Source organism: Myodes glareolus, chromosome 2, assembly GCF_982192425.1.
Source record: "Myodes glareolus chromosome 2, mMyoGla1.1, whole genome shotgun sequence".
In the NCBI taxonomy this organism is placed as follows: domain Eukaryota; kingdom Metazoa; phylum Chordata; class Mammalia; order Rodentia; family Cricetidae; genus Myodes; species Myodes glareolus.
Genome location: NC_142027.1, coordinates 8,657,738 through 8,779,618, shown reverse-complemented (window position 1 = coordinate 8,779,618; position 121,881 = coordinate 8,657,738). Strand labels below are relative to the sequence as shown.

Sequence of the window (121,881 nt, the reverse complement as noted above, 5' to 3'; positions counted from 1 at the left end):
CTCTCTAACTGTGTATCTATATTCTATAGACTCTCTAACTGTGTATCTATATTCTATAGTCTCTCTAACTGTGTATCTATATTCTATAGTCTCTCTAACTGTGTATCTATATTCTATAGTCTCTCTATCTGTGTATCTATATTCTATAGTCTATATAAGATGGGAATTGGCTCACACAAGTACGGAGGCCAGGAAGTTCCATAGTCTGTAAGCTGAGGACCTGGAAAACTGGTGATATAATTTTCTTCAACTCTAAAAGGCATGAGTTCAATTGGTGTAAATTCCAGAGTCTAAAGGTTTGAGAACCAGGAGCTCCAACGTTCAAGAGCAGACTCTGAAAGACTTAGTGCAAGAGGAGAGTAGAACTTGCCCTTCCCTCCGCCATCGCGTTCTCTCCAGGCCCTCAGCATATGGACCACTCCTCCACCCTGAGGATGATCTCCAGTCCTGGCCTGCAGAATCTAATGCTCACATCCTCTCAAACACACCCAGGAATAATGTTTTGTCAGCCACCTGGTGTCCTTTAGTGCTGCCCAGCTGATCGCTTGAACTTAGTCACCATGAATGGTTCCCTACGGTTCCTCAGAGGTTCTGTGTGTGTGGGAAAATGTTAGATGTTTGGTGGAAAAAAACCCACAGAAACACATAAAAAGATCAGTGTAGTGATATTTCATTTGTATTTTAATAATAGAGCTTGCCTGAAGATCAGAGAGTAAAACAGCCCCACTGGTCAGCCTTACAGACCAGGCAGTGGTGACACACACCTTTAATCCCAGTAGACACACTAGTTGCCATAGAAACAGGGCAATAGTGGTGCACACCTTTAATCTCAGCACTAGAGAGGATTGTAAAACAGGAGGAGACAGCTCTCACACACAGTCTCATTCTGAGATTCCTGGAGGCAGGATCACCATTTTGGACTGAGGTAGAGGTAAGAGTTAGTGGCTGGCTGTTTTGCTTTTCTGACTTTCAGCTTGAACCCCAATTTCTGTATCTGGGTTCTTATTAATCATGCTACAGACAAGTCCATGGGATTTGTGCAGTTTGGATTACATGTTTAAGTTCCCACCACTGAGATAAATACCTGAGAGATTCAGTTGAAAGGGGGAAGTTTATTTCGGCCATGGTTTCTGTCCCTGACTGCCCGACCTTGCTTCTTTGGGTCTATGGCATGATAGCACATCACGTTGGGCAGTGCCTGGTAGATGAAGCTACATACTTCGTGGCAACTGGGACGTGTGATGGAGAGGAGGAGGAGAAATCAGACTCCTAAAACCCCTTCAAAGGCATATACATCTCCAGTGGCCTAACTTCTTCCCGCTGGCCCACCTCACAAAGGGTCTACCACTTAATAGAAACTACAGGCTGGAAACACAAGCTTAACCACATGGGCCTTGGGGGAAATCTTCAGGATCCAAACTACAGCAGGTTAACTGTGATTCCCTTCCTAGAGTATCCAGTGGGATGGACCATCGTCATCATGCCGATGGATTTTAATTTCCCGTGTGTTGCTGTTGACTTCTGAGCTGCCCGAGATGGGTCAACTCAGAGAGGAGTTTTACAGGTTGGCCCATCCTGAAGTGGACACAGCAATCACTACCCAAATCCTACAAGCAGGGCTGCCAGCGGCAATATAAAATACAGACAAACAAGGAAGTCTTTCTCCACGTTTCTGCTGCAGTTAGGTCGTAGCATCCAGGAGTGACACAAACCAGCCTTTTCATTGAGGAAAATAAGATGCCTAGTCACTTCCACGCGCTGGGAAAGTCTAAGCCAGAGTCTTGTTTTTAAAAGGTTTTGTTTGATTTGTCTCCCCCATGGCCACCCCCCTTGGTGCCTAGCATCAGGCTGGACTGGAAGAAAGCGGCAAGTGGCCAGGGAGATGCAGCCACGTGATAGGCCCTTGTGAAGCAGCTTCCACGTTTTGATAAATAACTTCAGGAAAAAGGTGAGATGCTGATGCCAGGAGGCATCTGTATTTCTGGGGGATCCGTTTCTGTTTTCATGAATATGAATAACGCCTGGGCCGTCTCACTTTTCAGAGCTGTGTTTTCTCATTAAACAACCACCGCATTGCATGCGGAAGGAACTAGATATTCCGGACACAGGATTTGGCAGACCTCAATCACAAGGCTTCCAATATTGGCTTTCAGAAACCCATTCCACACTTGGCCCTGACTTTCAAACCTTGTCCAGGCACCAAGCAGGAAGATGTCTCTGGCTGTGGCCTGAGGTAGGGTGCCACTTTGTAAAACCCTTTACAGATCTCTTCAGAGTCCTGGCTGGGGAGGATAAGGCATTTGCTCTTCCAATGACTTCCTCTCCTTGGACGAGGGTGCAAAGTTAAAGTCCCAGAGGGGTTTCAGGTCACCCTACAGTGTCACCTGAGCAGAAGCACCCAGGAGCCTCTGTGTACAGACCGGGGCAGCAGTGCTTTGATCTTGACTCTCAAACAGGTACTCTACTGTATAACTGGTAACACCCTTCACATTAAAAGTGACGTTTGCTTTAAGGTAAAATATATAATTTTGATCAAGGGTTGGACTGTGTCTTCTGAGTGGTGGCTCATTTTACAAGGCATTGTTCAGAGACTTTCCATTTCTCAACCAGAAGCAGAAGAAATGTGTTTCCACTGCAGATTATTAACAAATACATGGGAACCAGATCAACGGTGTGGATCATATCGTATCTAGCAAACGCAGATGCACCCCACTGTTCTCTCTCTCTCTCTCTCTCTCTCCCTCTCTCTCTTTCCTACTTGTGTTTGTTAAGACAGGCTTCTTTGCTGGTGTGCATGGAGATATATTTAGCTGTGTGCTCATTTTAGGAAAACATTGAACCACAAAAGATGAGGACCATGCTGGGCCTTTGCTTTTGATACGAATATCTCGTCCCTTTGGAGATGAGAGATTTGCTTGACAACAGCAGTCCTAAGAAGTTGTTTCCGTGGATCTTTGGTGGGAAGAATTTGTTCTTTCATGAGAGTTATTCCAACATGTTGATAAAAAGAACAAAGCCATTTAGTCATCCTTTCTTATTTCTCTGAAGTCAGTTGTGTGTGTGTGCATGCTCATGTGTGTGTGTACATGTGCACACGTATAGGCCAGAAGTCAACGTCTACTTCTAGAATTGTTACCTCCACTTCTAGAATTGTTCCTTAGGATCCTGTCCACCTTATTTCTTTTTTGAGATAGGATCTCTACTAGCCTGGAACTCGGCTGGCTGGTCGGTGAGCCCCAGGGACCCATCTGTCTGCTTCTCCAGTGCTGGGTTTATGTCCAGCCTTTTCACATGGGCTCTGGGGATTACATTCAAGTCTTCATGGCTGCCAACGAACACCTTGCTGACAGAACCATCTCCCTGAGTCCTTCACAGTTCTCAACTGAAGAGACCAGGTTAGGGAAGGTCACTACTTGAGTTTCACGCTATAACATGCACACGTGTACATTCCCACTTCTCTGAGCTTGTTATTGCCTAAGGGGATCTCAGTACTTGGACCCCAAAGGACATATTTTTCAGAATTTGCCTATATTTGCATCTAGAATGATGTTGGTTGCAGAAAGGAAACTGATGCTAGAGTTCCATTGGGAATAGAATGTTGATGGTTCTCTGGTAAACTTGACTGGGACAAGCTGCTTATATTAGGTTGAAATGAAATTTTTTTCAAGGTAGGGTTTCTCTGTATAGCCCTGACTGTCCTGGAACTTACTCTGTAGACCAAGCTGGCCTTGAACTCACAGAGATCTGCCTGCCTCTGCCTCCCGAGTGCTGGGATTAAAGGAGAGTGCCACCACCGCTCAGTATTTCTTCTTTGAGAACTTCATACATGAGTACTGTATCTAAGTCGTTTCTACTCCTCCCTCTCCAGATCCAACTCCTCCTGTGCTCCTCGTCCCTCCTAACTTCAGGGTCTCTTCTTTATTAATCTTAACACACACACACACACACACACACACACACACACACACACACACGGGCACGCACACACACGGACTCCCGCTGCTGAGTCTATTTAGTGATGCTCACATGCACATGTGTTTAGGGCTGACTCCTTGGCACTCGGTAATGACTCCTGTCATTGGAGCCATCCCTGGAGACGGCTGGGTCTTCATCTCTCAGAAGTCAGCCATTCCTTGCCTATAGCCCTTTGTCTAGGGTGGGGCCAGCTAAGATTTTCCTTGTTCACTTTGGCTTGTCCACAGCTGTTGTCAATGTGTGTGTCTTCAGGACATCATCATCTTTGAAGAGGTTAGAACATTTTCAGGTTCTGTCAGCTTTGAGGTACTAAGGCTGAGGCACAATAGGATCTGTTAGTTCAGGAGTACCTTCTCACCTCTTTTCATAATAACCAAACCGAGAACACACAGGTGGGCGCCCACAATGCACCCCACGCAGCCTTGCCCTTCTCTCTCCAGCTCTCGGTCTATGACATCATACCCCTCACTCAGCAGCAGGCACATTCTGCCACGGGTCAAGACCCCTTGCTTCACAGAAAAGCATTACTGTTTCCAACACGGATTGGGACCATAATTCATTCTGGTCTTCACCCAGAGCCTCCGAGGCTCTTCTGTGGCCATGGTTTCTCACTGACAGTGTGAAGTTTGTGGTCATCATCCACATCAGTGAGTTTCAGACAGCCGGTGACTGGGAAGGAGACCTTCAGTGTTACCTTGACACAACCGACTGCCTAAAAGGTGGCATAGAAAGATCTCAATTTTTAATTTTTAATTAAAATGTCATTGTATCATTTCTGCCTTTCTCTTCCTTCTGTTCCCAACCCTTTCCATGTCCCCCAGTCTGTGCCTTCTCAAATTCATGTCCCTTTTTTCTTAATTTTTTGTGGGGAATGTGGTACTCAGAGAAGTCTAAATCCATGTCCCTGGCCTACGGTCACTCACAGGTGGCTCCAGAACAAACTCTCTCTTTTGTTCTTTGAGGGGAGTACTATTTCCATGATCAACAAGTTCAATATGGACTCTGTGGTGATATTTTATTTGTGTTTTAATGAATAAAGCTTGCCTGTGGATAACAGTGCAGAGCTAAGCCACTCGAGGCCAGGGAGTGGTGGCACACACCTTTACTCCCAGGACTCAAGGCCACCCTTGGCTACACAAAGTTGATTGAATCTTTCTAAAAGAGAAATAGAACTCATACAAAGGTGCTCCCAGCCTTTAATCCCACATTAGGGAGGTGCAGACAGGAGTGATATGGCAGAAAAGTATACAAGGCAGGGGGAGTCAAGAGCCAATGGCAGTCTGAGGTTTGGTGGAGAGCATTGCAGTCTGCAGTCAGTCTGAGGACAGGATCATCCCTTTGCTTGTCTGAGCCTTGGTAGAGGTAAGGTCTCGAGTGGCTTGGCTGTTTTGCTTTTCTGATCTTCATCTTGAACCCCAATATCTCCCACGGGTTTTATGATTCGTGCTACAGGACTCTCTGGTCTATTACACTATATGTCTGAGGTAAATGTTTGTTGACTAAAAGAACTTTAAAATATTCTAAAGTGGCTAAGATCCCCCCAAAACTGACAACATGAAAAGCCCACAGCAGCAAAGCAACTGGAACATGGAACCACTTTTTATAGTGCGTACCACAGAACCCAACAACATGCACCTTTTTATAGAGCATACCGCAGAACCCAACAACATGCACCTTTGTGTTTGCCCAAATGAACCAAAAATGTGCATTCATACTTCAATGGCCCTGTAAATGTTTAGAATAGCGCTGTTCCTAACTTCTTGAGCGCTCTCTAGCAGGTGAGCGGGTAAATGAACTGTAGTACGTGCATCAATATTCAATGACAAACAACAAAAACGACCAAGTCACAGAAGGTCATGGAGGAACCATGAGTGTACGTTGCTAAGCAGAAGAAGCCAGTAAGAAAGAGCTATACACTGTGTGACATGGTTGTGTCATGTCCTGGAGAAAACAATCTATTGGCACTTGAAAAAGATCAGTGGGGGCTGGAGAGTCGACTCCATGGTTAAGAGCACTTGTTGCTCTTGCAGAGGACCTGGGTTTGATTCCCAGCACACATGGTGGCTCTGAACTACAGGTAACTCCAGATCCGGGGGTTCCAACATCCTCTTCTGACCTCTCCAGGCACATGTACAGTTTATTTATCTACTCAGCTGTTGGAGACAGGAAACACTTATACACATAAGACAGTCAAATGAATGAATCTAAAAGCAATTTTAAAAATTCAGTGGTTGCCAGAGCTTCAGGATAAGAGAGGGTGCGAAGGAGAGGCAGGTGCAGAGACTGTGACACTCGGATGCCACGAGAGTGGACACGTCATTGTACTTTTCTCCAAGACCCCAGGAGACATAACACAAGTGTGAGCCCTGATGTAAACTGCAGACTTCAGTTCATGATAAAATATCAATGCTTGCTCCTTAATGCTAGCACAGGCTCTACACCCTTGCAGAGGGTTAATGGTGGAGCAGAATAATGAGGGCACTCATGGCGGGAGCAGAGGGGAGGTTCCTGCAAACCTAAAATTGCTCTAAATTAGTAGCTCACTAAAATATGGGAGTAGTTAAGGTCATTGACCCCTGATAAATGGTGGCTGTCTGGGCATGGGTGACTTGCCAAAGGAAAGGCAGTCTAGAAGAACCCCATTCCCGGGAAAAGATCAGACCCGGACACTCTTGAAGTTCTATACTCCTTCTTCCCACGGAGTCTTCACCGGAGCACACTAGGTGGCTTCCTGGACTTGTGTGGGCAGCGACTAAGAGCATCTTGTTCCAATAGAAGCTGCAGTACTTACTTTTCTCACTGCCGCGACAGCAGGCCCGGTAGGAAGCCTGACGGAAGAAGACTGTACTTCATCTTATGGCTAGGAGTCCAGTGCAGAGCCGTGGGGACGGCATCTGGGCAGGTGAAGGAGCAGAGAGAGACACGGAAACAGGCACTCACTCATCTGGCTTTGTCCGGTTCCTCTTTTGTGCTGCCTTGGCCTCCAGACCACTGGGATGACCTGAGTCTCCCATCCTCAGTAAATCCCGACTGGAAATGGCCTCAGAGATGCACCCAGCATTGTGCCCCACTCATACCTGAGTTTTTTTTTTAAATTCAAAATGAACAACCATGGCCCTGTAAATCCTACCCTTGCTCTCCACAGTGAAGACATGTCCTGACAGATGGGTGAATCCCAGGCTCTTGGCGAGTGCTTCACTTCACTGCAGGATGAGGGCCTGCTTAGACCATTGCTCTCCTGGGGGTGGCTGGGTCATTCTAAAGAGGCCAGGTGTTTCCTTCAGAAGTCAAAGGAGCTCCACTCACCATACTTCCCGCCTCCATGAATATTCTGATGATGTCTCTGAGCCTTCCTGTTCCCATTCCCTTCTCTCCTCCTTCTCCTCCTCCTCATTATTAGTTTATTTTGTAATCCTAAAGCCGAAACTTAGGGCCTAGTGCATGTCAGGTGAGGACTGCCACTAAGCTCTGCCCATAGCCAATGGCTCTTCTAATCTTAAAGCATTCTGTAGGGTAGTTACGAAGCTGTTTCTGGTCTTCCTTACAGTCAGAGGTGACTCTGTGGTTCTGGCCAATGAGACTCAAGCAGGTGGTGCTAAATGTGGTTTCCAGGAAAGCTCCTTAAAACAGGAGAGGGGAGTGTGTGTTGGGGGTGTGTGTAGGGGGTGTGTGTTAGGAGCAGGGAGGAGTGTTTGTTGGGGGTGTGTGTTGGGAGTGTGTGTTGGAGTGTGTGTTGGGGTGTTTGTGTTAGGGGCGGAGAGGAGTGTGTGTTGAGAGTGAGTGTTGGGGGTGTGTGTTGGGAGTGTGTTGGAGGTGTGTATTGGGTGTTTGTGTTAGGGGCGGGGAGGAGTGTTTGTTGGGGTGTGTGTTGGGGTGTTTGTGTTAGGGGCGGGGAGGAGTGTGTGTTGGGAGTGTTTGTTAGGAGTGTGTGTTGGGAGTGTTTGTTAGGGTGTGTTGGGAGTGCATGTTGGGGGTGTGTGTTGGGGTGTTTATGTTAGGGGCGGGGAGGAGTGTGTGTTGGGTGTGTGTGTTGGGAGTGTGTGTTGGGAGTGTGTGTTGGGGGTGTGTGTTGGGGGTGTGTGTTGGGGTGTGTGTTGGGGTGTTTGTGTTAGGGGTGAAGAAGAGTGTGTATTGGAAGTGTGTGTTGGGGTGTATGTTGGGGTATGTGTTGGGAGTGCATGTTGGGGGTGTGTGTTGGGGTGTTTGTGTTAGGGGTGGGGAGGAATGTGTGTTGGGAGTGTGTGTTGGGTGTGTGTGTTGGGAGTATGTGTTGGGAATGTGTGTTGGGAGTGTGTTGGAGGTGTGTGTTGGGTATGTGTGTTTGGGTGTGTGTTGGGGCGTTTGTGTTAGGGGTGGGGAGGTGTGTGTTGGGGGGGTGTTGGGAGTGTGTTGGAGGTGTGTGTTGGTGTGTGTGTGTTGGGAGTGTGTGTTGGGTATGTATGTTGGGTGTGTGTGTTGGGGATGTGTGTTGGGGATGTGTGTTGGGGTGTGTTGGAAGTGTGTGTTGGGGATGTGTGTTGGGGGTGTGTGTTGGGGGTGTGTGTTGGGGTGTTTGAGTTAGGGGCAGAGAGGAGTGTGTGTTAAGGGGAGAGGGAGTGAGAAGTTAGCATGCATCCCTTGTTCTCTGTCCCTCCTTTCTCCTAACTGAAATGCTGACTCTGCTGGAGGTAGACCCGCTGTTTCATAGTCGTGAGCTGCCTGTGAGCGAGGCAAGGCTGCAAGTTAGGAGGAGGGAAGCCGAGACTGAAGGAAACAAGGCCTGGATGGTGTGCAGCCACTGTAGGAGCCCCCGACGGCGGAGGCTCGCCACTCCACTTCTTTAGATGAGGAACACGAAGGCCTTCGTTTGCCGAAGTCTGTACTTTGAGAGCTTCTATAGCATGAGCCAGAGTACTCGCGCACGCGCATGTGTGTGTGTGTGTGTGTGTGTGTGTGTGCATACGCACGTATGTGTGCTAATAACAATCAAGAGTGTGGACTGCAAGGTCTGAAGACCAGTGGTAGATCTTGCTGTGTGACCTTGAGCCTACTGTTTTGCTTGTCTTAGCTGAAATGCTGCAGCTGGGATATGGCGGGAGTAAGAATACTAACCACTGTGTGTTAAGGAGACCTTGAAAGAACATGCCCTCAGCACAGCGCCTGACACATGCTAAAGACTGGATGGATGAGAGTGCACGTCTGGATAGCCTTCCATATGGATGTTCAGCACACAGACATGTTCAGCACACAGGCCTGTTCAGTATGCAGGCATATTCAGTACACAGGCATGTTCAGCACACGGGCATGTTCAGCACACAGGCATGTTCAGCAGACAGACATGTTCAGTATGCAGGCATATTCAGTACACTGGCATGTTCAGCACAGGGGCATGTTCAGCACACAGGCACGTTCAGCAGACAGGCATGTTCAGTACACAGGTATATTCAGTACACTGGCATGTTCAGCACAGGGGCATGTTCAGTACACAGGCATGTTCAGTATGCAAGCATGTTCAATACACAGGTATGTTCAGTACGCAGGTATGTTCAGGAGCTGAAACTGCTATCTTAGACACTGACTATTGTAGAACTCAAACTTCTGTGTCACTGAAAAGTTTAAGGCCACCCAAAGTCAAGTGGACCTGCGCAGGGCCAGCTTCAGATGGCCAGACTCTTATCAGAGGTGGATGCCTGTACTCATTGTAGGAAAACCACGCATTGGGCATGCAGATGGTGATGGGGGAAGGGGGAATTGGACAGGTGTGCAAGTGAGCAGGGATCTTTTGATTCATGTCTCTGAGGTGCCTGATGCTCCTGAGGCAGAATCTCATCTGAGAACCCCTCTCTAGACTGGCCAGGCTAAGAAACTTTCCTGGTCCCCAAGATGGCCATTTCAAAAGTCCCTGCTTTTCCTTGGACCGTCTTCCCCTCCTCATTCCCATTTGATGACATCATTTCTGGGTCTAGGGAGGAAGTGGGAGCATTCACTAGAGAATGGTTTCATTTTCCCCCAGCCGCACCCCTTTGATCTGTCTTCCTTCCTTTTCTTGCTCCTTGTTGAGGGGGGTTGGCTCTGCTGGGCCCTGGGACCCGTGTCCTCTCATCCTGCTAGGATGTCACCTCTTCCCGTTCTCCATGCACCTGCCCGGCCACCCTCTGCCTCTCCACGCTATGGCCCGGCCTCGGACCCCTCCGTCTCGCCCCTCGCGCACTGACTTTCTCCAGGCCAGTGCCTGGTCCCTATTGTACCACAGAGACAGTCTCATGAAGGTTGCCAACAACCTGCTGCAACATACAACAGATAACTCTGTCCGTAGCCTACTCCAACCCTAGATATACATCACCCAAAAGATCACTTTAAAATTATCTTCAATTAGCTTCAGCAGTGTGGGCCCTAATAGCGTGGGAGCTTGGATGATGAGGGCTTTATTGTGTTTATAGCTGTATCCCTAGGAAGCTAGACTACTGCCTGCTACACACAAAAAGCCCAGTTTATGCTTATCAGCATAATTGGGGGTGCTGGTTGGTTGTGAGCTTCATAGGTTTTAGAATCACCAAGGAGACACACCCCTGCCATGTCTGTGACATATTTCCGAAGACGATCAGCCTCAGGGGAAGAAGTCACCTCCGAATGGGCAGAACTGTCTAGCGACTTTCCCAGGCACAAAAAGGTCCGAGGAAAAAGCAATGTGCTCTGCCCGCCTTCACTTCCAAGTGAGTCTGCCGCTGCCGCCGCCACCCTCTGCCGCCACCAGTCTTCAGCTTTGCCACCTTCCAGCATGGACTCAATCCCAGAGACCTTCCAGGGAGGGCCAGACCCTTCAGTGCTAGACGGGAACTGCTGAAGCATCCAGCCTTCTGCACGGAGCAGCTGCCGGGGGCTCAGACTCGGCAACAGGTACATGGCCATTCTGGAACTATCAAAATGCTATCATTTAAGGCTATATAATAAATTTACTTTTATTGCAAATACACCCACAGATAGGTGGATGAATGGATGGAAGGACAGACACAGACAGATGTCTGTTTCTCTGGAAAACCCTTCCTAATACTTAAAGAACCAGCAGAGTATAGCCTACAGACCAAATCTGACCCCCTGCTTGTATTGGAAATAGAGCTTTATCGGAAACAGCTATGGTTACTGGTTCATGTGCTGTCTAAGGCTGACTTTGCAGCGGAGTTAAGTAGCAAAGCAGAAACTGTCTGAATCACAAAGCTCAAAACAGCTCCTGTGTGGCCTTCTACAGAAAGAGTTGCCACACCCCTGATTTAGAAAGTTGCTTTGACTTCTGATCTGTGCTGTGCTCTGTCCCTGGCCTCAGGTGAGCAAGTCAGTTTCTAGCATCTTCTCTTGAGCCTGAGAACTGCGCCATGTGATCCAATACCAAGAGAGTCAATATTGTGACTCTCTGGGTTTGAGTACGCAGTGAATGTCCATCCTTGGTGGCAGGGCTTGAAACCAGTAGGGAAACACTGTGTTTGCTGTCAACTGGTTTTCTAGATGTCCCACATGGTCATCATGGTGGTCTCCTTTCAGACTGGCTGAAAAAGGTACCCACTAGCCATTTTACCCTCCATAGCCTTGCGATGGGTGCAATATTACTGTAACTGTATTGCACACTTCTAGCATGTACACAGGTTGAGTTTCAGCACCCCAATGTCCCCACAGCACAGATGTCAAAGTCCAGGAATGAATGTGCTTGAAACCTGACACCCTTTCCCTGTGGATCTTAAATTGTCTTTACATTACTTTCAATATCTAAAATGATGTAAATGCTGTGTGGGTGGTTACCATATCACATCGATTAAAGGAGAAGAACTAGAAAAATTTGCACATAGTCAATACAGATGCACTTTTTGGGGTGTACACACTAACTGGGTCTGTGTGTGTGAACGTGGGTGCGCACATGCCACAACCCCTGTGGGGACAGCAGAGGACACTGTGGGTGCTGGTCCTTTACTGCTACCTTGTCTGAGAAATGGCTTGTCACTGTTTACTGCTACATAAACCAGGATTATTCCAGAGCTTCTCCTGCCTCCACCTCCCATCCTCCTGCATGAGTGCAGTGACTGCAGACATGTGTCCCGCATCAGACTTCCTTGGGTTCCGGGGACATGACATCAGATTATCAGCATAGAAGCTCTTCAGCCACTGAACCATCTCTCCACCCCATGCTGATTTCTAAAGATTTGTGTGTGTGTGTGTGTGTGTGTGTGTGTGTGTGTGTGTGTGTGCAAATGCAGGTGCCAGAAGAGGGTGTCATATCCCTTGGAGCTGGAGTAAGATGAAGTTGTGAGTCACCGGACATGGACACTGGGAACCAAATTCTGGCCCTCTGCAAAAGCATTACATGCTATTACAGACTGAGCCATCCTCCAGCCCTATCATAATGCTACTTCAAAAAAAAAATCTTTCAAGCAATGGTTGGTTGGATCCTGTGAATATGGAGGGCTGGCTATAGTCTCATTCTACAGATGAAGAAACTCAAGAGAGAGAAACTGATGACATCACAGGAGAGGGTCCTGTTCCTATCTGAGTCAAATACTAACTCAGAGGCATTCTGTGACCACACCCCCTGCTCCCCACCTGTGAGGAAGATGGCTCAGCACAGCACTCTGGGTTAGCTCCACAAAGCAAGTTAGTTCCTGGAATTCTTCTTTTTTTCTTTTGCTTGTAACAACTGAGGCCAAGCAAACCGATACCTTTCTGGAAAAAGCACATATAACCTAAAATATTTTGCTTTTATTCAATGCCATGATCGTGCATGCCTTTAATCCCAGCACTTGGGAGGCAGAGGCAGGTGAATCTCTGTGAGTCTGAGAACAGGTAGGTCTATAGTGAGTTCCAGGGCGGTCAGAACTGTGTAGAGAGACCCTGTCTCAAATGTCCCCTAGAGACATTTCTAAAAAGGAACAGTAGCGATTACCACGAAGGCGCCATTTCCCCTCTGTAGTTGGCTTTCAAGTGTGCCTTGTCTCTCCCATCTTGGTTGCGTGTATCTTAGACAACTGCACAGCTTTTATTTCTAAGTGAGATATTTCCACATTTCTCAGACGCGGAAAGGAACGACTATTACAGAAAATGTCTCTCTTTTCTCTCTGTTCTGTATTGCAAGTCATTGTACTGGTTAAAAACCCCACCCTCCAAAGGTGACCGACCGTTTGAATCTTTTGAATTGGAAAAATGGAGAAGAATGGAGAGAAATGGAAGCTTCTAGAGGCCCTGTCAGATGGGAGTAGAATTCAGGCTGCACTTAGGAGCAGCACTGAGATGCAGGAGTTCCTATTCTCTGGGAAAGCATTTGCCACCCCCACCCCCCCAAGAAACAAGCAGATTTGTTCTTTGTGGCTCCGATTCTGTTGCTGGGAGGCTGAAGGGTGCAAAGTGTCCAGACCGACTTTTGCTCATTTCACAAACTGCTCTTCTCCCAGATCGTTGATTCTACTCCCTACCCTGTCGGACACCCTACTCTCTGCCTCTCAGCCTGAGAACCTGAGGATGAGGTTGGAAGGAAGCCATCAGCATGAGAGCCGTGGAACGGCAGTTTGGCTTGTTCTGAGGTGCTCATGGAGAAAACAAAGGGGCCGAGTATGTGAACTTGTAACCCCCCTCACATGCCATTTGGTTGGTGGGCGGCATGAGCAAGCGTTTAGTTCCTTGCAGTGGGTGTTTTCATGGAGTCCGGTGACAAAGAGCCAAAGAGGGTAAGAACCCTGAGCCTCAAGTGGAAAACTACCACGTTCTGGCCCGATCCTTCTGCTGCTAGCCTCGCCTCACTGCCGGAGCAGAGCGCTGCTGGGCTCAAGCTTCCGAAGCCTGTAGCACCAGGCAGCCCTGGTGGGGTCCTCAGCACACCCCAGCGGCCAGCCCTGCACCGCAAAAGGCAGCATTTATTTTAGTTTTCTTGCACTCTCAGTCCCATACTTGGTTTCTTTAGTTCCAGTGGGCTGACAAGTTGGCAGGCATGGGGCAGGCGTGTATAGAGATTTTAACTATTGCTAACAAGTTCCTGCATGCAACTTTTAGGAACCCAACATTGTAAAATTAACACATGGAAGAAGCAACATCAGCTCAGGGTTCCAGAGAAGGAAGTAATTTAGTTGGTCTCAGCTCGGTGGTTGTCTGAATGGATCCGCTCACTGTGTGCTTGGGGGAGGGCATTAAGTGTTCTGAACGCCAGTGTCAAAATGTGGGCAAGTTGTGTTGTGGCTACGTCAATATTCTAGAAAGTCTCCCCTTTGGGATTTTGAGTTAGCGCTGACAGTTGGTAAAAGCTTTCTGGGTGATGAATCCGTGAGACAGCAATGAAAGTTGAATCCACATCAGCGGGGTTGGCGATGACTTAGGGGATGGCTTGTGCCTTCATAAACAATGGGGAAGGAAGGCAGTGGCGGACTTTGGAGTTGACCGCCTGTGGAAATGTGAGAGCTGGGGTGGGAAGCCCTAACAGTGACAAGCCCATTTGAGGGGAGGATCAACGATACTTGTTTTCTCACACTAGACAGTAGGGGAGAACGTATCTTGTTAACACATTTCTGTAGGTACTGTACAGTTTTATATGGCAATTCATGTGTTTGTTCAACAAGCATATAGTAAGCACCTCTAAGGAGCAGGACATATTTAACAACAGACTGAGTCCCTGTACTCGACGGTTACAGTTTCTATCTACAAACAGGGAACTTACTCCCTTGCATGCTAAGTGCTAGTCAGAGTGGAGAGGAGCTCCCACGAAAGCTCATGAAGACTGCACTGACCTGGGCTTGGGACAGCCCCAGAAGGCCTCTGGGGGGAGGTGTGATATTCCAACCACGTCTTCTTAGGTTTCACAGCCCCTTTTCTCTGTCCTGCTAACTTAGATCACTGTATAGTTTGCATCCCATCCTTTCTCTACAGCCTACCTTCCCTTGTAATTTAGTTTACCGTAGAGTCTGTATCTCTACAGATCGGCTTGTGTTGTGGAATATTCCTTGAGTCACTGTAATTGGTTTAATAAAGAGCTGAATGGCCAAAAGCTAGGCAGGAAGAGGTTATGCGGGACTTCTGGGGACAGAGAGGACAGAGAGGGAGGAAGCGGACAGAGAGGGAGGAAGCGAGGTCCTTGAAAGACGCCAGGAGACATGGAAGAAGCAGGATGGGCAGTATGTGATGGGATGAAGATGAATAGAAATGGGTTAATTTAAGTTATGAGAACTAGTTAGGCCTGGTGGGGGGGGCACGCTTCTAATCCCAGCACTTGGGAGGCAGAGACAGGCGGATCTCTGCGAGTTCCAGGCCAGCCTGGTTTACAAGAACTGGTTCCTGGACAGGCTCCAAAGCTACAGAGAAACCCTGCCTCGATAAACCAAAGTGGGGGAGGACTAGTTAGGAGAAAGCCTAAATTAAGGCCAAGCTTTCATAATTAATAATAAGTCTCCAAGTCGTTCTTTGGTAGCTGGCTGGTGGGACAGAGAGACTTGTTACAGGCTTATTTGAATATTGTATTTACCTCCTCCAACCAAAATATTAGCATTGAAGGTTAGAGATGTCATTTCTGTTTTGTTTCCTTCTGTATTTTCAGTGGCTGCAGTATTTCCTGGCACAGAGAAACAGGTTTTCAACATATCTGTTGAGGGAATGGCTGTAAATCACAAGTTTGGATCACGGACAGGAGGGCAGGAAAGAAGGCTCTAAAAGGAGAGACCCACACCCAAAGACCAGGAGTCAAAGTGTAAGTGGGTGCTTTGATGTGGAGAGATGGAGGCAGGTAGGGCTGCATCACGAAGGGACACAAAGGCCATGTTGGTGAACTTGCTTCTTATTAGGGTCTTAAGGACATCCAAGGAGTCCACTGTGAAAGGGATAGAGACTCCTGGCTTCTGCACAGATGGGAAGTTCTGTTAATGGTCTGGGAAAGTGGGCAGGCCTTGATAGTGATTGGCAGGGAAGGGTGGAGAGACGACTGTGAGGAGAAGTAGAGGTAGATCCTAGGAGCATGGGATGATGGCACCGTTCATGGAGGTAGGCAAGGAAGAACAGGTTTGGAATGAAAGTTGAGTGTTTAGGTGCACCATCTCTCCTGTGGTAATTTAAACATCTGGAGGAAGGAAGAATTGCTTCAGTTCATAACTGGAGGAAAGTCCATCATGGCAGAGAAGACATGGCAGCAGGTGTGAACAGCAGGGAAGACATGGCAGCAGGTGTGAATGGTAGGGAAGACATGGCAGCAGGTGTGAATGGTAGGGAAGACATGGCAGCAGGTGTGAATGGTAGGGAAGACATGGCATCAGGTGTGAATGGCAGGGAAGACATGGTAGGAGGTGTGAATGGCAGGGAAGACATGGTAGGAGGTGTGAATGGCAGGGAAGACATGGTAGGAGGTGTGAAAGGCAGGGAAGACATGGCAGCAGATGTGAATGGCAGGGGAGACATGGCAGCAGGTGTGAACATCAGGGAAGACTTGGCAGCAGGTGCGAATGGTAGGGAAGACATGGCAGCAGGTGTGAACATCAGGGAAGACATGGCAGCAGGTGCGAATGGTAGGGAAGACATGGCAGCAGGTGTGAGGCTGCTCATAAGAATTCACTCATAGTCAGAAGACAAAAGACATGAGCACTTCTGATGGTTCAAGCTAGGACCCCAGTCCACTGAACGGCGCTGCCCTAATTAAGTTCTCCCACCTCCGTTGGTCTAGTCTAGATAACCTCTCACAGATGTGCCCAGAGAATTGTTTATACAGTGATTAAATCCTATCAACTTGCCAATCAAAATAAACCGTCACACAACTAAATGTTTGGTGAGCAAATATACTCTACAGGTGAGCCAGCCTATAAGAGGAAATCAAAGCCACAGAGGCATGCAGCTTCCCAGAAAACTTCACCGCCTTCCTGCACCCATGTTTTGTATCCCTACAACAAAATGCCAGTGGTGGCCGACAGCAGAAAGAGGAGAGGTGCATTTGGCTCACTTTCCTGGCAGTCAGAAGGCATGGTGCCTGTGTGGACTCAGCTCTAGTGAGGACCTCATGGCACATGGCAGCTGGTTGGAGCCTAAGCAGAGCTGATCACAGGGGGCACCAGGAAGCAGGGTGAGCCACAGGGGGCGGAAGCTCACTCACTTCTTTTAGAGCAATGTTCTTGCAGAAGAAAAGGAGACACAGGAGGACTTCCTGCTGAGAGTGCTCCACAGTAACCCAGGGACATGCACTAGCTCCTCTCCCGTCCTAAATGTCTGCCACCACTCACTAGGGACCAAGCTGCCAATCACCATGGATGTCCTCTTGGGAGACACCCTAACAATAGGGTGGTCTGGAAGTTTTCAGATAATTGAGAAGAGGGCATGCCCAGGAAAAGCCCCTAAGAAGCTTCTGACAGAAGGGTAGGTAGAGGGAGAGGAGACCAGGGAGGAAGATGGGCGAGTGTTAGAGCTAATGAGGAAGGGCAGGGTGGCCAAGCAGAGAGGGGCTTGCCAGGTCAAGTCCAACGTGAAATAACTGTGGGTTCAAGCTGTCTCCCCAAAGGATAGTTCTAGGTACTAGCCCTGGTTATCTGTGGCCTTAACTGGAAAAGGGTCATTACCACATATATTACTATTATACATATTATAGTATATAACAAACAAAGTTATCTATATATCTATATATATATGATATCACAAGATGTAATCAAGTGGACATGAAGCCATGACGAGCCCCATCTAATGACCCATGTTCTTTTAGGAAGTTGGACACAGGCTCACACACGGGTTGGGAATGTGCCTCAGATGGAAAGGTGGTTACCTGACGTGCGTGAAGCTCTGACTTTAATCCCAGGTACTGCAAAACCCAACTTTGGTGGCATCTACCTATAACCCCAGCATTTAGGAGGTAGAGATTTGAGAGGATCACTAGTTCAAAGTCATCCTCAGGTACACGGGTTCCTGCTCACATTTTATATATATTTAATACTAATACATTTATATATGATATATATTAAAAGAGGATATTAAAATAAGTAGAAGGCCTTGTGAAGAGAGAGGCAGAGATTGGAATTCTGGCTGTAAGCAAGGACTGCCATAGAGGTTGTCAACAACCAGAAGGTCCTAATCTAGAACCATGGGGGGAGCTGCATCCTTCAGACCTGTGCACCCTCCACACTGTGCAAGAATAAATTTTGACTGTTTTCAGCAACCTGCTTGGGGCTATTTATCATAATTGCCCCAGGAAACTAATCTAGGAAGGGAAAGTGTCCACAGATTTTGCAATAAGGAAATCACAAGAGGTCTGTTGAATGGAGCCTCAGTTCACAGCAAGGGAGCCCCAGGCAGGAGAGGGGCAGCAAGGCTAATGACAGAAAAGGAGACAGAGTTCAGGCAGCTCTCTCAAGCAAGAGAGGGTTCAGAGCTTGCCAAGTAGGTGAGATTTATTTTAAAAAGCTAATTAACACGTTCCTCACCTCATGTGATTATGTTTTTGTGTGTGTGTGGCTGATGAGAACACTGAGATCAACTCTGTTAGCAGATTTCGCGTTGGTAAAACACAGCTTCATTAGCCGGCCGCCATGCTGTGAGTGCTCCAGAACCCGTTTATGGAGTCTAGCTGAAAAGCCACACCTACTGACCAATGTTTTCCCATCACCATCTTCCCCCTGCCCTAGATTCTAAGAACCGCTATTCCACTTTCTGCTTCTGAGTTCAGCCAGACTGAGCACCTCAGTGAGATCATCCGTTTGCTTCTAAGTGCTGGCTTATGTCACTTAGGACCAGTGCACCTCCAGGTTCATCCATGTTGTTTGAAATGTCGGGATTCCTTCTTCGTTCTACAGACACATAGCCATGTATGCATGCCCCCACACAGGCATACGATGCTGTCTTTATTTGTGTATCTGTTGGTAGATGTTATATTAGTTTTTCCCCCCCTGTTGCTATGGCAAAATACTCTTACAAAAGCAGCTTAAAGAAGGGAAGGTTTGTTTTGCTCACGGCTGAGGGTACAGTTAGCTCATCATGCCAGGGAAGTCACGGCTGCAGGGGCTGGAAGCAGCCAGTTCCGCTGCATGGGCAGTCAGGAGCAGCGAGCAAGGGATGTTCTGCCAGCTGACTTTCTCCTTCTGGCTGGTTCTGTCCCTGACCCCAGCCTGTGGAACGGTGCCACCCACATTTAAGGTATGGCTGGTTAGCCTTCTTCCTGCCTGGTTAACCTCATCTTCATAAAGCCTCGCAGACAGTCCCAGGTTTGTCTCCCAAGTATACCTCGAGCCTGTCGTGTTGGTGACCACAGACACTCAGGTTAACCCCACAGCTTGGCTGTAGCAGACAATGTCACAGAGAACAGGGGAGCATGGCTATCCTTTGCATAGGATATCATTTCTCTTGAATACACGCCCAGGAATTTGGGATCACACAGTAGCTCCATCTTGATTCTTGGATGACTCCCTACTCATTCAGAAGTCACACGTTTAACATATTCTTTCAACAACTCACTACTCTTCGACTTTTATTTTAGGGAGAAAGATAGGAAAATTTCTAGTTTCTTGCCAGAGCCTCAGAAAATTCACCTTGTTTGACCTTTGTCTGTCCTGGGGAATTGTAATTGTGCCGGTTAGTGACACCGTCAACTTGACACAAGTCGAGGATGTCTGGAAGAGAGTCTTAAGGAGGAGTTAAGGATCAAGTTAGCCTGTGGGCATGTTTTGACTGTTCATTGATGTAGGGGAACGTGTCCCACAGCGGGCAGCACTGTTCCCTAAACAGCGTCCCTGAACAGTATTAGAGAGGAGGAAGCTAGCTGAGGGGCAGCAAGCTCTCGACAGTGGATTGGTATGACAGACACGATTTCCCTGAAATGATAGAAATATAGTTTGGAATTAGGCCGAATAAATCCTTACTTCCTTATCATGTTGTTGGTTTTTTTTTCCTTCAGGGTATTTGTCATAGCAACAAAAATGAAGCTAGGATAGGAATCAAGATACATTTCATCCCAGAGCTTAGGTGAGGCAAAACATTTGCATGAAATTTACCTTCTGTAAGCAACAGCTCACAATAACTCTGTGCTGATTGACACACCAGTCTGCCGTGACTGACCACAGTCCTAACTGGCTTAAATGCTCAGGAAGCTTCATTCCTGAATTGATCAATACTTACACAAAGCTGTGCAGCCTGAACTGATCGATGCTTACGTAAAGCATTCACCTATGAGCTGTTGTCCGCCATAGAAGCTGCTATGTTCTACTGAGGGCCGTTGGGAGATGGCTGTCCTATTTGTCTTTATCCTCATATTATCTACCAAGCTGGATTTGACACACAGATGGGACACCGAGGAATGCCTTCCCAGCACTGGGAAGGTGAAAGCAAGACAGTTAGAAGTTCAAAGCTATCCTTGACAACACAGCAAGTTTTGAGGTGGACCTACACAGGACCTTGTTTTAAAACAAAACAAAAATAAAAGGCAATAACAAAACCCCTAAACAAACGGTTAGGTTATTCCTGCCTATACACGTCCATGGTAAGTTGTGGGACTCCTGCCCCTTCCTTTCTACATATACGATGTATAGACCAAGCCACACCCTACACTCTAATTGATGAACATTTAAATACTCAAGTCTTAAGGTAAGGACACTTAGGAAGGTGAATCCATTGCCAGGACATTGTGTAATGCACCCTGTAAATTATTTTCAGATTAGTCTGTTTGGCATTGTCTGTGAGAGGGACTCCTTCTGTTAATGTAGAGAGATCAGAAGCAATACTTGCTCATGGTAACTTTCATACCCTCGAAGCATTCAGACCCACAGATGCCAAGAAAGGAATATTCTTCCATTTTGCAGATGAAGGGATTCTCTTTCCAATTATACTAGAGGAAGCTTGGAACTTAGCCTTATGCTAATACTCCAGTTTTGTCATGGCCAGCTGTTCTTTCTGGTCTAGATAATTTGTGTGTGTGTGTGTGTGTGTGTGTGTGTGTGTGTGTGTGTGTTTTCTGAGACAAAGTTTCTCTATACAACAGCCCTGTAACTCATTTTGTATACCAGGCTGGGCTTGAACTTACAAAGATCCACCTGCCTCTGCCTCCTGAGTACTGGGATTAAAGGTGTGCGCCACCACTACCTACCTGGCTAGGTTATCTCTCTTACAGTTAACCTGGGAGATTCAACTTCCTGTCAAGGTGACACAGGACAAGAGTCTGACTCTCAGGTTTGGGACTTGATGCCACGTCAAACATGCCCTGGCCTCAGATTCCTCTTTTATACAAATAGGGCTGTAGACAAGAGGTTCTGAGGATGTCTCGAGCTCTGAATTACAAGCTATGGAATTCTTGGTGATTTCTTATTGCAATCCCCCACTTTTTTCTTTTAAAGACAGGGTTTCTCTGTGTAGCCCTGACTGTCCTGGAACTTGCTCTGTAGACCAGACTGACCTAAAATTAAGAGATTCACCTGCCTTTGCCTCCTGACTGCTGGGATTAAAGGTGGGCACCACTGCCCAGCTGCAAGGTTTGCTTCTTAAATCATTCAAGAAAGAGCAAAGGCATGTGGAGACGGTTAGTATTTTATTATCTTTCCATGGTGTCACAGCAAGCTTTAACTGTCAGCTTGACATAGACTAGCATCATCTGAGAAGGGAGTCTGAATTAGAGAATGCCCAGATCAGGTTGGCCTGTGGGCATGTCTGTTGTTGTGGTTGCCTTGGTTATTAATTGATGTAGAGGCTCAGCTCACTGTGGGTGGCACTATTCCCTAGGCAGGTGGTTCTGAGCATAAGAAAGTTGGGTAAACCTGAGCCTGGGGGAGAGCCAGCTAGCTAGCAAGCCTGCTGTCAAGTTCCTCTTTGAGTTTCTCCTTAACTTCCCTCAATGATGAACTGGGATCTGAAAGTGCAAACCGAATAAATCCTTTCTTTCCCAAGTTGCTTTTGGTAAGAATGTTTTATCACAGTGTAGCAACAGAACCCAAACTAGAACTCATGGTGGAGGCATATTGAGGGGGAAAACAGACTAAATGTTCAAAGAGAAGGAGACAGCTAAGGAAATTATGGTAAATCAGTCATCTCAGTAAAATACTATTCAGAAATTAAGGGGGATGTTTATGAATGGAACCTGTTTTCTCAATGAAAATGGCAGAAGATAAAGGATCTTTTTTACTATGATCAAATCTATCCAGAAAATATCCAGGAGCATGTAAAAATTTAGAAGGGACGACTAAAATGGAAATAGTTGATATAAAAACACACGGGTATTTTCTTACTTCTGGAGACAAGTATTCTGTATATCCTGAGTTTCTCGTTAGGTGCTTCATTTTGTAAATTATCTAAGGTAGGCTGATGACTTTGAGGACTGTGAATGCTGGGAGAGAGTGGGCAGAACTGATCTCTAGCAGGTTGGGTCCTAAGTCCCTCTGCTCTGTTTGCACTCCACCTGTGGTCAGGGTGGGAAATGACTGAGCTGTCCAGCTACACTGGACTGGCTTTCCCCCCTTCCCTTGACCACCTCCCCTTGTTTCTCCTCCTCTTTATCTTTCTCTGCCTCCTCTCTTCCTCTTCCTTTCTTCTCCTTTCCTCTTGTCTCTATCTCTTTCTCTGTCTTTATTATTCACGCTTGCCTCAATTTATGCTCAATGGAATGCACAGCTGTAATATATACTTTCTAATTTTGACAAATGTGTGCAACCCTGTAAGCAACCCTCTGACCAAGGGAATCAAGACAGAATATGTCTACACCTCCCAAGAACTTTTCTTGTCTCTTTCTGGCCAATCACCCAGTCCCAGACAACACCTACTGTGAATTCTACCAACATAGATTGGTCTTACCCATTCCAGATCTTCATATAAATGGAACCACACAGATATGCATTGGGGTTTTCTCTCTGTGTGTTCTGTTTTTTAAAACATGATCTATGAATTTAGCCTAGGTTTGTTTCAAACTTTCACACACACACACACACACACACACACACACACACACACACAGAGAGAGAGAGAGAGAGAGAGAGAGAGAGAGGCTTCTTTAGGTCAACATACTGTTTTAGGGTCACCTGTGTTGTTGTAGCAGCCTAATGCTGTTTATTCCTAGACCTCAGTGCATACACCTGAGGTCAGCTGGTGACTCCAAAGATGTCCAGGTTTTGACCGCACAACCTGGAAATGTGCTTTGCTGAGGATCTTTGCAGGCATGGTCACATTAAGGGATTTGGGAGGGATTTGAAAGGTTTTAAGAACTTAGACTTTTCTTGACAATGAGATATGTCTGCTTCTTGCAGCACCAATTAGTTCAGAGAGGTTGATGGGAATTGAAGAAACTTGTCATGGAATTTGCCTTCAGTATGAAAAGGCTAGCCATTTGGGCAAGAAACTGCTCTTGCCTAGACTGCTTGATGGTATGCTGGATGAACTGGACATGCAGGAACCATAAAAAGTGACTGCCAAACTTGCCTAAAGAAGGTGAAACAGTCCTTCAGGGTTGCTGCTTCATGAAAGAGTATGCCAGGTATTCTGCAGGACACAGAAGAAAGTAACTGATGAACTTTGCCAGTAAAAGGCAAAACAGATCTTCAAATTTCCTGCTTCACTGAAAAGTCCTCCAGATACTATGGGCTTGTAGACTGAAGATGGGTGCCTGCAACATTACAGAAGAACTTTAGGTGACTTTCCAGACAGCAAGATGGCTCTATCAATTCTAGAGTTTTGGAAGTTGCTTTAAATGCACTTCCTGTTTATTTAGGAAGTATTATATTCTTCTGAGGTCTTCGATGGAGTTGAAGACAGATAGTTATAGTTTTCCTTAGTTATGATTAAGATAAACTAGATATAAAACTTTTCAGACACAAATAGACTAAATATTGTAACTGTAATTCCTGCTTGATACCTGTTTTGTTAAATGTAATTTTACTATGTAAAAGTTAAAACCTTCCTTTTTATTTAGACAGTAAAGAGGAGATATGATGTGGGATTCACCTTTGCATTCTATGAATATGTTTTATTACCATTGGTTAATAAATAAGTTGCTTCTGGCTATGACAGGACAGAATAAAACCAGGTGGGAAATCTGAACAGAGATATAGAGAAAGAATAGGCAGAGTCAAGGAGATGCCATGAAGCTGTAGAAGGAGACAGATTCTAGAACCTTTCTGGTAAGTCATGGCCTTGTGGTGATACATAGATTAATAGAAATGGGTTAATTTAAGATATAAGAGTTCCTTAATAAGAAGCCTTAGCTAATAGGCCAAACAGTGTTGAAATTAATATAGTTTCTGTGAGATTATTCGGGTCTCAGCGCCGGCAAAGGAAGCGCAGTCTCTGCCTACAGGAGGGAAGATTGGCTCGGCTTAATCACAGGGATATTAAACACAATCCCAAGTAAGTGGGTAGAGGAGATTTGACTGGGGAAGGACAGTAGGCAGGTGGAAGAGACCGGCTTCAGGAGGCTGTGAGCGGCTGAAAGGCAAGGGAAGAGCTTCTCCTCCAGAGCCTCCAGCTTTGATGATGCCTTGGCTGTGGCCGAGTGAATTTGGTCCAGACTTCTAACCTCTCTCTAGACCCACAAGAGAACGCATGCCTGCCGACTTAAACCGTAAATCACAGTGACAGCATGAGGGGACTATGATTCCATGTGCGGAGATGCTTCCAATTGTCTCTCTGTTCTCTTCTTGATGAACTTGGGTGCTGTTTGGGACTCTTACAGATAAGGTTGGTAGGAGAATTCTTTGTGGATTTGTTTGTTTGGATCTTAACTCTCTGTGTAGCTGAGGGTGACCTTGAACTCTTGTTCCTCCTGCCTCCCTCACAGTAATGCTGACTTTTCAGGTCTGCTCCATCATACCTGGTTTCTGTGCTGCTAGGATGGAACCTGGGGCTTCATGCATGCTGGGCAGGCACTTTACCAACTGAGCCACATCCCCAGTCCTGCTGGGGAGACTTAACGTCAGTCCTCTTGTGGAAATGTCTTCATTCCTCTTAGATGAATGAACTTAGGAACAGAACTATGGCAGTACGACCCAGGTGTCCCAATTCATTGTACCATTTCATACCCCCAAACTGAGACCTGACCCTCTTTAGAAAAATTAAGAGGGAGACTGGGGTCATTCACCCCAAACAGGAAGGATTGTGGGAATCAATTCCTAGTCCCTTCTACCAGAGGCTGAGTGAACTTCCAGAGTCCCCGGCATGAACCCCAGTACATGTTCATGCTTGGATGCTTTTCTCTTCTTCTTGAACAAAGCCCCCTCCCGTTCTTTCTCTTCTCTCTGGCCCTGTGCTGTCTATGAGTACACACTGTGCTCTGTGGGTGGGTGCCTCAGTCTTGGTGACCCGGGCAACCCAGGAGTCAGGAGACAAGGAGTCTAGACCTCAGGGTCCTAACAGGGACATGGGGGAACAAGGACGCTGCATGCTGACTGACTTTCCCTGGGGGGCAGTCAACCGTGTTATTCTGCAGTAAATGGAATTTTCTTATCCCTCTAAGTAGAAAAGCACCTGGAGTTCAGATGCCTCCCACTACAGTAGTTGAGAAAACACTCAGAAGAAAGGATGTAAGAGAGAAAGCAGTCCCAAGGGTCTGGGTTTCTTGGGGGATCAAGAAACCATTTTGTTAATCTTTCTTTTGTGTGCAGCATGCATCTGGAGGCCTTAGTTTTTGAGACAGGATCTTTCTGAACCTGGAAGTTGCTGATTCGGCTCGACTGGCTGACCAGAATGCCCCAGTTCTACTGTCTCTGCCTCCTGAAAACCGAAATTACGGGAGTGGGCCATGTAGTTTGATGTTAGATACTTCTATTTGTTTATGTGTGTGCTTGAGTGTATGTATGCACACCATATGTGTGCAGGAGCCAGCAAAAGTCAGAAGAGGGCCTCAGGGCCCCCAGAACTGGAGTTATAGGCAGTTGAGAGCTGCCATGTGGGTGCTGAGACCCAAACCCTGGTCCTCTGCAAGATCAGTGAGTGCTCTTACCCACGAAGTCACGGCTCTGAGAATGGCATTAAACAAAAATGAGGTCTAGGAATGAAACTCAGGTCCTTTTGAGCAGCAAACCCTGTCCAAAATGAGCCATCTCCTGTCTCAATTGGTGTTTTGCTTTTTGACCGAAAGAAAGTTCGTCGCTTCTCATTCTCAGCCCGAAGTCCAGAGTTTTCAGGGTTAAGCTAAAGGACAAAGAGGTGGTTGTTTTCTGGATATCATCTCAAGATGATGAGTTTTGACTCCTGAAATGGGATTTGGGATTTGAGAATCAGGTGATTCATCCAAGAATCTTAGATTTATTCAAGTCATGGATCCTTAATCCAGAAGGGGCTGTCCTCTTCTGACTTCCATGGACACTAGGCATGCATGTGGTACACAGACATACATGCAGACAAAACACCACACATGAAACTAAGAAAATGTCTCCCATCTCTTGCCATTCATGGAACCTATATAATAATACTTTGCACAGTAAATAAGCTACCTCCTGGCATAGTGTCTGCTGCCGACTGGCGCCCCACGTAGGATGCTCGTGTGGCCTATGGGATACGCTCAGAACACTGAGAATGGAAGACCACAACTGTCTCTTGAACTTAGCACCAAGGAGAACTGTCCTTTGACATACTAGCAGAGCTTTCCCATCCCTTACAGGCTCCCCTAATGGGCCTGCATGGATGTTGTCTTGAAAGCCCTCTGCATGCAATGTACATGTCCTTCTGCTTGCCCTGTACACGGATTGTTTTTGAATGAGAGCTTATGTGTGGATGGGTACATGCTGGTACTCCGAATGCTTAGAACAAGCTCTCCAATATGTGGGGTCCCCATGGGAGGGCCAGTGCATTGCCAGGCAAAGGAAGTAACTTGAACAAGCCCCCAGCCTATGAGAGAAACAGAAAATGTGTGGGAACCTGGCATGAAAGTGCCACCCCAGGGTACAGATGATCTTTTTCTTTGCGTATTCTTCTGTGTTGGACTCATACCAACCCTAGCCATTTGTGGTGCCAAGCACAGTGACATAGGCTTGCCTTCGTCATGCCTTTGTCTTCTCAGGACACCTGGAAGGGGAGGAAGGGGACAGAGTGGGGCAGCTTCTTCCAGGTGCCACCTTTGCCCTTTTTGTTTTTAGTCAAGCTGGACATGGAAATGTGAGTGCAGTGTGGGTTGTGGGCACGTTCTTTGGCTGAGTCAGCACAGAAGTCAACAAACACCCTGTGGGAACCATGGTGTGCCAGAGCCACAGTGTGCCAAAGCCACGGCGTGCCAAAGCCACGGTGTGCCAGTCATGGTGTGCCAGAGCCATGGTGTGCCAGAGCCATGGTGTACCAGAGCCACAGTGTGCCAGAGCCATGGTGTACCAGAGCCACGGTGTGAAAAGAAGGAGGAGAAGGGGAAGGAAAAGAAAAGAAGAAGAGGAAGGAGAAGTAGGAGAAGGAGAAGAGGCAGTATTTATTTGGAAGGGGAATAAGGGTAAAAACAGAGCATCTTCCCTTGCTGAAATCTGTCTCTATCATCTGGAAGGTGGAAGATGCTACTTGCTGTTTCCCAGGGCACTGATGAAGGTAAAGGGGACCTGGTAGAGGAGGTGTCTTGTTCTCTGTCAAGGACTCTGTGAGTACAGGTGATTGACAGAAAATGGCACCCTGTAGGGACATTAGCCACTAGCAAGGTGGGGCTCCCCAGGAGAGAGGTGCACAATGGGGCCATGCGTTTACTGAAGAAGTGCAAGGTTCTACCTGGTGGGAAAGTTGTACCTAGTTGGGAAGTTCCCTCCCAGCTTGCTTTCTCTTGCTATGATAAACATGGTGACCAAGAACAGCTTGGGAAGGAGAGAGTTTGCTTTACCACATCCTCATCACAGTCTGTCACTGAGGGAAGTCAGGGCAGGGACTCAAGCTGAGCAGAGGGAGGTACCATGGAGGGGTACTGCTTATTGACTTGCTCTCCATGGCTTGTTCAGCTTGTTTTCTCATACGACTCAGGACCCCCTGCCCAGGGGTGGCACTACCCACAGTGGGCTGTGCCTTCCCGTATCAGTCATTAATTGGGAACATACCCCACAGGCTAGCCCATAGGCTAGTTTGTTGGAGGCATTTTCTCAATTGAGGTTCCCTTTTCCCAGATGACTCCAGGTTGACAAAAATCTAACACTCATTTGGGGAACACCTAGTGGGGAAGCTACCCAGTAGAAGGGTGTACTTAGTCAGAAAGTTATGCCCAGGGAAACATTAGTACCCTGGAAAGAGATGGTATCCATTAAGGGGAGGTTGATACCCAGGGAAAGAGATGGTACCCACAGGGGAAGTTAGTACCCACGTAAAAGGTGGTACCTAGTGGGCATATGGGCCTTGAGGAGGCTCCCCACCTGACTTGGGTTGTGAAGGCCTGACAGCAGAAGTCAAATCAGAAACAAAGAGACAAATTGCACAGTGCTTCACATTTAAATAAAAAAGCAGCAGGAAGCCCCGAGCCTTCAGTGCCCTGCCCACAGTTAGGGCTCTTAGAGTATCCGTTTGTCCACATGGGTTTTCAATTTCTGCCAAGGAACACTGGTTAAAATTCAAGACAACATTTCTGGATCAAACTGTTCTTATATTTCTCTGTTGGAAATACCTTTAATTCCTGAAGACAACGTTTCAATTTCCCACATGTCTAGTCACATGCTGGAGAGTAATAAAAACCCTGCCATCCTCTTCCTGCCTCCCACTCCCCGTGTTTGGAAGACTGCAGGGCACACATGGCCTTTCGATCAAGGAAGATAGCCCTGCCTCTGTTTCCTGTACCACCCTCTGTACTGATGCCGGGGGTTTTGGTCAACCACAGCTCCTAGTTACTTGGGAGACATCGCGAGAAAGAAGTGGGCGAGTTATGGTAGAATAAGAGCTTTTGTGCTTTCTTCAGCAGTTGCTGTGTCCTGTGCTTGTACAGAGGGCCCGGGAGCCAGTTTGAATCTGGATCTGTTCACTCTCCTGTTGATCTTCACTGATCCATCTCTGACCCGCCATGCGCTCACATTTGTGTCTGGTTGGGGCCGCTCTCTGGAAGGTACATTTCAGCCTGTTGAAATACTGTACGACTGTCTCATGGGTTGGCATATAGCCTTTATACAGAGACTTCTCAGCCTCCTTGAGGGCCTATGTCCTACCTGATTGGTCAGTAGCTAGGTCATATTTACTGGTAAAGAGTTGTGATTTCCATTTGTGGGGTAATATACTTCCTTGCCATACACACATGGTGGTGAGTGCTGTGCCTTCCTCTATTCGGAAATGCCTTCCCTCCCCCCCCCCACCCCGGCCCAGGCCCTGGCCCTGGGTTCTTTCAGGACAAAGTCATCCTTAACTGCCATGTTTGAGTGACTAAAAAAAACAGGCTTAGAGAAGAAATCTATTGGAATGGCACCAAGATCCAAGAAACATCTGTAGTCTTCTTGATCCCAAGAACAATTCAACCCAATAAAATCAACAGATATATGGCTTTAGAAAAAGATGAAGCTATATAGTAAGACAGAGGTCATCTGGCCCTGTAGCAGGTCAATAAGGGTAGCTTCTTTCTCTTTGATATTAGACATGCCTGGGGGTGTTGTCTAGTTGTAGAGTCTGAGGACACAGTGGCGGTCAAGCTGAGAAAGGTTGTTCATTTTCTTTGTTATAGCAAACCCAACCGAGGCTGGGCTATGTACAGAGAAAAGCTTTATTTGGCTTAGAGCTTCGGAGACTGAAAATCCAAAATTGTGTGTCTGTGGGTGAATAGCTCAGTGAGAAGGCCTTTGGCAGCAAAAACCTCTTGACAGACAGCATCATGGCAAAAGTGGGAGAGAGATCACATAGCAAGACAGGGGATAGGGCAGGCAGAGATTTAGCACAGGTCTTAGATTTACTGCACACTGACTTCAGTTAGCCGTGCCCAATGTTAGTTTCTTAAAGGAATTTAAATGAGATGCTGGGGCATGACTCAGTCAATAAAGAGCTTACCTTGTGTGCATGAGGCTCTGAGTTCAATTCCTAGTACCCACATGACGTGAACAGCCAGCCTCGGTGATGCTCACTTGGAATTCCAGTGTAGGGAAGCAGGGGAGGAGAAAGAGCTCTACCCTGGAGCTCTGGGTAGCCAGTCTGACATGCCTGATGAACCTCGGACTAGAGAGAGATGACTTGTCTCAAAGGAAGTAAATGGCATTCTTGGGGGCAGCACTTGAGGCTGTACTTCAATGTCTTATTGCACAGGTGTGTATGTGCACAAACCACACACATAAACATGCACTAAAGAGAAGCATTAAAAGGAAACTAAGGCTAAAAAAATAAAGGGGGAAGAGAAACCTTGTTTGTAGAAAATTCTCAGGCACCCACAAAAAATATAGAAGATTGATACATAAAAATCTGTTGCTATCTACATGCTGGTGATGAACGATGCCAACACGAAACCAAGAAAAACAGTTCCATTTGCAATGGCTTCCCAGACCATCTGAGAGAGGAACGCAACAAAATAAGTGAGAGGCTGTCATGCTGAGAACAATCTGGAATTAAAGGGTCTGACCAAAAACAACAACAATAAAAACCAAAATCAAACAAAGAAAAGAATTGGGGAGACACTGATGTCCGTTGCCTGGAAGATGACGACACTCCTCTAGCTGGTGTTCAGAAATTGATGAGGTGCTCGTTCTCACAGCGCATACGGACCCACACATGAGCTAAGGCACAGGGGACCCACACTAGTTAAAACAACCCTGCAAAAGAAGACAGAAGTTAGAGAGCGCACGTGGAGTTACAGACAGTTGGGAACTACCTGATGTGGGTGCTGGGAACTGAACTCCACTGGGAGAGTGGCAATTGCTCTCAACTGCTGAGCAATTTTGATTTTTTAAACTAGCTCCCAGGGTGAGTTTCCCACATAGTTCATTTTGGTTAGTTCTCCCTGCTTCCGCAGCATCTCCCTGTCCCACACTTACTGTTTCCTTTTGTTCCCAGCATTCTCTGCTTCTACTTTGTCCTCTTGTCTTCTCCACTCCCATCAGCTTTTTTATCTGCATAGTGGAGCTGAGAGTATCTCACCAGGGTGGTATCAGAAAGTTTGAATCAGATGCTGTTTGAAATATTGTGTATATCAGAGTCAGCCCTCGATAAATGTTGACCGTTATTATTACTGTTATGTAGATATTTGATGCTTTAATTCTGATTCTTTTTTCACTTGGTTAGAGTATATCCTTGGGTGATATTCTCAGAAAGAGAAGATGGACGACTCATTCTTCTTGCCAGCACCCCCTATTTTTTCCTTTGATATTCACGTTTGATCCCTAGTGAACATCCAGGGCATGTAAATTATTATATTTAGTACTTGCAAAAATTTCCCTTTCTTCTTATTTTAGTTCATCTTCACGGGATTTACTCTTGAAATAACTTCTTTGGAAAGGATGTAGGATGTATGCAATCTGACTCTTGGTCCAACCAAACTTGTTTCTCTTTTCTGATCACACCCAACTCACAGCTTGGCTAGGACCAGGGTTCTAGGATCTTTCAGAACAAGGTTTCAGTCTTCCAGTTTGATGAGTATTTCCACATCCGTCCTCAACTTAGAGTCCTTTTTTTCTGGTCTGTAAGTGGGAAGGATTCTCCTCAGCCTTAGGGTCAGCAGGTTGGCATGTCCTAGGGCCCATCTTTGGTGCTGCCTCCTCTTGGATGGGTTCACTGATGCTAATCAAGTGCTTCTTTAGTGTGAGAAATTTTTACTTGCTGGAGTATGCCTTTCCCTCTGGTGGATTATGGTCTGTTGCACTGGTTCTCAACCAGTGGGGGCAATATTTTGGGGGCACATATCAGCCATCCTGCATATCAGATTTACATTATGATTCATGACAGTAGAAAAATTACAATTATGAAGGTCCAATGAAATAATTTTCTGGTTGGGGGGGTCACTACAACATGAAGAACTGTGTTAAAGGGTTGCGGCATCAGGAAGGTTGAGAACCGCTGGTCTATTGTAACTCAGTCAAGTGGCTGACTCATGGGTCTCTCCTCCTGTCTCATAGTTGAGTTTTGAAATGCCCATTTCTTTGGTTTTCATTTTCGGAGATTTTGGCTTTTTTAGTTACTTATATACTGAGTTTCCAAGTTCCTCATTTGATTTTTCAGGGCTCCTGTTGAGAAGCTATTTTGATATTCTTTAAAAAAAAAGTCCAAGATACTATCTTCATGTTGACAGCTTGCGTTTTAGTGTAAAATCTTCCCCTAGAATGAGGAGGACGAAAACTAGAATATTATAAGTCCCTGAATGGTTTTTAGCAGCTTGAAGTCTTTATATGTTACCCCCCCACACACATACTCGCTTCTTGGTTAACCTCCCGAGTCACACCAGTGTGTGCATTGTGGAATAGATAGAACTCCTGGGATTGTCTTTTAACTTAGTATACACTGTGTTGTGCCTGGGCAGGATTTATCATTTGTGATAAAATGCTGTGAGCCTTCATAGTCCCAGTGAGAAGTGGTCTTTATGCAGATTTTCATTTCACTGTGCTTATTTTTAGCCGATTATGGCCTCACAGTTTCACTTCCACCGTGTAAACACAGTAAATTCCCACCCTCATTTTTACAACAGGGGAGTGCAGTGGGGTTCGCTAGGGGAAAGGTGCTTCTCTCTATGTGCAGGGTTTTACACATGCGTGTTTTGTGCAGGGTTTTACATAGGTGCATTTTCAGGCGAACCCTTGATGCTGCTCTCAGCACGCCCTTCCATCATTTTATTAAACAGCCTTGTTCACGTCAACTGGTGCTGCCATTGTTCGGCTCTTATTTAGGCAGCCATATTGCTGAGGTTTCCTGGGTGTAGCTTCCCTGTTACATCTAGAAGACACCATCTCAGTGTACTTTCTAGTCCACTGGATTTTAAGTTTTTCTTCTCCCTCTCTCATGATGTCCTCTGAGCCTGAGGTGTCAGTTTGGGCTGAGCATCCTAGGGTTGATGCTCCCTGAGTCTGAGGCGTAGGGTTATGCTGTAGACGCAACAGCTGGGGCTGGGCACCCTAGGGTTAATGTTCCCTGAGTCTGAGGTGTAGGGTTATGGTGTAGATGCGTTAGCTGGAGCTGAGCACCCTAGGGTTGATGTTCCCTATCTGAGATGTAGGGTTATGCTGTAGATGTGTCAGCTTGGGCTGAGCATCCTAGGGTTGGTGCTCCCTGAGTCTGAGGTGTAGGGTTATGCTGTAGACGCAACAGCTGGGGCTGGGCACCCTAGGGTTAATGTTCCCTGAGTCTGAGGTGTAGGGTTATGGTGTAGATGCGTTAGCTGGAGCTGAGCACCCTAGGGTTGATGCTCCCTATCTGAGATGTAGGGTTATGCTGTAGAAGTGTTAGCTGGGGCTGGGCACCCTAGGGTTGATGTTCCCTGAGTCTGAGGTGTAGGGTTATGGTGTAGATGCATCAGCTGGGGCTGAGCATTCTATGGTCCATTGTTCTCTGCATTCTGACCAGTTGTAGCTCTCTTTCTACAGTGCTCTCTTTTTTGTCGCAAAAAGTAACTTCTTTGATAAGGAGTACATGTCAATGTCGATGGGAGAAATCTCACAGGCCCCACTTCTGCATGAACTAAGACAGTTAACCAGCCCCTTAAATGGTTATCCGCTAGTGGTCAGCACTAATAACATATACATACAAACAACACTAAATGGATGTAACAAGTTGTATTTATGCATCTATTCACATATATAAACAATAATTAGAGAAAAAGAGGTCATGAACTTGAGAAAATGGGGGCATATGAGGAGCTGGATGGAACAGAGGGAAGGGAGAATGTAATTATATTTTAATTAAAATAAAAATAAATTAATAAAAAAGTCTTTTTCTTACATTCTCTTTTATGACATTGCAGTAACATTGAATTTATACTTACTATAGCATTACTCAATATCTGAGTCTTGAATTTTTTACCTGAGTATTTATATATACGGCAAATTTAGAAATGTCTATTTTGTCTTTAGTCCTAGAGAATACATAGTTTGGGGAGGGAGCAACCAAGCAGCAACAGAGTGGACGTGAGGAAAGCAGATTACCTGGACTGGTAGAGAACTCAGAGATATTATTTAAAACATGCTCTTCAAGAAAATTATAGCCCAAAAGTTTCAGCAGAGCCCTTTCTGTAAGTATGTATAGACGAATTGACGGAAGACATGGTGTCAATCTATCTTTGTCAGACTGTCAAAGAAGAACCTTCTATGTAAAGCATGGGAGGTAGGGGGTCAGAAGGGAATGCAGCCGTGCAAAGAATGTCACCACACTGTGCAGTAAATACAATTCCACAGGTAAACACAGGTGCCTGTGTCACAGAGGAGGAGCGGGGGACTCAAAGGTGCTGAGGGAAGGTGTTAGCAGTTGGTGAAGCTGGGAAGAACAAACAGCACCCACAGGAAGGACACAGGAGTATACACAAGGTGGAGGAAGGGACTGGCCAAAGGCAATAAAGCTCACGTGAGTGTGAACCAGTGGGCTACAAGGAGAGGCTGAGTGCTTAGCCATGAAAGACCTCAAACATCACTGGAGAGTTCTCCATACCTGCTCTGTCCCCACTGTAAACACGGGCTGCATACGTGAACGCCTGTGTGGATCTGGAATAGGACGTTCCAGCACCTCTTGTTCTAGGATTTTAAACGGGAAGACAGTCTGAGCACACTGCATGTCTGAAGGAGCCACAGAGCAGGAGAGGGAAGCCCCAGGTTAACAGTCACGTGGAGACTGTAGGAACACCTGTGTGGGCTCTGGAGCGAGGCGGCTGGGAGGAGGAGATGGGTCCGAGAACGCTTTTGGGTACTTCACTGGACGGTGCTCAAGTCTAGCAGTTTTGCACACAGCTAGTGTGAGGACCAGGTGCTCGGTGGTGTCACTCACAGACTGGAAGCAGTGTGACCAGTATACAGGGAGACACTGGGCTCCTGGTACTGCTCAGACTGTGCTGTATTAGGAACATCCTGGTAGGGGTGTCTAATGGTCAGTCACAGTGTGCTGGGACCCAGGCAGGGAGCGTGGCTTGGGAGAAGAATGGCTCTGGGTCCAGGTAGTGATGCAAACCAGAGAGAACAGAGTTCAGGGAAGGAGACTCTAACACATGTCCTGAGGTGGTCCTGGGGACAAGTGGAAGTGACCAGCAGTGGTGGCCAATGCTGCCTGGCTAGGAATCAGCGGTCGCAGGACTACCATTATGGCTTGAGGGAGCTGTTCTCAGATACAAAAGGATCTTTATTTCACCTTGTGGGGTGAAAGACCGACCGAGGAGGAGGTAGCCTGTCGAAAAGATAACACTCAGATTAGAACACGGCAGAAGGACACGTTAGATCCAGCAGGGAGTGGTGCCCAGTGTGGGGCAGGGTGAAATAGCCTCCAGGGCCAGGATGGGGCAACTCCAGGTCCACCTTTGAGTAACTTTCCATGCCTGCCTCCTCTCAGCTTCTCTGCATATTGTACCTCCAGGGTCCCAGCCTTCACCTGCCCTTGCCTGCAGTCCTCTTCCCCTCCCGAGCTGGAACCTTCTGCCAGGCACTGCAGCAGCCAGCGGTGTGGTGTGGAACCGCTCAGCAGCCCCTTCTTTGCCCAAGGACAAGTGCCCGTGTAGACTCATGACTCACTCTTTTGGCGCAGGGCCCCACACACAAGGCAGGTAGTACCAGTCATCTCTGCTTCCTCTTCCGGTATCTTTTGACCTTTTACCTAGCCCCACAGAACTTTTATTGCTGTGTTCTAGGCACTGAGAAAGTTAGGATCCTCGCTGTTCAGGCTTCAGCCTCACCCAGTTCTTAGACCTACTCTCCAGGGATGGTACCCTTTGTGGGGAGGGGCCAGGAGTGTCACCACAAGTAGGAGGATATTCACTAGGTTTAAACGGGAGGATGGAAAAGGTCTGACCTTAAATTTCCAAAATTAAGGGGAAAATTCCGTAGTTTTTTTTTTTTTTTCACAGTGGTTAAAAACATAGCTATGGAGGTTAAGGACAAAAATATCAGGCCGGAGAGCAAGTTTGGGAGGTGGAGCAAGGGAGCATGCTCAGAACGTGAGAGTGCTGGGTACTCCCCCAGTGGGTTGCAGGCCAGTCCCCAGCACCCATTCAGGGCAGCTTGCAACCACCCACAATTCTTCTGGCCTCTGAGTTCACCCATAGATCTTATGATGAGCAAAATAAAAATAAGCCTCTAAACAGAAAAGAACATAGACATCCTTATAATTAGCTAACAAAGGAAACCATGGAATTAGAAAAAGATGTGCAGTATGATTACAGTGATATAAATAAATGTATCCATGGTTAAGTCTTGAAGAAAGGTCTAGAATGCCAACACTGGTTATGCTCAGACTGTGGCATGTGTTAGTTCTTCATTTTGTTAACTTTCTGTGATGTGACTATGCATCTTACAGCAGAAGAATGTACATAATAAATAATAATTTATAATGTAGAAGTCTAGTTGAACTGGCCGGGTCTTTTCTGGGATTTTTGAGCTCAAGGCTGGCCCTGGCCTGCCCTCAGTCCTTGTCCTCTTCCCTTTCACTCCTGGGCCTATCAGTTCACCTGGAGAGGTTTAGGGCAGGGCCACTCTGAGAACCAGGCCCTGCTCCCTGGGGTGGGGCATGCAGGCCTCAGCTTGGGATATTGGCTCTTAAAATGCAAGGAAACATTTAAATCAAGACTTTATGGCTTTTCACTCAGTGAGAGAATGGAAAGCTCCCCGGAAGGGCTGGAGGCCTGTTTCCCACAATGCGCTCCTGAGGATGGTTCAGAAAGCTCCAGAATATCAATTTTTGGGGGGTGTGGCCATTCTGGGACTTGCAGGCCACAAGGAAACAATGCCACGGGGGCCAAGGTAAATTAAATTCTGATAGGCCAGATGGTCCAATTTAGGAGATTAACTAAAATAAAGAAATAGTTCTGGTTCTTGAGGTGGGAACAGGCTCCTACAAGTTGTTCTGTTTTCTTGTCTGCACAGGTAGAACACAGGACTTTTCACAGGCAGGGACCCCTGCCCCACATCCTTGCACAGAGGCTGGCGGGCAGTTTACTCTCTCTGGAATGATCCTTTGCATGCATGGGTGAAGCAATACCTTTGCCTCAGGTACAATGTAGGAGTGGTCTTCAGGAACTTGGAACCACAGAATCAGACACGTGGGTGTGAGGTTTCCTCCATTTCTGGCCAGCTGGGTGGTTTGGGAACAAAACACTGACATGTTTCCAAATCCCAGCTCTCATTTTTTTTTTTCCCATGAGAAAAATAAGAACTCCCGCCAAACCCTTCCTGGAGGACGGAGAAGACAGCATTGAAGGGGCCTGACTCCACACAGTTTCCTAGCGCACCTCTTAGGGAAGGACCAGAGTTGTTTATCAGAGGTGACCCTGAAAGGCAAGCCCTGGCCAGCAGAAGGATAACTGGATACTCAAACCAAGCTGCTGAAATAGAGTCCTTAAATCTCGTCTGCTACTTTCATTTCTGTCCTCCCGATCCCTGGAGTACGGCAGTGGAAAGAGGCCACGATTGGGAGAAGACAACTCAGACAGTGGGGCCGGAGAGAGCTCAGTCAGGAACATTCTTGCCTTGTGAGCATGAGGACCTGAGTCCCCCATACCCATGTGAGAACTGCTGGGTGTGGCGGCACACGCTTGTAACCCCGGCGACGTGGTGGCACACGCTTGTAACCCTGGTGACGTGGTGGCACACGCTTGTAACCCTGGTGACGTGGTGGCACACTCCTGTAATCCCAGCACTGGGGGGAGTGGAGACAGGTAGATCACTAGGCTCGCTGGACAGTAGGCCTATTCACCAACCTCAGGCCAGCAAGAGACTCTGGGTCCAAAACAAGTGGGTGGCACCTGGAGATGACACGCAAAGTTGTCCTATGATCTCCACATTCACAAATCCACATGTATAGGTGTGTCAGCACACACACGTGTACCCAGGTAACCCCACCCCTCCACACACATGCCTCAGACAGGGTCGTGGTGTTGTCAGGACAACAAAAAGCAAACTTTGCTAGTGTGAGACCCCAAACACACACACACACACACACACACACACACACACACACACCTCCCACACAAGTCCAGCTCTCTCTCGTGAGCTTGCACTTTTCCCAGCCTTTAATGCTCTACCTTTGCCCTTCGGCCATGAGAGGACACAGCAGGTTGTCCCTGATCTTGGAGCCCCAACCTCCAGGGCTGTGAGAAACAGATTTAGGTTTAGAATTTCCTGAGTGTGTAGTATTCTGCAGCACAGCACAGACCTCAATGGCACCTGTGTGAGGGCAGGAGTGTGTCACGGTCACGAGGGGAGCTTGAGAAACTATTGATGATCTGATAGAGTAAGGAAACTGCCATATTAGTTTTACAATTTTAATTTGAAACTTTTTGTGGTGCAGGGAATTGAAATTTTGAACCATTTAAGAGACTATAATTAACAAAGTTTATAAGTTGACTTTGAAGGTGTATTACAGAACTATAGCCTAACCTATTGGTCAATATAGATGGATGTTTATTTCTCCCTTATTTGGTAAGTCAGACAGAAAGTGGTCTGCTGTACCGCCTATCATATTTGTTCACCTCTCATTGGCTCACTGTGCTGCCTATCATATTTTCTCACTTCTCATTGGCTCATACTCAGTCACATCATCACATATAGCTGCAAGGGAGTCTGTAAAATGCAATCTGTGCTTGGGAATCAAAACTTATCTGTTCAAGTCAAATAAAAACTCATAAAACATCAGTTTTATGGAAAAGTCAAAAGGGTAGAATTCACCATTAGAAGCAGTTGGTAGCTACTCACTGTCTTTCATTAGATTTCTTAATTCCGGTCATTTCAGGGGCATAGATTTGCCCTGTCATGTTTTCGAAGATCAACTCTAGTGTACCCAAAATGTTTTAGGAAATTAATCACTTTATAAAATTATATATTTAGGGGAAATTACATTGCCAAACTTTAGTCATTTCAATGTTAAAGAGAAAATGAAGCTGATGAACCTTATTTTTATACAGAAATCACTAGATACCAATAAGCTATGGTTGTGTGGTGGGGCATGAGTGTGATCCGGTCACTTAGGAAGCTGAGACAGAATGTCTTTTTTCTATTATGCAGTTGGAAGGCACAGAAAATGCTTTCTTAACTAAGCTGATGGGGAAGAGAAGCAAGTAGAAGACGGAGAGCATCTCTCTCTCTCTAGTCCTTTCCAAAGACCGGGTCAGGTGCATGTTGCCTTGAGACTTGAGAGAAGAGTGTCACAGTTAAAGTCCGTCCTTCCCTCATAGACGAGCTACAGCTGTGTTGTTGTTGTAGCCTAATAAATCTGACATTTATGAAAACACATTAGACTCATTGTTTGATGAGAACTTGTGTGTTATGTTTTCAGTAAGTAGAAAATCCCAGTGGAGAATTGATCTCTGAGTTATGGACCCTGGTAAATCGGTAAAATCAAATGTAATTAAAGCCTAACTCTTTTAGTAATTTTACTCTGGTAATCCCTTACAGATGCCCAAGACCAACCAAGTATGAGAAAGGTATAGCTGACCATACTATAGCTGTGTGGCCACACGGGGGTAACTGCATGGCCACACGGGGGTGACTGTGTGGCCACACAGGGGTGACCATAGAAAGTCATCCAGGCCCCACCGTGTGGTCTCTGGCAGAGACCGTTAGCTCCCCAGCCTTTTCCAACTGAAGTTATGTTCACCATTTCCTCTCGAGGTCATGGAATCGCAGAGACAGTACTAAGTAGTGTATTGGACTCCCTGGAATCAGAGATAGAGACACTGTGAGCCACCCAACATGGGTACTGGGAACTAAACTTGGGTCCCCTGGAAGAGCAGTAAGTGCTCTTAACTGCTGAGACATCTTGCCAGCTCCCCACTTTGGATTTTTTTTTGCCCCTACCTTTTATAGGCAGTCAATTGTTCTCTGTTCTTTTTTTTTTTAAATGTTTTGTGTTTCTTTAGAATTGATACTTAAATCTTGCAAGGCTGTTTAACTTAAAACACATTTAGGACTTCTCTTGCTAGATTATAACTTCTTGAGGACACGGGTTGCTTATTGCATGTATTTGTTTTGTCTATAGAGATTAATATTTATGATGAATTTTTACCTTGATTAACTTGAATTCTAGACCTTTACCTTTTTCTAGGAAGCTGGAAAAGGGAACCAGGGACTGTGAAAGCGTAAGTCACAAACAATCCCACACCAGTTTGGAATTATGATTAATAGAATGGTTATTTATTCAAAGGGGAAAAACTTACAGATTACCGTCCCAGACAACAGCCCCTCTGTGCGAACAGGAAAGGAGTCTAGGAGTCAGAAGCAGAGCTGGAAGCCAGAGAGAGAGTGGAAGACAGCCGCTGCTTTTTTAAAGAGAGAGAGACCATGCCCCAATGGGCTGGTATCTCAGCGGCAATTGGCTGAAGGAGCGGAAGGAGCTCCCGCAGCATCTCCCCCTTTTGTTTAAGTAAGAGAGTTCTAAGCCTACTACGAAATTATATACAATAAGTATAAACCTACAAAATTATATACAATAAATACAAATATCCTGTTCTAACTAGCTTAAGTCTTGTATAACAAATAACTTGGCCAAGTCATGAAAGGAAAGTAACTACGTTTATATAATCTTCAATACCATCGAAGATCTGAGAAGAGAAATAATGTTACCTGAGTAATTGGGAAGTGCAATCAAACAACTTCCAGGACATGTAACAAATCACAGAGACAACTGACTACCTGGGCAAACACCCAAAGTCACGTTTGCAGCGTTGAAGCAACCAACTTTGGCTAAGGCCTAACGTAACTGACATACCATTTTCAAAGGCAAGAAACTTTTCAAAACTATCTTACCCTGTCTTGGCAGGATATGACAGTCCTGTTTTATCCATTTACGGATACTCTGTAACTCTGTCAGTAGTTGAGGTATGGGCATTTCTTTACCCAAAGGCCAGTTCTGCCAGGAAAGGCTCCAGGTGGAGTGTCTTTGGTGCTCAACATTCTCTCGGGAATAGATCAGTGTTGCCAGGAGTGATTGTGTCTCACTACCACAGAACTCTGAGTTAGATTAAAGGCCATTTTCTATAGCTCTTTGAAGAGGTCAGAGATTATCTATCTATACTGAATATAATCTCTATGTATCTAAAGAACCTGATTAGTCTAATTATGAATGACAAACTTAGATGACTATTGATCTGTATAATTCACAATACCTATCTAACTTAAAGACTGAGACAATAAACAACTGTGCAATAAATGAGGACAATATGACCTCCAAATATAAACAATGTGCAAGTATACATTGCAATATGGTAAATATATATCAATACATAAACAATATATAAGTATCTTAATAAGAGGTAAAAGTGTACAATGCAATATGGTAAATATACATATATCAATACATAAAAATGTCTTAAACAGAGGTAGAAGCATGTATGCATACAATAGTCAACATAATTTAACTTTGTATCAATATATAAGAATCAATACCAATATATTTGTCTAAAAACAATAACTCACAAGTACAAATCTATTATCCCATAATCCAATTATCCCTCTTTTTTTTTTAAGATTCCTGCGCTTATAAAATTTCTCCCCCAACCCTCAACCGTATACTAATTATAACCAACCCTAAATGATGGCCCTAAACCCAAGGACAAACTTTACTGGGAGAGGGGACATCGTTCTCTAGAATTACTTCCAGCTGTCATGGGGGCGACGTTCTTTCTGGGGGATCCTGTGAAAGTAAAATGATGGTTAAATTTCAAGATCAAGGTCTTTTAAAATTGCAAATAATCTCTGAGTATTTTGTGGAGGTCTGGCCAGAATGTTGTACAAGATGTGCATCATTTCAGCTAACCAAGTTGGAACCATCTTGTGCAGCTGGTACCCAAAACAGGTCTTGTAGTAGCGCTATAAGTATCATGACGTCATATCAATCGGGTGGAGTTGTTGTTATGGGAGTCCCATCTTCTTCCTGGAAACTTCAAATGTCACTGCAGGAAAAACTCATTGTTCATTGTGGAAAACTTAAACATTAATCATATAGACATATACAGACATACATATATTCAATGAAAGACATGATAGATATATTTAATGAAAGGTATGATAGATATGAAGAAAAGTAAAGATGTTTTCTAAACTCATATTTCTTTCTGTCCCATATCATGGCTCTTGACATGAGACAGAAACTCCAGAAACTCTGGGTTTTTCTTTTAACAACAGGCTTGGAATTAGAGAGGGACTGAGTCAGAGTCCAACTCCAAAACCAGCTCTATAAATTTAGAAATATGATTTAATATATTTTACTTACAGAACCTATTCAGTTTTCTTGATAGTCCCTATTGGGCCATTATTTTCCATCTGTCAGTATTCAAATATCCAGGGTACCTTGAATTTTTCAAAGATGAGTGTTTTCCTGTGGAGTTAAGAACAGAACCCTGCCCCCATTCTATATGTTTTTCTTACCACCTGTATGAATATCATCATTGTAGATGAGCTGTCATTTCTCCTTTCCAAGAGGGTTTTCCTCTTTAAATCGAACCTTTATTAATTTTGATGGTATCCACAATTTTTCTTCTCCTGTGGAAACAAGAGCAAAACCCCTTCCCCAACGTAGCACATCTCCTGGCTTCCACTGAGAGGTCAGCACGTCTTTGAAGTAAACAGGTTGGTTTAGTTCAGAAGTTTTTTCCATTATCCAATGCCTCTCTGCTTCTGTTGTTCCTTTCTCATTAGCATTAAGAAAATTCAGGGTTAATAAAGCATTATGCAATCTATTTCTGGGAGTATCTTTCGTCCCTTTCTGTTTGTTCAACATATCCTTTATAGTACAATTTGATCTTTCTATAACTGCCTGACCTGTAGGATTATTTGGTATACCTGTAATGTGTTTTATATTATAGTAAGCAAAAAAGCATTTCATTTTCTTAGATACATATGCTGGACCATTGTCTGTCTTTATTTGTGCAGGTATACCCATGATGGCCATAACTTCCAATAAATGTGTGATTACCGAATCAGCCTTTTCTGAGCTCAGGGCAGTTGCCCATTGAAAACCTGGATACGTGTCTATGGTGTGGTGTACATATTTTAATGTACCAAATTCCATAAAGTGGAACACATCCATCTGCCAGATTTCATTCCTTTGAGTACCCTTTGGGTTACTCCCTGCAGGCAACGGTGTTTGATTATAGAAAGAACAAGTAGGACATCTCTTTATAATGTCCTTAGCTTGTTGCCATATAATGTAAAACTCTTTCTTTATGCCTTTACTATTGACGTGATGTTTTTTATGAAATTCTGAGGCCTGCAACACGCTTCCAATCAATAATTGGTCAATTTCAGCATTACCTTGTGCTAGAGGGCCAGGCAGAACGATATGGGACCGGATGTGTGTTATGTACATTGGACAAAGCCTATTCCTAATTATGTCCTGTACCTGGATAAACAATGAAGTCCACTCTGTGTCATCTGGTGTGAATTCAGTGGTTTCAATATGCAAGATAACTCTTTCTGCATATTGTGAATCTGTAACTATATTAAGAGGTTCTTTAAAATCCCTTAGCACCATAAGAATGGCACATAATTCTGCCTTCTGGACAGAATTATAAGGACTTTGTTCCACCTTACTCAATTCTTCCGATTTATAACCTGCTTTCCCTGATTTATTTGCATCGGTATAAAATGTCCGGGCTCCAGTTATTGGAGCATCATGTACAATTCTAGGAAGAGTCCAAGAAGTTCTCTTTATGAGGTTAAGTCTATCACTTTTGGGATAGTTGCTGTTTATTTCTCCCAAAAAATTAGCACAAGCTCTTTGCCATGGTTCATTATCTTCCCATAACTTTCTTATTTCCTCAGTAGTAAAAGGCACTATAATTTCTGCTGGGTCTATAACTGCTAGTTGACGAAGTCTCAGTTTACCTTTTATAATTAATTCAGAGACCTTTTCTACATAAGTTTTTAATTTTTTACTTGGTTTATGAGGTATAAATATCCACTCTAAAATATCTTCCCTCTGCATTAAAATCCCTGTAGGAGAAATTCTGGAAGGCAGTATGACTAGGATGGAACTAAGATTTGGGTTCATCCTATCCACATGTGCCTCCTGTAATTTTTCCTCAATCATTGTCAGTTCCTTTTCTGCTTCAACTGTCAGTTTTCTGGGACTATTCAAATCCTTATCACCATCTAAGGTTTTGTTTAAATGAACTATTAGATCAGGTGTTATCCCAACAGCTGGTCATAGACTGGAAATATCTCCTAACAATATTTGGAAGTCATTAAGAGTCCATAACAGGTCTCTCCTAATTTGTGCCTTTTGCGTTCGAATTTTCTCTAACCCTATTCTGTAACCTAGGTAATTAATAGAATCTCCTCTTTGAATCTTTTCAGGGACAATTCATAATCCCCACCTAGGCAAGACTTTCTTTATTTCTTCAAACATATTTTCCAAAGTATCTTTATTTGAATCAGATAATAAAATGTCATCCATGTAATGATAAATTATGGACTTGGGAAATTGCTTACGAATTATTTCCAATGACTTATTAACAAAATATTGGTACAATGTGGAACTATTGAGCATCCCCTGTGGAAGGACAGTCCATTGATATCTTCTAGTAGACACTATGAAGGCAAATTTTTCTCTATCCTTTTCTCTCAAAGATATAGTGAAAAAACAATCTTTCAAATCAATAACTCTAAGAGGCCATCCTCTTGGTAATAGAGAAGGCAAAGAAATTCCAGATTGTACCGGACCCATAGGTTGAATTACCTTGTTGACAGCTCTTAGATCTGTCACCATTCTCCATTTACCAGATTTCTTTTTTATAACAAACACAGGAGAATTCCAAGGACTGGTTGATTCTTCAATATGGTTAGCATCTAGTTGCTCTTGTACCATCTGTTCCAAAGCCTGTAATTTATCTTCAGCTAGAGGCCACTGCTTGATCCATATTGGCTTCTCAGTTAGCCATTTTAAAGGTAGGGCTGTTGGTACCTCTAAAGGTTTGCTATTGGCTGTATGTTCTTGTACAGCCTGAATGGCTGGTGACCTTTTCCCATAATGCCTCATTATATCCTTTCCAGAATTGTGAGTTCCTGGAACTATAGGAATGTTAATCTGGGTATTCCATTGCTGTAGCAGGTCACGACTCCATAAATTTATTGCATTATTGGCTATATATGGCCTTAGTCTTCCTATTTGCTCTTCAGGCCCTATGCATTCCACCCATCTTGTGCTTTGTTTTACACGAGATAGGGTTCCAATTCCCAGGAACTGAACATCTACCTCTTGAAGAGACCAATTTGGATGCCAAGATTCTGGAGTAATGATACTTACATCCGCACCTGTGTCTAATAAGCCTTCAATAAAAATGCCATTTATACAGACTCTTAGCTTTGGTCTTTGATCATTAATAGAAGTCTGCCAAAATATACGTTTACTCTGTCCTACTAAATTTTTTTGACTCATTCTCCACATGTAATTCATCATTTAGACCAGTATTACCTTTTACAGCAGACATTGGAGTTTTTAATTTTCTTGGTGAGACACATTTTCCACTGTAACTGGGTATGACTGGGCCACTTTTGGCTTGGGGGCCTGCGAGAGGCCCCTCAAGTAGTTTCCCAATGGTATTGGGTTGCCTTGTCTGTCTGTTGTTGACCTGCATTCGTTGGACCAATGTCGGCCTTTACCACATCTCCTGCTTATACCTGAAGGCTGAGGTCTCCTACTTTTATCATTCCCAGAGGAGATATTATTCCTAGAATTTCTTTGCCTGCAATCCCTTTTCAGATGTCCTAATTTACCACGATTAAAACACCTGGTAGTTTGATGTCTCCTCATAGCTTTGGAAATCGCTTCTCCTACCCAGGATTCATCATTATAGATAAACATCTCAACATTCATTGTATGCTGTATCCATTCTTCCATAGGTGCTGATCTAGATCTTAAAGGCCCAATTATCTTTTTACATTCGGTATTTGCATTTTCAAAAGCTAGAGATTCAAGAAGTATTCGTCTAGCTTCTGGGTCTGTTACCCCTATGTCCAGAGCCTTAATTAATCTTTGCACAAAGTCAGTAAAGGGTTCCCTCTGTCCCTGCCTAACCCTGGTATATGATTCGACCCTTTTTGCTGGATCTTGTATTCTATTCAAAGCATTCAAGGCTGCTTTGTGACATAAGGACAGCACTTCTTTGTCATAAAGAGCTTGGACCTGTGGATCAGCATATGCTCCTACACCAAGAATTTGATCTTGGGAAACCTCCACACCTTTTGCTCTTCCTTGCTGTTCCATATGTTTGGATTCTTCTCTTAAATAAATTCCAAACATCAAGGAAGGTCCATCATCTAAAACTGCAGACACTAGCTGAGAGAAATCATGGGGGGTAGCTCTGACATTAGAAGCCCAACTCCTTATTATTTCCTTAACAATGCAGAGTGCAAGCCATAATTAACGACAGCTTGCTTAATTTCTTTTAAATCATTCATTGATATTGGTGTCCATCTAGCTTCTTTAACTCCCTTTGAGCCTTTATAAGTTGACCCTTTGTCAGAATAAATTGCAGGGTATGTCGTTAGAACCCTGGGTAAGCCAGTTCTAACAGCTGGTGATGGTACTGTATCCTGTCCTTGTGCCTTCTTTCTCTGTTCACCAGCTCCAATAGTTTCTTCAATCATTTCTATTCTTTTTATCATTGTCTCCCTTAAATCATGAATCTCCTGACCTACCCGTGTTTCTAGGAATTTCACTAAGGTATCAGTTTTTTGGTTCCCATTCTGGAGGTACATTCTATCTGTTACCTTATCAAAACTTTGTGGTAATGTCTGAACGTCAAATTCAACAGCCTGAACCCTTTCAGGTAACTTCAGTACCCGTGGATATGGAGTCAATATTGTCTATCATAGTATCCACTTGTTCAGATAACCCCTGATTTTCAATAATTTTAATCCTTTCAACTAGTTGTTCATTATTAGTCCGTAAATATCGTATCTTCCTTAATGTTAAAATATTGAAAAGAAAACTGAAACCGAGTAACAAATAAATTAATGTATCCCCATAGTCATATAAACCTTGCATGACATAATCCATTGTATTAATAAAGAAAACAGTAAAATTGGCATTGGAAACAAAAACTGCCATATTTCCTCTTGTCTAGTAGGTGGCGCTGTTGCCGAGTCGCAACTAGAACCACTGCAAAGGTGACGGAAACAGGGTCCTGTTTCAGCGTCTCCCTTAGTATTTGTTAAAAACTAGGAAATATAAGTTGCCTGAGAAAGAAAATGTAATTAAATCAATTCTATACATGGAACCAGAAACCCAGAATCCAGGGGTAGAAAAGAGCAACCCGGAAGCCGCGTATGCCTCCACGTGACTGAGTCGTTCTGATTCATGCCACTAAAGCACTGCACTTAACAAGGAAAATTTAAAAACAACTCAGAAAAGAGCAAACCAGGCAGGCAGAGACTGTCCCAAGCCTGTGGAGCTTGGGAGGCATGGGGTTTAATTGAACTGCTGGCTCCACACACAGGGCACAGGCCGCAGCTGAGGGAGGGCTCGTGACTAACCGAGCTGGTGGCAAGCAGTTGAGTGGAGGGGGGAAGGGGGATTCTACAACCAAACGTGGGGCGTTGGGTGCCAGATGAAAGCGTCAGTCACAAACAATTCCACACCAGTTTGGAATTATGATTAATAGAATGGTTATTTATTCAAAGGGGAAAAACTTACAGATTACCGTCCCAGACAACAGCCCCTCTGCGCGATCAGGAAAGGAGTCTAGGAGCTGGAAGCAGAGCTGGAAGCCAGAGAGAGAGTGGAGGACAGCAGCTGCTTTTTTAAAGAGAGAGAGAGACCACGCCCCAATGGGCTGGTATCTCAGCGGCGATTGGCTGAAGGAGCGGAAGCAGCTCCCACAGCAGGACTGTGCAGATAGAGTCATCAAACAATGATCTAAAATTACATTCATTCCTCAGGGAATAATAATGTTATGAACGTTTTCACAGTTTTTGAAGTATAATTGTCTTCTAACAATCAGTACATAATTAACCAGCCATGGTGGTGCATGCCTGTAATCTCGCCTACTTAGAAGACTGAGGCAGGGGGATTGTAAGTTTGAGGTGTACCTGATCTAAACAGAGAATTCAAGACCACACCAAGTAACTTAACAAGACCCTGTTTCAAGAATAAAAATAATAAAGGGATGGGAACAAAGCTCAGAGGTGGAGCACTTGCTAGCACGTATAGGCTCTGGGTTAAAGCCCAGCACTTCAAGACAAACAAGCAGAGACGGCTGCTTGTAATATTTGATATGGGCACACTTTCACTAGTCCATTGTTTTAACAAAGAGAAGTGATCTCTCCTAGGGCCTCCAAGGTTTCCTTGTGCCCCCGTAATCTCTACTCTAACTCAAAGTGACAATTATGTCACTGTCAGTTTTCATTTTAAAAAATTTTATACAAATGAACACATTTAATATGTACTTTTTAAGATCTGTTCTTTCCAAACCAGCTTCACTGAGAGGCATCTATGCTGCTAACCATACCAATAATTCGTTCCTTTTTACTGCTGAGCAGTATTTCATCCTGTGGAGACATAGCAGCTCGCTTAGCCATGTGCCTCTTGATGGCCATTTGAATTGTTTCCGGTTTTAATCTTGCAAACAGTTAATTTGCATAGTTCCGCAAATAACTGTTCATCGTGTGGAAATAAGAATAGAGTGTTTGAGTCCCATGATATCTGGATAAAACATTTTAAGAAAGTGCCAGAATGAATTCTCCGTCTCCATCCCCACTGAGTGTTTCAGTGGCTCTGTCTCCTCCACGTGGTCTTTCCGGTCCTTTGAATTTCCTCTCCTCTAAAAGGGATGCAGTGATAGCACACCTTGGTTTTAACTTGCATCGCTTGGAAATGATAATGTTGAACACCTGTTGTGGGATAGTTGTATGAAGATGTAATGCTGTGATTGGTGTAAGGAAAAGCTGAGCAGCCAATAGCTATGCAGAAGAGTGTAGGTGGGGCTTCTAGGCAGGGAGTGGACTTTGGGAAAAAGAAAGGTGAAGGAAGCAGGATGGGCAGTATGCAGATGAGGTAATGAGCCATGTGGGGAAACGCTGGTTTAAGTCCTAAGAACTCGTTAGGAACAAGTCTAAGCTAAGGTTGAACTTTAATAATTCATATGAGGCTCCTTGTCATTATTTGTGGGTTGGTGGTCCTGACAAGAAAGCACTACTACAAACACCTTTTCAAATTATTACTTGCCACTGATGACTGGCTCCGTTGTCCTCTTGGACACTGCATCAGATATAAGAGACTAGGCTGTTTTCCTCTGGTTGAGCTTTGACTTTCTCTGTGTACTCTAGGTGTAGTAACGTCTATCAGATGTGAGGACCTCCATCAGGACAGTCCTGATATGTCAGGCACCAGTCCGACTTCACACTGCCATAATGTTCAGCCCTGGTATGAGTGACTTTTTGGTTGCTGTGATGAACACTGTGACCAACAGGGACTTGTGGAAGAAAGACTTTCTTTTGGCTTAGGGTTCCAGAGGGAGAGTCTGTAAACGGTGGGGGAGGGAGGCATGACTGACGATTGCCAGAGCAGGAACTGAGAGACCACATCCCCAGCTATAAATAGGAAGCTGAAATAGGCAACTGGAAGTGGGGTGAGGCTGGAAACTTTCCAATCCCGTGCCCAGTGATGCACTTCCTTCAGTAGGCCCTAAAGGTTTCATATCCTCCCCCAAACAGCTCCACCAATGGGGGCAGGGTGTTTACCTGACCTATGTGGGACGGTTCTTCCTCAAACATCAGTCAGTGACCATAAGTAGCAACCTGAGAAATATGGGACTTTAGCCTAAATGGAGCAGTGGAATGGAGGGACAGCAGCTGGGGACCTGGCCAGCAGTTTTCCACATCCAATAAGGTATGCTAGCGTGGTGGTAGAGGAAGCAAGGTGGAGACCACACAGACAGGGGCCCCTGACTGTCTTAGTGAGGGTCGCTATTGTGGGAAACACCCTAGTCAAAAGCAAGCTGGGGAGGAAAGGGTTTATTTCACTCACAGTTCCATATATCAGTTCTTTATCAAAAGCAGTGAGGGCAGGGACTCACACAGGGCAGGAACCTGGAGGCGGGAGTTGATGGAGAGGCCAGGGAAGGGAAGCTGCTTACTGCCTTGCTCCCCATGGCTTGTTCAGCCTGCTTTCTTATAGAACCCAGGACCAACCAGTCCAGGGCTGGCACCACCCACGATGAGCTGGGCTCTCTGCCGTCAGTCATTAAGAAAATGCTCTACAGGCTTGCCTACAGCCCGGTCAAAATACAGCACGGAAACTATCAAAACCATACACACTGCAGATGAAAGTTCTGGGGAAGCCACTGTTTCCAGAAACCTTTGCAATTAGCTGGAAAAGCTGTTTTGCATACCAGGAAGGTACATTCCATTCCAAGGTCCCGGTCTTAGCAAACGTTCACACGTGCACGTCTAGATATGAGTCTACAAGGGCAAGAATGTTTCTTCCGGCACTGTCGGTAGCAACCGTCCTGCTGACAACCAGCCCATCCTCACCAATGGTAGAATGCAGGCATGGAGGTTTGGTTGTACAGTGCTGTATCACAGAGGAAATGAGCTGTGTCCAGTGACTGGATGAATCTCATCAATCTAACGTTGGGGAGGGAGGAGAACAGGACACACAACATTCAAAACAAGCAGGGACACGCCATTGCTTAGCAACGTGTATACAAAAGATAAAGACCTTGAAGAAAAGCAAGGAAAGGGTCAGGGGAGCGGTCGTATTTCTACGGAGGTGTGGAAAGGGTCGTTAGCTGACGCTCTTTTAGATTACATGTGCTTTGTGCAATTTCTGCTTATAAGATATAGTTCGTAATAAAAGGAGGGGAAAGGTAGGAATCAGCCAAATTAAGGGAAAGATGCGCATGCCAGACAGAGGGCAAAAATCAGCAGGGACTAGGCCTGCGGAGCTATAGGCGTGCCAATGGGAATGATGGGATGGTGAAATGGCGTGGCGAGGAGTGGCCAAAGGAATGGAAGCAGGCAGGGAGGGCTGTGTGAGTCCTGCGAAGGAATCTGGACTTTATTCTGGGGGCGGTGGGGAGCCTTTGACCACACCTCAGAGGATGTGCCTCATGGTACTCAGGTGAGTGGGAGTGGAGTGGGGAGCAGAGGGTTCGAGTCCTAAGTGTGTTGCTATTGCAGGTGGCGTATCCCAGAGCCTGTGTGCCCACAGCTGGAGTCCAGTTCAGGAGCGCTGCTCCCAGAGCCCCTGGACCAATGGTCCTGCTGGTTCCTGATGATGTGGTGGCTGAATCTGGGATCTTGTCACTTCCTAATCACAGAATCCTTAAGGACGGGGGCAGGGGCAGATTCTCCTGTCTTGTTGCTCTTTAACGTTAGCCAGGCTAATATGTGATTGAAGAGGAAGTGTCATCCCTGATCCTGGACACCATCTCATTTAGATTTTGGATATTTTAGAGCAAAGGAGAAAAGACAATAAAGGATTCTGGTCTGAAAACCGTGGTGGTGGACTGATGAACGTTACTCCTGTGTAGGAGCCATCTGATAAACTGATAATGTAATAATATCAAATGCCACATACCATGTTCAGCTTGTCCCTAAAGCGGATTGCTCCATCTGCAATAACAACAGAGCCTCTGGCCAGGGAAAGGTCTTCTCAGACTTGGGGGTTCCTTTGTTCAAGTTGGGAACCAAGTTCCCTAGATAGAGTCTACACACACTCTTAGGTTCTCAGTTCAGGAAGAAGGATACTGAAAAGAACCATCTGAAAGTTCCCAACTGTCTTGTAATTTTAATGATATCTGAGGGATTTAGCCCCAGGTAGCATAGATAGCCACTGATATTGTTGCCACTAGATTTATTTTTTAAAATAAAGCAGCCTAAAAATACATACATACACACACACAATTATATATTGAAATAGTATAGATCAACTTAATAATTTTAAATTCAAAAGCAAGAACATTTCCCTTGTTGTAGGAGGCCGCTTGTTTGTTTCTCGGCTGCCCAGACTCCTGAAATAACCACACAGATGCTTTATTAATTAGATCACTGCTTGACCTATTAGCTCTAGCTTCTTATTGGCTACCTCTTACATCTTAATTTAACCCATCTCCATTAATCTGTGTATCACCACGAGGCTATGGCTTAAGAAGTAAAGTTTTGACATCTGTATCCAACGGGGTTATGTGACTTCTACCTGATTCCACCTTCTTTTTCCCAGCATTCACTCCAATTTTCCCCACCTAGCTCTGCTCTGCTATAAGCTCAAAGCACTTTCATTATTCATTAACCAATAAAAGCAACACATAGACAGAAGGACCTACCATACCATATCTGCTTATGAGGCATTTAGCTTGCTATGAGATATCTTCTCCACTTCAAAAGATTATTTATTTCTCATGTTCTCTGTTGTAATTCCCTTTGCCTCCTACACACATCAAAAACAAGATTTATTTTCATTATTTTGAAGTGTGTGTGTGTGTGTGTGTGTGTGTGTGTGTGTGTGTGTGTGCTCCTGCAGAGGCCGGAAGAGGGCATCGGATCCTCTGGAGCTGGAGTTACAAGGGGTGGGAAATGTCCCATGTGAGTGCTGGGAAGTGAACGCAGATCCCTTGGAAGAGCAGGAAGTGTTCTCAACACTGAGCCATCTTCCCAATCCCCATTTCTTTCTTTTCCTTTTCAATGAATCTGTTTGTCTTGTTCCATAATAAAAAGGAAGCTCAAAACAGTTCAGATTCAGCCCGGAACTATTTATTCAGACAATCTTCATCCTGAACCAGCGTGTGCTGAATAACTATTGAGCATAATTTGGTGCCTGTAAGATTGATTCCTGTGACTAATCCTCTGCTCAGTCCGGTCTGAACACAGTGTTCCCCTGTTCACACTGGAGCCACCTCCAGACCGTGCCTGCAAGCCGAGGGTGGGATGGTCTTCGCCGACGGGAGATTCTTGGACATTGACCTTACCAGGAAGTGTTGGCTGGTGGTCACGATGCCGCCTATCAACATGCTCCGGGTGGCCTGCTGTGTGACTGCCCTCCTTGACTGTTGAGACCAGAGTGATAAAAGATGCCACTGTAGCAGATCAGAAAGTCGTATTTCATGAGGGAGAATAAATGAATTGAACTGAGAAAGAAGCCTTATGAATTAAGAGCTGAGGACATCCCCAAGATAGGTGTGACCTGAACCAAACAAAACTGGCTCAGGAGGAGACATCCTACTAGTCTGAGAGCTACAGCTCAGGTGTCCTAACATGTCTTCGACCTTCAGGAACTGAGGAGTACCCCCTTCACCTGCTACAGTAGCCTTGGTGCTGCGCTCTGCCCTTGTCCCCTTTGGTTCTCTCCTGCTCCAGCTTCTGTCACCGTCACCTGCAATCTCAGAGCTCCTTGTGCAGAGCTGCCCAGCCTGCCGCACCACTGCACGCCCAGCCTCACTTGGAGGAGCCCCCCCCGCGGAAACCCTGATGCTGGAACCCCTGGGCAGATGGTGTTTGTCTCCTCTTGGGATCCCTCCCAGCTGCTGGCCTTTCTTCTTTTTGCTAAATCCGAAACATGCTTCTAGAGAATTCTTATGGATTTGCTCTGGTGGCGAGAAAGCTGCTTTGTCCCTCCAACATTATTGACACTGAACATCAAGGACCCTTGTGGGCCTATGACAAGCTAGTAGGGGGCACTTCACGACACTGTTAGCAAAGAAAAACCAGCTTGGCAAGTGGAAGGGAGTATTTTGCCTTTTAAAATCATCGTTTCAAAAATCTATTAAGTATCTCTTTACTAGAAAATGTGGTAAGAGCATCTCTCATAGAATATCCTATAACTTTTCTAAGGAAAAAATTATTTTTATCACTTTAGTGGTGTGTGTTTTATGTGCGTGTGTGTGTATGTGTGTGTGTGCGCGCACACACACATACACACACACACAGAGAAAGAGAGAGAGAGAGAGAGCGAGGAAGAGCGAGAGAGAGAGGTTAGAGGTGTTGGATTCCCCTCCGGTGAGCCACACCTTGACACACACACGTACTGGGAACCTCTCTAGGTTCCCTGCTAGAGCTGTATATATTTGAACAGTTGAGCCATCTCTCCAGCCCCAGCTTTTTTTTTTTAAAAGGAGAGGGTGAGGTAAGAGAAATTATGCCATGAAGACCTCAGCTGTTCCTTTTTGTTGTTGTTGTTGTAGCAGAGTCCCAGTTTGAAACCCTTCTCCCTCAAAATTTACTTCATCAAAAAATTTAAAAATAATTTGGAAATTGGCAAATTAAAAGTGAGAAAATGTTTAAAAAATTCTTCAAATTTCTGCCTTAAAAATGTTCCACACAGCAATCTGTTCTGCTCTCAGGGTCATTGACAGATAGCGCATACAAACTGATCTAGACAGGCAATGGTTAGTCCACGTTTTCTGAGAAGAAAGGGAATCTGAGGTAAGTGGGTATGACCAAAGGATAGGGAAGGGTCCATGAAGGTTGCATGTAGAGGTTTAGGAAAGACCAGAGGGGAGAGGAGAGTCACAGGTGAAACACTTAAAATAAGTTTGAAATGTTGTGGGCTAAATTGATCCACTGGCTGACAAACACAGGCAGGCACAGCAGGGGCATGCCAGGCCTTAAAGGTGTAGGTCATGGGACCAGAGGGCTGTGGAGCAATCCCAGTCCCAGCTTAGATGACGTTCAGGAAATACATGCACTGTGCCTTTAACACAAGCTCCTTTTCATGAGGGGCAGGTAGGTGAAGAGCTACGGTAAACAGATTAGAATATGGTTTCATTCTACACATGATCATTTGTTAACTGAAAACTTAGATATTTCTCCACTTTCTTTTCATTTTTAATTATGTGTATCTACCCCATGTGTGTGCGTGCGTGTGTTTGTGCACACAGGGGCTCTCAGTGTCCAGAAGAGGGCACCAGATTCCCTGAAACTGAAGTTACAGGTTGTTGTTGATGTGGGTGCTGGAAATCAAATTTGGGTCTTGTGAGACAGCAGTAAATATTTGTAACTGATCAGTGAGCTCCCAGTCCACATTTCTTCACTTTCTGGAGAGTATATTTAAGTACAGCACGGGTCATAAGCAGAATGATTTGTATGTGACTTACTCTCCCCGTAACAGTCACAACCCATTGTTTGGATACAGAAGGATCCTGCACCCTTTAGATTAATCCATTGACAACAATAGAATCGAAGGCTTGAGTCCACAGATGGTAAGAAGAAGCTGGTAAGCTCCTTTGAGCTATACCAACCCAGGGCTGTGTGACTCAGGATAAATAATTTACCTTGCTTCCTTATCAGATTTCCTATCTACAGACCAAGAACTCATCGCTTTTATAGACCTGCACCACCACAGTAGACTGGGATCCAGGCAGGGATCAACTCAAATTCCTTCCCAGGCAAATTCCTATGCACTTGAAATTAAGGGACCTTGGGTAATGGCCCCCTTGTGCCTTTAATCCTAGCTACTAGGGTACTGCCTCTGTTGGAGAACAGCTAACATTCAAAGACAGGGAAGGAAAGGGACTCAAAAGAGATTATCAGAATGGCAGCGAGGATCCTGGTACAGATGCCTGGGGAACAGCTCCTGGAGAGGAGACTCGGAGACTCTGGAGTAATAGCCAGGGCAGACACAGACCTACAAAGTCTGGAAAGGGGCAGAGTAGCTTTGGATACTGCTCGGGAAATGTGGTTGAAAAGAAAGAGAAGTTGAGAGGGCAACAGGGCTAAGAAAAATGAAAACAGACCCGCAGTGGCTCGAGGGGAGGAGGACAAAGCCCTAGGGGAGAGTTTAGCAAAACGGGAGATGGCGGTAATGTGGAGTACTGCTGGTTGACCAATAGCTGCAAAGTGGCTAGGGGGCCTGAGAGGCTGTGCAGTATGGGGTTAAGTGTGTAAGTCCAGAATTCTGTCTGACTTGGGGCAAGTGATGGAAGATCTATTAAGTCTCATTTTCCTCCAGTGTATATGGCAGGGGTGTTAATACCTATCTTTATGGTCAGAAATGAATATCAAATGCAAAGCACTTGCAATGTTTCCTGGTTCATAGCGAATGCTCGAAATATTAGGCCTGGTAATAATAATAAAACATCTCAGCTGTCTTTGAGCGTTATGATGGAAAGCTCAAGGTCAAATCTCTCACACAGTAATAGAAAATGAGGAGGCGGCTGTGATTAAACTGACCCAGGGCATATTTGATTTCAACTTTTGTTTTAAATTCTCGCTTTCTATTACTCCTCAAAAGAATTTACTTGAAAATTAATCAAAATTTTTGCTTAAAAAACTCTATGTTATCAACCAAATAAAATAATTTTCAGGATCCTAAAAGGTATTTTCTAAATCAATACACTAAATAATGTAAGAATAGCTTATGATTCTACATATAATATATATACAATTTAAAATTATTCTGATAAAATTTCAATTTCACCTTTTAGTTGGAAGAGGCTGAATTTGCATCAGCATCTCTCATAATGTTAAGAAAAAAGTTAACGAATCACAACCACTTATTAAAAAAGTTGAAATGGGAGGGGGAAATTATGATAGCTAATTTCTTTTTCCATTTAAGAAACGGGATGAGTCTGTGGGGGGGCTAAGAACTTGAGAGGGTTATGGGGTGCTGCCTCCCTGCTGAGGCACTGTGTTGTTGGGCTGATTTCCTCACCTCTCTGGCCAGGCTAGACAACCAGGATGTCACTCATCCCTGGGCATCGGGGAGAACCTGTGGTGCTTTTAAGAGGAGATGCTCCGGGCTGGTCAGCTCAGCAGTGTTGTTTAGTGTTTTGCTTGGCTTGGGAATGTGGGCCTCCTATCTTCTCATTCCTAAACTGGGTCATGGAATTGGTAACAGGAAGAGTGGTTGAAGTGGGATGTTAGACAGATCTGGAATTCACTTCTGAAAGGCCAGAAATTCTTTCTTCCTTCTGTTCTTTGTAATATACTGTCTTAAACAAACAAGCAACCAACAAACCAAAGAAAATAAAATAACCCTCCTAAAACATCAGGAGTGTGGTGGAAGCTAAGTAGGTGACTTAGAGATTGTGTAGTTTCTGTTTAGAAGGGTGTGATGGACAAACCTGAGAAATGAAAATGTTAAGAACTCAGGCTCACGGGTTGTATTGACAACCTTCATGTTTGGTGGCAGGAAATTCTAAATGGTCTGTGGAGGAGGTGGCAAAGATAGTCTCTGTGCTTTACAAATCTATCTAATGCCACTGACTAGGACCAACATCCTGGCCTTGGGAAAGGTCCAGAAGGGTAGGCAATGAACCTACTTTTCAGACAGTTGGGCCCCAAATTGTGTCTCTGCATGCATATGACCTTGGACTAATTAAATTATCCTTGCATGTTTATATTTGCTAATACCTAAAATAGATTGAATACGATTTGCTTCACAGAGCTTGTGTGAGAATGACTCTTGCAATAGCCTTAGTATTGTGCCTGATACAGACCTTAAGCGCGCAATAAATTACTACCAGTTGTTAGAGCACTATAAACTATAACATTTCAGTTAGAGACCCTTTCAGCGGGGTAAGCTGGGACCAGAGGACAGGAGCTGCAGCCCGGAGCTGCGCCCTTGGAGCAGAGCTGAGAAAACAGTACCTCACTCTAGTGGCAGAAGGGAGGGGAGTCCTGAGCTCTCTGGTGTGTGTGTGCAGTGTGTGTGTGTTTGGAGTGCTGGACCTGGAACCCTCTACGACGCCCCACCTCACTCTGGTACCCTATAGGGAACTCTCAGGATCCTTTACCTGAACGCAGGGGTAACCTTTAAAGAATAACTGACTAGAGTCGAATCATTAGCCTGCTTTTGAGTCAGGCCAGGCGCACACAGCAAAAGCCCGTATTAGCCCTTCGGTTCCAGGCTTGTTTCTTTGCAGTTTGGTGCATCAGGCACTCGTTAGCACCCCGCCTTGCTCCCTGGGGACGCGGGCGAGGGGCACACACCACCCAGCCAGACCGCACCGCGGCGCACGCGCACACGCTCGCCTAGCGCCCAGCGGAGGAAGGCCTGGAAAGTTCCACCGGATTCCAGAGACCAAGGTTGGTAGGCGCGGAGGCGGCGGGGAACGGGTGCGTGTCGAGCGGGATGCGGCCTCCCACGGGCTGCTCCGGACCGTGTCCGCGGTCCTCAGGGTCGGGGACAGAAAGATGGTCCAGGAGGGCGATCAGGAACCCGTGGAGGCTCAGCCGCGGGCGCCCGGAGGGGCGGGGCGGGACCTGGCCTGGTGGGCGGGGCACCCGGTGGGCGGGGCGAGCCGTCTGCGCAGCTGCCAGAGCCTTTAAGCCCGGCTCGCGCGGTCGCACGGTGCTTTCGCCGCCCGGGAGCTGACCGGCCGGTCTTCCCTCGTTCCTCCGCCCCACGCCGCTCTGCGCCCCGCGTCCCCGCCCTCGGCGTCCCGTCACCCCGGCTCGCCTCGACTCGGCGCCGCGATCCCGGGCCATGCCCCGCTACGAGTTGGCTTTGATTCTGAAAGCCATGCGGCGGGTAAGTGACCTTCCCTCAGACCGGTTCCCGCGCGGGCCCTCCCCGCCGCCTCTAGGCCTCCCAGCCCCGCGTCCCCGGCTATCTGGACACCGGGCGGGCCCCCTCGCGCGTTCGGTCCACTGGAGGCCGGGTGCGCAGAGGGGGCGCGCTTGGGTCGGGCGCTCGGTGCGGCCGGGTGCGCGCGGGAGGCGGGGGAGGGGGGTGTGTGCCCGCGCGTGTGCGCGGTCGCGGGAGGGGGGTGTGCCATGCACGCAGGGGCCGAGGCTGGCCTCGGACCCCGGCCCTCCGGAGTCTGGTGAAAGGACCGCGGGAGGACACGCGAGAGAGCCCAGGCCGGCCCCGTTCTACTCCCACGCGTCGAGAAGCTGCTCGTGGTCCCCGCCGGCCGCTCGTCCCGACCGCCTGTCCTCAGCGTCAGTGATCAATACAACCTTCCTCCAAAGCCTGTCGGTGCCGGCTGTGTACCCCACACGCTTGTTCCCGCTGTCACATTAAAAAAAAAAATTCCTTTTGACCTCTCTTTTTCTGACTTCAGCGAAAATCCTGCTCCTGGTACCCTTAGCCCAGTTTCATTCATCCAATGGTGGCCTTGCTTGCGCCTTCCGAAGACATGTTCTCCCCCCCACCCCACCCCCACTCCCAGCTTTTGATTGATCTTGAGGTAGGGACTTTCAGGTCTGGAGGGATGATAAGCCACCAGCAGCCGGGTCACGGACTGGGGTCGGCGGAGGCAGCTGTCTTCGTCCTCTGGTCCTCTTGTTCTGAGTCAGGCTCTCCTCAGTCGTCGCTGACACCCCCATTCTGCTGAGAGAATTCGGTAACGTAGTGTGCTTTTATGCTCTCTCCTTCCCCAGCAGGTATAATTTAAAACAAAACAAAAGCAACGTTGTGCCTTGCCTGTACTTTGGAAGCAGCCTTCTTCAGCACCGGGCATGTGGGCTTTGGGTCAATTTCAAGTAGTCACTTCAATTTGCATAAGCTTAAGCCAGGGATCATGGGCTACAGCTCTGAACAACTTTATGCCATATAGCTTGAAGAGATGTTAGGTATGCCTTACACAAGGTTGCCTGGGAAGGGCCACTCCAGCCACCTGATGGTCCTGAGGGCTGGTCAGCATGCCATTGTGTCCCCAAGTTTCCTTGCTCCCCATCTCTGGGAGAATTTTGTGTTGTTTCACCTCTTGTACACTTTCTCTACCCTCCTTCCCCTTTGGATTATACAGCTTTAAGAGGATGGGAATAGCGGGGGTGGGTGGTAGTGGGTACAGAGTGTTAGAAGGGACCGTTTCTGATTAAGTGGAGATAGTTCTGGCCTCCTTTCACACTTTTTAGATGATGTCAGAGACTGAAGAATTTTGACCATCAAAATTCCTTTTCGTCTTGTCTTAGGCAGGGGTAAGGTCGCAAGCAGGGGATCTCTAAGGAGGTAGGGTAGAGACTTAATTTTGTAATCCTTTGAGTGAAAGCATACACCCTTGCTTAGCATGGTTGCCAGCTATTTTACCATATAGATTGTGTTTTCGCTCTAGGTCAGAAGTTGTGTGTAATTTGATTAAAATAACCTGTTCAAAAATCTTTGCTTAGAAAGTAGATGTTCAAACACTCCCTGGGTAAGAGGGGCCATGGAATAGAGAAGGCACCAGCTACAGTTCATAAACCCAACAGTGTTGAGATCTCTAACCCAGATAAACTAAGATTAAACTGTATAAACCTCAGTTTTTTTGTTCTGACTTTGTAAACAAGTAACAGAGATGTGCAGGTTTTAGACAGTTTTGTTTGTTCTGAGTTTTAGGAAAGCTGAATTCTGACAGGATGTTGGGGTATAAAGGAGAAAGTGCTTGTTTAATATGTAATGCCACGCTGACTCACACAGTAAGAGCAGGCATTGGGGAGCCACGATTCCAACCTTGGGCAGTTGCTTCTGCAGCAGGAGCCCTGAACCCTTAGTTCTGAACTGCACGCTGGATACCCGGTAGTGCAGCCTTTAACGCAGCAGCGTTTTCCCTCCCTTCTACCCTCCGAGCAGTTTGTGTTCTTTGACCCCAGAGTGGGTTAAGCCTGGCAACAGGAAAGGGAGTTAGAGACTAGTTTCCAGCCTTTGTCTCCCAGAGCTGTGCTTTTGTTTCTTCTTTGCCTACAAAACAGTTGTAATTTCTCTTCCCTTTGAGGCTGTTCTGTTTTACTGTATGTGGCTTACTGCAGCTGCACTTTCAGAGTTGGAAGATACATGCTGACCCCCACAGTGCCTCTGCAGTGGGCTGCCTGTGCGAATTCTCAGGTAGACGTCCTGGGGCCATCACCTCACTTCGTAGTTGGGGCTGATTATTATGAGCCCCTGTGTTTGTTGCATTTCCAAGTTTGTGTGTTTCTGTGTGCAGGCAGCCATCCTCTCAAGATTGTTGGGCTTGGATTTTAGTGTAGTAAAAAGTTGTGATTTCTGTATTCTGTAGCCTAAAAAACAAGGTAAATATGTGGCTCCCATCTGAATGTAGCACAGTGACAGGTGATTGGAGGTGCTGACCAGGCCATCTGAGAAATGGTTGTTTGGAACAGCCTTGGATGGTCTCCGTAGAAGAGACCTGCCGTGGGCTTGGGAAGCCCTCCTACCCCAGGCTTCCTGGAGCTTCTGGAAGGACGTAGCTGCAGAGGGAACAAGCTGCAGGTCCCAGCTTCGCTGTTCACAAGGATCACCTATGGGGCAGTGGCTGTTCTGCTCCTGACCCACCTCCACCTGCAGAGGGCCAGTCAGGTGGATTCGGGTGTGGCCGAGCTTTGGTGAGCGCACATGCATTGTCTGGGAAGAGCCTCTCACCTTCACTTTGTAGTTACTTCAGGTAGGTGAAAGATAGTTGTGGACACCAGCTGACAAAGCCACATTCCAGCCCCGAAGTTCTTTGTAGGGCTTTGTTTACATTGTTTAAAACCTGGAATGGATGTAGAAGGGGCAGTTTTTAGAAGAAAAATCTGTGTAGTATGTAGATACTCTTCAGTCACATGGTTCAGAAACACGTTAGGTCAGAAGATGGGTCACAGTGGGGGTAGATTTGTGACAGCCCCGGGGAAATGCTTTTCTGGTAATCATGACATCATTTCTCAAGAATTGTTAGGTGAGTTTAAGCTGTATGAATATTTAAATAATGACTAGTTGAATTACTAGATGAATGGATATACAATAGAATAGCATTTATGTGTCCTTTTATATATCCAGGCTTTTAGAAATAGGGATTGAATGGTGCGGTGGTACATGTTTGTCATCGCAGCACTTGGGTAGTGGAGACAGGATCAGGAGGACACTGTCATCCTTGCCTGCGTAGTGAGTGGGAGGCCTGCCTGGAATGCATAAGGAACTGCTTCAGAGGAGCAGCAGACAAACTACACGGGGGTTAAATAGGGACTTAGCTCATGAAGACATCATGTTCATGCGCCCCGATGTTAACTTCAGGGACAAGCAGAATCTGTTATACAGTAACTCATTTTAGTAGTGTGTAGGTTGTGGTTCCAGCTACCCTGTGGCGTTAGATACGGAAGACTGTCGAAAATGAACTCTTTAAGATGCAGAGGGCACTAATTTCCTAAGTTAGGAGCGGAAGAGGTTCTCTCAGTTTCTTTCACCTGGGCCTTTTTGGTAAGACAGCCTGGCCAACGTTTTGTGGAGTTCTGGAGCTGTGACTAAGTTAGGATATTTGGGAAGGAATACTAGAATCGGTAGCCTGCTAGGGGCCTTTCAGAGCTCACAGGTGGGCTGGCCGGCCTGGCCACTGTAGCCTGGCTGGCCTGACAGCATTTGCTGTTGTTAGTCAGTGCAGAGTTGGGGTGGAAGTGTCCGGCTGTCAGGTGAGCATGTCAGTCGTTTCTTTGTCTTTTGGGCCCAGCCATATCAGCTTAGCTCGGGTCTCTAATACCCTGTCTTGGCGCTGTGCTAGAAGCTGTACATTTTCAAACAGCTTTGTGAGCAGTGCTCTGCTTTGATTTGGCGTTTACGTTCTTGGGTTCCAGTTCTCTGCAGCCACAGGTGACAGAAGGAGGAGGCCTACTCTTCCCTGAACTGTGGGCGAGGAGTCCTTCCCTATCAGACATGGTTTGTATATCTGAGTCCTGTCAGATGCTCACAGTCTACCCGCAGACATGGTTTGTATATCTGACAGTCCTGTCAGATGCTCACAGTCTACCCTCAGAAATGGTTTGTATATCTGAGTCCTGTCAGATGCTCAGTCTACCCGCAGACATGGTTTGCATATCTGAGTCCTGTCAGATGCTCACAGTCTACCCGCAGACATGGTTTGTATATCTGACAGTCACCTTCTACCCCACTGGACTCCCGCACTCACACTAATGCTCACTATATGTAGATTTTCTTATCCCTAGAGAATCTCAACGGTCACACAGTGAGAGACGATTTGCGAAGAACACCTTCCGTGTAGTACTGTTGGCGTGCTTCTCAGATTTAGTTGGTTTATCTGGTTTGGGATACAGAAGTTTGGTGAACGTGAAAGTGGAAGGCAGAGTGGAGGGAAGAATGTCTGTCATGACTGTTCAATGGCTAAACACTTTGGCAGTTGGTTTAATGGTCAGATTTTTCCTAGTTGACTTTGTCACTGGTTTTATAGTAGAATTTGTTTATGTATTCTCATGAGTTTATATATGCAAGAGAAAAGGGAACCTCCTTTTAATAGTTGAGCTAAGAAGGCCATATTGTGGAACCATCAGATTTGTTGTCAACATATGTAATTATTTTTGTTTAGGAAAATCAAACTTAAGGAATTATGCCTGATAAGTTGTCAGTGTGTATAAAAGAAAAACTGCTGGACAGTTAATCTATCCCTCTTATCCTTACGTTCCTCTAAACGTAGAGATTGGCAAACTGTTTCCCCACTGCTTATCCTTTTTATGGGCAGTGTTCTAAGAAAGGGCTTACATTTAATAGTTGAAAAAATGAGTTATAGTTTATGGGTCTGTGGGATTGAGAAAAGTCCAGATATCACAGTCTGTCAGTGAGCTTGTATTGAAGTATGACCCTGTGAAGTCTATCATCCAGTTTCCTTGACTTTCTGTGGTGCTGTTTTCTGACTTTTCTTTGATACTCCCTCTAATATATAATTACGCCTTTGATCATTTAGGTGATATGTGGTTTTTGAATCAAGCCCCCAACTGGCTTTCTCTCTGCTTGTCATAGACGCTTAGATATCGCCTTGGCATTTCAAACTCAGTGTGGTTCAAACTTAGTGGATTGTGGTTCCCAGAATTGCCTGTTAGTTGCTTTATAACTTCTCTATTCTGTGGTCCAGGACCGAAACCTTCCCTCCTGTAGTCTCAGTTGCATCTGCTTCCAGCCTCAGATGAGCACCCTGGGATTCTTGAAGTTTATTGGTGGCTTCTTGTCATGTATCACTGAAGAGATCAGTTAGTGCTCATAAACACACTGTTGGAGCGTAAGGGTGTTTGTTCTCGGAACGCTTTACAAACCGGAGATGGATTTTAATAAGGAAATGGCATTGTGTGGCATTGGGTGTCTGGTTTTCACACTAGTTGATAGTGTGAACGCTTGCTGAGTCAGAAGACAGAGATGTGATGTCATGTGATGTCATGGGGGCTCTGCTATAATTCCAGCCTACTTTTTTTCTAACATCCTCACTGCCTGTGTTCTCCATTCTAGATGCTGAGTGGTAGAGCTGTGGATCCCTGGATCTGCAGCTGCCTTTTGTTTCCTTGGTGCATGCATCCCATTGCCTCTCTGTTGGGAGGGCCTTCCCTTTCCATAAAACCATGCCGCTTCCATGAAAGCCTCCAAGATCTTTTCAGCTCTCTTGCTACCTTAAGCTGGTATCAAGGCCTTCCTTCCGCTGTTAATAACGTAAACAGACAGCGGTGTTCCCACTGTGAGCACCCCCATGGTGTGCGTTCTTCTCGCACAGCTCATTGGTGAATGAACCTTACCTCCTGTGCTAGATTGCAGTTCTTTATGGTCAGGGGTGTTGTCACTGTGGCCCTGTGCTGTGCGCGCAGCAGGTTCGCCAGCTGCCTTTGAGGCCATTGCTGTCTGTAGCTTTGAGACTATAGCATGGTGAACCCCTGTGCCAAGAGGTTTGCTGTCAAGTCAGTGGAACTTTCCTGGGACTGTAGGAGGTGTATGCTGCCCAGAAGTTCCACTGGTTTCCAAGATGATTTTATGGCAGAAAGCCTTCTTTTTATAGTAATTTGCTTATCATATAAACTGACCAAGTGAAGGTAAACTTGACTCTGAAAACCAAGTTGGGATCTCTGGAATGTCTTGATACAAGGTGAGTGTCTAAAATCCTGGCTATAGGAGGAGTGCTCCAGTAACTAAACCCAGGAGAAAGAGTGCTGTAATGAAGCTGGATGTGCCTTGTAGATGCGGCACAGCTGGCACAGAGAGACTGTCGCGGAGGAACTGAATCATCAGCACCATTCTCCAAGGGCTCTGGTCCCACGTTAGGTTGACAAATGCACATAGTTCATGTACTAAAGCATTGGACGGCTGTGGGGACGGCTTATGATAGATGAGATGACTGGATATGAGAAGAACTCTGCTTCAATATGTGCAAAACCAGGGTTTTATTTTCTAAATGAACCGAAGACTGGAAGGTCCCAAGTGAAGATATGGTTGCTATGGTAGAATCAGTAAGAACTGGCGGTGGGAAGACCTGTAAGGTCCTTTAAAGGCAGATGGAACTTATTTTAGATCCTAGCTCGCACTTCTGGGGTGTTCAACCACTTCAGACCCCCACTTTCTCATCTCGGTGAGAGTGACCTTTATTGGAAGGCCTTTGAAGGTAGAGTGGTAAGTAGGTGTCCAGTGTGCCTCCAGAGGAGCTCCCTGGACTCAGTACCTCGTCTGCTGTTCCCTTTACTGGTGATGCTTCGTAAGTTGTATCGACGCCCAAGACTGAGCTGCAGCTCTTCTCAGACACTGTCTAGAGTAGTGATGTTGGTGCTGCTCACTCCAGTCTGCACTCCACTTGTGAGTCTGGGTTCATCCGCTCTTTTCTCTCTTACTTCCTTACAGAAACCCAGCTTATATAGGAAATCAGATTTTTTAAAAGTGTTGCTCCGTGGGCCAATTGAAGTGTGTCTGGATCAGTTAGAGCTCTCATTTTGTAATTTCTGACTTAGATATTTGATTTAAGTGTCTGGTTTGAGCTTTTGGAGCATTTATGTAGACAAAGCCTACTGTGTTTGTCATTGTTCATAGTAGGACCAATAAGGCCAATAACTACTCAGCAAACACCAAGCATGTTCAGTTCTTAAAAAACAGTGGCACCCCAGTTTCAGTTTGCTGGATCATATGAGGCCGAAGTGTCCAGCAGAGGCTTCAGAGTTCCAGGTAACATAGGATGCTCTGACAGCGTGAGCTGTGAGAAATGGTCCCTACGGTCAACACGGTTTTGATTCTTGGATTATTTTAAGCATACTTAGTTCTTTTTGTTTTTCCTTTGTCTCCCTCCGCCCCTTCTCTCCAGGTAGAGTTTCGGCTGTGCTAACCAGGCTGGCTTAGAGCTCCTTCCACAGCCCAGGCTGGCCTCGGTTCATGGCCCTGCTTCTGCCTCGGCGTCCCATGGACTGGTGTTACATGCTCACCAGGTCTATTTCATCTGCACCCATTTTGTTAGTTTCTAAGGAGTTTGAAATGGCGCTTGTATGGTGATGCTTTGTGTGGAGAATGACACTGGGTCAGGATGATGCTGAGGAGGATGGCAGTAGGTTAACCTGTGACCCTAGAGTAGAGCATTGGGAAACACAGTGAGGACTTGAGACTTCCGTTTGTATTTGTGATTAGGCTTCATATTTCTGTAGAGTAGAAAACAAGTTGAGACCACAACTTATTTTCTCTTCTTGTCTTTGTCCTTTCTTTACTCCTCCTCCAGATACCTGACATCAGATTGCAAATTTGAAACCTGAGGCCCAGGTTTTTGAGTGTATCTTTTGGCCTATGGTTCAGTTTTACATGCTTGGCTCCTTTTTCCTAACGATTTTTTCTGTGGTTACAGCGTCCCTGTTAAGGGTATCTCTACCCACTCTTTGGGTACCCAGAGATGGGTGAGAACATAAGGAGGAATTGCGGTTGAAAGCACAGACTTAAGGAAGTATCTACTGGAGTCCTCGGTCTGCAGGAACTGGCACTTGGTTCCTGCACACACAACCCCCCACCCCCCTCCCCCGTAACCAACAACTCTTGTTTTTAACTTTGTTTAGATTTCACTTGAAAAAAAAATGTTCTTCTTGACACCTATTCTGGCCATCAGATTCTTTGATTTTTGTCAGCTACAGCTTTGGGAACTAGATTGCTGTCTGTGTAGCCCAGTGTGAGACCATTGTCCTCGTGAGGAGGAGTGCAGAGCCCAGCGTGGCCAGTGGCTGGAATCAGGTTCTCAGCAGTACCGTGCAGTGAACTGCAGAGAAGTACGGAGATGGTTTTGTCTCTGATATACACTTTGCAGATATGAAACATCCACTGGGTACTGGGATTTTGGTTCCGTTTTAAGGTGAGTTTCAGGCAGACGGCAAGTGAGAAGCTAACCGTGAGCATGGGCTGTTTGCCTGGCACAGACAAATTCTGCTTCTATTTGCCCTTTAAATCACTAGACCTCGTTAAAGGTCAGTATAGGTTGTTGTGTTTCTTTGGCTGGTGTACTGCCTGCCTTCTGTTTTGTTAGCTGTCTTGAGAAAGCACCTGTATGGAGTTTGTGGTCTCAAAACCGTAAGTCATCCAGTTCTGATGGGGACAGCCCAAGCCTGAGGTCTTGGAGCACTTCTGGTCTCACAAGAATTCCACTTTATACATATAAAGTAAGTTTTTTTTTTCTTTCAGATTTAGTCGGTGTGAGAAAAAGAGTGAAGAAAACTTGAGAATTTCTTCTAATATCTTTTTTGTTATTTTTGTTATTAAATTTTATCTGATTAGGATGAAATCCCTGGAAGTTTTTTCTAGTGTTTCCAAGATCTTATGTCTTCTGATATCCACAGGAAAGCAGTTCTGAAATGTTCTCTAACTTTTAGCCCCTTCTCTTGTCTTAGCTGACGTAGAAGAGGAAAACCCCGCTGCGCCTGCCCTTCGTCGCGGCCTGTGCTCCTGTTGTGCTGTCTTGGGTTCCTTTCAGATCTCTTCAGTTATTCTGTCTCTGCTCTTAGTTTTGTTTCTTGAAAAAGAGTTCTCTGCCCCTTCGGGGAAATTAGGACACAGCTAAAGTGTCTTTCAGAGGAGGCACAGGCTTAGGAGAGCTGGAGACTGGTCTACAGGAGCATCTGTCCGATCATGTGAGCAGAGAGCCATGTGCATGTGCTCTAGGAACAGGTTTTCTAGGGACATGAGCAGGAACCAAGGAGGTCAGACTCTTTGTCTCCCTCCCCACTCCCCCCCCCACCATGTAGGTGAACTATAATGCTGACTTGGCTGAGTTTTACTGCTTTAAGCCCTATGGGTGTTAGCCATAGTACTGCCTAGTCTTAGTGATTCTGAAGCAGATGCTGTGTGTGTGTGAGTATGCATTTAAGGTGTGTGCTTTTCCTTCACTTCGGGTTCATCAACATTTTGAAGATGAGTGTGATTTACACTGCACAGGCAGAGAAAAGGAGTGTCCAGTGTCACACAGCTTAGCCAGGCTAGTACTCTGGTAGTCTGACGTGGGGAGTCATGCCTTGATGACTGCATCCAATAAGTAGTGCAGTTTATAGTTACTGTAGTTACAGTCCGCGTGTCGAGGAAGGTGTCCACATCTATTCTGGGCACCTTCTAGGTGCCAGTACCAGCATGTATTTCAGGAATGCAGAGGCTAATGCAATGAAGGTTCAGTGCTGATGGTGTTCTAGCAGGAGACAAACTAGCTAATGCTATAAGGAAAAAGAACAGAGTGCACCAAGGTCCACTACAGTTAGGATGTTCAGGCAAGATGGAAACTCAGTTAGATGGGCTGAGGCCATTAGCTGGAGCGGGAAGAGGTCTTGATGAGGTTGTGTTAATACATACGCAGTTAAACAGGGTGACTGCCGCTTATGCTGCTACGTCCAGCTTCTTAGAAAAGCCTTCCTTGGGAGAGTTGGCTGGGCATAGAATTGTTCAGTGCTTCCACATCTCAAGTGTTAGGGTTTTGGGGATTGGCCAGGGCTACCTGCATGCTTCTGGCTGAGCTGAGTCCTCATCATCTCCACAGTTCTTAAATTGATAATCCATCTGATGTTGCCTTGAGGTCTGTTCCCGTAGTCTGTAGGTGTGAGGCGGTTAGGGTGTACGTTAGCACCGTCAACACCAGTCTTAGGGTAGCTCCACTATTATTACCTTTTCTGAAGTGTATTTTAGATTTCCTTTAATTCTTATAATTTCAGACTGTTGCAGGAAGTTCATTTGATAGTCTGTTGCGTAGTTTTTAATTCATCACCGATTGTTAGAAATCATCCTTCTCTGTTTTAACCCAGCACCGAGTGGTGCATACCTTGATGGTGCTGTTAGGAGTGACAGCCTCTCCAGTGCAGTACAAGCACTGCGCTTGAAACCGCTACGGCGTTCGGTTTATACTAAAACGTGTCTGTTAAATCAAGGGTCGTGCTTTTATTATTTGGTTTCCTTGGGCAGTCTGCAGCCCTTTCCAGGAATGACAGTGTGCAATGCAGACTCCATTATTTTGGGTCTTCTGTAGTTCTTTCTGTGGAAGATTCGATATGTTAGTAGGTGTCGGTGACAGTACCTTGTGTTGGGGTGTGCCTGAGTGCTTTGTTGGGGAGAGTAGGCAGTTATCGGGTTAAGGTGACATGCATTAGATGACTTCATGGTGAATGGTAGCTCTGTTTCTCTTCTAATAAGTGATGCACGGAGTAACAGACTTGGAACTGGACATCTTGTTCTTAGCAGTTATCCACTGGCTTTAGTATTTGAATCAATTGCTGCTGGAGGACTTTAATATTGTCATGTTTCTCTTTAGAAACAGACACTGCAGCTTCATGCTACCTTAATGTTTGGTGGTGTCTCTTTATAATTGTTTCTTCCAATCGGAATTCAAAAAAGTTCCACAGGTTACCCTTCGCTCTTGGTCTCACCATGCTGTTAATGAGAGCACAGCCATCATCTGCACTGTGTTTTTTGAGTTTGAATATTTTCTGGAAGCTGGTGGGAGAGATTTGAATACCTAGCCGGGCCATGGTGGCACATGCCTTTAATCCCAGCACTCAGGAGGTCGAGGCAGGTGGATCTCTGAGTTCGAGGCCAGCCTGGTCTACAGAGTGAGTTCCAGGAAAACCCAGTGTTACACAGAGAAACCCTGACTTGGAAAACAAAAACAAAACAACAACAACAACAACAAAATGAGTAGTTGAGGTTGCATTTTGTGAAGTATTTCCATGATTTTGGTGATGACTGTCTTATAGAGATAGACTGACCACCAGTGAATGCAGACAGCTGTCCACTTTAAAGTTCACCATCAGCTTCCCCAAGAGTCTTAGCAGGGGAGTCATTGCTGCAGGTGCATTATTGTGCAGGGTGGCTGTGGATGGTAATCATTATTTCCTTTTTTCTTTTTTTTTTCCTGATGTGTGTATATTTCTGCTCTATCTCTCTGTGTGTATCTTCCCGAAGAATGCTATATCTGCTCCAGAGACAGTGTTCCTGTATTTTAGTGATCTTAGAGACCCCTCCTCAGTTTTCGTTTGTTTTAGGATCACTGGGACTCAAACCCCAGAGCCCTGCACATGCCAGGCAAGTGCTGCACCCTGAGCTGCACCCCAGCTCTTAAGTCCTTCTTTCCTGTAAACTGGGGTGATCGAGTCTGTGAGTGTGGAGGAGCTTCTCCATGCACTCTTACGGTGCTGTGTGCTGGTGGTCGATGCTGATGCAGGAGCCGTTTTTATCTGGGGGGTAATTCAGTTAGCGTGTGGGAGGCTCAGGGATAAGTGTCCCACACTAATGATTGTCATAGTGAAGCAACTTAGATCTCTTGGAGAGGGGAGTGGAGAAGGTAAAAGTTCTCCGTAATACGTTGTCTTTCCACAGGAAACTTGGGCTTGTATTTGAATAGCGTGAGCTTAGGGAATGTGTGGGAGCAATCATCAGAGAAGAACAAACACAAAGAAAGCAGCACAAGCAGCAATGCAGTGTGGAAGCTGTTCTGAAATGGAGGTAACAGTGTGAAGGAGCTGTGGATGGGGCTGGAGCTGGTGGTGCCTCTAGACACGGGTGTTCACTGCTCAGGACCTGCTGGAATTCGTCTCTAACAGAGGTTTCCTTGCTCTAGCAGGCTGGCCTGCTGTTCTACACACACTTACTTGTAGCGGCTTGAAGTCGAGGGAAGGGTTGCTATTTTCCTCGAGTGAGTGATGTAATGCCTAGATGGAACTGACAGTTGGTGGATGGCTGGGAACCACTTTAAGACATTTGCGAATGAATTTTACATGTTCAATACATTGTTTGATTTTGTCCATTCATTTTATGTGTGAATAACATTTGTGAAGATCCTGACCTCCCATGCACACAGTTGACAGTTAAATTTGAAAAGGCCAGTGTCATCATTCCCTGTCCCTTCATTCAGGTTGGAGAGAATAAATCGAGCCAAGCCACCAGCCTGTTGTAGTGGGCAGTGTTAGGAACTTTCTCCATCTTTGTTATGCCCCTGGGAGCGACAGTGGCTGCATATTCACAGGGACATATTGTTGCAATCAGAACGTGAGATTTTCCAGCCTGCTCCTCAGAGAGCCACTGTTTCCTGCTGTGCTGTGTGCAGTACCTGCATCTCTGTCCTGCTCACCTACACCCGCACACCTTCTCCTGATGCATGCGATCTGGGCTTAACTTGTTTGTTGCTTTGTGATGGAGACAAAGGAAGCTTTGGGTGTGCTCATGTGACAGTTCCGTGATCCAGGAGACCTTCAGAGTTCTTGTATGACCCTTGAATTACTAGGTGGTAACAGTACTTCTCACTTCCTTCACTGTGTGGGTTTAACTAGCCAGGCCTCCCAGGGACAGTGCTGAGGTCCTGTGCAGCCTATCTCTTGAGCCTTTGTGAACTTAGCCCAAGGTAAGAACAGTGCAATTGGTTACTTTTAGGGTCAACATAATCTATGTCAGTGGTTCTCGACCTTCCTAATGCTGCGGCCCTTTGATACAGTTCCTCATGTTGTGGTGACCCCCAGCCATAAAATTATTTTTGTTGCTACTTCATAACTGTAATTTTGCTACTGTTATGAATTGTAATGTAAATATTTGTCATGCAGGATACCTGCTATATGACCCCCGTGAAAGGGTCATTCAACCCCTCCAAAGATCACCACTGACAGGTTGAGAACTGCGGATCTGTGCTTTGTTAGCTCACATCTAACTTGATGATGTGACAGGAGTCCCCACTGAACTCCCTGTTGGGATTCTATGTCACGTGACTTTTCTTTTTAGAGATCTGCATCCTCGATTTTATAGACTGGTACAGAATCATTCCCTGGTTTGGCAGATAAATAAAATGCCCCGCCCCAGACTGTAGAAATGAGATTTGGTTGTCTGACTAGTTCTGAGTTCATCTGTGGAAGGCTTACGAGTTAATCTCAGTTGGGGCTCATGTCTTCTCTCTAGTTGGCCAGACGTGGCGCCATATGCATTTCCCTTCTCTTTCTGCTTTAATGCATTTAAATGCATGACCACATCTGCATTCTGATTTAGTGTGACACAAGGTCATACATTATTAGTGATTTTAGTGGGGAAAGTCCTATTTCAAAACCCCTCTGTGTTTGATGTTAGTTCCTCTTTCCTGGGGACCATTTCTGTGCTCTAAATACTCTTGTGGGAATCATTGTTTTTCTTTTTCAAAAAATGTCATGTCAAGGAAACATGTTAATTGTGAAAGAAAGCTTACGGATACAGAACATATTCTAGGAAGTTGTGTGTTAGCTGAAGGTGTTTTCATGTGTATTCTTTCTAAAATAAAGGAACTCTGGGCCTGTTGTTGTTCATGGTGCTACTGGTGAAGAAATGTTTACTCTTTAAACATGGAAATATACAAAACTCACGTGTATTCTGTTGGGATTCCCTTCCCCACTTAAAGAAGCGTGAACTCTGTCTCCTGCTGGAAGGCTGGAATCCAGGCTGTGATAACTGTGACTGACATGTGGAGCTCACTCTCATTCTACCGTGGCATTCATACCTTTCTGCAGTCTGAATGGATGTGTTGTGATTATTTCCCTTCTGTTCTTTAGGGAGCATCAATCCCTGTCTGCATTTTAAGTTGAAAAACTAAAAACATCCTGCAGACCAGTGCAGGGCTGGGTGAGGCCCTGAGCAGTGACTCTGGAAGGACATGAAGAGGGAAGACAGTTAAACACCTTCTTTGGTTCCTGAGACAGTCGCACAGTAACCGAGGCTGATCTGGGACTAAAGCGGTCCTTTGCCTCAGTGTCCTGAGTGCTGGGGTTACAAGTGTGTGTCATCATGCCCAGCCCTGGACAGCTCTGAGCTCAAATTTGGCTAATCTGCTATTTGCTATGAAGACATGTCTAAGGAAATGAGGACTCAGGCTTTGTATGGGACTTTCAGCCAGGTGAGCTCTCCTCTGGAAGCAGAAAACGGCTTAGTTGATGCTGTGAGTCACATTTAACACCGACACTGGTTCTAGATTGATTTCTAGTGGTGGACAGGACATGTCTGCTTTGACTCTGAGCACAGAAGCTGCTACCTCAGCAGGGGACAGAAGCTGAGCCCTCCCCCTGTAGACAGAGGCTCTGGAAACATGCTAAGCTTCCACCAAGAAGACTTTATCTGAAGATCCTGGAGCAGCAAGGCTCTTCCTGTGTAGGTGGGCGGGTGTCAGAGTGCCAGCAGGAGGAGAGTCTTCACTGAAGGCAGGGCCTCATGACCAGCCTCTGCCCACTGCCACTGAAGACTCATCATTTATAGAGCTTACTCAAATTTTGGAGGTTTTTTTTTTGGGGGGGGGCTTAAACTTGAAAGATTTGGAGGATTAGGAAAGCAGTCATAAAATATGGTCAACTTTAGGATTTGTCAGGTATGAAGTAATGATGTAAATTTGTACTTGAGGTTTTTTATTGTTTTGATTTGCTTTTGGCAGTATCTTGTTACTGACATGATTTTTAGGAGGTAGGGTTTTAATGTGGTTTTATTTTCATTTTTTATGTTAAGTGTAATTATTGTGTGCTTTGACTTAGAAGAGAGCTGGAAATGATAAGACCGGCATTCTTCAGGGAGCAGTATGGGTTCGCCCTGCTGGAGTGTAGTGGGCTCTCTTTAGGGCAGGACTCGCTGACTTTCCTTCTGAGAGGGATCAGGCTTTTAACACTGCAGTTTTAGTTTAAGCAGTTTTGAGATAACTGGCCTCATTTTTATTTATGGCTCCATGGCTCCTAAGTTTACTGTTTTTTTGTTTGTTTGTTTAAAGAAAATGTCTAGATTTATCAGAAACAACAGTTTTTTAAAGCATGGAAAACCATTTATTTTGAAGTTTCCTCACTAATAAACAGAAGCACTTAGACACTAATATGTGACACTATTATTTTGAATAATAATAATATTATTGATCTGTCAGCTTCTTTTATAATTAACTGAAGACTGAGGATTTCTTTAGTAAGAGGAGAACCATCAGATTTATCCATTTGATTTTAGTCATTTTTAAATGTGTTTTACAGAATAATCTTAATTCAGAGCTGAAAAATGTCAGATAGATTTATTGAAGATGATTTAATGGTTAACTGTTTTATTCAGGCTTAGACCACAGAGAAATCAAATTATTCATCCTTCCAGAAAAAAAATCTCTCTTTGTTTTTCATACAGGAAGAAAGAATTAGACGTATTACAGTACTGAAAATATTCTATAAAATCAAACCTTGAGTGGAATGCTTTTGTATTCTTAGGTTTTTTGGGGGGTGGGGAGGGATTATTGCCTGCAGAAGGAAGGGAAAGAAGTTCCAGCCGAAGGGTTCTTTTCTCCCTAGCAGAGCACATGCAAGGGCAGCTGGAGTCCAGGAAGCTTTGTGCCATAGTGCTTGTGTGTAGGGTTCCTTTTTCTCACCAGCTGTGTATAATCCTAGGTTCCCCATGACTGTACATTTACAGCGGGACTTTTAGCATCTCAGGTACCTGCTATTGTATCTAGGACTTAGCTGGCCATAAGCTCTCCCCATCACTGCAAGGATTTGAAGATCTGTTTTGCTTTGTTAAGGGAATCTAGTGTTCTCTTTCTCCCTTAGGGCACTTTAACATCTTGATTCCTGTTCTGAGGTGCAACTGCTATAGCAAAACAAGCAACGGTTTTGTGACATGGTGGGCAGTTGCTCCGTGAGACCTGAGGCGACTGAGGATCCTTTTGTTTTTAGCTCAGAATGATGGCTGCTATCACTATCCTCTGTGACAATAGTTTGTGCTTTGCTGCAGTTATTAAAGTGTATTGTAAAAGTGTTTTTTATGACAAATGTTGCGCCATGTTTGCTCAATTGAAGTTTCCTCACCGCTTGATGCGCCCCTCCTCTAATTCACTCTTTGTCTTTTGTCTTTGCTGCCTTGCAGGGTTGGTACAGTAGGCTCCACTAGACTTAGCTGCAGCTCAGAGTTTCTCCTCCAGCACCTGAGTAAATGCTGATGGTCTTGTGGACTAAGAGTGCGATCTAAATTCTCAATCCCAATTGAGAAGCGGAGGAAATTTAAAACTGTCTCCTTCCAAGCTTACCACAACCACCACCATCAAGACAGCAAACAAAGGACAAAGACTTTGAACCGCAGTGTTGCTCTGTGTAGTCCTGTTGACGTGTGCTTTACAGACTTGGCTGGGTTACTAATAAGTAAATAAGAAGTTGGACACTTCTTTCATTCGGACATTTTATCCACAAGTTACCAGAATGAGGGCTGTACTGGAGACGGCAGACATTGCCATAGTGGCCCTGTATTTTGTCCTGGTCATGTGCATTGGTTTTTTTGCCATGTGGAAATCTAATAGAAGCACTGTGAGTGGATACTTCCTGGCCGGGCGCTCTATGACCTGGGTAGCAATTGGTGCCTCTCTGTTTGTGAGCAATATTGGGAGTGAGCACTTCATTGGGCTGGCAGGATCTGGAGCAGCGAGTGGATTTGCAGTAGGCGCATGGGAATTCAATGCCTTACTGCTTTTGCAACTTCTGGGATGGGTTTTCATCCCTATTTACATCCGGTCAGGGGTATACACTATGCCTGAATACTTGTCCAAGAGATTCGGTGGCCATAGGATTCAGGTCTATTTTGCGGCCTTGTCTCTGCTTCTGTATATCTTCACCAAGCTCTCAGTGGACCTGTATTCGGGGGCCCTCTTTATCCAGGAGTCCTTGGGTTGGAACCTTTATGTGTCTGTCATCCTGCTCATTGGCATGACCGCTCTGCTGACTGTCACCGGAGGCCTTGTTGCAGTGATCTACACAGACACCCTACAGGCTCTGCTCATGATTATTGGGGCACTCACACTTATGGTTATTAGCATGATGAAGATCGGAGGGTTTGAGGAAGTTAAGAGAAGGTACATGTTGGCCTCACCCAACATTACTTCCATTTTGTTGACATACAACCTTTCCAACACAAATTCATGTAACGTCCACCCTAAGGAGGATGCCCTAAAAATGCTGCGAGATCCAACAGATGAAGATGTTCCATGGCCTGGATTCATTCTTGGGCAGACCCCAGCCTCGGTATGGTACTGGTGTGCTGACCAAGTCATTGTGCAGAGGGTTCTAGCAGCCAAAAACATTGCTCATGCCAAAGGCTCTACACTAATGGCTGGCTTCTTGAAGCTTCTACCAATGTTTATCATAGTTGTACCAGGAATGATTTCTAGGATACTGTTTGTTGATAGCATAGCCTGCATCAACCCCGAGCACTGCATGCAAGTGTGTGGAAGCAGAGCTGGGTGCTCCAATATTGCCTACCCACGCCTGGTGATGGAGTTGGTTCCTGTGGGCCTTCGGGGCTTGATGATGGCAGTGATGATTGCTGCTCTGATGAGCGACTTGGACTCCATCTTTAACAGTGCCAGTACCATATTCACCCTCGATGTATACAAGCTTATCCGCAAGAGTGCAAGCTCCCGGGAGCTAATGATAGTGGGCAGGATATTTGTGGCTTTTATGGTTGTCATCAGCATAGCATGGGTGCCAATTATTGTGGAGATGCAAGGAGGCCAGATGTACCTTTATATCCAGGAGGTGGCAGATTATCTGACCCCTCCAGTGGCAGCCCTCTTCCTTCTGGCAATTTTCTGGAAACGTTGCAACGAGCAAGGGGCTTTCTATGGTGGAATGGCAGGCTTTGTTCTTGGAGCTGTCCGTTTGATACTGGCTTTTACCTACCGTGCTCCTGAATGTGACCAACCTGATAACAGGCCAGGCTTCATCAAAGACATCCATTATATGTATGTGGCTACAGCATTGTTTTGGATCACAGGACTTATAACTGTAATTGTAAGTCTTCTCACACCGCCTCCCACCAAGGATCAGATTCGTACCACCACATTTTGGTCAAAGAAGACCCTGGTAACAAAGGAGAGCTGCTGTCAGAAAGATGAGCCATACAAAATGCAAGAGAAGAGCTTTCTACGGAGCAATGATAACAGTGAGGCTATCAACCATGTCATTCCCAATGGGAAGTCTGAAGACAGTATTAAGGAACTTCAGCCTGAAGATATTAATTTGTTGGTGACGTGCAGAGAAGAGGGCAATCCAGTAGCTTCCATGGGTCATTCAGAGGCAGAAACACCAGTGGATGCTTATTCCAATGGGCAAGCAGCTCTCATGGGTGAGAAAGAGAGAGAGAAGGAAACAGAAAGCCGAAACCGGTATTGGAAGTTCATAGACTGGTTTTGTGGCTTTAAGAGTAAAAGCCTTAGCAAGAGAAGCCTCAGAGACCTGATGGATGAGGAGGCCGTTTGCTCACAGATGCTGGAGGAGTCTCCGCAAGTCAAAGTCGTGTTAAACATTGGACTTTTTGCTGTGTGTTTGCTTGGAATTTTCATGTTTGTTTATTTCTCCTTATGAACTTAAGAACATGGTGAGGCACTTAACAAAATACTGGTCTTTGAAAACAAAAATGTAACTGTTGCATCTCTCAGGCATTGTTTACGCTGAAGGTTTTAGCCAAATTTTTCTTAGCAGAAAATCATCTATTTGCAAGACTATTTTCCCAGAGATGGATGAAATAAATCTTCAACTTAAATGAAACAAAACAGAATGAATTGTGCAAAAAAAAAAAAAATTGTGGTTTTAGAGTTTTCCATACCAAAGTGAGGAAAGACCAATTCTTCTCACAGGTCACTTAGAGCAGAACTGTGTTAAGGTACCATGATAAAGTGTCTTGTCTGCATTGCCAAGTCTTAGTAGACCTTGTGCTGAAGTAGATTTGCTCATTTGTAAGGTTTTTTGTCTCTAATCCCTGCTATGATTAAAAAATTGAATTCGTAGAGATTGTATGATTAGTTATGTCCTGAAAGTCTAATGTGTTGTATAGTGATTACTTCAGGACAACTTTGTTTGCTTGGCTGGTTTTGTTAGCATGAGTCCATGGATTCTGCTTGCCAAAAGAAAGGAAGAATATTTTCCTAGAGGTATTTTTGTACCCCTGTGTGTGGAATGTTAGTGGCTTGGGCAGACTTTGTTTCAGTTCCCTCCCTCTGTTTTTCTTTCTAAACTGAACCATATGGAATGACTACCAAGTCTGTATTTTTTTTTAATTGGGGGGGAAGTAAGTATTGCTGATGATCCCCACATTTATTGATGAGATAAAGTGTTTTAAAATATAGTTTGGGAATTAACTACCATGCAATGCTTGATAAACGTAATGCTAAGAAGATGATGAATCATCTTCTGCCTCTTTACTAGATGCTTCCTTGTTATTTTGTATCATTCCTTGTTAATCAGCCAGATGCCTTCCCCATGGGTCCAGTTGTGAGAAACATTCAGTGTCGCCACAGAAGTGGGCACAGCTTTTGTGTGCCGAGTTGTGGCCCTTGACTAGCTGTGATACACTGATGTGTTTAGAGGAAAAATCAAATCCTGACTCATACTGCGTTCTCTGTAAGTTAGTTTCCTAGTTTTTGCCTTTCCTGAAGATGTGCCGTGAGTGTACATCTATGCTGTTACAGTCAGCACACGCACACGCGCACGCGTCGTTACAAACTGGCCACTAGCCACAGAACTCTCCTCACCCTTGCTGTTGATCAGCGTAGGGTTTCTGTGGGTGCCCAGCGTGGTCATGCGCTCTTGTGGAGGACATCACAGGACTCTGTACAGACCTTTACCTTTATCCAATCGCAGCATCCACAGGCAGCGGATCTTTATTATAGGCTGTTTCTCCCTAGTGAGGATGGCACAGAAGAAGTTAGAGAAGAACTCTTAAGGATGATGTCTGTAGTCCTGTGTCTTCAACACTGCCTGTTCTCCAAGAGAGATGGAGAAAACTAACTATATACCTACTTTCTTTAAGCTAATAACTTTTTAAATTATATAATAAATTTATTAAGCCTTGTACTCAAGGACAATTATTACTTTTATAGATCATTTTGTAGATTTCAAATCAAAGCTCAATCCTGATAACTATTTTTTTTTTTTGGTATTGCATCAATTTGCAAATGATGGACTTGAGCCCAATATTGACTTTAGGGATCATTGGGTACATGCAGTCTTCCTGTCTTCAGGAGGGTTTCTGATGGACTGAGCCTGTAGGTGGAAAAGGTGATTTATGTACGAATAACATGTATTTCGAAAGAACTTAGAGTGCCTTGTACAATTTTTCTCTCAATTTCTACTTTGAGGTTTATAACGGAGGGACCGAGTAGATAGGGCTTCCTTGTCTTGAGTGAATGGAGGTCGAGGCTGTGACACGCCCAAGGTCACGGGACCCTGTGGAAAGATGAGAAAGCAGTTCTCCAGATCTGGATCAGAGTTTGCCCACATGTATTTGAATGAATGGTTTGTTCGTGGTTTGTGTCAGTCTTCTCTTAAAGAATTTTCCACTTGAGATAACCTTTCAGTCTGTGAAGACGTTCATAGGATCTTGGGTTGTCTGAATTTGTATCAAGTTGTAGGAGTTAGTATTTCCTTTGAACACATCCCTCTGCACTTAGCAAGAATTAACCCCTTGGCTGAGTGGCCTTCCCAATCCTCGTATTTACAGTGTAAGAGAATAGGTTGTTTATGTGAATCTCTCCCCTTTATTTAGTCTTGAGTCCTAATAATTTGGAATGCTAGATCTTTTTACCCTCTTTTTGTTGTCTTATAGTAAGATACATACAATATATCATGTGTCTGTGTAAATAGCAGTAAGTCAGATTTAGAGTTCTATATAAATAAGAAATGACTTAACATATCCACGAGGTGTTCATTCTTACCAGTGTGAGCATCGCTGCACTGACTCTGAAGTCCCTAGGGCTTGTCTTCCTTACTGCCTCCCACATGGATGCTGTGATTGAGAAGGGTGTGAACTGGAAAAGGCAGCTTCATTCCAGGAGACCAGGCTTCAGTCTATAGGTTGTTGGAATGACCTTGGAATGATAGATGGTTGTTTCAGGCTAGCAAAGTGTCCGTCCTTCCCATGGATATGAGTCCTAAAAGATGGCGTGGGTCTGTTCAGACATTTACACATGTATTTCTGCGCTTGTGCAAGCTAAGGTTCTGAATTGACCAAGATTGACACTGACTAAAATGTGGCTAAAAGTAAAAATGTAGATGGGGCTGTTGGTCCACAAACGCAGGTGAGAAATAGTTATCCTCGGTGTGTGGGCTCAACTTGTCGATGTTTTGTCTTCCCAGGCAGTTTGTGTCTGAGTCTGGAGCAGAGGGCTGTTGACAGTGGCCTGGAGAGTAACTGCTCACTCTGCTGTGGGACTTCAGGTCTCTTTCATTTCTGAAGACTGTCCTGCCGGTCTCTTCTTCAGCTGTGCTTTCTAGGAAGTGATTGCTTTTGGTTTTAGAGGAGCATCAAGTAATAACTCCTGTCCTTGACTCAGATCCAGTGGGTCTCATTTCCAGGGCTTCCTTCCCACTGGCTCCAAGGATCCATCATTATCTTGCACAGAGAGGGAGGCTGACCAGGGCTGTGTCTCCTTTCCTCTTATAGATGTCACTATAAGAAGTTAGCAGAGACCCTTCACTTTGTGAAACTCCCAGTTAAGAATGGATCTCTGAGTTAATTGATTCTCTGAGCATGGGGTTAAAAGCCTTGTCTGGGGGTGGTTATGAATCCTTAAATTCCTACACTGGGACTCTTTCTTTATCCCAAGTGCATGATCTTCTCATCTCTTTGAATGTCATTTAGTTTGGATGAGTCTTCTCCACCAAATAAATCAGCCTTGTTGCTACCCATTGAGAGATTAGGTCTTGTATCTTCTCGTCTGACTGGTACTATAGTACCAGTACTAAGATTGCTTCATTCCCTCGTATCACACCTCATGGGAGGTATGTTTGGAAGGGGACCACATAGGTATCTGTTAGTGACAGCTCACCGTTCCCTAGGTGTGCACGAGACCGTTCATTCCTGTTAAACCATGTGGCTGCACAGCCTTGTTGGTGCACAGTTTTCTAAGAAGTGATGAAATCACCAGTGTTCCAGTATTTTTAAAGTCAGGAAACAATAGTGAGTTCTCAAAGGAGCCCCTTTGAGACGATGGTGTCATGTGATGCAGAAAGGCTGGTTTTGCCATTAAGGTGGTGAAGTTGGAAATTAGCTGGTACAGAGAGAAACACTTGGACTGTTATATCCGAGGCTTCTCGTGAAGATCACCTGTCACACTGTCTTAAACACCGTTGCTGCTCCGCTCGTGAGCTGAGGTTCTGTGTAAGAGTATTGTTAGTGCCAAGTCCCACACTTAGTCATGTGTTTTCATTTAAAGTCCTCACTACTGACTGATCTTTTAACAATGTTGTGAAATGGATGCCATTTGTGCTTCTGTCTATACTCCTTTATAACAGACAAGGTTCAGTGTGCGTGTAAGCCTCCCATTTTCCTAACAACCAGTAGCAGTTGCCCTGTAGCCTTTGCTGAGAAACGGAGGAAAAGACATAGTGTGTGTCATTACTCATCTCATGCACTTTACTCTTTGGATGGCCTGATTCCTCTAAGTGCCCAGGAAGGCCGAGGAGTTCTGTCTGGCATGTTGCCCCCCCCCCCCCCAGGTAGCGTATGTCTAATGACTCCGCTAGGGATTTTCTGGACAGCACAAGTTGATAGTATATACCTATAGCATAATTAGATGTATTTGCCCTATTTTCCTAGGGCTGCTGACTTTATAAATTTATATGTAAATAACACATACAAATTTAATGTTCAGTGTATTAGTGTGAAAGCAGAATGTCATTAGTATCTCGTATGTGCATGTCTGTGTGTGTAATTGGAAACAGATGGGGCTTACTGAAATCTTGGAATGGCAGTTGCTAGTGTACAAGGTTTTCCACAGTATAATCAAATTTTGAGGTTTGTGTTTAGGTTGTAGGTAACTTTCTCCTTGCCGGTGTTGATCTGCTAGTTTGCACCTGTCCGTTTCTTAGCCGTGAGCGTCCTATGCTTTTAGCTTTTATTGTAACTAATGAAGAAAGCTAGTGGAAAGTATGCATTTACATGCTTTTATATGTAGTTTTTGGTTCACAGAAACAAGGCAGTTTTAACTATATATATATATATATATATATATATAGTAGCTTAATGTTATTTATTCATCTTAATTTACTTTTACATCTATAATTAAAATTTTAAAGTTACATTATAATTTTGAGTATATTTTTAGAATGTCCCTGTATAGTTTGTTAAGGACGTCTGAGCACTCATATAACAATAGCTCACGTTTCCATGTGTAAGGAGAGGCTAAAGTTCCATAGAAAGCACAGAACTGTTCACTTGTGTGTCTCCACTTGTAAAAAGCACAAAACCTGATAGCATTCTCATTAAACCACAAGTGCAAGTCATAAACCCACCAAGCCGTTGTCCCAGGGTTGTCAGGACGACCACAGTACCAAAAGGCTGGACAGGGAGACTGCTGTCACAGCCGGGTCCTGAGAGGTGAGTCTTGCGTTCTCACTGTTTGTGCTGCTCTGATGGGGAGAGCAGCTGCTTATATTTGGGGTTTTTAGGGAAAATCAGATTGTGGGCACAGACCCACAATCTGAAATCAACTGGGACAGTGGGGTTTCTGGTGGGCAGGCAGGTAACAGCTTTGTGAGTCGTAGTCATTGGAATGCTAAAGTCTCATCTAGAAGAAGTGTTAGTTTTCGACACTCAGTAGTGCAGATACTATATTGATCTTGCATAGGGTTGCATGAGGTACCGTTAGCGTTGTGTTCTTTATGTGCTTAACTGTACTTTTTAGTAGAGAGTTGGATCTCTGTGTTCCGAACATCAGACTATTTCTGGACAGACTCTATATGACATCGCTTTTCCTAATAGTACTGAAAATTTTTTAATGTGCTCTGTTAGCTCCTCAAGACTAGACGAGTGGAAAGCTGTGGTGTGCATGCAGAAGTAAAAGTGCACTTCCTCCCCTCAGCATTGCCCTTTCCCCTGCTTTGCTTTACTTCCAATAGTCCCATGGTTACCAAGAGTGAAAATGAGCCGTCTAGTTATGGCTACATCTTCAGATACAGCTCTCAGAGGAAAGAGAGCGCCTCCTTTGTTTGAATGTTTTTCTTCCTAGGGAAACCTTATAACAAAGACTGTAGATGACATAGACTAATGTGACCTAAAAAAAAAAAAAAAGACAAAGTCCTGTTATGTGGTATATATTAGAAGAGTTCACATGAACTTGGATGGTGAGATTTCTCCCGTGTGTGCACCTATGGTGGCATTGTACAACAGGTAACCTGGAGGTTGCAGGGAGGTGCGGGTGGGGAGCTGAGGGAAAGGCTGTAAGGAATGTCCTTGACTAGCAATATGTGACAATGTAGAGCAGTTAACCTTTGACCTATGTATTCTGTACCTTTAAGAGAGTTTAATACAACTTTTGAAATGCTTTTCAAAATTTCTTTGGCACAAATGATTTTCATTTATAATTTCATGGAAAGAAAAGTAGTCATGGTGTAAATATGTATAATTTCCTGATTTCACTGTGAGAACTCAGACTGTTGAGTGGCAAACAGATCACCACTCATGGGCTGCTCTGCGGGGTTATTAAGATGTAAAAGCTTTATTGTTGTTATTGTTATTTTTAAACAGTGGCGTACTGCATTAGTGTCTGAGGACGGTGTGGAGCCGCTCCTCTGCCACCCTCGCCATTCTTGCTTCAGTCTGTGAGCACCTGCCAAGTTCTGACCCAGCAGGGGCTTGTCTGTCCCTGTGTGGACGCCGTTCTTTGTCTGGAACTGTTGGTAATCACCATATGAACTGGTAGGCTTTTCCGCTTTGCTTTTCTTTTTTGACAAAATGGGTATCAAAAATAGTTGCTGTGCAAAAGTTAGTAGTCTTCTTCAAGAAGAGCAATTCTTTTTCTAATAATATCCTGTGAAATTGCTTCATTCATTCCTTGATTTCTAAGCCAAATGCCAGCGGAACACTGCTGCTTGTATCTAAAGAATTTTGATATGTAAGTGTTAATGCATTTGAAAAGATGTCTGCTTTGAGAAATGTTTTCCCAATGTACTGCCTGTGGGAACTTTGTCCACACTCCTGGTTCAGAGACCAGTCAGTCCACTGGACTGTGCATTATGTACATGGATCATTTTCATCTGGTATTGTAGACCAAATATGGCTATAATGGAATTTGTGAACATTAATTTGTTATTGGTTAGCTTTTAATTATTTCCAGTTCACTCTCTGTTGTTTTCAAGTTCGACTAATAAGGTCCGTTTCATTGTATAAAGCTTTAGTTTCAAAGAACTCAGAATTTTTTTCTATCTTGAAAAGAAAACCGTTAAACTGTAAATTTAAAGCTGTTAGCTACTTGTGACAGTTCTAACTTGCCTATACTGTGTACAACTGATTTTTACAATTGTAGACTTGTATGATCTTGGTTTACTGTGTTGTGTTACTGTTGTTTAAAAATGGCAAAAAAAGAAGCCAATCTGCTAAAGAGCCGTCAGTCTTTGCTGCTGACTGCAAGCCCTCTGTTCTTTGTGTACTTGTGTTATTTTGCCAGCTGCTGCATTAGCCTTTAGAAGTATTTGAAAACTTAAGATGAATACATTTCTCGCGAAGTCCGTTCCTTTCTGTGGTATTTTGTCCTGTAGCTGAAGTGTAGTAATTATTTTATGGTAATGTTAGCCTTTCTGTACAAACTTTGAATAAAATGAAAACTTTACTCTTCTGTGACTCTGAGTGTAAACATCTATCCCCAGGGTTAGTGACTCACTGCACCTGAGGCCCTGCCGACGTGGCTCTCGCGTGCTTTCCGATGCCCACATGCTAGTGTTGTTAGCACTCCAGCCGTCATGTGTCAGCACCGACCCATGGGTACTTATATGTAAAACACGGGATAAATAAGAATGTTCGTGGGTTTTCCTAATGGCTTCAAAATCACATTAGGTTACAGGAAAATTACCCTAAGACAAGGGCACATAGGAATTGTCTTCACCCCGGTTGACCAGAGTTCGCATTGCCATGTTTGCTTTGCAGATGCATCTTAATCTTCCCGAGAGAGCCGTTTGCCCACGTTACTCTCTTTATAGAGTTCTTGGGCACATTCTCAGGGCAGTTCATCGTAACTGTTATAACAGTCTAGGAAGTAACAGTGAGTGCAGAGTGCAGAGGCCTCGGACGGTGCTGGTTAGCAACAGTAACGAGGACTCATTTAGAGGTGGGTGCTGCCTTTGCTTTGTGCCTCTTGTTTCCCTTGATCTGAGACATCCTTGTCCCCAAGCCCCACGTTTGAGGTCCGTGATGTCGAAAATGCCCCACAACTTGGGATCATAATGTTTCCTCATGATCAGAACAAGACTTTCATCCGGGCAGGAACACACCATAGCGAGGGTAGTGTGTCTCAGCACTCAGGTCAGTGCCCGGTTGTGTTGTCCAAGCGTGGGGCAGGAGCACACCATAGCTCGTCAGTATGGAATAGTAATTAGTTATGCAGTAAGTCATAGGCCACTACTGATAGTTTTTTGTTTGTGTGTCCAGGTTTAGCTAATGGAACCATCATAGTTTTTGTGTTCTTGTTGACATGGTTCCATCAGTGTTTGAAGAACCTCTTTCGAGTATAACAGAGGGCTCATCTTGCTCTTTCTCTATCCTAGTTGGGTCAAGCATCTGGCAGGAAATAAATAGTCTAAGTGTGCTCACGCTGTAGAGAATTGTACCATTTTCCCCTTTGATATATAGGGCATCGTCTGCTGGCTCCGATTCTTTTTAATTTCTCTATTTGGTGTGTGCGCACACATGCCTGTGGAAGCCTGGCCTTGACATTGGCTGTGCTCCTCGGTTGTCTACTGAGGCCGAGTCCTTCCTGAACCTGTGCTTACTAACTGTAGTTAGCTGGCTTGTCCAGGATCCTCAGTCCCTGCTGGTTTAGTGCTGGCATTGCAGGTGGCCATAACGTCTGTCCAGCTTTTACATGTGTTCTGGGAATCCGAACTCGAAAAGTTGATAATACTGACCCACTTGTCACATTTACCCTTAACTCTGTAGAATTAAATGACTTTTTATTTGCTTATTTAGTGTTTGGCTGAATATAGAATTGTAAGTTGGGAAACTTTCAGAACACTAAAAGCCAGAAAAATAGTGGAAATTTGGAAGCCTAATATGATTTCTTTGTAGCTTGTATGTTACAGAATTTCATAATTAGAAGTTTTGCTGAAAGTTTCTGGCCCCAGGTGAGCTCTTCAAGTGTGGGAGCACAGTCCTGGGGTGTGTGTTTTGGGGGGGGGGCTCTTTGTTTAGCCCTTGGAACGCTACACTTAATTTCCTTAGTCTTTTTAGTTCTTTTTCCTCTTCTTCATAGGAATTTCTAAACTGCATCTTCTAGCTTTTTTGTGAACAAATTTCAGTAGGCTTCTGTCAGTTTTTCATTTTAAGAGCTCACTGTAACACCTGTCCTTGTTTCCTACGTGTGGCTTCTTTTCGGCTGAGCGCTGGCACTCTGACCTCTGTGTCACCTCCGGACAGCTTCTTCTGCCGTGCGGCTCTCTGTGTGCTCAGGTCTCAGGCTGTCCTGCTTTCTGCTGCGGTGAACAGTAGTAGAGGTATGACAGCCCTGCTCAGCACAGTGCTTGTGCCTCCTGCCCATAGACTACCCTCTGATGGAGCCCCCCAGAGACTCCTGCATACACATCTTGGGATCTACCAACTCCATGCCTTCCTCTCTGACTCGTCCCTCAGTTCCAGAGACCCAGGGCTGAAGTCTTTGTATACTACTGATCTTCCCTGCTGTAGGTTTCCTGCCTCTTCCCTCTGCCTATCTTTTTCCTTTCCCATTCCCGCCCTCCAGGGCTTTTCCCTAGAATGTGTATCAGTGTATCCTGTTGTATACTTTGTGTGTGTGTGTGTGTGTGTCATGCATGCTGTAAAGCCAGGGTGTCTTGGTGAGTTCAGCCTTTGAAACTGAAGTCTCTGGAAGAATGCTGACCACTAAAAGCAAAGCTGGGGTGTACAAGTCTGTTTGTCCTCTAGAGTACCCAACTGTGAAGACTGATGTCTCTTACCCATCCAAGCCTTTTACTGTGGCGCTTGACAAGCATAGTGCACAGAGCCACACAAAGCCACACAGATGGAGTGTGGTGATCATCGGTTTTCACTGGATTCTATACTTTTTTTTGACCTTGATTTGACAAATTTCTCCTGTCAAGTTCCTGTGAACCCATTTTTGTCAACTGATAATCTTTATTTTATCTGTGTCTGCTTAAGACGCCACATTTAGTAAATGGTGGGTGTGTTACACTCATCTCGAGTCCAGCAGCACCGCAGCTCACCCACGCGCCTGTGATGTGCAGCTAACGTTTTCCTACAGGCCCATCGCTGCCTGTGCACTGAGTAGTACTTCATTTTTACACTTAGGGTTTTGTTGTGGTTATTGTTTTGTTTTGATTTTTTTAAACAGTAATATTAGCAATGAAGCCATACACATTCAAAAAGTAAACAGCAAAGCCCCCTCCCCCCCACATCAGCATGACACCAAATAGACCGCAAAAAGGACATGTGTTTATGGTAGGAGAGCCAAAACAGGGTGCGACATTGCCTTATTCTGTTTCAACTGGGCATGTGTGCAACAGGCTAGTGACCCTTATTTTTCAGTACCTTGCCTATGTGCAGGTCCACAAATAAGGATTTGGGGTTGCAAACACATTTTCTAAATAACTGACTTGCATTGAAAAGCAGACACGTCCATCTGGCAGTAGCACACTGTTGGTCTCCCGCCCTAATATTCATTCCACTCTCAGCAAGTCCCTGTTTTAGGGAGTTCATCTAATGACCCCGTAGCTCTGGTTTTCACTCAGAGTTCTATCTCTGAAGTGTTTTTTTCCATCCTCCATTGAAATCAATGTACTCCTAAGTTGTAGAATTTGGTGTAATGTGCTCTGGCTCTTTGTCTTCATTTGCTTTCTGTCACTGCAACAGAATAGCAGAAGCTAATTTATGACGGATAGAGCTTCATTTGACTCATGCCGTGGTAACTGGGAAGTCCAAGAGCATGGTGCTAGCGTCTCTCACTGCCACCTCCCTTTCCAGCATGTGGAGGACTTGTTGAGTTCTACAGGACATGGGGCCGTAAAGGAGTGAGGGTGCGGCAGAGTCACTCGTGTGGTCAGCCTCTAGCCGTGAGTGTGCCCGTCGTCTCCCGGTGCTCCTACTCCAGATACTTTCAGCATAAATATTGGGACAGTGTTTCCCACAATTGCAGGTGTGCAGCTCAGGACACGAATTCCAGATCCATTGCCTTTGTAGTCACTCTTTGTGGGTCGGGCCTGGGGAGTGAGTAGTGCAAACTGCCAGGGAACTCGGATTCTTTCTGTGTGAGTTCTGGAATTGCAGACACGGCCATGTACCCTGTGAAGGTCCCTTACCACCTTCTTCCTTGCTGTCTAGACGTCTGCATAGGTGCCGCTCATTGTTCACAGATCTCTTGGGTTTTGTACTCCAGATCAGATACTGCTAATGTTTAGCTGGCACTGATTAGAAAGGTACAGCACATGTACCTGTAGAGCTAGAACACACATGTCCCAGACAGACAGACAGACAGACACACACACACACACACACACCACGAAAAGTAGGTGAGAAATGAGAACCACTGTTCTTTGACTTTCTTCCTTCCAATTCCAGTGTCGCATCCTGTAGCAGGCTCCCTGTAGCCTTGTTGTGCACTTAGGGTTTGCTAATTCTGTTTTCATTGCTTTTCAGAATCTTTCAGTGCACGTGAGGCCGCAGGGGGAATGGTAATGAAAAGTCCCCAGACTATCTTAATACAAAATATACAGCTTTAATAAACAGAAGTAAGACTTACAACAGCTTACACCAGAATCCAAACAATCCGTCCGGATGCAGGAGCCAGGCTAAAAGAGAGCTGAGAGCTAGCGGGAGCGCGCTTGCTAGTTTTATAGGCAAGCTTTAGCCTAAGGGCGGCACGCCCCAAAAACAGAATGTGATTGGCTGAACTCCCCTATCATGCACGCTTTAGGATTTGAGCATCTCCTGATAATGAGTGATAGTGAGGATGGTTTGTTCTGTTCCATTCCAAGTGGAGTGTGAAGATACGGTAACTCACTGACTTTCTCTGACTTCCTGGCTCCTCCTTGGTGACTCTGGCTCCTGTACTCTAGCTCTGGTTTAAGTAAGGGTGTGCACTTGCTTTGCTTTGCGTTTCTGCCTCTCAGCAAATGGCATTTGTTTCTTCTTTGCAGTGGAGATCTTATTTCTTCTGTCTTCTGACTCCAACTGGTTCACGTAGTAAGAACTTTTACTTCTCTGAATTACGTATCCATCAGACACGCTGAACACACACTATGCCAGCTTCTGCTCCTCTCCAGAGACATGAGGGTAAGGTGTGAACTAAGGTTTAGTTCAGGAAGAGACGCTCCCTCATGGCTATACTAGTAGAATGCTCATGGGGTCACCGAGGAACGGTACTCTTCTAGCTTCGGTTGTAGCTGAATCCCAGTGACCAACTGGGACCAATGTAATTCTGTGGTATTTTTATGTCCTTGTGTCTGTCTGCCCTGCTTTCCATGCTAGAAGAAATATGCTAAGTACCTTCCTTCCATCCCCTGACTTTTGAGTACCTCTGCCTTGGCCTAGCTGATGTGCTGTATTCTGCTGCTCAGCCAGACATGTAGATCTGTGTCCATTAACCGTGCCTGCTTCTGATTCTAATAATGGATTGTTTAAAAGGTAAAGAACACTTCTCTCATACAATCTTCTCATTAGTATTTTTCTAAACATGGCCCTGGCATTTAGAAGATTCACAGGACCTAACTAGAATTTTCCTATGAATCGTTTGTCTTTGCTGTCAAAATCCTTTGTTGATTCAAACCTTCCAAGACATTCCTGACACTCAGTGCTGTCCTCTGTGTGAAGATGTTGAAGTAGGCGGTGAATACAGGGACTAGATGGTGCAGAGGCAGCAATCAGCAAGCCAGCGCCTTGGTGATCTCTACCTGACCCTGCTCTCCCCGTCATTTCATTTACTTGCTGTCATAGTAACCAGAACTCCTGCCTGTCCTTCTGTCTCCTGTCCTTTATTCATCTGGAAAGGGATGGGGAAGACATAAATGGACCCGGCTACAGGATCCTGGCTTTGGGAATGTTCTCAGAATAGTAAACATGGGCATCTGAGTTTTGGTTTTGTTTCCTGATGAAGTAGAAACCCTAAGTAGCCGCCTGCTGGGACTGCATTCTCCACTTTGCTTTCAGAGAGGACTGTAGTATCACCACGAGAAAGATTATTACCACCTTAAAGGCCTTAGAAAAGGTCTTTGTGTCCATGTGAGGCCACTTGGGCCTCAAAAGAAAGATCTATGTTCTCCCTTATGCAGATCCCAGTCTTTGATGTATACATGTGCATACATGCATATACATAAACAGCTGTATGTGTGGGCACAGGATAGTTTAGAAAGGATACCAAGGGCACTGTAGGTACAGATTAGTAGGAAGGTAACCAAGGAGGTAGCAGGTGCTAAGGGAGGACAGAACACAGGTAAAAAGGCTTGAGTTGTGATAGAAATATAAAGCTGTTTGTTTTTCTAGTTTAAATTTTTAATGCTTTTATCATTGTATGGTGTATATGTAGACAAAGGTGCATGTGCATGCGTATATATATACACACACACACACACACAATAATAATGGAGAAGAGGAAGGCTTAGAGCCTTGATTACGTGCTGAAGAGTGAGGTTCACAGAATACTGCCGATCTCACCTTTGCACCTGGAGAGAGGGGAGCATTTCAGGGCTAAGACTTTTGTTCTCTACGTCAGTTGAAGTTTAAATTGACACATATGGTAGAAATGGAAGCATCTTTTTTCTTTATTCCAGACAGGGCCTTCTTAGCACAGGCTAGTATTAAACTCACTGTGTGGCCAAAGATGACCTCTTGTTCCCTCTTCCACTGTGCCAGGGTTCCAGGTGGGTTGTCACTTGCTGAACTGAACGTCTAGTTTGGAGCTGAATGGGTTGCAGTGTGTGTTGAGGGGTGCCATGCTGATTGCCTTCTCCCTGTGATGGCTCACGTAGTAAAGGGAGTGTTAGGTTCTACTCAGGCAAGCCTGCAGAGTCGCTCTTAAAATAGATCTGAATGAGGCCCTCTGACTTGACACTCCGGAAAAATTGACTAAGGAACTGAACCCTTCACAGTTGAATTGTGAAGTGTTCCATATGAGACACATAGTGTGAGCCTGTGCACACGTCAACTAACAGCTAACACCACTCTGTGGGTCACTCTCAGATTATCCGTTTGTATCCAGGACCATCACTGATTGGCCAGCATGGACCAGCTCCTGACCTCCTGGATAGCTGTCTTGTTTCTGTTTAACAGGCTTCTGCCTGCCTTGTTGCTGAAGTGACTTCACGGTTGTCTAATGGCCATTCACAGGGTGAAGCATGTCCTGCCCAGTGACCTCTGGTACCATGGGCACATCTGTCTGTTCTGAGCTGATTCTAGGCTGGCAATCCCCAGTTCCTCCAGACTTTAGTTTTGCTCTGCTTCCTCAAGAGACAGTGATCACTCATAACAGCCACTGGCTCTGAGTAACCTGGAAACTGTCTGTATGCCTAAACCTGTGTGAATATGGAATCAGCAAATGTATACATTTTCAGGGATAGATCTAGGATTCACAGAATTCTTAAACTATGTGCTTATCACTCCCCCATGTGCCCCGCCATCCCCAAAGAAGTTTGGTTCAAATGTGTCCGTTAAGGAACACAGGATTTAGGCTTCTAAACATGAACAGAACTGTCATGTGATGCAGCAACCCTACTTCTGGAACCAACTGTGGAAGAAGAAATCAGTGTATTTAAGAGAAACCATTGTCCCCATGGGTTCCAGCAATATCCACTATAGATAGGACACAGGTTCTTCTGTGTGCCCATCAGTGCTGAGTGGGTGACAGAGAAAAATGCAGCACACACAGCGAGGTCCTTGGCTGTAGAGAAAATACAGCACACACAGCGAGGTCCTTGGCCTTAGAGAAAATGCAAAACACACACAGTGATGTCCTCTGCTGTAGAGAAAATACAGCACACACAGCGAGGTCCTCGGCCATAGAGAAAATGCAGCACACACAGCGAGGTCCTCGGCCATAGAGAAAATGCAGCACACACATCAAGGTGCTTGGACATAGAGAAAATGCGCACACGTGTAGTGAAATTCTCTGCTATAAAAGGAATGCGCTCGTGTCAGTTGCACCAAAGAGTAGGAGTCTGAAGGGTGCATTGAGGGTCATAAGCAGGCACAGAACACAAATATAAGTGCTCACTTTTAAAGAAGCTAAGTACGTTGGCCCAGCAGAGGTAAAGAGCAGATGATTTCCAGAAACCGAGAATAGAGAAGTTAGTAAGAAGTACAAACAGCAGTGTAAGTGGAGACTGCTCACTCGTTTCCCAACTGCCCAGACCTGAATAATCACACAGAGACAATATAATTACAGCACTGCTTGGCCAATAACTTAGGCATATTCCTAATATCTTAACCCATTTCTATTCATCTGTGTAGTGCCACTAGGCTGTGGTTTCCTGGTGCCGACATGTTACTCCTTTGGCAGCTAGATGGCACCTCTTTGACTTTGCCTACTCTCTCTCTCTATATCTCATCCAGCCTGGCTATATTCTGCCCAGCCATAGGCCAAAGCAGCTTTATTCATTAACCAGTAAGAGCAACACATACAGAAGGACATCCCACATCATCTCCCCTTTTCTGTCTAAATAAAAAGGAAGGTTTTAACTTTAACATAGAAAAATCACATAAACAAAACAGGTATCAAGCAAGAATTACAGTTACAATATTTAATCTATTTGTATCTGGCAAAATTAAAGAAAATATTCTATCATCTATTTTATCATTGTTTTCTAAAGCTTCATTTCTAATTTATCTTTTATCATAAATAAGGGAAACTATAACTATTTGTCTTCAACTCCATCAAAGACCTGAGAAGGATATATTACCTAAGTAAACAAGAAGTGCATTGTAAGCAACTTCCAAAACTCTAGAAATGACAGACATCTTGCTGCCTGACAGTCACCCAAAGTTCTTCTGTAACATTGGGTATTCCATCTTTAGCTGGCAGGCCCATAGTATCCAGCAGACTTTTCCATGAAGCAGGAAATTTGAAAATCTGTTTTGCCTTTATTGGCAGTTTGTCAGTCACTTTCTTCTGTGTCCTGCAGAATGTCTGGCAGACTCTTTGATGAAGTAGGAACCCTGAAGGACGATCTTACCTTTAGGCAAGTTCAGCAGTCATTTTTCTGTGGGTCCTGCATGTCCAGTTCATACAGCATTTCATTAAACAGTCCAGGCAAGAGCAGTTTCTTGCTTAAATGGCTAACAAACTCCAAGGAGCCTTTTCAATGCCCATCATCCTCTTGAAGTAATTGATACTGCCAGAGCAGACATGTCTCACTATTAAGAAAAGTCTAAATTCTTAAAACTTTTCAAATACCTTATTCTGTAGGTCTTTGAAGTGTTGGAATTTATCTAACTGAACTATATCTCTGTATATATAGAAAATCTAACTGATGTAATTAAAAGTTTGATTATTATAAATGACTATTAATCTGTAGTTTTAATTATACAGTTTTTAAATGAGCTGCACAAACAATACCTTAAATAAGAATAGAAATACATATATACAGTGTAACAAAATTAACCTTAAATTTTTATCAGTAGACCAAAGTCCATGCCACTGTAAAGTATTTATCTCTATATCATATACCCCCTTTTTAGAAATTAACTTTGACTATTAATCATTTTTAACCAACTCTTTTAAAATAAAAATAAATATTTATAAACAATCATTTTGGGAATTTGGGCATAGTTTTCTCCAAACTCTTTCCTGCTGTTTTATGGCACAGTATTTTTAGGGTTCACAGAGACCTTTGGGAGGGTCTTGTTCCATCAAACCACATTAGCTTTGAAGGAATCCACAGGTTCTCATCTTCTGTGGAAACAAAAGCAGAACCTCTTTTCCAAAGAAACATATCCTTAGACTCAGATTTTGAAGTCAATAAACTATATGTATGTATATATATATATATATATATATATATATATATATATATATATACAGCTTAGCAGTCTGTACAGTGAAATGTCTCTCTGTAGTTAGCTCATTCACAATCAAAACTTTTAAAGAAAACACATTTGTGTATATAATCCAGACTGTATATTTTCCATCTTTATGTGGCTTTTTTCACTATTACTTTTTAATATTTATTTTATTATTTTTACTCCTTTAATCTAGGACTGTTTGTACTCCTTTCTCTTTTTCAAGCCCATGTGCATTTATCTGACATTTTGACCCATTTAGACGTCTTCTTCATCTGAATCTGTCTCTCTTGCATATCTGTAATCATTTTCTAAGCAGAAGTGTGACTAGGATTGAGACTTATTTATTTATTTATTTATTTGTCTTTTGGTTCTGTCCAGGCCAACATGTCAGAGATATGTTCACTGCCAGCTTTGTGGGCCATGCTCACTGTCCCAGCTCTAGGGACACAGCGGGTCTATGTTGCCATTAAGCAACTTGAAGCACACTGCTTACAAACCCCATTTAAGTGCAAGAGCTGGCGGAAGAGCCAGAGTTTGCGCTGCAGCCTGAACCAGGAAGCATTCTCCTAAAGAAGCTGTGCAGTTCTTGCTGCTCATGCTGAGTTAGGAAGCCTTCTCTTAAAGGAACCATGCCTCTGCTTGCCGCCAGCAATCAGAGCCTATCTGAAGAAAAAATGCAGTACCAAGAAGATGCACTTGGCTCCTGTTTTTGTGGGTCTAGAAGCCCTCCCCCCTTAAGCTTTTTTAGGTCTTATGTGGATGTACATTGCTGAACGTTTGGGTGCCATTTTATAAGTGGTGACTGCTCATTTGTTTCCTGGCCATCCAGACCCAAATAATCACACAGAGACAATATTAATTAGAACACTGCTTGGCCAATAACTTAAGCATATTCCTTGCTAGCGCTTATATCTTAAATTAACCCATTTCTATTAATCTGTGTATTACCACTAGGCTGTGACTTACTGGTGTCAGCATGTTACTCCTTTAGTAGCTACATGGCATCTCCTTGACTATGCCTACTCTCTCTATATATATCTCTTCAAGCCTGACTATATTCTGCCATGCCATAGGCCAAAGAAGCTTTACTTGTTCACCAATAAGAACAACACATACACAGAAGGGCTTCCTACATTGCAGCAGGAGGGGAAAACTCCATTGTTTTGCAGCAAAGAGTGTAACTAAGAAATTAACATTTCAGAATAGCTAGGGGAATGGGTTTTATGTTCCCAACACAAAGAAATGACAGGTGTCTAGGCATGGATAAGACAGTTCGATCTGAGAGCTGCATGTTGTATGCACCTATTGAAATATGTTGATCCATGTATACATACTGTTATGTGTCCGTTTTTTTTAATTGTTTCTGTGACAACTTTCCATTGATTATTATAAAACAAATCAGTTAATAAAGCATGATGATAAAGTAAATGTAGATCCTCTCATTAGTTAGCTGTATGTCTGATGTTTTTCATAGTTCCTGTGTGCACATAGAACATGCATGTGTGTTTTATTAAATGTATATTTATTATTAACACATTTTATTGGCTGGTGAGGTGGCATGGTGGGTAAAGATCTCCGGTGGAAAGAAAGAACCAGCTCCCAAAGTTTTTCTTCTGACCCCTGGGTGGGTACTGTGACTTGCACATGCCCGTGCATGTACACACAACACTGAATGAATGAACAAAGTGGGTGAAACACACCAGCAAGTAAAGATCAATAGCATGGTTTTAGTGCTTACATAAAAAGCACCTTAGTTGTTCAAAGTCAGTGAAAATAATTCATTGAGCCCATCTGCTATTAATAGGCAGCCAATTTCACTTAATGACCTATGTTGTAAACTTTGTCATAATTGTCTTTATAGTTAGATCCTCATATGTGGACATGATAGGTTGTGTAGAGTACGTTATTTAGTGATTATGGAGTCTTAACCTTACACATTTTATGCTAATAAGCATTGCTGGATTGCTTTACAGAAGGCTTATGTTTTTACCAGTGTTGTAGGTAAGTTGTGAAGAAACTGGAGCCATAGACTACTGCATGAGTAGAAATCAACCTGCTTGAAACCCATCTCCACACTGATATGTGACGGAGGCCCCACCGGCTCCCTCCACCTTTCACAGTGTAGAACCGAGGTTGGCTACGTAGAAATGACCAGGTTGAGGCTGTCTGGTCTCTGTTGTAACTACAAATCTGCTTTAAAGAGAAGCAGCCATAAACATTTCAAATGCATGTGTTAGTTGTGTTCCCATAAAACTTAATTTTAAAAACAAAGTTTGAGGGCTCTGTCTTTGGGAATCTGCTTTATTTCGAGGTAAGGTATATGAAAAAAAGTATATTAAACAACCTTAATAACCATAAACCTTTTATTGCTCTTTACTCTCTTTTTTTACACTTTCTACCGTGTGTGTTTGGAGGTCAGAGAGTAGCTTGTGTGAGTCTGTTCTTTCCACCCACCACCATGCGGGTGCTGGAGATTGACCTCAGGCTGGGTAGTGAGTGCCTTCAGCCACTGAGCCATCTCGCCAGCCCCCAGCCTCTCCTTAGACTCCTGACTGGTTTGTATCCCAGTGAAATGAGTGTGTCCATTGATGCAGTCCCTGCCTTGACACAAAGTGAAAGATGTGTTTTGTTTTCTTAAACTGCCTTTGTGGTAGGTAGCTGTTCCTTTTTTAAACAGACACGATAAAATTCCCTTATAAAAAGAACATTTATTTGTGTGGTGTGTGCATATGGGGTAGGGTATACACTTGGTGTGTACACATGTGGGGTATGTGTGTGTGTGTGTCTTCACCTTTGTGTGTGTGTCCCTTCACTTGTGTGTGTATGTGTGTGTGGGGGGGTGAGATCAGAGGTTTACTTCAGGTATCTTCTTTATGTTCATTTTGAGCTGTGGTCTCTTAGGAAGCCTGTGCTCACAGTTAGATCTGACGGGTTAGCCAGTGAGCCCTGGGGTCTACACCCTAGTACACATGTGCACACAGTTAGATCTGACGGGTTAGCCAGTGAGCCCTGGGGTCTACACCCTCGTACACATGTGCACACAGTTAGATCTGACGGGTTAGCCAGTGAGCCCTGGGGTCTACACCCTCGTACACATGTGCACACAGTTAGATCTGACAGGTTAGCCAGTGAGCCCTGGGGTCTACACCCTCGTACACATGTGCACACAGTTAGATCTGACAGGTTAGCCAGTGAGCCCTGGGGTCTACACCCTCGTACACATGTGCACACATAGGCGCACACATGTGCACAGGTGTCTATGGCACTGTCCTTTTCTCCTGTCTGGTCCCCTTCCATGTGTCTGTGTTAAACTCTTCATTAGACTGTGTACTCCATGAGGCGGCACGTTGCCCTTTTGGTTGTGATCCCCCAGTGAGATCCAGCCCCTTTCCCACTTGGCCGTGATTGGTACACGACTCGGGTGCCCTGACAACAGGCCGATCTGGAATTTCTATTCTGAGTCATAATGTAGAAGAATGGATGGTGGCTGAGGCTCTTGAGAGTTCCCGTCTCCCAGACCCATGGAGCTTTGCCGCAATGGGCTCTGTTCTTGCGAGCCATCGTGTATCATAAAAGCCTTTGCTTTGTTTTCTTTATTTAAGTTAATGAAAACCAGTTTCAGTTGCTTTGACCCAGAGATGTCTACAGTATGGCCTTAACTAATCATTCTCATTTTCATATTGATTGTGACTTTTTCTTTCTTCTCTTTAAAAAAACCAAACCAAACAAACATAGCCAGAGACAGCTGCTGCCTTGAAACGTACACTAGAATCCCTGATGGACCGAGGAGCCATCGTGAGGAGCCTGGAAAACCTGGGTGAGCGCGCACTTCCTTACCGGATCTCCAGCCACGGCCAGCAGCACAGCAGAGGCGGGTAAGTGTCTCTGGAAATGGCTTCCCAGGCTTAGGAGAGAATACTGACAGTGCCACCGTCAGTCCTGTTGTGCAGCTGTCCCCCAGGCATCAGTATAAAGCAATGCTTATTGTAGGAGCTGTCTTAGGGTTTATTGCTGTGAGGGGACGCCATGACCACTGCAGCTCTTGTAAAGGAGAACATTTAACTGGGGTGGCTTAGGTCCATTGTGGTGGTGGGAGCGCGGTTGGTGCTGGAGAGGGAGTTGAGAGTTCTCCATCCAGATCAGCAGCTCAGCAGTGTGTAAGCCACTGGGCCTGGCTCAAACTTCTGAGGCCTCAAAGCCAACCTCCTCCAACAAAGCCACACCTTCTCCAGCAAGGCCACACCTCCTAATAGAGCTGCGCTCCTGGGCCTCCGAGGACCATTTCCATCCAGACCCCCATGGATACAGATGTTAAACTGGCTTTAGTAGGCAGGTCCGAACAGAGGCTCTGGGTAGAGCAGGGGACTTGGAGGCCCCACTGGGGGAATTGTTTTCAAACTCTGGCTTTTTTTCTTGACGTTTAACCTTTGCCTTCAGAAGCCCCAGCTTGCAGATACACAAAGCAGTCGGCTTCCTTGGCTTCCAGCCAGAGCCAGCTGCACCAGCATGAAAAGATCTGACTTACTCTAGACAACATGCGATTTTCTACCTGGGTGTGTTCTGTCCAGGGTGCTGCTACTCTCTGGCACTCAGAACCTTGTGCCTTCTGCAAGCGTCTCTGGTCATCCGTGGGCATTGACTTCAAGTCTCACCCTCGGTTGTCTTGGGAATGAAGAGAGAATGTGCAGTTGCGTGCTGGTCGGTAAACTGCTTTATTCCTGGTTTAAAAGGGTGTGGGCGATGGCCTCAGGTTGTACTGCATTGAAACGTGCTTCTGGGATGAGGCGCGTGCTGCAGACGTCTTCATTGCCTCACCTTGTTTTCTGTTGAGCCTCTTAAGAGTGTCTTGTCAGAGTGCCTGAGTGTTGCTAGGAAACAGGCAGCGCACAGTCGCTGGGCCTTTTCCACAGCCACAATGACAATGAGGGATGGAGTGTGTGTGCATGACAGGGTGTGTGTACCTGTGCACGGCAGGGCGTGTGTGCCTATGCATGACAGGGCATGTGTGCCTGTACATGGAAGGGCATGTGTGCCTGTGCATGGCAGGGTGTGTGTGCCTGTGCGTGGAAGGGCGTGTATGCCTATACATGACAGGGCATGTGTACCTTGCATGGCAGGGCGTGTGTGCCCTGTGCATGGCAGGATACACATCTTTTCTTCACTTTTTTTTTTTTAAAAACTTAGTCACAAATTGGTGTGGCTTTACCATAGGACTGTGGGTGTCTTTGCCTTTCTGTTTAAAAGGAATGCATGTGGTCTGTCCAGGGACGATTAGCTATTCTTGTAACATGGGCATGTTGGGTACCATTCTGTATCATGAAGGGCCTGCTTGTTGGGGTTTCTGTCTCACCTGGTCCCCCAGCTGTGTAGTCCCAGAGAAAATCACACAGAGATCTCCATAAGTTATAAAACTGATTGACCCATTAGCTCAGGCTACTTACTAGCTCTTGTAGCGTATATTAACCCATTATTCTTATCTATGTTAGCCACATGGCTCGGTACCTTTCTCAGCGGGGCAGGTCACATCTTGCTTCTTCAGTGGTCTGGGCTGGACTGGCGAAGGAGCTTCCTGCTTCCCAGAATTCTCCTATTCTCATCACCATGCCTCTACTTCCTGTCTGGTTGACACGCCTATACTTCCTGCCTGGCCAATCAGTGTTTATTTAAAACATGATTGGCAGAATACAGAAAATTCTCCTGCATCAATTCTTATGTAGAAGGTGAGAAGTCAGTGTCCTTATCCATGTGGTGATTTTGGAGGAATCCATTTGGGAGTGTGCCTTTCCTGTCAACGTGATTCTGTTTCTCCTGCCATTTCTTTAACTAGCGTGTGCACTTCAGCCAGCTGCCCGAGCCCACACTGAGAGCTGCTGTATTGACTCTTCTAGCTTCAGGCCTCCTTGTGCAGTGCTGGAGCATGCTTGGTAGGGGTGCTGCTGTTCTTTGTGGGTGGAGCAAATACTTGTCTTGGAGGAGCCCACCTGGCAGCACTTGCTCTTCTTTCAAGCGCTGACCAGCTGTGTGCTTTTCAGTTACTGTAGCCATTGGTGTTGGAAGAGCTAGTGCAGGAGGGCACCGTTTTTGCAGTACACTGCACGTGTGTACTGTGTGCAAGCACAGTGGAGTGTCTCAGGTCCAGGAGGAGGCTTTGGGCTTTATACCTGTGCTGCTGAGAAGTCACTGCCCGCATTTATCTGGTTAAGGTCCTATTTTCAAAATGCTGTATCCGAATGCAAATTTACAGAGATGCTGAAGCCAAGGCTAGGTGTGTGACATCAGTGTAGTGTGGGGAGCCTGGCATGGCCTGTTTTTCCAGACACAAATGGTGGTGAGCCCTTCAGTGAGTCGTGGTGCTGGTCAGTGTCATGTGAGCACAGTGTGTGTGTGTGTGTGTGTGTGTGTGCGTGCACACGCAGGCGTGTGCAGTGCAGGCCTGTGCATGCCACAGTGCGTGAGCGGAAGTCAGAGGACAGCGCTTGAAAGTTGCTTCTCTTGCCACCTTGGTGAATTTGGGGATTGAATGCAGGTGGTCAGGGTTACATACAAGCTCTTCCACCTCCTGAGCCATCTTGCTGGCCCAAGGTGGCTTTGTTTTTATATACTCTGACTGTTTTCCAAGGTGACATTTGGTAAATGAGCATTTGAGGGCTGGTGCATTTAGAGCTGCCTGAGTAAAGGTTTCTAGATGCCTGTCTTAGGGAGCTGAGGTCAGCTGCACACGTCATCTAGCCCTCCTTGTAGTAGGCATTTTCTTCACTTGACACATTGCTTTTGTGCATTGTGCATAACCAAGAAAGTGTTGCACACATGACATGTCCCAGAAAGTACACTGTTTGCAGATGGTTAAGAAACAGCATAGGGTTGTTCATTATTCATTTAACATTTAAAGGTTTGGTTCATTTCAGTACCCTGAAAGTTGTGACCTGTCCTCGCGGTTTGGTCAAGGCACTGATTGAGGTTTTCATGCTGTGTGCATGAGTCCGACGTATGTGCTTAGGTGACTGACTAAATGGGTCTGCATGTCCTTCAGGAACCCATGTTCATGTGGTGTTATGACCATCCATTCTAGGGCATAACAGTGTGTTTCAGTGGCATCCACAGGTCTCAGGATGATTCTTGGGCTTGTCGTGGTTGCTGATGTTTGAGAGTTTTCAGTCTATTGGAAGTCTCGGTGTGTGTGCTGACCTAGGTAGCAGAAGCAAGAGAGGACAAGTAGAGGCACCCGTACGGCAGTAGTGCCCACAGAGCCGGCAGACAGAGTCTTCGCCACACAGTTCCCTCCTAGCATGCTGGATCAGTGCACTGCCATTCTCGCATGTCCGTCCCCAGGCTGACCCCAGATTATGCCAAAAAATAAAAATGTCATTATTCCAAATACTAGTTTGGTCAGACCCTGCTTGAGAAGCAGGTTGTGTTCCAGAGACTGGTCTGCAAATCCTTGTTACTGGGAACTTGTTGGCTCACTGGAACAACTTGATGGTTAAATTTCTAGACCCAAGCATAGACAGTTACTTATTGGCTGTCTCGGGGTGTGTGGAATTGGGTGGTTGTTTATGCTGAGCTGAAGACTGTCTTGAACTTTTTAAACCCTGTTCTTGTGTGTTCCACCTGGCTGCAGGAGCCTATTCTGCTCACCTTTATCAGAGATGGAGAAGGGCTCAGACACCTGTAACTTGTGTGTATACCATTTTCCACATTCCTAAAGGCAGCTATGTCCTGAGTCATTTGGCCACCAGGTCATGATCTTGGCAACAGAGCAGAGTTGAGAAGGTCCCGCTGCTGCTTGGGCCCAGTCAGGGAGGCTGGGAGCTTGGAGCTCCTGGGTCAGCTTTGCAGATGGAAGCTCTGGCTTCAGTTCCCACCTGTTATCCTGGGCAGTGCCTGAAAACCATTAGTGTACAGCCTTGGGGCTGCTGGGCTTAGACAGTCTTTGCTCTGGATTTGTGCAGCCCTTGCAGGCCTCTGGATGACCCCTCCTTGTGCTCACCTCGAGGCCTGTGTGTCTGGTGGAGAAGGTCCCTTTAGAGGGAAACATTGCTGCCTTACACTGCAGAGGGAGCTGCGGGAATAGACGCTCTATCCACCCTTTCTCATGTGGGCTGGTCATGTCCTGCTGTAGGCACAGCAGCCAGCCCTACTCCGGGCTGCACACCCTCTGAAGCTCTTTCCACTAGATGGGGCTGGATAGAGTGTGGTTTTTAGAGCAGGAGCACCGATGACCTCTGCTGCTGAGCTGTGTGTGTCTCTCAGGTGGCCTGTGACTACCAAGTCTATAATGTAATAGCTGTGGGGGGATGGGCTGACCTCGTGTCCGTAAGACTCTTAGGTGTGGAAGGAGTTTGGTGGTGCTCATGGCAAAGCTCTCAGCTGCGCGCAGAGTACTCTTCTATTTACAGCTGAGCAGAATGATCAGCATAGCCGGCTCTGTGGCGAATCAGTGGAATTTTACTAACTTGTTCCCCAAATGTGTCTGCAGCTTGCTTACTCTGACAGCCCTGGCGCCCTCTCTAGAGGCGGTTGATTCTCCTCTGTAGTTTTCCTATTAGTTAACATATCTGTGTTCATGTTTTCCTGCCGGTGTCCTGGCCCACTTCTGTGTATAGGGGGCCAAACTCCACAGCTTGTTTGGGTGCAGGAATGCTATGTCCTTGATGGCATTTCCCCAAGATTTGTAGAATTATTGCTTCTTAAAATGCACAAGACCCAACAGATATGAAGGAAATGGGGTTTGTCTATAGAAAGTGAATAACTCGTTGCCTCTGTGAAGTCAGATCAGAAAGGTTTAACCATGACAATGTAGGAACCGGCATCCACACAGTTGGCCTCTTGTCTTCTAACAGGTTTCAAGATGCTCTGGGGCTGCAGAGCCCCCCACCCCCACCCCCCAACTCTGCACCCACTGGGAGCCACTGAGCCCTTCAATGGAAAATTCCACAGTCTGCCTTGGGAAGGGGAGGGTGCCTGAGAGGGACTGTGACAAAGAACTCCAGTCTGAGCAAGCTCCTTTTGTGGAATCAGAAAGAATGCAGCCTTTATAGCTAAGAGCACTTCCAGGAAACAGTTTTTCCCCAGCACCTCTAGCAGTGGAGCTGGGGGCCTGGTCCCCAGCAGGCAGTGAGAACTGGGTGTCAGCTGCTGACCTTGAAGTGCTGAAGGGCAGGCTCAGCTTCTGGAGGAGTGGCAGAAACTGGAGGCGGGTTCCTCGGGGAACTCTGCTGTGCAGGGAGCCAGCTTGGGAGTCTTGTTCCCAGTATTGAGCATGGCCTGCCCTGCCAAAGCAGGTCTCAGGATCTGCTCAGATCTCTGAGCCCTGGTCCTTGTGGAGAGTTTTGTGGTGTTAAAGTGACTTAAATTCACGGGAGGTACGTTGTACATTGTCATCCTCAGACCGTTTGTGCGGAAGCAGGTCACTGCTCTCCGGCCTTGAGCATCGCATCTGTAGTGAGCTGTGCTTTAGTGAACTAAAGTGATCTGTCTTGGCCCTGCCTCTCCCTGCTCAGCAGCAGTGAACTCAAGTCCGCTTCTGCAGGGTTAGTGTGCAGCTCTGCAGAAGGGAGATGCCTGGGAGAGCAGATGTCAGCTCTGTCCATGAGAAGATTCCATGATTAGAACCATACATAGGAATAACCACACACTGCTGGGCTCTGTGTTCAAGGCTGCTGTAGGGATGCTCCCACCTCCTGGCTGTCTGCTGTGCACTGTGTGTATTCTTCTGTGTGTGCAGCATGTGACTGAAAAATGCTGAGATGTGTAATGTAATTAGATTTTAGATTATTGCACTGATGTTTTCCAAAATGATTTGTCCACTTAGTGGTTCAATTACTGATTGAAATAAAAGCAGAAAATGGAAGTTAATTAACTAGAGTATTTCATTACTATTATTTTATTAGAATGTCCTTTTTGAGGCCTGTCAAGGTAGTTGCAGACAGGTCATGGTTCTAACTCTTTTACCTTCAGTGAGCTGGACAGAGATAAGAGAATCCACATACCAAAACTTCAGGGTTTTGTTTGTGCCTTGTGACTCCAAGACACATAAAGCCAGTGACAACTTTGGGACCCAAAAAGTTACAGAATTAGCGATTGTAGCTGATAGGTAGGAAAATATAGCCCAACCCCTTGGTGAACACAAGAAGCATACACAGTTGTCCTGTTGTGGCGTTGTCCGAGGCTCTGAGCCTTTCTCCAGCCTCCTCCATCTCCCTTCTCTGTGTCCAGCTGTAGAGCCTGCAGCGGGGCAGGGAGCGGATCCCAGAGAGGTTCTTCTCAGAGCTGCCCTCTCTGCATGGGGCTTACTTATGTCATTCTAGGCCTAGACTGTCAGGAGGCAGGCAGTGTGCTGGCCTCAGAAGCTGCCCATCCCCCAGCACCGTGTAGGTGGCACAGCTGTACCGGGAGGTCTTTCTCAGTACTCTGTTGTCTGTGACCCTCAGCGGGTGTGGATTGCTGCAGCCTGGCCAGAGTGGGAGTCTTATGGAAGTTGTAGAAGCCTGAATTTCTTCTGGCACAAAACCTTAGTGATTTTTTTCTTAATATCAACTGACCAAAGGACTGAGGTTTGTCTGCAAGACATGTTCACCTAAGTTTGCTTAGAAAAATTCTTAAGAGAAAAAGAGTACTGGCTGGAAGCAACAGCTCTTTGTGTGTGTGAAGCCATGCGGATAGACTGGGATACTGAGGCATACAGGTTGAGTATGCCCGGGTAGCTTAGGTTTAGGGCAGCTTGGTTTCTGAGGAGAAGAAAGAGGTTCAACTTTCAAGGAGAGGTGAATACAGTGTATCTGCCCATCTCTGAGCTACTTGCCCCTCCTCTGTTGGGTGTTTCCTTTTCGTGGAAATTTCCATGGTATAATGGGGAGCCAGGGGAGCCCCAGGCACAGATCCATAGAGTGATAAGCCTGAAATGACAGTCGCACGCTGTGGTTGTGGGCACACACCCACTTGCAGTTTGGCCAGAGCTCTTGTTTGGGTTTGGTTGCCAAAGGACTGGAAAACTCGAGGAGGTGGATTAAAGGGCAACGGCCACAGGGTTTGGTAGCAGTGAGGCTCTTAGAAGCCAAGCCCTGGCCCATTCTGAAGAGCTCCATGCCTTTGCTTTATCCTTGAGAAGCCTCCAGAGTGCCAGTCCTATGTTGTGAGGAATGAGGTCTGTCCAGGGACCGCAGCCTGGAGCCCTGGCTTCCAGGTTCCACTGTGGCCTGGTAGACCAGGTAGACCCGTTCTTTCTGCTTGTTATTTCCCCAATTGAAGGCGCTGTGCTATACTTTCCAGGATTTCACTTAGAGAAGACCTGATCTGTCTGAGTCCTCACTGTGGCCACACACAGCAGGGTGAACTGAGAATATTGATAGAAGCTTCCTGAGTCTGTTCTTCTTCATGTTAGACGGTGAGGTTGGAAGGAGGCGATGTGTAGAAAACCATAGTCTGGAAAACAATGCTGGACCCAGACCAGTGCTCAGCCTCAGTCTCCTTCTTCCATTTCCTCACCTGACTCACATGGGGGTTCTCCTGCCCGCCATCCTTTCCTCAGAAGGTGCTGAAGAGACGTGAGGACACTTTGGATTGAGATGCCTAAGACCCTTCTTTTCAAGATCTGAACCAGGAGGGATCTGGTACCCCGGGCTCTGTGCTCCCTTCCATCCTTGGGGATTCTTTCTGCCATTAATCACAAAGTGATACTTAAAGGCTCTGGTGGTACGCATGTAAGGATGGTTTGGTAAGCAATGAATAGGAGGCCCATGAAGTGTACCATTGAGTGGAAGAGGTTTGAGTTGACTCTTGGCGCCTGTAAACATACTCTTAGAATATGTAGACCTTTCTGCCTACAGATGTGCGGCAGTTGAACGTAGAAGAGAGCAGTGCTTGCTGTCGACAGCACTGTAGGTAGAGCTGAGGTGGTCTCGGGCTGGTGTGTAGGAAGGGTGGAGCTTAGATCTTACTGGGGGAAGGCCTGGGCATCATAGGGCACACCCTAGTACTGATGTGTCACAGGACCTGCAACAGCCAGGGCACGGTGCGCATCCCTCCCTGTCACCTGCCAGTTTAGGGCTGTGTACGGACAAAGGCAGGGATGCTCATGGTAGTTTGGAAGGACATTTTGATTAATACCGAGTAAGAGAGTAATGGACACTGGAAAGAAAGAAGTGCTGGGGCGTGTGTTGGATTAAAGCATCCCACCTGCCACCCAGTGGCCAAATGAAATGGATGAGCCAGGAAAAGAAGCTGGTGCTTAGCATAGAGGGGGTGGTTTGAGGTCACTCCACTTAACATTTTAGGCTCTGCTTCCTGGCTTGCGAAGGGTAAGTAATCATGATTTAGTGTTGAACAAATGAGCAATTCATACATTGGGTGGTTGAAACCCTTGAGGTTTTTTTTTTTTTTTGTGTGTGTGTTTGTGTGTGTGTGTGCGTGTGTGTATGGAGCACAGATAAGTGAAATTAAGCCTTGGAAGGTTGGTGTTTAGTTCCTATAGTCATCACAAGTGATTATTTATCTAGTGAATAAATAGACAAGTCACTGCCCCAAGGAACCATTCCATTGGTGTGGTGGTTTAAATGTGAAATGTCCCCTATAGGCGCCCGTATTTAAACACTGAGTTTCTATTGGTGCTGCTGTTTGGAAATGTATGGACCCTTTAGGAAGTGCTGGAGGAAGCCCTTGTCTGTGGGTGGACTTTGAGAATTTATAGCTACACCCTACTTCCAGTTCACTCTGTGCTTCTGTGCAGTTCAGAAGTGCTCTCCCGGCTTCCTGTTGGGACCACCATGCTTGCGTGTGTGCGTTTCTGCCATTATAGCCCTCGGGAGCTTTAAACCAAAACAGACCCTTCCTTAAGTTGCCGTTAGCCGTGGTGTTTTATTCAGCAACTGAAAGTAACTTGTACAGTCATTTTCTCTGGTTCTCGTTTGTATCTTATTGCTGACTGTAAGCATCTGTCTTAGTGTTTTGTTGCTGTGAAGAGACACCATGATCACAGCAACTCTTAGAAAGGAAGGCATTTAACTGGGCTGGCTCACAGCTTGAGAGGTTTAGTTTACTCTTGTCATGGCGGGGGACATGGTGCTGGAGAAGGAACTGAGAGTTCTACACCTTGATCCGCAGACAGCAGAAGGAGACTGTGTGTCATAGTAGCTTGAGCGTGTGAGACCTCAAACCTGGCTCCACAGTGATGCCCACACTTCCTCCAACAAGGCCGCACCTCACAGTGCCGCTCGCTGTGGGCCAAGCATTCAAACACCATGGCGTTCTTCCTTGACTCTATCATGTCTTCCTTTGATCTGTTCATTTACAGCTGTTCTTAAATTGAGGCTTAGTTTGTTTTTGTTTTAACTTACTTTGTTTATATTTTAAATTACATTTTTGAGAGTTCTTTGCTAGGTTCAGGTACATTATCTGAGATATAATTAACAAATCCTGTCTTCAGCTTGCCTTTTTACTTTGAGAATTGTTTTGAATTTTGAAGGTCTGTTTTATTGTGTTTTTTTTTAATTATAAGTTGTACTTTTTTTGTGTTGCCTGATTAACCTTGGCTTAATCCCAAGGTCACCAAGGCTTTTCTTTTACTTTTTTTTTCTAGAAATTCAATATTTTGATTTCAGTCTGTCCCATTCTTGAGTTTTCCTGTCTGGCACACAAGTGTGCAGCAAAGCGTACTTTTGAAGCATTAGGAACACTGAGCTGGTCACCACTGCTTGCTGAGAATACTCTCTTCCCCTGGCTTGTCTTTGACATGCTTGTCTCTGGGTCTGTCTGTTCATGCTGTCTGGATCACTGCTGCTTCTTAAGTCTTGAAATAGGTGGTATTTGTTGTTCAGCTTCATTCTTCATCAATACTGCTTGACTGTTGTACATTCTGTGTGTTTCCACATGAACTTGAAAGTTTGCTTGTTGATACTGTGATTGAGTTGTTGGAACTGTAAGTCAGACTGGAGAGAATAGATATCTAAATAATTGAAAAAATTCTTAGCCATGGTCAGTCTAAATACCAGAAAGGTTCTCCAAAGAATAGTCTTTATTTAGAGTTGGAAAGCTTTGCTCTGGGAATGTAGAAGACATAGTAAATGCACGAACATGGACAACAGTCAAGAAGTCTAAAGCAAGGGCAAGTTTCTAAAGGTGAAAAGGAGACTTTGTCTAAGGCACTTGGATACAAAGTTTCCTTGTTTATTTAAGGCGGTTGAGGGAGGAATATCAGTCTAGATATTTGCTTGTATCAGTCTTTCTTGAACCGCCAGCCCAAATCATGACTTGAGACTTATTGTTGTGAATGCTGAGCCCTAGCTTAGACTTGTTTCTAGCTAACTTTTTTTTAAAAGTAAAATTAATCCATTTCTATTCATCTCTGTGCTGCCCCAAGACTCATTTACCTAGGCAGCACCTTCCTGCCTTGCACTCAAGGGCTGGCTGGTGGAACACACTTCCTTCCCCGGGTGGACAGTAAACAGATCTCTCCCATGCTAGCAGTGGTACAGCTTGATCAAAGGAGGTAGAGCAAGGCAGTGAGGGAGACAGTGAAGGCGTGGGGTGAGGCTGCTCTGTAGGAGGTAGTCAGAGGGCCTCCAGGAAGACATTTGGACAGACCTGAGAAGTGGGTGGAGCCCTGTGGAATTTGGGCAAGAGGAACATTGAGGACAGAACCTCAGATCAGATTGTGCTTCATGAGTTCGGAGAAGGCATGGCTAGAGAGAGATATCTCACGCGGCTAGAACATTGCCAGATCTTCAGAGCACTGCCGACAGTCCCAAGCCATGTCATCTGAATCACACGGTGCAGAGGCAGCTTCAACCCTGCCCTTGCCCTTTGCAGGCTTTGAGCTCCCTAACTGGCCTAAATTCACTCTAAAGAGCCGCTGACTTTGAACTTTAAGCGATCCCCCTGCCTTTGCATCTCGAATGCTGGTCTTACAGGTGTGCACCACTACATCTGGCTACTTGTGAGTGTAGCCACTCACAACGGTGCGCTGGGGACAGTCCTTTGTGACATTGTCTGTCAGGTTCTAATAGAATTTTGGACCATAGCTATCTCTAATGGCATTTAGCATCAGTCTGACATGAATAATTAATGTTATATCCATTGTCTTACTGAAGGGCTATGGCATCTGCACTGTGTTCCTTGTTAGATCTTGTTCCTACAGAGCAGTTCTGGGTAGGTCTATCTCCTTCCTGTGGGACACAGCTGACTGACTAATGTCTGACTGACGTTTGTTCCTCTTAGGGATGAAGTCACTAGTAAAGTCCTTTGGAAAACTAGAAGACTTCCTAATGTTTTCATTAAAATAATCAGATGATTTAGAATTCCATTCTTGTTGATAGGTTAGAAAATTCTGAGTATATAATTCCACAATTATTGTATTATTCCCTGCTGTGGCTGATGTCACAATGCCTTTTTGCTGCCGTAAAGGTGGTTTAGGATTGCTTCCACAGGACTTAATGATGAGTCCAGTCTGAAAGGAGACTGGGTATGCCCACTGCTGTTCAGTGCACATGGTTAGTATTTGAGCAGTGAGCTCTGTCTGACCAAAGCAGCAGGGATGTGACAGTTCTGATACAGGAACTCACCCATTTCTGTCTTGTTGCAGGTATTTTCTGGTGGATTTTTATGCCCCAACCAGTGCTGTGGATGGCATATTGGATCACTTGATTCGAGACATTGATGTGGTGAGACCAAATGTTGTGAAACACCCTCTGACCCAGGAAGTAAAAGAGTGCAGCGGCATAGTCCCAGTCCCACTGGAAGAGAAATTGTATTCAACCAAGAGGAGAAAGAAGTAAGATGTTCCAGATCTCGGCTGCATACCTAATCCCAAGTACTCCGTGGCTGCTGATCGCTTACTTTCTAGGACGCTCTAGCCCATGATCCTTCTGCTGCAGGAGGCAGGAACTGCTGACTGAGTCCTGCCCTGTCATCTCTGGCGCCAATAGACCAATCTCGGTTTTGTCAGCACTGGTTGCCAGTGAGGGCTTCACCTTACCGCTGCAGCGTTTGGGAGAGCAAATCAATTGTCCTTCACACTTGGTTGTCTTGCAAAACTATATGGAAAACAGAGCGCAGAGTAATAAACGTGACTACCAATCTGACTTGTGTATTGTCTGTCCCCTGCCCCAGCAAAGTGCACCCCCAAAGCTGGCAGTTCCCGTTGTGCTGTGATGGCCCATGGTGTTAGGAGCACTCTGAAGTTGGGATACCAGACAGTCCGCAGAGTTAGTGCTTTTCCTCTGTCCACATAGCACTGGTCGGAGGAGGGACAAGTGTTTGGGAGCAGCTGGGCCTCAGTGTTGCTTCCTGTCATCCCTCGGCCCTAGAAGGCCCTTTTGAAAAAGGCAGAGGGATGGTGTCCATTAGGCACACAGACTTTTCCCTGGAATAATGGTCTCTAGGATCTCATCTTGGCCCCCCTGGAGCTGGTGGTTCTCAGATGGTCCCTGCTTAGGCTCTGCTGTCACTGCAGGTGACAGCTGCTGTTGGCAGGAAGCAGGAAGTGCCCATCACCTGGGTTGCTGCCACTGTTGATTTGTAGCATCAGGTTGTCTTTCAACAGGGAGAGGAGGAGGAGGGACACCTTGAGACCCACAGTGCCGCTGTCGCGCCTACCAGGGCTCCTCCGCCAAGCTGCCTATCTCTGCACTGTCCGTTAGTTTGTCACCTCTCCCGACCTGAGAGCCCAGATAGCTGCTGCTTCAGCTCCTTCCAAGCGAAAGTTAGACGGCTTTCTCCTGAGGAACAACAGATCAGGGCCAGAGAGACGGCTCTGAGGTTAAGAGCATTGGCTGTTCCTCCAGAGGAGCTAGATTCAATTCCCAGCCCCCACATGGTGGCTCACAACCATCTGTAATGAGAAATGGTGCCCTCTTCTGTCGTGCAGGTATACATTCAGACAGAACCCTATACATAATTAATGAATAAATCTTTACACATATTTTAATTTAATAAAAAACAATAGGCCAAACCATGGTGGCGTGTGCCTTTAATCTCAGCACTCAGAAGACACAGGCAGGCAGATCTTTGAGTTCTAGGCCAGCTTGATCTTCAGAGTGAGTTCCAGGACAGCCAGGGCTGTTACATAGAGAAACCCTGTCTTGAAAAACCAAACCAAACCAAAAAAAAACCCAAAAAACCAAAAACAAAACAAAAAACCCCAGTAGATCGGTTAAGAGGTTCAAAATTTGAGACTAGAAATAAAGGAGTTAGAGTAGAAATGGGCAGAGATTATCTGGGGAAAATAGGCTACTTCCTGTTCGTTAGGAATTTCCCATAACTGCTAGTTGTTGGCCGCCTCACAAGAGTCCACGCTCATCTGTGAGACAGCTTCCATTCCATGTGCTTGTCCTCGGGAGTCACTGTCTTCCTCAACTGACGACATCCATGTTGCATGCCATGTGCATGTGTTGTCCACTAACTCAACCTTTCCAGCCCTTTGAGGGAGCATTGTTACCCACGCTTTTGACTGAAGAGGCTTGACATAGACTTAACCTTAGACCCAGTTACCGCCTGACAGCTGGAATCTCAAGCTGGGGACTCGGACATTCCTGGGTTCTTGTCTGCTTGCAGTGTTGATATTGACATTGCCTCTGCAGTTAACCGTGTCTGGGGGAAGTTGTTGCCGAGGGCTTACCCGCTGTTCTCGTAGTGCCCAAAGCCCTGGGCACAGTTTGGGTGTTAGGGAGGAGATGGCTAAGTAGGGCAGCTGTGCAGTGCGTTAGTGAGGTCACCGTCCCTCTGTCCTGAGTGGTGCTGTCCAGTGGACCTCAGCAGCTTGTTGCAGCTTCTGCCCATGCATGCCTGGGATTTGAGCACATGCCAGTGATTTCTGTCAGAGGTAAGTGTGCAGTCTTCCTGGCTGGTGGCAATATGAGGAGCTGTTGTAGTTCTCTGCTTCTTTAGTGAATGGGGGTGCAGGAAAAGCTGGAGCGTAGTGACAAGCAAGGGAGCTGATAATTAGCGGGTTAGGATACAGAATGCACCAAATAGGAAAGTTCCACCAATGGCAGCCACAGAGGGTGTGAGAAAGGGGGGCCTGAAAGTAAGGGTTCCTGTAGTGGGAGAACAGAGGAGCAAAGGGAAGCGAGCGTGAGAAGACACGAAGGGGCTAGATCTGGAAGTCTGGAGAATTCTGAGAAATAAACTTGTTGTGGGAAAATGTATACTGTAAAGACTTATCGCTCATATTAGTTTAATACAATGCTGATTGGCCAGTAGCCAGGCAGGAAGTATAGGTGAATTCTGGGAAGAGGAAAGGCAGAGACACAGTCATCATTCAGAAGCAGAGGGTGCAAGGTGAGAATGCCTCACTGAGAAAAGTTACCAAGCCACGTGGCTAAAAATAAACAAGAATTATGGGTTGCTTTAAGTTGTAAGGGCTGGTTAATAATAAATCTTAACTAATAGATCAAATTGTTTATGGTTTATATAAGCCTCTGTGTGTTTCTTTGGAACTGAATGGCTGTAGGACCGAGTGAGACAGAAATTCTAATTAAACTTGAAGAGATAGGGACCTGAGCTACAGAAGCCTGAGAGCTTGGGCCTTAGGACCAAAGCTCCCTTCCCTTGTGAAATCATATCCTTCTAAAGGGCATCTTAGGTTTGTAATCTTGACTGTCTGGTCTACCTTCAACAGGGTCATCTTAACATACTCTTGCCTTAATCCAACTGCCCAGGGCAGGCAGAAACCATCCAAGTGGGCGCCACCACAATGAGCAAATATATAATGGAGAGGTGGGAAAGATACAAAAACAGAACAGTGTGTGCTAGGGAGAAAGGCAGAACTGGAGACGTGATGGCGGTGACAGGTGGTGGAGAGGGCTGAGGTCTGCATGCTGCCATTGTCCAGGAGAGTCGGCAGGATGATGCACACATACTCGGCCCCTGAACCTGCTGCCTGGCCTGGGGATCCCCCTGGCTCTGTGCTGAGGGAACTCCTTCAGCCAATGGCCTTTGGTTGGTCCAGTTTGGGTGTGGTCTTGGGTACTAGAAATGTGTACTTGCTCTCTCTCCCTCTCTCACTCCCTCCTTCCCTCTCTCCAGCTGGATTCGGTTCCTGTTCCCTGCTCATGCAGAGGACTATAGATCTGTGAGTCTACCCCTAAATAAAGAACCCTTTATTATACCCCATTCTGAGCTAGTCTGGGACCATTTTATCTCAGTTATCGGCAACAACAGAGGCCCGAGATGGGGGAAGGTTCGTGTTCTGGATTAGAACTCCTTGAAGGATTGGCATTGATCCATGATGACACCAGAGGCCATGTTGGTGACAATGGTCCATGCTGCTGCCCCAGACCACGATGAAGCCTGAGATCCATGAGGATGTACGCAGTCTGTGCCTCTGCCCAATGCCTTGGTGATGTCCTCGGGCTTTGCTGCCTCAGAAAGCCATGCTGCTGTGAGTGGCATGTGTAACCATCTGAGGCTGTGTCAAGGCTCATGGTCCATGCAGCCACTGAAGGACATGAGAGGGTCAATGGTCTTGATATGACCAAGGGCAGGATTGATGTCTGTGGCCTGTGTCACCACCACCAAAGTCCAAGTGGGTGTCTACGATCAGGGCTTCCACCTAAAGCCAAGTTAGTGTCCCTGAGCACAGGAGAGCTGGCCCTGCCCCATGCCAGCACACAGCACTGCAGTACAGGTGGTGGGGTAAGCATGGGAGAGCTAACTCTACCCCGTTCTGGCCAATGCATGGCTTTCCTCAATTGATGGCTTCAAGTGTGGATGTAGTGGAGGAAGACTCATCCTCCCTAGCTTCAAGGCTAGCTTCAAGGAATTTGATCACACTCTGATGTAGGAAGTCCTTCTATATATGTGTTGCTTTTATTGGTTAATGAATAAAGAAGCTGTTTTGGGCCTATGATAGGTTAGAACAGAGCTAGGTGGGGAAAACTAAACTGAATGCTGCGAGAAAGAAGGGCGGAGTCAGAGAGAAGTCATGTAGCCCCGCTGGAGACAGACGCTGGAATTTTAGCCAGTAAGCCACAGCCATGTGGTGATACACAGATTAATAGAAGTAGGTTAAATTAATATGTAAGAGCTAGCCAATAAGAAGTTAGAGCTAATAGGCCAAGCAGTGATTTCATTAATACAGTTTCTCTGTGGTTATTTTGGGTCTGGGCAGCTGAGAAATGAACAAGCAGCCTCCTCCTACAACACTCAGTGAATATATGGACAACACAAAATGGACTTGTTTTTTTCTTTTTCTATGTGTGTGGGGAGGTCATGGGGGAGGGTGGACATGGAAGGCTGGGAGGTGAGTGCACTGAGGCACATGATGTGAGGTTCCTAATCTCACATAATTAATATTTTATTATATATATTATATTATTAATAATTAATAATAATAATAATACTCTTTAATAAAGGATACCCTTGAAAAACAGATCTAGAACTATACTGGCTAAGTGGTGCTTTTCCTCACAACCCTCTCAACCTTCCAGGGTCCAAAGTTCCACTTCTACTTTCTCCCACCATCTTCTTGAGTCCTTGTAATAGCGATGCTTCATCAGTGGCCCATGGGTACCGACTGGCTCAGTCCTGTGGAGAGCCAGGGCAGGAAGTGTTCCTAGAGAAGTGGGAGAGAGATGGAGGCTGAGGACCAGGAAGCTTTTGAGGTAAGCCCTTGGGAAGACATCCTCAACACATCTGCAGGTTGACAGCTGTTCCAGAAAGCCCTCAGTCATGGAGCATCACAGACCGTGGACCAATCATTCTCAGTCATGGAGAAGGTCCAAGTTGATAGAGATGCAAGTATTTAAAACCCTACGCTGTGTTTCCCTGCCTCTGGATCTAGCTGACTTAGGAGTTAGGTGTTGGTCCTGCCCTCTTGAGGTTCGTGTGGCCAGCTGGAGCTCAGTATGCGTGTTGTGCTTTTACCCTCTTCATAGCAATGTAGCCGGTCTTCCAGCGCTGCCTATAAGACATGAGATTCAGAGAAAATACCCTCATCTAAAGCCGCAGGGGAGGAGTTAAGTTGGGAGCCTGCCTGCCTGGTTCCCAAGGTCATTTTTTGGCTTGGTACACTCTTCAGGAAGCAGACCCTACTGGCCTGCAGCCCAGTCTCCTGTATGGGTGACCTCGTCTCCTGGGCCCTTCCTGTCCCACAGCCAGACTCAGGCCTCAGTCACCCTCACTGTGGGAGTGGAGCTGAGCCTCCTTGAGAGCATTTTTCATTGCAGGTCTTCAAAGGAGAACAGATGGCCTTCCTGGAGCCCAGGCCTCCTTTTTGCATGCTTCTTCACACGCTCTAAGTTCCCACCAAGCTCTCTTCTCTGCACACTGCCCCAGGAGTGTATTTATCGTGTGCACAGCACTGCGCAGGATACAGAAATGCACTGGGCAGTGCCGCCAACCTCCAGGTACCCACAGGTAGGGGAAGAAGTGGAGACAGCTCTGTAAGTCACAGGCCATAATAAAAACAACAATTGGGGTGCAAACCGAGCACTGTGTAAATGGTGGGGTGGGCCCAGGAAGTGTGCTAACAGAGCTGGCATCTCATTGGCACAGGGACAACCGGCATGGGTGGAGCACTGATGAGGGAGATGAGAGGCAGTAATGTCGTCATGCGTTTTGGGAGCTCCCAGAGCAGGTGAATGTGGTATGACAGATGGGCCTGATAGTGTCAGAGCCAAGGGCTGTCACTGGAGAAGAGGCTGGGCAGTTTACAGTCCCCAGGGGTATGAATGAAGGCTGAGATGAGATTGTCTGGCATTCATAAGAGGTAGTGGAACCTACCAGAAAGTAGAAATGCTTGCTCAGTGACCCCCAGCCAAACAGAGTGTCCCTTAAAGCCTGTGTGGGAACATTTGAGAAGGACAAGACATTCCTTCTTTGTGTGGTGTGGGTTCCGGCCCTTGGTGCTAGGAGACTAACCGAAAGCTTTGCTACATCTGTGGAGGCTGCTCAGATGCTGTCCTGTCTTCTGCACCGGGGAGGAGAAGGGCTCAGGTTTCCATGACAATTTTCTAGGATGCTTGGTCAGTTTGAAAGCAATGAAATGAGCGTAGAACTTCCGCTTGGAGACCTGCTCCACCCACCCTCCACTTGACCATAGCAGTTTCTTACCGTCTCCCAACTTCATGTCCTCATGTGGGCAATGGGAGCCCTTTGGAGTCTGTCCCTGCCTACTTTGCTGAGGGTTATCCGTCGGGGACTTGGATCTGGTGTGGTGGGTGGGGTAAGGGTGTGGGAAGCATGGACAGAATTCCACAGGTGTATGATTTACCCTCTTCTTTCTGATAAGTTGCTTGCTGGCCCTGGGATCCCTCGTGGGCTTCTTAGCTGATTTGACCTGCTTTCTTCCTCTTTGTGTTGGGGCGCCCTAGGCTCCTTCTGTCTCTCCTCACTCTTAGGATTCCACCCAGCCCCGCTTTGAAAAAACTATGGTGTTAAACTCCATCCCATCCTACTCGGGGTTCTCTCTGGGCTCCCCATGACCTCTCCAACACTCTACATGCATAATCCCTTTAAATCCTACCAGGCATCCTGAACTCCCCTGTCCACTTTTCCAGGAGGTGTCCTGCCTCCCACGGTCTCTAGCTGAAGTCTTAGAGGTCATCCTGGATTTCGTGTTTCCTTCACATCCACCATCTACCTCTTTGACTAAAACCTGTTGTCTCACCTTCCAAAACAGCCAGAATTTAACCACTGGCCACCTCCACTCTCACTTCCTTTGCGAAGACCACGGCTAGAGCCTTGTAGCAATCAATGTCCTGGGCCCACTGGAGCAAAGGACCTTCGTACACCCAGGAGGGTCTGCCACTGTGGTTATTGTTCTTCACTGCCTAAGCTGGCCTGGCTTGGCAGGCACCTGCAGGATGGGAGGGGCCATTGTGTTTCATCTCTCAAACCTGCCTGAACTGCTTCAAGGGCTGGTTTTGAGGACCGTTGTGGTGGTGAATTTGTTCATGGCAGTGGTGACTGTCAAACTCTTGAAGGTAAGGTTTCTCTGAGCAAGGGAGTTTGGGATGCTGGTTGTCCATTCAGGCTTCATGTGTTTGTAAAGTGGGGACTTATACAAATAAATCATCAAGAATCAAAGATCTTTAAGAAATAAAATCAGAAGTTCAAAATGCTGAGTGCTGCTGTCCACGAACACTGTTTCTGAGGAAGATGATGCTGGATTTTTTTTTCTTCTTTTGTTAACAGTTTCTGACTGTAAAAATGATGACCACATGCTGAATGTCCCTTTAGGGAAATGTTTGGTAACAGTGAAGACAATGAGGGCCAGACCAGCAAACTACCCTGAGTTGCAAACCCATGAACAGTGCCAGCTTTGATTTAGAGAGTGTTGATGTGGTTAGAAAGATAGTAGGTCTGCTTGTGAGGTCATCTTTCCCGGGCCCTTATTATGCTCTTTCTGGCCTTAATGGAGTCCCAGGAGGTTCTCAGCAAAGCAGAAATGATAATAAAATTAAGGCGATGGCAGTTTGGATTATTTAGTCTAACAGAAATTATGGCTTAAACATTTCTGAGCAAGTAAAGCAGTTTAGATGAAGAGAGTGATCAGTTGTGCTATTTCCAGAGTACAGCGTGAGAAGGAACGGCCCGACGCTGGTGGAGAACCAGGAGACGGAGATGACCCGCATGGGTGGATGGGGCTGTTAGTCCACATAGGAGGCTGCACAGAGGAAATGCCGTCCATCCCAGCTGATATAGGGTGGGCCCCCAAACCAGCTGGCCAGATGGTTCCTTGAAGGGCTGATCCCATGACATCTTGATGGAGGTATAAATTCACCTCATCCATTCCTGAACAGCCAGTCCTGGAACTCAGGCTGTCTGTGTTCTTAGCCAGGGCTGGCCTGGGGGCCGGTGGCCATCTGTGTGGGAGCGCAGCTAGAACGGCACTCCTGTTGCTGTGTCAATGCTGTGTGACATCCTGCCAAGTGACACCCAGTTTCGGTCATCTTGAGCCCAGTGGGGTGTGAGTGAGACTCTCATGGTTCTCCCATCCCCAGCTGATCAATGTCTTCTTCTCAAACCTTTTGCCTACTCAGAAACATTCAATCCATAGTTTCAATGTGGATATATATATATACATATATATATTTATATATATACATATACATACACACACACACACACACACACACACACACACACATATATATATATATATATATATATAAAATAATTCCTGGGTCTGTCTAATCTATCTCTCAAATAGGATTGGAGGTGTTTAGATAGCTAGTATAGAATTTTCTTTTGAAGAATTGTTGAGAAAACTTACCCACAGAGTGAGAGATGACTTAGAGCATTTGCTTAGCCTGTATTTGGTCCGAAATTCAGCCCCTAGTACTGCATAAATTGGCACAGTGGTACGGGCCTGCGCACTGAGAACATAGGAGGTAGAGGTGGCAGAGTCAGGAGTTCAAAGTAAGCAAGCTTGAGACCCGGGCTGTATGAGACCTACATGAGGCTACACATTTTAAATCCAAAAAACCCAAAACAGCAAAGAAGACTTAGCTGAAACTTAGAAATGAGACAGAAGGCGATATCGTGTCAATGAGCTAATGGGACATCTGTAAGCTCAGCCAAGAATAACTTCATTCCAGAGAATATAGCTTCTTGACTTTGCTTTTTATGGGTTGATAAGCATAGATGCAGTAAATTCATGCTACTTTGTTGATTTCTGTCTTTAAAAAAAGACAACCAAGAAGGTTATGGCTCATTCCTTTGTAGGGTGTTAGCCAGCTTTCTCTGTGACTTGGCAATCATTCATTGGGAATGCCTGTAAAATTCCATTAATGCTCTTTGGACTGTCTACACTGCACTGCTTCCTTAATGCAGATAACGTTGCCTTCTTCCTTAGAAAAGAAGGGAGGAAACAGCCAGAGCTCTGAGCGCATGGATGGGTTCTCAGGTACAGCATGAGGCAAGCCCATGCCATTCTTGGGGGAAGATACATCAGGTACCGAGAAAGCAGTGGCAGCCGAACAGCTGCTTAGCGAGCGAGGTATCAGTGGCGTGTACCCAGTCATAACAATTAGCTAAGACCAAGGTCTGCAGACGAGTGGGCACAGCCAAGGCCGCCAGGGTGGAGGAGGAGGTCTCTAAGTGCTGTTGTTATGATTAAAACTCTGAACCAAAATTCCTGGTGAATTCGCATGTCAGACTGGAGGAAGGTGTTTCAGAGGTGGAGAAATGCAAAGGAAGAGAAAATTCTCGTACAACTGTAGGAGAAACTGCCCAGGCAGGTATGAAGTGGATGGAGAGAGGGAAGGCACAGCGGCTATCTGTGGAGACACTGAACTGCTCCCTGGTGGTGACGTGCCCTGGAAGTGGCAACAGGCACACTCAGCCCTGAGAGGGCAGTGGGGAGGAGGGAGCTTGAAGGAGAGCTGGGCCGCAGCATGGCCTGAACTGGAAGTCAAAGAAGGGCTGGGGTGAAGCGGAGGGTCTGCCGAAGGGGAGCGGGGAGAGCTGGTGAGCACAGGGGCTGATGCTGAGGTCCGACTCAGACCCCGTGACTGCTGTGATAGGAAACATGAGTGTAACACACAAAGAAGCAAAAAAGGTGGACAGTGGTGGCGCACGTCTTTAATCCCAGCACTTGGAAGGCAGAAGCAGGCGGATCTCTGTGAGCTCCAGGCCAGCCTGGTCTACGGAACAAGTTACAGGACAGCCAACGCTACACAGAGAAAAGAAAAGAAGCCTGTCCGAGAAGGTCCTGCAGCACGTTCATTAACAGCCACAAGGAGAGACAACCCAAATGCCCCTCGGCTGATGAACAGATGCAGTTACCTAGCAACCTGGCCAGATGATGTTAAGTTATCTGCAATGAGGAGAAATGTGAGTTTGGCGCAGTGGTCAATGCTCATAATCCCAGCACCGCGGAGGTGCAGGCAGGAGAAACAGGAGTTCAGGAAGGCATGCAACGCAGCATTAATAGCAAGAGAGCCCAGCTCAGCAAGGCGGGACATGAGAACAGATTTCTGGAAGTTGCCGTCTGACCTCCACATGCACAGTGTAGCACACGTGCTCCTGTGCACATGTATTCACACACGTATACTATTACTACTAATAAGCAAAAACTGTAAAAATATTCATAAATACAAACTCTGAAACAAACCCTGATTAATGAATTAAGGTGGGGTGCAGTACTGTTACTTGTCAAGGAGATAAACCTTGAAGACATATCTGTGGAAAGATCACAGTCCCCCAAAGGCCGCATATTGCATGGTTACATTAAAATGAAATGGGCCAGAGGCAAATCCAGAGGCAGAAGGGAGATCCATTCTGTAGTACTGGAACTGTTTTAACATTTGTTGTGGTGATGGCTGCCCCCGTTGTGCCCACACTAAAAGCAATAGAACTTTACAATAGAAGCTTGTGCACAGTCTGGCTTCTGAGTTGTAGCTCAGCTGAACTGAGATTTTGTTTGCTTGTTTGCTTGTTTGTTTGTTTGTTTAAGGGAAGGATCTTAAAGCTCCTGATGCTGACAGAGCCGTGACAGAAGACGTGTGTATTAAAAGTTCTTGGTCCTGATAGAAGATGTGGGTCTTAAAGTTCTTGATAACATGGCAGTGCTAGAAGATATAGATATAATGTCTATAGATAAATAGACTATTTGGATATAATTTCAGATTGCTTGGGGACTTAATTTAGGTTTTCCCTGGGAACTGGGTTGTGTTCCTGAAGCAAGTCAGCAGCTCTGACTTAGGATCTCAGGGAGAAGGCGTGAACGCCTACGGCGTCCAACCAGACTGCGTCTCAGACCGCACCTGACCACCTGCAGGTTTGCAGACATCGACACAAGGCAGAAAACAAAACGAAACAGCAGTAATGACAGAAGACGAGCAGCGAACCTCCCTGGATTGTCAGGTTTTCCTCCTTTAATTCCAAGGACTGACTCACTGGAGACTGTAGCCTGGCACTTAAACCTAAGACAAAACATTCGCCATTGGGGCAGTTTTGGTTTTTCCAGTTTTCATCAAAGACCCTGTCTACTCCCAAATACGGGATAACAATACCACCCCACCCTGCACCCAGGAGGAGGTTTCGAGTTTGGAGGAGACAGCCGCACGCCGTGTTCTAGTTTTGATCCTTTAGATGGACTTACCTGCTGCTGCCTCAGGGTGGGGGATGGGTATCGATTAGTGGCACTTGTGACTTGTGCTAACTGTGGACAGTTTACCTACAAACCAACCAGATCTGGACCCCACTGGCGAGGAGGCTAGCTGGGTAAGGGCGTTGCTTCAGACCGCAGGCTGGCTCCAAGTGTCGTTTTCAGTCTGACCCATCCTGGAGTGAATCCAGTTTCTAAGGGTGCGCTGGTGGGCTTGGAGTGTTTATCCCCTACCCTTCCCGAGTGTTATTCCCAGAGTCACTTCTCCTCCCTCTGTGACTGTTTGCAGGTCACCCCGGGTTAACGTCTTTACGTCTGCTCTCTACCTTCGCTCAGCACTGGTAGACGGCGAGTTCTGAAGTTCGACTTGACTGGCATTCCACACAGAATGCTGCTGTGGGATAATCATCCGTCTCTACACTGAGAACAGTATTACTCTCGCTGGTTAATAAAAAGCTGACAGACTGGTGCCCAGCAGGAAGGATGGGTGAGATAGCCAGACACAGAAGACTCTGGGAGGAGGGAGGGTGGACTCAGGAGAGACCCCAGCCAACCATTGAGAATCAGGATGTGCAGAAAATGAGGTAACAAGCCATGAAGCCACAGAGTGAAGCATAGATAAGAAATATGGGTTAATTTAAGTGGAAGAGTTAGCTGGTAACAAGCCTGAGCTATCAGCCAAGCGTTTGTAATTAATATTAAGCCTCTGTGTTGGTTATTTGGGAGCAGGCTGAAGCACAATTAATAAAAACTCAGATAGATATTGGTGTTCAGCCTGTAGTCCAGAAAAGCAAAGCAGTCAACCACTGACTCTTACCTCAACCTCAGTCTGAAAATGTTGATCCTACCTCCAGGGATCTCAGGACGAGACTGAGACTAAGAGC

The 121,881-nt window shown here is 45.6% G+C and overlaps 2 protein-coding genes across 4 annotated transcripts; both read left to right on the top strand.

Moving 5' to 3' along the window:
- Positions 1-57,873: 57,873 nt before the first annotated feature.
- On the top strand, positions 57,874-110,024 carry Mrps6 (mitochondrial ribosomal protein S6). 2 transcript variants are annotated; one of them, XM_048422723.3, is made up of 3 exons: positions 57,874-57,893; positions 97,687-97,826; positions 109,526-110,024. In XM_048422723.3, exons 2-3 carry the CDS (start codon positions 97,729-97,731, stop codon positions 109,716-109,718), a joined length of 291 nt encoding a protein of 96 aa, XP_048278680.2. In that variant the 5' UTR covers positions 57,874-57,893; positions 97,687-97,728; the 3' UTR covers positions 109,719-110,024. The 2 variants fall into 2 exon arrangements, with proteins under 2 accessions (XP_048278680.2, XP_085541911.1); XM_085685785.2 differs by lacking the exon at positions 57,874-57,893 and adding an exon at positions 58,206-58,338.
- On the top strand, positions 58,229-84,565 carry Slc5a3 (solute carrier family 5 member 3). Of its 2 annotated transcripts, none has more exons than XM_085685783.2 (2): positions 58,229-58,338; positions 74,839-84,565. In XM_085685783.2, the coding sequence occupies exon 2, from the start codon at positions 75,168-75,170 to the stop codon at positions 77,322-77,324; it is 2,157 nt and encodes a 718-aa protein (XP_085541909.1). In that variant the 5' UTR covers positions 58,229-58,338; positions 74,839-75,167; the 3' UTR covers positions 77,325-84,565. The 2 variants fall into 2 exon arrangements, with proteins under 2 accessions (XP_085541909.1, XP_048278920.1); XM_048422963.3 differs by lacking the exon at positions 58,229-58,338 and adding an exon at positions 71,704-72,859.
- Positions 110,025-121,881: the final 11,857 nt, after the last annotated feature.

Coding starts and splice junctions, on each gene's coding strand:
- Mrps6 (XM_085685785.2), top strand. CDS start 58,294: ATGCCCCGCTACGAGTTGGCTTTGATTCTGAAAGCCATGCGGCGG. Junction 58,339..97,686: donor TTCTGAAAGCCATGCGGCGG/GTAAGTGACCTT, acceptor AAACAAACATAG/CCAGAGACAGCTGCTGCCTT. Junction 97,827..109,525: donor CAGCAGCACAGCAGAGGCGG/GTAAGTGTCTCT, acceptor GTCTTGTTGCAG/GTATTTTCTGGTGGATTTTT.
- Slc5a3 (XM_085685783.2), top strand. CDS start 75,168: ATGAGGGCTGTACTGGAGACGGCAGACATTGCCATAGTGGCCCTGTAT.